Source organism: Argopecten irradians, chromosome 16 (assembly GCF_041381155.1).
Source record: "Argopecten irradians isolate NY chromosome 16, Ai_NY, whole genome shotgun sequence".
NCBI classification, from domain to species: domain Eukaryota; kingdom Metazoa; phylum Mollusca; class Bivalvia; order Pectinida; family Pectinidae; genus Argopecten; species Argopecten irradians.
The window spans coordinates 10,052,354-10,196,532 of record NC_091149.1 but is presented as its reverse complement, the minus strand read 5'-3'; the positions used below and the strand labels follow the sequence as shown (position 1 = coordinate 10,196,532).

Here is a 144,179-nt window from a genome sequence, read left to right as displayed (position 1 = left end):
GTAGACATACATTATACATACATTGTACGCATACATTGTACACATATTGTACACGTACATTGTACACATACATTGTACATACATTGTACACATACATTATACATACATTGTAGACATACATTATACATACATTGTACGCATACATTGTACACATATTGTACACGTACATTGTACACATACATTATACATAAATTGTAAAAAGTCACTAGGGGTCTGGTGATTAAGATGTCTCGATATATTATAACAAGCCCTCCACCTGTGTGTTGCGAGTTCGAATCCCATGTGGGATAGTTGCTAGGTACTGACCGCTGGTCGGTGTTTTTTCTCCACCAACAAACCTGACACATTCTTATATGACCCTGGCTGTTAATCGGACTTTGAATAAAACCAAATCCTGCAATTTGAACTGACAAAAACGCTTCGCAACCTTGATATCCTTAATATGCATTTATTTTAATGAAAAATGTATAAAAATGCCATATTTATTGCTTTTGTTATCGAAATACATAATCAATAATCACATCTTTCTGATCTATCAGTAATATGGCATTGTTACGCTGTATCTCCTTTAGAATGCGAAAAAAAGTTCGTTAGTTCGAAATTACAAACAGCTAATGCATTGCACTACTGTTGACATTTTGTGTAAATATATCATGATTTCTGTTCACAATGTATTATGTATTATGTAAAATTCATATCATGCTGTTTATTATATGTGATCAATGATTGAATGAGTGATACCCCCTCCCCTTCTCCTCCCTCCACCACGTCATTTAAACTAGTGATAAATTCATATTTGCATATTTGTTAAGGGTATATTGATTTTTCGCAGATCTAAATATATATCTCTGCATCATTACCTGTTTGATGAATTTTTATAATCAGATTATATATTTGTAAAATAAGGAAGCTACATTACGCTTGTCAAAACCGGTCATGCTAAAACTCTTTGTATCCCAGTGTTATTGTACGGATTTTCCCTCCTTATTTTATAATGATTAAAACCTGTATAACCCGGAACCCTGATTACAACGGCCAACTATGCTGGTCCATGTGATATCAGGCTTGGACAGGTCACTACGTAATGGTTGTTACTTATTTAAATTATATACATTACAAACAATGAATTGTTTGTATTCTTACATAAATTACAATAAATCAAAAGTCTGTATTCTTACATAAATTATATTCAATAACTAGTCTGTATACCTACATAAATTACAACCAAGTAATCCTACATAAATTATATTCAATAACTAGTCTGTATACTTACATAAATTACAATCAAGTATTCTTACATGAATTATATTCAATGACTAGTCTGTATACATACATAAATTACAACCAAGTATTCTTACATACATTATATTCAATAACTAGTCTGTATACCTACATAAATTACAACCAAGTATTCATACATACATTATATTCAATAACTAGTCTGTATACCTACATAGATTACAATTAAGTATTCTTACATGAATTATATTCAATAACTAGTCTGTATACATTCATAAATTACAATCAAGTTTCTCACATAAATTATATTCAATAACTAGCTTGTATACCTACATAAATTATAATTAAGTATTCTTTTTAAATTAGTCAATGAATAGTCTATATAATTACATAAATTACACTCAACGCATTTTGCATAAATAATTATCAATGAATTCACTCTTTACCTACGTAGATTATATTCAGTGAATATGCTATATACTTACATTAAATCATGATGAACCGTTCTTAATTTGTAGAAGTAAAACTGCAATAATTTACCTATTACTTTAAGAGTTTCTCAGGAAACGTTCCTTATTCTAAGCTTATGTTACTTACTTGATTGCAATGATTGAAATTTAAAATACAGTACAATATGACGTCTGTTTAAGGTTTTTATGGGTTTGTAGATTATAAGTTCACTTTGTGTTTCCTTGTAACCTAGCACAAGATCAGAAATTGATGTATACCCTACACATTTCATACGCTAGTGTATTATTGAACCTGATTTATAACAAAAGCGTCTACTTGAGGTTGATTTCTAACCAAAGCGTCTACTTAGCGCTGATTTTTAATCGAATCGTCTACTTCAATGTTTTTTGTAACCAAAGCGCCTATTTGAGATTGATTTGTAACCAAAGCGTCTACTTGAGATTAATTTGTAACCAAAGCGTCTCCTTGACATTGATTTGTAACCAAAGCGTCTACTTGAGATTGATTTGTTACCAAAGCGTCTTCTTGAGATTGAATTGTACCCAAAGCGTCTACTTAAGATTGATTTGTAACTAAAGCGTCTCCTTAAGATTGATTTGTAACTAAAGCGTCTCCTTGAAATTGATTTGTAACTAAAGCGTCTCCTTGATAAGGACATACTAATACATGGCTTACTGTATTTTGTGATGAACCAGTGATGTTTTTTATACAGGTACATCGAATTGTTGCTCAATTATTCTATGTATCATCAGTGATGCTAGCAGATATTGGTTGAAAAGATTACCAATTTCTAGAAATCAACAGTTATAATTCTAGCAATTTGATTGAATCCGTTAAATTGAACATATCAAACTGCAGCATAACCACGCATACAGATCTCAAGCACCTTGAAGCACCTGTAGTCAGAAAACTATTGTTTTGTCATTTTATCTGATTTTCACCAAAAGCTAACACAATCACACAAACGCCTATATATACACAACCCCTATATAATGACTTATGCATGTATAAGCATCAAATTTTGTAGAAGGAAACATTCAACAATCAACACACGACATCAATCAGCATACTTGCTCTCATCTATATAAGTAATTTATTATATTTCATTATATATCATGTGTTATATTTTCTTAACATCTGATGCATTTGACAGACAGATTTTCTCTTTTTTTTTCCATAATGTAAAGATCGAGAAACATTTATACAGTAAATGCTAATCCAATAAAACTGAAATTACTACATAAATCAAAATGTGCACGTGAAGAACTAGTGGGGCATGTTACGCCATGCATATAGCTGTCATATAGGTGCATGTCCCGACGTTATACCGACACAGAAACACATGTGGTACAACGGGCCAGACGCTTATGTCCCCAGTGACAGATATATATATATTCTGTTTAATTAAGTGAAATCTACATAAGTGTATGTTGTGAAGGGCGAGCTAAGCGAGGTGAAAGTCATTCCTGACAACCACAGGTGAATTAACACACTGGGCGTAACGGAATACAGCATGTAATATTGTTTGAAAATTTTAGTGTCATCGTCCTTTCCAAAAAATATGTGACTTTGGTCCAGCTGGACATTAGGCTAAGGTGAAAGTTGTGTTGAAATATAATCCTAAAGCTGGTTAGTCCGGAATATTTTATCCTTTCCTTGAAAATATTCCTGAGCATTAAGACCAATCGTTTTAGTTTAAAGTATGAACGTGATACTTGTATTATCATTTGGTTATTTTATCACTCATGCGTATCGTTTCTTGAAGCTATATTTAGAATAACGTTTAAGGTCGTTTTGATTGACCATTGTTTTATGGTCATAAAATGAGGTCAACATGATATCTTAAATCAAAATAGATTGATTCTGTCAGTGTTCTGTGAACCATAAGCGTCACATGATTTGTCAAGGTGTGAACATATGAATAATTACGTCCTAGAATGGACAGTTCACACAGCTTGACCTTTATGACAAATCATGTGATTCACTGGACAAAACAATTATTAGTGTTTGTCAGATGTAAAGAAAATATATATCTTAAGTAATTGTATAGAAAATCGATCAATAATCTAAATATGATAAAATATAACATATGTTGATGAATTATAACTTGTAATTTGCACTATAACCGTGGGAGATATGAACATACAAGAGTAAGTAGTTATTAAATTTTGATATAACAAGAGAGAAAGTATGATACAAATATGAGAAAAACCTGTTGGTAGAGAGAGGTTAAATATGATAAAGTGAGATCAAGTTTTTTTCAAAAAGAGAGATCAAGTATTAATAAAGAGAGATCAACTATTGATAAAGAGAGATCAAGTATTGATAAAGAGAGATCAACTATTGATAAAGAGAGATCAAGTATTGATAAAGGTAGACCAAGTACTGATTAAGAGAGATCAAGTATTCATTAAGAGAGAAAAAATTGATAAAGAGAGATAAATAATTAATATGGATGGATGAAGTTTTGATTACGGAATATCGTTTATTGATAAAGAGAGATCAACTATTGGAAACGAGAGAACAAATTGAGAAGATAGATAAATTATCGATAAAGAACGATCAGGTATTGATAACGAAAGAGCGTATATTGAAAAAAGAGAAATAAAATATCAATATAGAGATATCAGATGTAGATAATGATATATCGGTTATTGAAACAGTAATAAACATCATTTTAAGGCATAACAGTGTAACTTCTGTCCATGTTTACATCATTTCATATCTACTTTTTACTTATAGATTTATTTTCAACTTAAAGAGTTATCAAAGACTAAAGTAGTTATAGTAAGTGATATGACGCCTGCTTTTGACAGGCATTTTTTGCATTACAAATTTGTTTTGTATGGCATCTTCTTTCTTCATCCTCTGGTGATGGTCGGAGCTTTGTTATAGTGTTATCCCGCCGAAGCACACACTACACACGGATAAAAATAAATTGGCTCGCCAAGTTTTAATAAAAGGAATATATACAGACATTAAAACAAAGATGGAAAGATTAAGTTTGGTAAAACAGAAGATATTCGCTGGGCAGTAAATTAGATGCAAAATTATCTAATCTTTGGATGTTTTTTAATTCTATTGTTCAAAAACTTTTCTTTTCTTTTCTGTTATTATTGGGTTTTTTCCCATCAGATCGTATTTATATATGAGTTACTGTAATAACGATGTAATAAGAAGTATACTGTCAAATCTAACCTGGGAGAAAGAGTTCGCGAACCAAACGTGAATGGTATTATTGAAAATATGTATGTGTAAACAAACATTAAGTGTATGTTATGTTATTAAACACGTGCACGTGCTGATATAAAATGTATCTACATTACTCACATGATTAATTACACGTCAATAATGGCTGATACAAAACAACGTCATATGTGATGTAAGAGCAGTGGTGAACATGCGCACTTGGTAGAAGTAAACATGAAACGCATGTTTAAATGACATGGTGCGTGTAACTCGTTGTATAGCCTTTAGTGTTTGTCTTATGAGGATGTCAGGATAGACGATATGACAAGGTGCAAATTACGCCACAACAATGCTATAGTGCAGAGTAAACATCCGAAGGGCACAATATTTTAACACTACCTGACAAGAGGTAAAGTTGGTAAGAAAGATCGAAGCAATCATATAGTGTGCATCATGTACCCCAAGGGCATACATGTGTTATACAAGATGTAGTAAATTATACATCATTAACGGGAATAGCCATAAATAAACATTGTAAGTTATATCATAGAGTAGATTTGGTAAAGCAAGGTGTACCAATCAAACTCAAGTACGACAGCTTGATTGATACTGTATACGGCAAAGAGATCTCCCAACTCCTCTACCTCCCCCCCCCCCTTAACTCCCATCGCTACCTCAAAGTAGCTCTCTTTCTTTGTTTACTTTTAAAGCAAATATTTGTTATCCTTCAGTATGAAATACTCAGTAAAAGAAAAGCTTGAAAGTCCTTGTGAAATAAAAATTGAAACATTTTTTTTAGATTTGTATGAGATCCAATGCGAGTATGATTGTTGACTTTATGTCTAAATATCATGTATGTTTTGAAAGTCTTTGAAAAAAAAATAAAACATTAAAATGGTAAATTAAAGTCCAGCAATATGGTTTTGTATCTTGATTATTTCAAAAGGTTAGATATAGTCGAGCAGGATACAGAAATCTAGTTATATAAATACATGCGGCAGAAGAGAGCATAGCAGGTCAATTTATTTTAATATTTACAATAACAAAAGCTAAGTGATATCAATAAAAAACAACTTAATCAACTGTTTACAGGATTGCACATAATACATAGAGAGTACAATGTATCTACATCTTTAATACAAATGTATTATGTTTATAACCCGAAATATTTTTAAAGAATATTAACATCGAATTATATTAATCTTCATCCCGAACTCTTAATTTTTAAATACAAAAACACAGGTACAAATTAGAGTGTAAAAATACCAATGGAGGAATCGACAATGCTTTACTATCGTAACTAAAAACAAGAAACTTTAATTTTAGCACATATTAATTTTCGCCACCTGATTTAAGGGTATTCTATATCACGATCAACCATATCTCAATATTTTGCGAAATGGTTTGAATATTATTCCCATGGAAATAATCAGCTATGCAATAAGACTAAAATAAAATTTGAACAAAAAAAGACGGTCATTTCACGCTCAATTGCCCTAATTAGGTTACTGGTATATAGAGAATGTTGACCATCATTTCCGCGTGACGCCTGTCGGGGAAATGCTAACGGGCTAGTAGGGTGATCTACGGGCGGTAGTTTTCTTAATTAATATACACTGTCAAGTATGTCTGTGTCTTCCTCGCCACGTGGCCTTTCGTCCTGACGAGGAATCAACATTTTGTGTGAAGAAAATACGTGTTCCTCTAGAATGTTGTTTTTTTTCAATGTTGTCCTACAACTAATCACAACATTACAAGTGTGTTTTTCCCTTGAAGCTGGGAATTATTGAAAATATTCTAGATTCAGTCTAAACGAAAAAATATGTATGTTCCCGAAAAATGAAATAATTCACCTACACGCCAATGTTTCGTGGTTAAATGAAAATATTAAATAATGATCTAAGAATATCCATAATAAATTCTTAAAGTGGGAAGAACAATATATCGCTGCATTACATCAATTTCCAGCACAATTCGATAATGGTTCTGTATCTAAATGAATTAGACATTATACAGTAATATATTATTATTGTTGTTGTACATGTATGCTTAGGATTTCATTGATGTTCATCCAGTGGAATGTCTTTTGGTTTTTGTAATGATTGTAAAAATAAGTGGTTCTCATTGTCAGTATAATGTGAGCGGGTGGGATGATGCTTGTTCTGCGACTCTCTGGCGGCATATTTCAGTGAGGTAGCACTGTAAACGGACAAGAGTTCCACTATTACAACACGAACTCTCTGGAGTCTCCCAAAACATGAACGAACGTCACATACGCATCAAACAGTACACACAGAAATCCGGCCTTAAAGACCTTGGCTATAAATAGAACGTTTTTATAATAAGTCAGTCAACTGAATCGTATGAAAACCCATCAAAAATAAATTTCATATACAACTTAAAAAAGCGAAACTCCAAACGCAGTATTACAAAATGTTTAGAAAAAATAAGATTATGCACCCTATTGGGAAATTATGAGTGTTTATGTTATTTTGATTATTCGAATACTTAAGAAAGCATGACAAATAGAAAGAATAACATATAGAAAGAATAACACATATGAAAAATAACATATAGAAGGAATGTCAAATATAACGAATATGAAAAGGTCGAGAACGGGAATCACCTAGTAAAGGATATGCACCGTATTAAGAAATTATGGAGGAAACAAAATACTATTTTTTACAGATATTAATAAATAGTAACATATTCTATGTAGGATAAACCACAATTATGTAGAGCAGCCACAGAAATAGTCACCAGGAATTACCTTAGTTTTGTATATTTTACCTTGACCACATTAATTCTGTATGTTTACTGTCTCTTAGTGGTCGATCACCTATGACAATACTATAAATCAGAAACATGCTTGTCAATTTGATATTTTATCGCCTGCCTTTAGGGTCATGGAAAGTAATACAAACATATTGTTCACAAGAAACACAGATATAACTGGTTAGCTCCGTTCGAGTTTTTCAGCTCATTACACTACTGATTCGTCTTATTAAAATAGGCAGTTTTAAAAAAAAATATATTTGCTTCAAGTATAAGATCATAAAACAGTTCAATTTTGCTTGTTACGAGCATTTTCATTGGCTTAAAGTTTACTTTATCAGCCTATAAAGGGGAAAAACGGTGTCGTTGTTTGTAACGTCGCTTCTCATTGGCTGAGATGACGGTGTAATGAATTCATAGAAAAAAAGTCCCAAAATGAATTTCCATATTGAAGAGATTTTAATCTTTAGTGAATTGAATTATAAGAATTAATTTGAAAATATTTTATATATGAGTGTACTTTCATTACTATCAAAACCGCTTTTATTTAGAGTACACTCAGATTTCATTCAAGTTAATCTTTAAAATCAATGTGTTGTAACGAGCATTTTTATGATTAGTTTCGCGATTTATTGAGTGTACACTCAGATTTTGTTGTTGTGTTATATTTCCATTGCATTAATAATCTATTCAAGTTAAACATTGTTTACAAAAAATCAGACGTGAACAGATAATAAAACATCCACTACTGTTAAAGCAGAGTTCACTTGTGAACGTTAGAAATTTAAAAACAAAGGCACTGATTTTCAGTTTTACATTTACAATGGCATATTTAACATAAGATACCATTTTCCTCCAACTTAAGATTTATTTTTTACATGATTCATTGACATTCATTCATGTAGCCGTAGGTATTTGACATTATTGAACCGTAAGCAAAATGAAGAAAGGTGGTCATTTTACGTGTACAATACTCACTGCAACTAATACAAAATGAGGGCATATCTTTATATAAAAAATCGACTTTAATAGCAAGCACTTTAATTATATAGCGAGATGTTACTGAAGCCATTGGGGACTTTCTGAAATAGATGTTTAGTCTTAAAACATATGCTTCCTGTTGTCCATTATATTCCCTCAAAAGAAAAAAAAATGTTCTGGTTTAATGTACGAGCTTAACTACTCCGGAAATGCCGTAAAAGTTGGGTCATTATTTTGACGCAAACTTGTCAAAATTTACATGATAGTATGTTTCCTCGAATCAATCAAGTTTCCAAGTAACACTGTCTTCCTATACACCAAAACAATCTGATATTAACTATAGATCATCATCAATTAATTAGACTCATTTTAGTAATATCTATAAATAGAACACAATGACTGTACTGATAATGATAATAGTTGTTACGCGATTACGAACATTGCGGTACTTGTGTAGTTGCGAATTAAGTTTGCATTGCTTCGGTCGAACAGAAGGGTAGTTTTGTGATTTTAAACCTGAAATAGAGGCTACAGAATGTTGATTACTCGTTTTAAAATATATTTAATTAAGATAAACATTAACCGTAAGGTGCGTAGAGGGGATATAACTTTTACAAACATATTAAGTTTCATTTTGAACTTCTCTTGGCGAAGTTAGTGATACTTCGAATCGTCATCGTATAATATTGAGGACTTTATACTGTAAAAATGGTTTGTAAAACCAATAAGAGCAAATTGCAGATTTCATGAAGTCTAAAAAATATCCACTATAGGCTCTGTATTTAACATGTACTTATACACGGATTATGCGCTGATTTTGAGGAACAATTTTGGTCCTACTTTACATGATTACGAGGGTAATGTTGTTTACTGTCATGCAAAAAATTCCCTCTTTTAATTTCATTTTCGACATTTTTAAAATAAATGCAATTTTTCTTCTTTTGATGACTCGTACTAATTACCGATAGAACTAACATGAATTTATTGGAGTGACGTGTATGTTTGCGCCATTGTTATATATGCAGTGGTGTGTGAAATCAAGGGGCTGCCATCCTTAACGATGTCATTTGTATCATCAGAATGTTTTATCTAGCTATCTTTAATATGTGACATGTGTAAGCGTTTAGTTGATACCGTGACATCCATTAACATAGCACCGATGCGGTCACCCACCCATTAACAGTGTCACGTGTTCCACACATGTACCGGAAGTATATAGATGTATGTCCTTAGGATGGACGACACCAGTGCGTTTGTTATCAGGGAAACTTTCAAGCGTGTACATAAACTGGATAAATCACAACTTGGTGAATATAGCTGCCGGTAAGTCTATGATATTTTTCATGTTTCGTCTGAAAATTTTTATTTTACTTAATCCTAGGAATATGATTGTTTAATGGAGCTTTATTAAGGTATTTTTCTCTTTCTTATATAACATTAGCGTTAATTTACTAGTATTTATTATCTTTATTCACTGGCGAGTATAATTTATTTCTCAAGCATTCTTTAATATAGTTTTATTTACACATACAATATAGTTGTTAACTCTCATACATTAGACATATAAAGAAAATTTGACATGAAGCTAGCGTGAACGCAAATAGTTATTGTCAATGAAATCTGATAGGCTTTACGGACACGCTCGGATGGACTTTTTCACTAGATTTATTTAAGCCTGAGAATTTAGTGGAAGCTGTAACATCCTCACGGGTCTTTCTCGTACAATGACGTCAATGTAATGTAATTTTATCTATTTTAAAGGTTTTTAGAATGTAAAATCCAGACGGTTGTAAAAAGCGAACTCCCAAATTGTGTCAATATGATACTGTCCTAGTCAACTTAATCCAATTCAAACATTTTATAATTCAAGACATCATATGTAGAAATACTTTCGTCCGTCATTTTTGTCTTTAAAGATCAGAATTCATCTTGCCTAAATGCTCATTAAGATATAAAATATTTAGAAGAAATCGCTATAGTCTTTTTCTATGAATATTGGTCTTTTCGGAAAACAGAGTCTTAAGTAACAATGAATATCTAGTTTTAAGATATCTCATGATAGAATGCTGCAAAACATGAAATAGTCGTGGATACGTTTTTTCGTGGTTTGAAGTTATTGAGTAATTTCACGGATACATTCATCTGTCGCTAGGAGATAAAACAATATGATATTAATACATATTTCGTTATTTCGATTTCGGGATTCCATAGCAAGCACAAAACAATCATTTTCTTATACAACAAAAATTGCATGTTTGACAGTAGTTTAAAAAAAAATCTGAGACGATCCAGAACTACCATTCATATTTCTACGACGAAAAGGTTTAGAAATGTGAATAAATTTGAAGGATGCCGAAAAGCTTAAATAAGGGAGTCACTGATATAGCCATGATATAACTGACAGTGTCGGGGAAGGTTATAAGTCAATGGGACCGGTCTTTTAAAGGCCCGTCTGGTGATAAGGTTTATGCTTCAAAGCTTGTCAATACTACCGATCGCTGCTGACCATCCCTATCATTTGTATGACAGATTCTCAAAGCTGTTTGTGATTTTGTTTTTATTCTCCTCTCACCTTCGGCAGTATAATTATGACTTAGCATAACTCTTACATAGTGTACGTATTATATCGCTCGCCGAAGGGTTTGTATTGCGTTAAACGGTTTGTGATTTGTTTTCATTTTTCCCTCGTACCTTCGGCAGTGTATTAATGGCTACTTAAACTAACTATGTGCTATAGTAATGCATATCGCTCGCTGAAGGATGCATTGCGCTAAACTTTATATAATACTTTGTGTTTGCTGTGTCGTCTAGAGCATGTATTTCTATTGTAAATTCTATATCTTATCTTATGTTTGATACATACATATGCCTTACTAAAGGTGCGAAGTGCATTATAATATGATAAATTATAATATACTTGTTATGTTAGGATTTCGAGTTAAGGATAAGTGTTCCAAAATATAAGTGGAATTCGTGAAATCAATGTATCTATAATAGAAGTGTTTATCTATTTTCAAGGATTATCGTATTTAAGGGGGTTACTGTACCTTGATCAACCCATCTACTATATATATACACAAAACCCTACCGCATAAAAAATGTTTCGTCAATTAGCCCTTATTCTAATTGTTTTAAACATGACAGGACGTGAAAAAATATGCTAAAATGTACTGAAGCCTCAGTTTCACAAAATGACTAATTTTGTCAGCTTTTAAGAACACGTCGATACGCGAAATTAAAACCCTCAAAAATAAGTAATACGCTTCATTTTGTTAAACGATTTACTGACGGGGAAGGTTAGACTGCACTGAAGAATCCAAAACCACATAGCTTCAATAATAAAATCACTTGGTCGACATTCTGTGTCAGAAATACAAACATAGTAATGTAACAGAAAATTACATATTAGCAGGTGCGATGTACGTGGTCTATATAAAAAGCAGACATGTATTATATGTAATATACACTACATGTGGTATACTAGATCTAATGTATAAATTGCACTCGAGTCCTTGTATCGGGGCCGTCAGCCTGCACCACAATAGTATGTTATTAAAGAAAAATGCACACTTTTTTGGTGTGCATTTCATTTTAATCCTCCAAAAGTTCTCTCTGTGGTTGAATTATAGTTTGTAGAGCTGTAAGGATACTTTGTGCTCAGCAGCATAGCATAACACAAATGATATATAAAGATGACAGAACTTGCGAGCTTGTCCTTCGTAATTTGAGGATACCTTTCTTTGACGTCATAGGGGGGCGAATTTCATTCTATTTATAGCGCAATAAAATAATTCAATAGATGACCCTGCTAACATCTGACCTAAAATGTGTATAAATTTAGAAAGTAGCATCAAGGGCCAATGGACTGACGTAGTCATATAAAAAACTTGTTATATAATGTATGAGTTATTATCTACAATGTCTGGAAATCCGAATTATGGAGAAAGCATAACATTACGGTTGTACTTATTTTGTTGGCCATAATAGTTTCCAAATTTAAAGAAAAAAAAGGTTATATCTCATTTGAAGACATGCGTCACAGTAGAATGCTGAAAACGTGCGCGAAATGAAAAAAAAAAATGATGTATGTTCCGTGTGTTCGTATATAACAAAAGTAAAGTTTGTAATGTTGGAATTAACATTTTTAGGAAAAACTTTATATATCCGATAGTTTAATCACTATTACAACAATGAAGGTATCCTTCACGTTATGACAAGAAATAGGGAGAGGGGTGTATATGAGTGTAACAAATGTGAATAATGGTGAAAATTTATGATTTTTAATGAAAACTATCAGAAGGCTTGTTCCTGACCGAAACAAAAATCCCCTCTTGCTCCGCACTGAAAACTGTAAAATATACGGTAGCTGTTTCATAACTTTTCGATGGGAGTGGTCAGAGATCTTAGGGATGAACTGTCCAGGTGACGCTACTGTAAGTTATAATTAATAATAGGTTGACAAGATTCAGCACAAACAAAGCCCTTAACATTAAGTTGATCAGGTGACATATTTTAAGAGTTACAGGTTCTGATGACCGCTAAACATTAATACAGCGGTCTCTGTAACCTTTCTGTCCTTAAGTCGAGAAACAATGACACTTAAATGACCATCAACTGACCATCAACTGACCATTAACTGACTAGTAACATGTTCTGGTACGTCACAGAGGCGTCAAGACCAGACAGAGATCTAAATAGCTGCAATGATGCATTTCTCGTCTGCCTTCTTTAACTGCCATTGAGATATCATTTCTGAAGCTCCGGTTGTTTTGTTTGATCTAAGCCTTAAAGATGCTACAACGCTGATGAATAGTATTTTCTCAATAAAAAGACAGGAGCAGATGAGTTAGTATATTTCTTCAGTTACAAAATTTAATTACTTTACAATAATACCACCATTGAAACTTTGAGCTTCTTTTTTATTTCAAGATAAATTTTATTTAAAATAATCAATTGCACTCCCAAAAACTTCCGTTGCACTATATCCTATATGGAATGAAATACCGATTGTGCATGCATTAAAAGCAAAAGAAGTTATTTTATATCGTTTTTGTGTTATAAGCAAGATTAATGAACAATTGTTGTTCAAATGATGAGTATCGTTTATGCTCTGTTGGCGGTGGAGCATCTTTAATATATATTTTTTATTGTAATTTGGACCACTCTATTGTTCTGTAGGGAGAGGACTCATATAGACAATGCCTGAAATCTAATACCTTTGACATTTGTCAATGAAATTGTTTCAAAATAACATTTGATTTCAGCTGAATTGAAATCTACAATAGAATAAAAAGGAATAGCATCAGAAGTATCATATTACATTAGTTTAATAAGTAGTTAACTCTCTTCTAAGTTTACAATTTTTGTCTTAGTAATTTGAAATTACCCAGTCAAATTTACCGGTGGATGCAATTCATTGCATCCGTCAGGAAGTCACTTACATCAATGTTCTATAAGTCACAGGGACAAACGAACATGGATATATCTGTAAATTATAAACCAATAAAAGTGGCTGATTGCAGATGTATCCAGCTGCGTATCAAACGTTGCTAAGGTTTGCTCCAAACAATACTTGAGGATGTAGCGGGTTTAGAAGTCTGCGTACCCGGAGAAAAATACCAAGCGATCCGCGGCCAGAACATGGCAATTGTCTATCTTGGGATTCAAACTCGCGACTCGTGGGTGGAGGACTTGGGGTAATATGCCGGCACATCATAATCACTCTTATCTCGGCCACAACGACCCCTAAAGAAGCCGTTGACAAAGTGAGGATAAATTATATATGGGGTGTTTGTAGTTAAGGTTGTTTTTATGACAATCGAACGCGCCCAGCGGAGATTCTAAACCTTGTTCAGGAGTCAACACAGTGATTTATGAAAGTTTCACCTTTAATGTAAAGTAAACACATTTTATTGGTCAAGTCCGGACATTCATTTCCATAATATTTAGGTCAGTTTGCATCGCCGATGACAGGACCAAGCCTTAGGCTATGGAATTTAAAGTATCCAAATTATTGATGTGTTTAAAATAATGATTCCATTTTAGAAATGAAATGTTACTTTAAACTTACGTAATGTGGTAATGTACGGCGAATGTGAAATGGATGCTATATCATGATGTAAACATGGGGTACATGTATTGATGTCAAAGTTCACAGGATCATGGGGGCATTCATTTCAATTTCTTTTCAATATATAGTAATGCGAGATGTTGCATGCATTTAAGGACATATTTACGACAAACCTTGACGAGCTATACCTTCTGAAACCTGTTAATATTCTCTTTCTTAAAGACGCTTCAGCAATGTTAAACATAGCAACGACCCTGATTAAGGATATAATAAGAAACAAAAGGTTCACAATACATATATCAGGATACCACTTTAATAGTTGTACACATTACAAATGTCATGTGAGAAAGGTGAAACTAGTGACTTGAGAGAGTTTAAACCATACATGTTGATTTGTCTACAGGTTCAGATAGACTGATATAGCATTGGTAAAGCGGATTGTGATGATAATGCATTCTTCATTTTTTATTATAGCTTTTTAAGATTAACGTATCTCTTAAGATGATCCTTAAATTCAATCCCGTTGAATTTCAAATGTTTGGAGGGACTCTTTTTTCAATGAATCATTACACCGTTGTTTCAGCCAATCAGAAGCGGCGTTACAAACGAATTACTTTCGTTGAATCGACAGTTCAAGTAACCTCTGGAGTATTGCTTAACGTAACATGTAGTAATTCGGTGAGAAAAGGGAGAGGCAGAATTAATTTGACATCAGACAGTTATGGATAAATGCCATAGCTGCCATTGACATTAATAGTATTTACCTGAGCCATGAGATTCTTGACCAGAGGAACAGAATTAAAAATCTTCCTCACATGGGGAAATACTCATATTTGCTATTGTTTTTACTACTTTGATAGAATAAACTTTAGCTTTTACAATAAAGTGTGTAATCCGGCCCCAGGATCATGAAACAGTCTTAGACTTAAGTTTTTCCTTAGCGAATCAAAAATGACGTCATGTTTTGTAACGTCATCTGTGATTGGACAAGTTTGAAATTAAGACTGTTTTAGACTTCAGATTGTTTCATGATCCTGGGCCAGATGTTAACATCTCTAGCCTCGTTTTCATTTCAAAATGGCTGCGGTATCTACAAAAATACTTGTGGAATCTCTCTTCCTGGTTCCTATTCATTCCTTATAACTTGTAATTAAGGAACTTATTTGTGACGTTGTTTTTTGACATTGATGTTTCACGGCAGAATGATTATGGTATTAAATAATCAATTTAACTATAACAAAAGGCTTCACTATCCAGACAATATGAAAGATACGCGTCTGAATTTGTTTGAATTTGATGGATGATGTGGAGTGTAGTACGATTACAACACTACGGAAATAATATATTATTAAACATAATGGAGGATTTCATTAATATGATTCCCATAGTGTTTTACCGTTAATGATTAAAGTAACCTCGGGCAGAGATCCACGTAAGTGAGATAATATTTAGTTTGGTTTAATTTTCTATCAATAGTCATGGTCAGTCCAGGACGTGTTGGACTCCTAAGTACGGCAGTTGCCCGGTTCTTGCCGCAGTTAAATGGGTTTTCTCCAGGTACTCCGGTTTTCCTCATCGAATTTTTAAACAAGGATTGCTCATAGGCCGTTAAATCAATCAAAATAAACCAATCAATCCCCGAGTTTTGACCGTAGTGGCAGAGTGGTTAAGGTGTCCGACATTCCCAGGGTAGTCCCTCGCCTCTGTTCTGTATTGACACAGCGGTTATATGTATAGTGTGCTTTGGGCCAGTTTCACAAACGCTCCATAACTTCAAGGTATTTCTTTGCTTAGGATTCTCCATAGAAAAGCATTGCAGGAAGTAGGGTAACAATTAAATATAAGGAACTTTCCTTAAAAATCTGTAATGCTTTTCTTTGTAGAATTTAAATAAAGGATCTTCTTAAAGTTAATGTTCGAGGGAATGACCCCTGCGATATTACCACTTATCTCCTATCTAGGACCCAAGGTCGTGAACTTGATGACAATGGATCATTGTAGCATTCTGCAATATAAAATTGTAATTGTTATATGTATCTTGCACAATCACATCCGTAATACAAGAAAGGGCAATCTTATCACATGCCTAGTATTTTCGTCTGTAGATATATAGGTTAATATGTGCTTTTGTTTTGTACTGAGAATACAATTCCAGATCGAAGACAGGTTATTTAAACTTACGCCATGTCCATTCATACATGCAAACCCAATGCCGCGACAGTTAATATTATACATGTAATGAAATGTGTCCGTGACTGCTGAAATGTATTTAAATCTATATATAACTAACAAATAACGAGGTCGTCTGCCTCTGATTCAGTTGTGCTGTTCATTCAATCATGGACGAAATAATGTATATTTTGGTGGTTTATTATTATCTGTGTTACCTGGATAATTCACGCGAAGGTAAGTGAATTGCGGTCACGCGTCCTTATTTACACGTCAAATATGTTATAAAGTGTATACTATAAGTTGACTAGGAACGATAACCAGTGTCTTTTTAACGTGGTATACATTTACTACTGTGATATACATAACAATGAAAATTTAATGTTACACACATAACAATGTCAACTACCAAGCTCTGTCATGATAAAGGCTTGTATTTATTATACATATGTGTAGCTGTGCTGGCCAATGTAAAACCATTATTATCAACCACAACTTAATGTATAGATGGGCAAACTAGAGAGAAATGTACCACCTTACCATTGTAGTTCCCATCAAATTTACGTTATTTTCGCCCTCAGCGTATTTGCTTATTGATAACAATTTAACAATTTTTTGATCAACAATAGAGCGTTATCTAATGTAAATCCCCGATGTTACTCGGTAGAATAGAAGGGGAATCTCCGGAATGTCTCTTATATCTAGAATTAGTCATGATATGTATACTGTACTTCATTTATGTCAAGACAGTGGCGTATGATCATTAACTTGTACATTAAGATCTGTCTATAAAGACCACCCAAGGGACAGAGTAAAAAATGATTTTTATAGTCAGGGGGTCTTTTTGAGTTGAAGTAGGTTTCTAGGGTGGATCGATGCTATTTACGCGGTAGGAAGCGGTAGCCCTTCCGGAACACCTCTTTCTTACTATTTTGTTCAGTTCTCTCACACCAAACATGACTTTTTTCCTTGATATTTACTATCATTTCTAATTGATGTACGTGTTTATTTAAAGCTTCCTAAGTATTAATAATATTTTATTTCATACAAAACCTCAAGAAGAAAATCAACACAATTTATTGTTGTCTTAAAATACACTTATACCTCTGGGTCACCGCAAATATGTCTTGTAGGGTCATTGTATATATTGTTTACGTCTTAGTGGTGTTTTTATTGATTTCTGTGGTCGAAGTTTCATGGTTGGTCGAGTTCACACCAGACAGACCTTGAAGATATAAACACAAACATTCTGATGTATGCATCTCTTCACGCAACAGCGAACATTCTCATTCTGTATGATTCATGAACAATTTCTTTTTGTTGAGCTGTATGGAGGTAAAGGGAAATATTGAATTTGGTTATCAGATATGGCGGATTCAGAGTGTTTATTTATTTGTGTGTGTAGGGGGTTTGGGGTTCATCCTGAGAATTTTCAACATTTTCCTCAAATTCGACACACATGGAAACCCACTTTGAAATTTGTAAACCGCCACTGTTTGCAGCAATTGTTTAGAGATCAGCGTATCAGAAGATTATTGAATATCTCTCATGAGTTCGCAAAAATGAACATCCATCAAACTAGCCTCATAGTACAGAATACAATCTCTAGCCAGATTGTTGTATGCCCATTCAACAAACAGGTTCATTCATGGGCGGTCTCTCTGTATTCAACGTGAGTGAATGTTGGTATGTTTTGGGGGGCTGCGGTATATCCGTGGTGTGTCTCCTTTGAGCATCAACATCTTGGTCCATAGACACATATCAACTGATTGCCAGATAGTATGTACTCGCCACGCCTCGTACCCTCAATCACAATTTTATATGAAATTAATGATTACATGAGCTGTGAGTATTAATTTAATGTTTTTCGGTGCAATATATTACATATACATGACAGTGATTTAAAGCATCTTTATTCAAACATAACCAGTCGTATATTGATATTTACATTGATATCGATATTACGCAATAAATATCACCTCCATGTGCGTTTTATTTGAATTGAAATTAAATCTGTTTCGTGTATGAAAATTTATCTATACTTCTGATGTATGTTACCACAAGTAGACTATACTACTCTAGGTAGAGGGTAACAAACAGTTGTATTTACACAAATTTAAACCACTCATACTAAAGAAGTATTTCGACAACCCTCTAATTTTACCGTCTAAACCAAGGCGCCAAAACGCGTTATACGTCTGGACTAGAAAAACGCGGGACTGAGTTATCAATATCATTGCTATCTAAAGGTGCTAAGTTCAATTACCATGTAATAAATTCCAAACAAGACGTTATTATGACCCTTTTTCTGTAATTTTCCATCGGCAGTAAGGCTCCTCACTATGTAAATATTAGGTAAACCGAAAGTAGATTAAGAGACTATTATATGTATACGCTATCTATATATTATGTTGATTTATAATCTCTATTGGCCTATAATGTTATTTCAGAATTCTTCCGTGTTCGAACAAAGCCTTTATCAAACGATAACACTGCCTGAATTATATGCTATCATCATAGAAAATTTGAGCCATTTTATTTCAGTTTTAAAAATCAGCATATTTCTTAATAGCTTAACGTTTATATTGAACCAATGAGAACTCATTTAATTGCAAATCATAGATCATGAATGCAACATAATTTCCGTCTTGTATAACAGACGAGGATGTATGCTTTTTTAAGAATACATGCCTATGAACAAATCTTTTTATTTGTTCTTTACATCAAAACATCTGTGATCATGCTTTGGACGAAATGATTTTTTTTTAGAAAGCTTGAATAATCAAATTTCTAAGTTTAAACTGTGACAGAGGGTGTGTAAAATAGAGAATGAATTAGCAATTCATCTTTCAAACAAGAAAAGAATTTTAATATGTTTATTTCACACCCTTTCTATAATAACGCACAAAAAGTTAACCACACATCCCAAAACACGTGCAAACATCCCCCCAAATAAAAAAAAACCACAAAAAAACACAAAATACACGCAATAACACCCTCCCAAAATAAACGCAATCACACCCTTCCATAACACACGCAATCACACCCTCCCAGAATGCACGCGACCACACTCTTCCAAAACATACGCAATACACATTCCACCCTCATGAATACACCAGTAACTCATAAAACATTTACAGAATAAAATATACATAACGAAATAATGTATAATGTATGTTTTGATAGAGAAAATGGAGCGAAAAGAATATTTGAAAACACTGGAATCTTTGATCAGTAGTTATACCGAGTATAGGTCGTTTCCAGAGGTACACTGTACATGTAGTTAAGATGACAGACACCTGCCACGGTAGTACTAAGTAGCGTTATCTGTCGGTGAAAATTTATACAACCATTGTATACAATATAATACTACCACGGACGACTGTTTACGACATTCTCCCATTCACCTTCAGACCCACTTTCGCTGATCACGTGATAGCGCTCGATTTAATGTTAGTGTGTCAGTGGTCCAAGTTTTATGAATTGACTAGCTACGTGGGTTACATTTGCCTTGAAATTTATAGTATAATTTATTGTCTAAAATTGGTATACATTGTAGCAAACGACATATTGACAATTCATTGTGTACTTTTTCCTCCGTTCTTTCCTTCCCTTTCCCTCCGTTATTCTTTCCCTTCCTTCGTTCCTCCTTCCTTCCTTCCTACCTTCTTCCTTCCTTCCTTCCTTACTTACTTACTTAACAGAAACTACAAATGTTATAAATATCTAACGTAGATTTATGTATTTAATGCATTGTTTTAGGCTTTTCCTTTCCCCCTAAACACCAGATAGCGCACAGTCTTGACTTTCGTGTCAATTCTTATTCAAATGGAAAACCCTCGACTAAAAAGCTATAAATTTTACTTTTTTTCAATCATACAAGTATTATTTATGCGTAACTTCTTGTTTAAATTGAAAAAATCTTGATTTAAAAGCTATAAATATTACCTTCAATGATACACGCAGTTTACGGAAATAACAAGGCATATACATAGGTATTTAATTAATCTGATACAAAATTGATGTATTGCCAGTTATAATTGATAATAAAACCCTACGTTAGAATACAACAGGTCTATTGTATATATTAAGATTCAAATACAATCAGAATTAATGAAATTAGCATATGTATATATAGTTATATAAGCTAAGCCCCGAGGCAGTGTCTATCATTGACTTGAGATAATAGTGACGTTTTCCGTGTCCTCAACGTCTAACCTTCGCCGTCAAGGATTTCCAAGACGACCTCTGAGGTCGAGCCGCGTGCACCAACATAGACGAACATAGCATATGATGATATGGTAATCACTTTAAGTGGAATAATTTACGTTGAAGAGAGTTCTGGAACATATATGGGTTAGAAGTATATTTTCAAAATGTTTATTTACAAGCAACCATCATTAGAACTTTTGCTGAATATTTCTATCGATATAGTGGACCAATAGTATTCTATAGGGACGTAATCAGGTCGATGGTTTTTTATCCGCGACCTCCTAACTCTTGCACATCCTAAATATCATCTATTGTTGATTGACAAAGTTGTGCGTCTATCAGTGTGTCTGTTACTATACGGTTATATATCTATTTTCTCTTTCTGTCTGTCGATCTGTTTATTCGAATTGCCTATTATATAGTCTGTCTTTCTATGTATTCATGGACTTGTTTGTATATTTTCTCTGTCTGTCCATCGGCATTTGTACATTACAGATTTATCTGCCCTTGTTGGAAATATTGATTGTGACGTCATGTGTTTGTGAGCGTAACGTCTCAGGAGAAATCCATACGAATTTCGTTCATAAAACAATGATGACACAAAAGATACCTAGCTCGGATTTCTCGAAACAAAAGTACAAAAACTTAAGTTTTTTCTCCTTAAATAACTTATGTTGATAAAATTGACTTAAGTCAAATTTTGACTTAAGTCTTTTGACTTAAGCTTGTTTCGAGAAATCGGGGCCTAGTCTCTCCGCAAGGGAGGTAACTCTAGTAAAATGCAAAGACGGAATAAGTGGATTTAGATAAGTGATTCTATATCAGACTAAATGTCTACCCTCTCTGTTTGTCTGTCTGTCTGTTCTTGTCTGTTATTCTCGAGGTGTGTACAGTATACGGTAATAACTGTATATGTATATAGTCTATCTGCACTCCATCGCCCAGACCAAGATCGATGACACTACATCTCACAGGTGTTTCACAGACATACACGCACGTTGATACGTAGATACCCACTGGGAACTACTTTGAAGCCAGAATTAATATCCTTTGATTTAGCGACACGTGAAAGCGCGATAAGTTAATCTACACAAATATATTCTACCAATACACTTTCCATTAAATACATTTTGTAATACCCAGATAAAAGTGTACCTTTCCCGTTATAGTAATTCTAGTCTTCATTTTTGTTTACGTTGTGTACTTGCAGGACTCGCCGCACGTGACAGAGGGCGTTACGTGTACTAAGACGTCGCAGTACCACGTCTGACGACTAGGCGACACTAAGCACGTGACATGTCGAGCTCCGACCTCGTGGGACTTGGTGGTCCAGTGGTACGTGACCAGGGCATTGGGCGCCAAGTCAGTGATGAGAGCTACAGTAAGTAAAAGCATTATAACACAAGGCATTGGGCGCCAAGTCAGGGATGAAGGCTACAGTAAGAAAAGGCATTATAACACAGGGCATTGGGCGCCAAGTCAGTGATGAGAGCTACAGTAAGTAAAGACATTATAACACAGGGCATTGGGCGCCAAGTCAGTGATGAGAGCTACAGTAAGTAAAGACATTATAACACAGAGCATTGGGCGCCAAGTCAGTGTTGAGAGCTACTGTAAGTAAAGACATTATAACACAGGGCATTTGGCGCCAAGTCAGTGATGAGAGCTACTGTAAGTAAAGACATTATAACACAGGGCATTGGGCGCCAAGTCAGTGTTGAGAGCTACAGTAAGTAAAGACATTATAACACAGGGCATTGGGCGCCAAGTCAGTGATGAGAGGCTACTGTAAGTAAAGACATTATAACACAGGGCATTGGGCGCCAAGTCAGTGATGAGAGCTACAGTAAGTAAAGACATTATAACACAGGGCATTGGGCGCCAAGTCAGTGATGAGAGCTACAGTAAGTAAAGACATTATAACACAGGGCATCGGGCGCCAAGTCAGTGATGAGAGCTACAGTAAGTAAAGACATTATAACACAGAGCATTGGGCGCCAAGTCAGTGATGAGAGTTACAGTAAGTAAATGCATTATAACACAGGGCATCGGGCGCCAAGTCAGTGATGAGTGCTACAGTAAGTAAAGACATTATAACACAGGGCATTTGGCGCCAAGTCAGTAATGAGAGCTACTGTAAGTAAAGACATTATAATCCAGGGCATTGGGCGCCAAGTCAGTGATGAGAAATACAGTAAGTAAAGACATTATAACACAATTCAACCTGTGTAAGTAAAGACATTATAATCCAGGGCATTGGGCGCCAAGTCAGGGATGAGAGCTACAGTAAGTAAAGGCATTATAACACAGGGCATTGGGCGCCAAGTCAGTGATGAGAGCTACAGTAAGTAAATGCCATTATAACACAGGGCATTGGGCGCCAAGTCAGTGATGAGAGCTACAGTAAGTAAAGGCATTATAATCCAGGGCATTGGGCGCCAAGTCAGTGATGAGAGATACTGTAAGTAAAGACATTATAATCCAGGGCATTGGGCGCCAAGTCAGTGATGAGAGCTACAGTAAGTAAATGCATTACAACATAGGGCATTGGGCGCCAAGTCAGTGATGAGAGCTACAGTAAGTAAAGGCATTATAATCCAGGGCATTGGGCGCCAAGTCAGTGATGAGAGCTACAGTAAGAAAAGGCATTATAATCCAGGGCATTGGGCGCCAAGTCAGGGTTGAGAGCTACAGTAAGTAAAGGCATTATAACACAGGGCATTGGGCGCCAAGTCAGTGATGAGAGCTACAGTAAGTAAATGCATTACAACATAGGGCATTGGGCGCCAAGTCAGTGATGAGAGCTACAGTAAGTAAAGGCATTATAACATAGGGCATTGGGCGCCAAGTCAGTGATGAGAGCTACAGTAAGTAAATGCATTATAACATAGGGCATTGGGCGCCAAGTCAGTGATGAGAGCTACAGTAAGTAAAGGCATTATAACATAGGGCATTGGGCGCCAAGTCAGTGATGAGAGCTACAGTAAGTAAATGCATTACAACATAGGGCATTGGGCGCCAAGTCAGTGATGAGAGCTACAGTAAGTAAATGCATTACAACATAGGGCATTGGGCGCCAAGTCAGTGATGAGAGCTACAGTAAGTAAATGCATTATAATCCAGGGCATTGGGCGCCAAGTCAGTGATGAGAGCTACAGTAAGTAAAGGCATTATAACACAGGGCATTTGGCGCCAAGTCAGGGATGAAGGCTACAGTAAGAAAAGGCATTATAACACAGGGCATTTGGCGCCAAGTCAGTGTTGAGAGCTACAGTAAGTAAAGACATTATAATCCAGGGCATTGGGCGCCAAGTCAGGGTTGAGAGCTATAGTAAGTAAAGGCATTATAACACAATTCAACCTGTGTATAAAGATCATCTGGCTATAACGACCATTTCCCTTCTGCCCTTTGGTGGTCTATTGACAGGTACCAATATGAGCACAGTTCATAGGCATATGAACACAGTTCATTGGCATCAACTGATCCCGTTCCCACTGTCTAGAGCTATCTCAGTAAAGTTGGGCTTCAGTGTTGCACCAATGATTGACATCATTGTGTAGCTAACATAATAAGACATACCCGATACTCCAGGGGTTTCGAACACCTACTTTCGATCTTTACACCCCTGGACCCTCTCGTAGTAAAATTGAATGCAGTTCAGCGGAAAACATTTGACCAATCTCAGGTCTGCAAAGATTTGAAGGCTACAGAGAGAGTGACGACCAATTTCAAAGCCACACAGTCAACCACAGTGTACCGTTATACGGATCTTTTGATGTGCATTGAAGAACTAAATTACCTGTTATGTTGCCTCCAGTTTGACTATGAGATACTCCAGGGGTGTCGATATTGTTAGTGATGCGAACCCCTGGAGTATCGAGGATGTAATCAGACAGCCATTCAAATTCCGGCTTTATCTCATTGGTGATAAAAATAGCACATTGATGCCATGAAATCCAAATGATTGTGAAGTTGGATGTGATTACATAAGGTGTGATACCTTAATGGCGACATTTGTACAATAATTAAGGAATTAAAAAAAATGTCAGTAATTAAAACGAAATATGATTTTAATCGAAAAACACATGGTTTTAAACTGATATATATTTACGTATAATGCAATTTTAGTATTCATTTGTTGCAATAGATAGAATAAACCAATCTTTCCAAGGTGCATTCCGGTTCCCACACTTGAATGAGGGGCGCAATGAACCCTGGGATAGATTGCGAATAATCATGGTGGCTGTCGTAATGTCATGTGATCTCAAAATTGTTTCTGTTATTTCAGGCAGTAGCCATCGTACAGATAGTACGTTCATCGGACTCCGCCTCCCCAGCAGGCCCCATCGGCCTGGAAAACACCATCACAAACATCGCGGGAAAACCAGTGCCTCATATACTGTCAATCATGTGGACCCAGTTGCTCCCAGTAAGTATTGAAGAAATGCACGTGTAAAACATGTCCATTGCACGGGGATTGATATAAGTCGGACACGTGTAAATTATGTCCATTTTACGAGGATTTATAAAAGCTGGGCATGTGTAAAATATGTCGTTTTCGTAAAACATATCCATTTCAATTGGATTTATATAGGTCGGGCACGTGTGAAACATGTCCATTTCACGGGGATTTATATAGGTTGGGCACGCGTAAAAAAACATGTTCATTTCCCGGGGATTTATACAAGTCGGACACGTGTAAATTATGTCCATTTTACGGGGATTTATATAAGCTGGGCACGTGTAAAATATGCCCTTTTCGTAAAACATATCCATTTCAAATGGATTCATATAGGTCGGTCATGTGTAAAACATGTCCATTTCACGGGAATTTATATAGGTCGGGCACGTGTAAAATAAGTCCATTTTACGGGGATTTATATAAGTTGGGCCCGTGTAAAACATGTCCATTAAACGGGGATTTGTATAGGTCGATGACGTGTAAAACATGTCCATTTAACGAGGATTTATATAAGTCGGGCACGTGTAAAACATGTCCATTAAACGGGGATTTGTATAGGTAGATGACGTGAAAAACATATCCATTTAACGGGGATTTATACAGGTCGGGCACGGGTAAAATAAGTCCATTTCATGGGGAATTATATAAGTCGGGCACGTGTAAAACAAGTCCATTTCACGGGCATTTTTCACTTACACTTGCTCAGAGTAGTAGAATGTTTTATAAGTTCTTCGAGTTCAAAACACATGTGGTTTCAATGCCAGCTATTACCGTATGTTTGTGGCTCTTCTCCGGGTACTCTGATTTCTTCAACTTCTAATTCCTGGAATGGCCTCAATTACTATAGAGGAAATATTCGAATGATGCTATACAAAGTCTACTTGTTTGCGCAACATTCTCAATCCATTTATCGTTTTTTTAATCATACTTTTCTGCACACTTTAATTCTTTTTCCTTCTCTCTGTCTGTCTTTAGCCGCTGTTGAGAATTTCCTCGGTAAGTTTGTTGTGAAATGGTGAGGGTTCCTGTCTCGTGCTGCATTGTAATATAAAATATCGAAATAAGGAACAAGACAAACGAAAACAAAATTTGAGTTCATTTTAACAGCTTCACATTGTTATGAGAATTGCGCCACGCACTAACTTGAAGGTTGTCGCATGATATTGCTGGACCGATTTGGACTTAATTGCACCAATACATTGTATGTCTATGCTTCGTTAAAATGCCGACGCAATATTACTACTGTCGATGTCATCCAATAAACGGTGAAGGAATGTGATACATTGTCATCTGGAGAGGTTTAATTTAAAGTTGGGATTAACTTCATGTATATAACTATATATTGACATATGTGTTGTTGCTATGAATATCAGCAAACATTTCATCTTATTATATTTTTAACATTTGATAGACAATAACAAGAAAATGCTTTTCTCCTCTGTGTTGTGTATAGTTATTTTACTGTGTTTTAACAAACAAAAATATGTTTGATTTACACTTAATACACAATACGTAGGTTTGCAAACTATTGATACCAAAACTATCTGTGATTGGCTTTTGTGTAACATGTTGACAACCTTTTATTTGACGTCAAACAAACAAAACAACAAACAAACAAAGCCTCATATCTGATACATTCCGTTTTAACCAATTTTTCAATAGTTTCGATTTTTAACTAAAATTTTGGCGTTATCTTCTACGCTGGACCATTTACCGTTTGTCAATGCTGTTACCACAACGTCCTTGCTGTTATATTCATTTCCATACATATTTTTATTTTTGTAGCCTCAATATCGCTGCAGTTACCTAAATATTAGACCATCGATTGTTTGTCCATGCTGTTACATTCTGTACCACCACATCCTTACTGACAATCTTATGTTCCTTGCTGTTACATTAAGATTCCATTCTACACTATAATTTTGGTAGCCTACATATCGTTTCCATTTTCTTCTGTACTAGACGATTTATTGTTTGACAATGCTGTTACATTCTTCGTCACAACATACTTATTGACAATCTGATTTTCCTTTGGTCTCTATGTCCTTAGCGTAACACGTTTTTCTTATATATGGAAAACCTTGTGTCATTACTGTAACTTAAACTTCTTTCAAATGTTGACAGCCTCGATGTCGTTGCTGTGACCTGGCAGCCTCGATTGTCTTTGCTGTAGCCTATACTTCTTTCACAAGTTGACAGCCTCGATTTCGTTAGTGCAACCTATACATCTGTCACATGTTGACAGCCTCGATCTCGTTGCTGTAACCTTGCAGCCTCGATCTCGTTGCTGTAACCTATACTTCTTTCACATGTTGACAGCCTCGATGTCGCCGAGCGAGAAGATCCAACATCTGATTGGGGAGAATGATGAGGAAACTCACAACATTTTCTGTCAGTTAGACACACTACAGCGTGTAGGCATAGAATACCAGTGGAGAGAAGCCGCCAGGTTTGTACCCGAGAACCAAAATGTCTTCAAACGATAAAAAATAACAATTTACAAGCATCTCGACTATTTCTATGTTTTTTCTTACTAAATTGTTACCCTTTTCAATTTCATTTTTGAAACAAAATAAAAATTTTCTTCGCGATTCGTTTGCTGCATTTTCTTTTTGATGTAACAAAAGTGTACTCTAAAGAGTTATCTTCCTTCCCAAGAATTATTGTAAAGCTTGTAAAGCAAACACTTTATAACCGGAAATGATTTTTTTTCTGAATGCGTTCATATCTAAAATTGATCGATAAAAATTAAGAAAGGTTCATGCCAAATTTGGTGTTTGATGCTTTTATCATCAATGACATTGTGGTTTTTTTTTCTCTTATCCGCTGTCTTGTTGAAAGCTAACGTTGCGAAAATATCAATTCGCCAAAATACTCACGGTCACAATATATGTTGACAGATGGGTGAAATACGAGGAAGACGTAGAGGAGGGAGGCTCGAGGTGGTCCAAACCTCACGTGGCCTCCTTATCGCTCCATTCCCTTTTTGAACTGAGGTCGTCCCTCCTACAGGGCGCCGTGATGTTGTCGATGGACGCCTACCACATCGGTCAAGTCGCAGGTAACGCAAACTTTGAATAATTAAACTAGACGTAAATGTAAGATGTGTCATAGTCTACCTTCAGTTTCAGCAAATCCTGCAGCAAAAGGCATTAGGTTTTTGTGACAAGCAAAAGCCTATCAAAGTCATATCCAACGACTTCTAAAACGGTCTTTAATTTTGAGTTCTTTTTAACTGTTTAAATATACTAGAAAAAACTAATAAGACAAATAAGTACAAAATCTTTAATACGTCATGTCATAACTGTTTTAAAGATGATGTAATTTACAATTTGTATAATGTAAAGAGTTATACAAATTTTTGACCATATTTCTTTTGTCAAGAAAATACTCTGCAGTTTACTTTTTAACTCATCGTTTTGTGTTTAAATTGGCCTTTGCACACAGAGACCAGGATTAAAATTGCTGGCAGAATTTCTGAGCTGACAAGACATACAATAAACAGTATATTGTCATGCTTATAACCTGTGTTTAGCGTAGATTCTGTTAACGGGTTAAATTAAAATTTTCAAAAATAAAGAATGAGTACAAAATTTATAGTTATGTTGGTTTCTTCCACATAGATATGATCCTGGACTCTTGGATCAATAACAAACAGCTGGAGGAGCGCCTGAGAGACCCCATCAGGACAGCCATGGTCTCTTTCCATTGGAACCAGCACCAGAAGAGAAGGCGTAGCGTCATGCCTGACGACGATCCAAAGGGAGGCTTCAAGAGACGCTCAGTGAAGAGAACTTTTTCTGAGATTGGTCGCTCATTCTCTGTCAAAGGGAGAGGTCTGTAATTCTTACATAATTGGAGCATTTAAATAAGAGAAGCATTGCGATTTCTCTGTGATGTCATCCTCGATATTCCAGGGGTTCCGATCACTTTTGATCTCTACACATCGTAAGTGATCGGAACCCATGGAGTATCGAGGATGCTGTGATGTAGACACTATAAAAATAAGTCTTAATAACTGAAAATATTAAAGAAAAATAATAACAACATGTATATATGTCAAAAGGACGTGGATATCTCAACCCTCGTGAAACTTTTACAGTGTTGCAGTCAAGAACATCCGTTGAACGTATTGACCCCTAAAAATTCTTAATAAACTGTTCCGACTTATAAATTAGAAAAGTTCAAATGCGATTTTGGGTTACTCAGTAAAAGACTGGTAGTTCGCTTTCTTGACGATTTTAAGAGCGGCTTCTGGACTTCATAAGATATTTGACAATATCCGCCTCATATTTTCTTAATTATCCAAATGCTATCTTATGCTTATAAACTCTCAATCAAAAGAACGAGTCATCCAGTTTTAGTTTCATTTGTCTATGTCATAAACAGTGAGATATTGGGAACTTACCTCATTAAATACAATATCAAATGATTGTCATCTATAAGAAGTTGGCTTAACTAACGGATATTTGTTATGTTTCAGAAAATAGCTCCGGACATCTATCCCAACGATCGGCGGCAAACCTCCGAGGCAACCCGAACAGCATTCCCAATATGGAGAACATGGGCGATCTACCGGACTCCGCTTCTTCTGCAAAGGTAAAGGAACAGACTGCGCATGTCTTTATTACGACCCATCCCACCCCATTTTCCATTACGACGGCAGTTGATAATGTAAACCAACTTTTATTCGAGTTCCGTTTCAAAAGATATTCGCGGATTTAAAATTGAACGGAAATACATTTGAATTCAATAGTGAAAGAATTGTAAACGCTTTCGCGAGTTTTCTATCGCAAAATTCGCCAAAATAAATCGAACGCGAAAATAAAGTTTGATCTAGGTTGTCCGTCTGTCCATCTGTAGACATAACGAGCGATCGACTACTCCTCCGAAAATACTGGAGCTATTTCAGCGAAACTTTGCAATGAATTACAGTTTTAATTAAATCATAATGTTTAAATGATAACAACAAGAAACATCTGTCATCTTGGTATTTTAGGTACTGTGGTTCGACTTAGTCGGGATACTTATGTCGATCAGTCGAGTAATACGGTGGCTTGTTGAGATAAAATGTCGACTAAAAAAATGAAATAACTTATTAATAATCCTATTTTACTATGGTATATTGCATCCAAAGAATAAATACATTTGTATTGCGATCAAAGAATAAATAAATATATCTATTTATTGATTTATGCATTTTCATTTGCCTATTGTTATTTTCTGTAGTAATCGATTATGACTAATAAATTCAAAATTATGTACTTGTTATGTTCTAATTATGTTTTGTTTATGCAGTTAAATGTGGACTTCATGAGAAAGATCCCGGAAGGAGCCGAAGCAGCGAACATAATGGTTGGGGAGATGGACTGTCTAAAGTACCAGATAACGGCCTTTGTCCGTCTGACGGAGGGTCGACATGTCGGAGATATGACAGAGGTTCCCATCCCCACCCGATTTATCTTTATATTACTAGGCCCTACCGGCAGTTACTCCAAAAATTTTGAGATGGGTCGGTCCATATCAACCATTCTAGTCGACGAGGTATGTAAGCGTAAATATTCTGGGGCAAATTCGGCTAGAAATAAATTATACATCTATAAGAAGACTTGAATCACTTGATAATCGTGGAAAATTTGTGTGTGTTTTCGAAAACATAATATACATGCTATTATCTTCTGTATGATAAGCGCAGTTTTAGTCGTTTCCTTGAAAAGTCTTTCGCGATTGCGATATTGGTAACCGCAGAAATTACATTTTAATAATAATTTATTACCCTCTCGGTTTGCAAGGCAGCGGATGGATACATTGCGACATATCATATTCATTTATTTATATTTATTTATCTATGTAGTTATTTATTTTTATACATAATATTTGGGAGTTTTACTGGTTCTAAATAATGCTGTATTGTTTTTATACGATTTTCACTCACTTCTATTGCTATATCTCGTATGGTGATGGATCTAACTTTTTATGTAGGTTTTCCGGGAAGTTGCATACAAGGCCAGAAACCGGACGGATCTTCTGTCCGGAATAGACGAGTTCTTGGACCAGGTGACGGTGCTGCCCCCTGGTGAATGGGATCCAAAGATCCGTATCGAACCACCCGACAGTGTACCATCACAGGTGAGGAGTTCGTAACACCGCTATATAACCGACTCGATTGTTTGCTACTATTAACTAATGATATTTTAGAGTGAAAAATCGCGGCAGTTTAAAGTTCATGTATTGGTATCAGTTTAGACCTAAAAAGGAGACATGAAAATGCTACAAATAGAATATTCCTTGTTTCTTGATGACTAACAGTTAAATTTCATTGCGTCGGAGTAAACTTTGATATTTTTCATGATTGCAAAGCGTTCCAGCTCTCTCGTAAAGAAAAGCGTCTTGCGAAAAGAGAGTGGTATACCGTATGGAATTATTAGCAGGTTGTGAGATGATTGGTCATATTCTTCGTAAAACAAAACTTTGAGGTCTTGATGAAAAACTTTCATACTGGAAGCATCTTTTGTTCAATCATGTATTTGAGTAATTTTAAGATAAGAATATACTAATAAAAATGAAATATATTAAAAGTTTTGCCTTTGGAATAAATTTAGTTAAAAAAAATAACATCGGTTACATAAAAAATAATTTACGATTGATAGGAAGGAAGAAAAGTAGCAAAAGTGCCAACAGCGGTCTCCGTGCCGACCGAGAACGGAGCCCCTGTCGCCCCAAAGCCAGCCCCACAAGAAGAGGAAGAAGAGGAATCGCATTGTGATCCTACGCTCGCACGAACTGGCAGGTTAGTGCTAGGTTATTGGTCTCGTGACATAGTTCCACGGCACGTGCAAATGATGCACGCATAAATACTGACGAACTTCTTTTTGTTTGCAAATATGTTGTAAGATTGACTTACATATATTCAATACGGCGGATTCGGGATCCCAAAACGACGTGGGTCTCACACAGTGAGTGTGACGTCATCGTTTGACGTAAGTTGTGTAACGTCATACTCACCGGAAAAAAAATAGCTCTTTTGCAAGTAGGTATATATCCATTGTGACGTTATTATTTTGTGAGCGAACATCACGCCATTTGCACTGAAAAGTATGACATTATGCTCGCAAACACATGACGTCATAAGCAATCCCTAACCGCAAGGGCAGATAACTCTTGAATAATATTTACATGATTCTGTTTTCAGGTTATTCGGAGGACTGATCAATGACGTGAAGAGGAAGCTTCCTTACTACTGGAGTGATTATACCGACTGTGTACACATCCAGTGTATCGCCTCCGTCATCTATCTTTTCCTCGCCACCCTCACACCCAACGTCACATTTGGAGGTCTCCTTGGCCAGGCTACCGATCAGTATATGGTACGTTAACCAGACAAAGAGGTTAATTCTTAGATGTTCATATTAAGTAGATAGTAAAACTCGATCAATAACAATGAAATATTTTGAATGATCAACAAAGCTTATTTCATAAGCAGTACTTCAATATATAATCGATTTCAAATTAGGTGGGATCGTTAAAATGACGTGTCTTCTTTCTGTAGGGCACCATGGAATGTATTCTTACTGCATCACTCTGTGGAATCCTGTTCGCCTTATTTGCTGGTCAGCCCCTAAATATCCTGGGTAGTACCGGACCCATGTTGGTGCTTGAAATGATATTGTTCAACGTTTGCAAGTAAGTGTCCTTACACATGAAACAATAACAATTATGTATGTCCTATGTAAACACTTTAAAAGAATGAATATTACAAAATCTTCAGTTTGGAAATCGTTATGTTCATATAAGCACCGTAGAAAGGTTTAATTATTTCATTGTTAGAAAGGGTCTGTGGTGGCTGAGTGGTTAAGTTGTCCCGACATACTACCACAAGCCCTCCACCTCTCGGTCACGAGTTCTAAACTCATATGTGGCAATTTCCAGGTACTTACCGCTGACCGGCTTTCCTCCCCCATCAAGCCTGACACGTCCTTATATTTCCCTGGCTGTTAATAAGGCGTTAAACTAAGCAAACGACAACAAAATCTTTTAATTATAAAACTGTAGTAAAGAGAATTCCGTCGTTGCATATTAGAGTTAGCTCCCTTGCGGGTAGGTATCGATTGTTACGTCATTATTTTGTGAGCGCAATCCACGTCGTTTCTCCGAAAACTATGACGTAATGCGCGAGTATGTCACAATCAATACCTACCCGCAAGGTCAGATAACTCTGTTATATGCAAATAAAGAATAGTCTGATCATACAAATGTGTTTCAGGGACCAAGGCCTAGTGTACATGCCTTTCCGGTGCTGGGTAGGAATATGGACAGCAGGTCTATGTGTGATCATCGTGGCATTTGACCTTAGCTCACTTGTCCGGTACATCACGAGATTCACCGAAGAAAGCTTCGCTTGCCTTATCGCCATCATCTTTATCTATGAAGCCTTTAAGAAGGAGATTGGTATCATCAACAAGTACCCCCTGAACCCACCGCACTATAGCGACGTGTGTGATTGTCTGAATCCATATCTCAACGACACATTCTTGAACGGGACCGACTACAACGACACCTACAGTGGATACAGCTTGTACTCTACAATGGACGATAACTCCACGAACATGACGATGGACTGGGGTTCCTTTAATAAGACCACCTGCGCGATGTACAACGGAACCTTGGTTGGAGAAGGCTGTGTGGAGAACGATGAGTTCAAACCCAATGTCTTCTTCTTCTCAATTCTACTCTTCTTCGGGACCTATATCATCGCTTCTACTCTGACTGGGATGAAGAACGGACAGTTCTTCCCTTCGTCTGTAAGCTATCATATTGTTATATCCAACCGTCTGCTAAAAGGGCCTGCGGTGGTTATCTCAGTCCAACATTTCGCAACATAATCCCAACCGAGGCGTTAGCAACACAACATGAATTCATTTTGTTTTATGTCAAAAGGATGTATTGTTCCAGGCTTGAGTTTTTAACATGTCCCAACATATTACCACAAACCACTAACTCTGAATCGTGAGTAAGAAATCCTATGTGGGTCAGACTCACCAAGATTTCCACCATCTAAACCTTGCATGTCAATAAGTGGCCCTGGCTGTTAATAGGACGTTAAATTGATCAAACTAACCAATCATCACTCTCTATTACTTTATTCTTATCATTCTAAATAAACTCCAGAAGGTTCCATGTTCTGGAAAATTGCAGTGTGATATCTGTAAATTACCAAACTTAATCCCATAAATCGTTCTGTTAATATTTGTATCCAAATTTTAATTAATTTTAATAGTATAATTGATTTATGTATATATATATACATATGTAACATAAATAGTACTTCATCCATTGCATATTTCATTCATTTATCTGAATTATATCCCTTAAAAGTCTTTAATATTCAAAATCACATTTTCTGAATAAAATAAAATTATAAAAATAAAATGCAATGATTCAAGCATTTAAATTAAAAACTTTTATATGTAAATATTCCAACTATAATACAATACGGTTAATAAGCAATAAATCCCTGAAGGGAATAATAGAAGACAAATAGATGAAAATATAATGATCAAATAAAGAATGTATTTATATAACCATTTATATATGTATATCTTGTAGTTTCTTCTGAATTAACATTTAAAAACAGAACATTTGATTCAATGCTCATTTCGTACATTTGATAAATTCGGAATTGGCTGTTATATTCCTTACAAAAATGTACTTCTTTAAGAACAGACAGTGTAAAGGCTTGTCGTATTTTATTTATTCAGGTTCGACAACTCTTGAGTGACTTCGCTGTCCTTCTGTCCATTATCATCATGGTGGGCATTGATATAGCAATCGGTGTACCTACCCCAAAACTTGAAGTACCTTCAGAATTCACAGTAAGTCTGAACACGTTTAAGGTGGAATGCAGAAGGCATTTTTTATAATCAATTTTCCAGATCATTTGATAAAATAAGATACATTCATTGTAAGATTCCGTTAATTTTCCAAGGGATTATTTTTTCCGAATTAATACGCAACGTCAATTATTCTATTGTGACGTCACGATATCGTAGGGTTTTCGCACCATCACGGATTTTTTTTCCATACTGTATACCTCTGATTACTATACCTTACGACTTGTGTTCACTTTAATATTACCATTTAACATACTGTATACCTCTGATTACTATACCTTACGACTTGTGTTCACTTTAATATTACATTTAACATACTGTATACCTCTGATTACTATACCTTACGACTTGTGTTCACTTTAATATTACCATTTAACATACTGTATACCTCTGATTACTATACCTTACGACTTGTGTTCACTTTAATATTACCATTTAACATACTGTATACCTCTGATTACTATACCTTACGACTTGTGTTCACTTTAATATTACCATTTAACATACTGTATACCTCTGATTACTATACCTTACGACTTGTGTTCACTTTAATATTACCATTTAACATACTGTATACCTCTGATTACTATACCTTACGACTTGTGTTCACTTTAATATTACCATTTAACATACTGTATACCTCTGATTACTATACCTTACGACTTGTGTTCACTTTAATATTATATTTAACATACTGTATACCTCTGATTACTATACCTTATGACTTGTGTTCACTTTAATATTACATTTAACATACTGTATACCTCTGATTACTATACCTTACGACTTGTGTTCACTTTAATATTACCATTTAACATACTGTATACCTCTGATTACTATACCTTACGACTTGTGTTCACTTTAATATTACCATTTAACATACTGTATACCTCTGATTACTATACCTTACGACTTGTGTTCACTTTAATATTACATTTTAACATACTGTATACCTCTGATTACTATACCTTACGACTTGTGTTCACTTTAATATTACCATTTAACATACTGTATACCTCTGATTACTATACCTTACGACTTGTGTTCACTTTAATATTACCATTTAACATACTGTATACCTCTGATTACTATACCTTACGACTTGTGTTCACTTTAATATTACCATTTAACATACTGTATACCTCTGATTACTATACCTTACGACTTGTGTTCACTTTAATATTACCATTTAACACACTGTATACCTCTGATTACTATACCTTACGACTTGTGTTCACTTTAATATTACCATTTAACATACTGTATACCTCTGATTACTATACCTTACGACTTGTGTTCACTTTAATATTACCATTTAACATACTGTATACCTCTGATTACTATACCTTACGACTTGTGTTCACTTTAATATTACCATTTAACATAACTGTATACCTCTGATTACTATACCTTACGACTTGTGTTCACTTTAATATTACCATTTAACACACTGTATACCTCTGATTACTATACCTTACGACTTGTGTTCACTTTAATATTACCATTTAACATACTGTATACCTCTGATTACTATACCTTACGACTTGTGTTCACTTTAATATTACCATTTAACATACTGTATACCTCTGATTACTATACCTTACGACTTGTGTTCACTTTAATATTACCATTTAACATACTGTATACCTCTGATTACTATACCTTACGACTTGTGTTCACTTTAATATTACCATTTAACATACACTGTATACCTCTGATTACTATACCTTACGACTTGTGTTCACTTTAATATTACCATTTAACATACTGTATACCTCTGATTACTATACCTTACGACTTGTGTTCACTTTAATATTACCATTTAACATACTGTATACCTCTGATTACTATACCTTACGACTTGTGTTCACTTTAATATTACCATTTAACACACTGTATACCTCTGATTACTATACCTTACGACTAGTGTTCACTTTAATATTACCATTTAACATACTGTATACCTCTGATTACTATACCTTACGACTTGTGTTCACTTTAATATTACATTTAACATACTGTATACCTCTGATTACTATACCTTACGACTTGTGTTCACTTTAATATTACCATTTAACATACTGTATACCTCTGATTACTATACCTTACGACTTGTGTTTACTTTAATATTACCATTTAACATACTGTATACCTCTGATTACTATACCTTACGACTTGTGTTCACTTTAATATTACATTTAACATACTGTATACCTCTGATTACTATACCTTACGACTTGTGTTCACTTTAATATTACCATTTAACATACTGTATACCTCTGATTACTATACCTTACGACTTGTGTTCACTTTAATATTACCATTTAACACACTGTATACCTCTGATTACTATACCTTACGACTTGTGTTCACTTTAATATTACATTTAACATACTGTATACCTCTGATTACTATACCTTACGACTTGTGTTCACTTTAATATTACCATTTAACATACTGTATACCTCTGATTACTATACCTTACGACTTGTGTTCACTTTAATATTACCATTTAACACACTGTAAACCTCTGATTACTATACCTTACGACTTGTGTTCACTTTAATATTACCATTTAACATACTGTATACCTCTGATTACTATACTTTACGACTTGTGTTCACTTTAATATTACATTTAACATACTGTAAACCTCTGATTACTATACCTTACGACTTGTGTTCACTTTAATATTACCATTTAACATACTGTATACCTCTGATTACTATACCTTACGACTTGTGTTCACTTTAATATTACATTTAACATACTGTATACCTCTGATTACTATACCTTACGACTTGTGTTCACTTTAATATTACATTTAAACATACTGTATACCTCTGATTACTATACCTTACGACTTGTGTTCACTTTAATATTACCATTTAACATACTGTATACCTCTGATTACTATACCTTACGACTTGTGTTCACTTTAATATTACCATTTAACATACTGTATACCTCTGATTACTATACCTTACGACTTGTGTTCACTTTAATATTACCATTTAACATACTGTATACCTCTGATTACTATACCTTACGACTTGTGTTCACTTTAATATTACATTTAACATACTGTATACCTCTGATTACTATACCTTACGACTTGTGTTCACTTTAATATTACCATTTAACATACTGTATACCTCTGATTACTATACCTTACGACTTGTGTTCACTTTAATATTACCATTTAACACACTGTATACCTCTGATTACTATACCTTACGACTTGTGTTCACTTTAATATTACATTTAACATACTGTATACCTCTGATTACTATACCTTACGACTTGTGTTCACTTTAATATTACCATTTAACATACTGTATACCTCTGATTACTATACCTTACGACTTGTGTTCACTTTAATATTACCATTTAACACACTGTATACCTCTGATTACTATACCTTACGACTTGTGTTCACTTTAATATTACATTTAACATACTGTATACCTCTGATTACTATACCTTACGACTTGTGTTCACTTTAATATTACCATTTAACATACTGTATACCTCTGATTACTATACCTTACGACTTGTGTTCACTTTAATATTACCATTTAACACACTGTATACCTCTGATTACTATACCTTACGACTTGTGTTCACTTTAATATTACCATTTAACATACTGTATACCTCTGATTACTATACCTTACGACTTGTGTTCACTTTAATATTACCATTTAACATACTGTATACCTCTGATTACTATACCTTACGACTTGTGTTCACTTTATAATATTACATTTAACATACTGTATACCTCTGATTACTATACCTTACGACTTGTGTTCACTTTAATATTACCATTTAACATACTGTATACCTCTGATTACTATACCTTACGACTTGTGTTCACTTTAATATTACCATTTAACACACTGTATACCTCTGATTACTATACCTTACGACTTGTGTTCACTTTAATATTACCATTTAAAAACAGTATACCTCTGATTACTATACCTTACGACTTGTGTTCACTTTTAATATTACCATTTAACACACTGTATACCTCTGATTACTATACCTTACGACTTGTGTTCACTTTAATATTACCATTTAACACACTGTATACCTCTGATTACTATACCTTACGACTTGTGTTCACTTTAATATTACCATTTAACATACTGTAAACCTCTGATTACTATACCTTACGACTTGTGTTCACTTTAATATTACCATTTAACATACTGTATACCTCTGATTACTATATACCTTACGACTTGTGTTCACTTTAATATTACCATTTAACACACTGTATACCTCTGATTACTATACCTTACGACTTGTGTTCACTTTAATATTACCATTTAACATACTGTATACCTCTGATTACTATACCTTACGACTTGTGTTCACTTTAATATTACCATTTAACATACTGTATACCTCTGATTACTATACCTTACGACTTGTGTTCACTTTAATATTACATTTAACATACTGTAATACCTCTGATTACTATACCTTACGACTTGTGTTCACTTTAATATAAATATTAAATTCAATACACTGTATACCTCTGATTACTATACCTTACGACTTGTGTTCACTTTAATATTACCATTTAACATACTGTATACCTCTGATTACTATACCTTACGACTTGTGTTCACTTTAATATTACATTTAACATACTGTATACCTCTGATTACTATACCTTACGACTTGTGTTCACTTTAATATTACCATTTAACATACTGTATACCTCTGATTACTATACCTTACGACTTGTGTTCACTTTAATATTACCATTTAACATACTGTATACCTCTGATTACTATACCTTACGACTTGTGTTCACTTTAATATTACCATTTTACATACTGTATACCTCTGATTACTATACCTTATGACTTGTGTTCACTTTAATATTACCATTTAACATACTGTATACCTCTGATTACTATACCTTACGACTTGTGTTCACTTTAATATTACCATTTAACATTTTTACATACATGTTAACTCTGATTACTATACCTTACGACTTGTGTTCACTTTAATATTACCATTTAACATACTGTATACCTCTGATTACTATACCTTACGACTTGTGTTCACTTTAATATTACCATTTAACATACTGTATACCTCTGATTACTATACCTTACGACTTGTGTTCACTTTAATATTACCATTTAACATACTGTATACCTCTGATTACTATACCTTACGACTTGTGTTCACTTTAATATTACATTTAACATACTGTATACCTCTGATTACTATACCTTACGACTTGTGTTCACTTTAATATTACCATTTAACATACTGTATACCTCTGATTACTATACCTTACGACTTGTGTTCACTTTAATATTACCATTTAACATACTGTATACCTCTGATTACTATACCTTACGACTTGTGTTCACTTTAATATTACCATTTAACATACTGTATACCTCTGATTACTATACCTTACGACTTGTGTTCACTTTAATATTACCATTTAACATACTGTATACCTCTGATTACTATACCTTACGACTTGTGTTCACTTTAATATTACCATTTAACATACTGTATCTGTATACCACTTCGATTTACTATACCTTACGACTTGTGTTCACTTTAATATTACATTTAACATACTGTATAACCTCTGATTACTATACCTTACGACTTGTGTTCACTTTAATATTACCATTTAACATACTGTATACCTCTGATTACTATACCTTACGACTTGTGTTCACTTTAATATTACCATTTAACATACTGTATACCTCTGATTACTATACCTTACGACTTGTGTTCACTTTAATATAACCATTTAACATACTGTAAACCTCTGATTACTATACCTTACGACTTGTGTTCACTTTAATATTACCATTTAACACACTGTATACCTCTGATTACTATACCTTACGACTTGTGTTCACTTTAATATTACATTTAACATACTGTATACCTCTGATTACTATACCTTACGACTTGTGTTCACTTTAATTATTACCATTTAACATACTGTATACCTCTGATTACTATACCTTACGACTTGTGTTCACTTTAATATTACCATTTAACATACTGTAAACCTCTGATTTACTATACCTTACGACTTGTGTTCACTTTAAATATTACCATTTAACATACTGTATACCTCTGATTACTATACCTTACGACTTGTGTTCACTTTAATATTACCATTAAACATACTGTATACCTCTGATTACTATACCTTACGACTTGTGTTCACTTTAATATTACCATTTAACATACTGTATACCTCTGATTACTATACCTTACGACTTGTGTTCACTTTAATCATTACCATTAACATACTGTATACCCTCTGATTACTATACCTTACGACTTGTGTTCACTTTAATATTTACCATTTAAACATACTGTATACCTCTGATTACTATACCTTACGACTTGTGTTCACTTTAATATTACCATTTAACATACTGTATACCTCTGATTACTATACCTTACGACTTGTGTTCACTTTAATATTACATTAAATATACTGTATACCTCTGATTACTATACCTTACGACTTGTGTTCACTTTAATATTACCATTTAACACACTGTATACCTCTGATTACTATACCTTACGACTTGTGTTCACTTTAATATTACCATTTAACATACTGTATACCTCTGATTACTATACCTTACGACTTGTGTTCACTTTAATATTACCATTTAACATACTGTATACCTCTGATTACTATACCTTATGACTTGTGTTTACTTTAATATTACATTTAACATACTGTATACCTCTGATTACTATACCTTACGACTTGTGTTCACTTTAATATTACCATTTAAAATACTGTATACCTCTGATTACTATACCTTACGACTTGTGTTCACTTTAATATTACATTTAACATACTGTATACCTCTGATTACTATACCTTACGACTTGTGTTCACTTTAATATTACCATTTAACATACTGTATACCTCTGATTACTATACCTTACGACTTGTGTTCACTTTAATATTACCATTTAACATACTGTATACCTCTGATTACTATACCTTACGACTTGTGTTCACTTTAATATTACCATTTAACACTGTATACCTCTCTGATTACTATACCTTACGACTTGTGTTCACTTTAATATTACCATTTAACATACTGTATACCTCTGATTACTATACCTTACGACTTGTGTTCACTTTAATATTACCATTTAACATACTGTATACCTCTGATTACTATACCTTACGACTTGTGTTCACTTTAATATTACCATTTAACACACTGTATACCTCTGATTACTATACCTTACGACTTGTGTTCACTTTAATATTACCATTTTAAATACTGTATACCTCTGATTACTATACCTTACGACTTGTGTTCACTTTAATATTACATTTTAACATACTGTATACCTCTGATTACTATACCTTACGACTTGTGTTCACTTTAATATTACATTTAACATACTGTATACCTCTGATTACTATACCTTACGACTTGTGTTCACTTTAATATTACATTTAACATACTGTATACCTCTGATTACTATACCTTACGACTTGTGTTCACTTTAATATTACCATTTAACATACTGTATACCTCTGATTACTATACCTTACGACTTGTGTTCACTTTAATATTACCATTTAACATACTGTATACCTCTGATTACTATACCTTACGACTTGTGTTCACTTTAATATTACATTTAACATACTGTATACCTCTGATTACTATACCTTACGACTTGTGTTCACTTTAATATTACATTTAACACACTGTATACCTCTGATTACTATACCTTACGACTTGTGTTCACTTTAATATTACATTTAACATACTGTATACCTCTGATTACTATACCTTACGACTTGTGTTCACTTTATATTACCATTTAACATACTGTATACCTCTGATTACTATACCTTACGACTGTCTGTGTTCACTTTAATATTACCATTTAACATACTGTATACCTCTGATTACTATACCTTACGACTTGTGTTCACTTTAATATTACCATTTAACATACTGTATACCTCTGATTACTATACCTTACGACTTGTGTTCACTTTAATATTACCATTTAACATACTGTATACCTCTGATTACTATACCTTACGACTTGTGTTCACTTTAATATTACCATTTAACATACTGTATACCTCTGATTACTATACCTTACGACTTGTGTTCACTTTAATATTACCATTTAACATACTGTATACCTCTGATTACTATACCTTACGACTTGTGTTCACTTTAATATTACCATTTAACATACTGTATACCTCTGATTACTATACCTTACGACTTGTGTTCACTTTAATATTACATTTAACATACTGTATACCTCTGATTACTATACCTTACGACTTGTGTTCACTTTAATATTACATTTAACATACTGTATACCTCTGATTACTATACCTTACGACTTGTGTTCACTTTAATATTACCATTTAACATACTGTATACCTCTGATTACTATACCTTACGACTTGTGTTCACTTTAATATTACCATTTAACATACTGTATACCTCTGATTACTATACCTTACGACTTGTGTTCACTTTAATATTACCATTTAACATACTGTATACCTCTGATTACTATACCTTACGACTTGTGTTCACTTTAATATTACCATTTAACATACTGTATACCTCTGATTACTATACCTTACGACTTGTGTTCACTTTAATATTACCATTTAACATACTGTATACCTCTGATTACTATACCTTACGACTTGTGTTCACTTTAATATTACATTTAACATACTGTATACCTCTGATTACTATACCTTACGACTTGTGTTCACTTTAATATTACCATTTAACATACTGTATACCTCTGATTACTATACCTTACGACTTGTGTTCACTTTAATATTACCATTTAACATACTGTATACCTCTGATTACTATACCTTACGACTTGTGTTCACTTTAATATTACATTTAACATACTGTATACCTCTGATTACTATACCTTACGACTTGTGTTCACTTTAATATTACATTTAACATACTGTATACCTCTGATTACTATACCTTACGACTTGTGTTCACTTTAATATTACATTTAACATACTGTATACCTCTGATTACTATACCTTACGACTTGTGTTCACTTTAATATTACCATTTAACATACTGTATACCTCTGATTACTATACCTTACGACTTGTGTTCACTTTAATATTACCATTTAACATACTGTATACCTCTGATTACTATACCTTACGACTTGTGTTCACTTTAATATTACCATTTAACATACTGTATACCTCTGATTACTATACCTTACGACTTGTGTTCACTTTAATATTACCATTTAACATACTGTATACCTCTGATTACTATACCTTACGACTTGTGTTCACTTTAATATTACCATTTAACATACTGTATAACCTCTGATTACTATACCTTACGACTTGTGTTCACTTTAATATTACCATTTAACATACTGTAAACCTCTGATTACTATACCTTACGACTTGTGTTCACTTTAATATTACCATTTAACATACTGTATACCTCTGATTACTATACCTTACGACTTGTGTTCACTTTAATATTACATTTAACATACTGTATACCTCTGATTACTATACCTTACGACTTGTGTTCACTTTAATATTACCATTTAACATACTGTATATACCTCTGATTACTATACCTTACGACTTGTGTTCACTTTAATATTACATTAAACATACTGTATACCTCTGATTACTATACCTTACGACTTGTGTTCACTTTAATATTACCATTTAACATACTGTATACCTCTGATTACTATACCTTACGACTTGTGTTCACTTTAATATTACCATTTAACATACTGTATACCTCTGATTACTATACCTTACGACTTGTGTTCACTTTAATATTACATTTAACATACTGTAAACCTCTGATTACTATACCTTACGACTTGTGTTCACTTTAATATTACCATTTAACACACTGTATACCTCTGATTACTATACCTTACGACTTGTGTTCACTTTAATATTACCATTTAACATACTGTATACCTCTGATTACTATACCTTACGACTTGTGTTCACTTTAATATTACATTTAACATACTGTATACTCTGATTACTATACCTTACGACTTGTGTTCACTTTAATATTACATTTAACATACTGTAAACCTCTGATTACTATACCTTACGACTTGTGTTCACTTTAATATTACCATTTAACATACTGTATACCTCTGATTACTATACCTTACGACTTGTGTTCACTTTAATATTACCATTTAACATACTGTATACCTCTGATTACTATACCTTACGACTTGTGTTCACTTTAATATTACCATTTAACATACTGTATACCTCTGATTACTATACCTTATGACTTGTGTTCACTTTAATATTACCATTTAACATACTGTATACCTCTGATTACTATACCTTACGACTTGTGTTCACTTTAATATTACCATTTAACATACTGTATACCTCTGATTACTATACCTTACGACTTGTGTTCACTTTAATATTACATTTAACATACTGTATACCTCTGATTACTATACCTTACGACTTGTGTTCACTTTAATATTACATTTAACATACTGTATACCTCTGATTACTATACCTTACGACTTGTGTTCACTTTAATATTACATTTTAACATACTGTATACCTCTGATTACTATACCTTACGACTTGTGTTCACTTTAATATTACCATTTAACATACTGTATACCTCTGATTACTATACCTTACGACTTGTGTTCACTTTAATATTACATTTAATATACTGTATACCTCTGATTACTATACCTTACGACTTGTGTTCACTTTAATATTACATATTACATTTAACATACTGTATACCTCTGATTACTATACCTTACGACTTGTGTTCACTTTAATATTACCATTTAACACACTGTATACCTCTGATTACTATACCTTACGACTTGTGTTCACTTTAATATTACCATTTAACATACTGTATACCTCTGATTACTATACCTTACGACTTGTGTTCACTTTAATATTACATTTAACATACTGTATACCTCTGATTACTATACCTTACGACTTGTGTTCACTTTAATATTACATTTAACATACTGTATACCTCTGATTACTATACCTTACGACTTGTGTTCACTTTAATATTACATTTAACATACTGTATACCTCTGATTACTATACCTTACGACTTGTGTTCACTTTAATATTACATTTAACATACTGTATACCTCTGATTACTATACCTTACGACTTGTGTTCACTTTAATATTACATTTAACATACTGTATACCTCTGATTACTATACCTTACGACTTGTGTTCACTTTAATATTACATTTAAGCACACTGTATACCTCTGATTACTATACCTTACGACTTGTGTTCATTTTAATATTACCATTTAACACACTGTATACCTCTGATTACTATACCTTACGACTTGTGTTCACTTTAATATTACCATTTAACATACTGTAAACCTCTGATTACTATACCTTACGACTTGTGTTCACTTTAATATTACATTTAACATACTGTAAACCTCTGATTACTATACCTTACGACTTGTGTTCACTTTAATATTACATTTAACATACTGTATACCCTCTGATTTACTATACCTTACGACTTGTGTTCACTTTAATATTACCATTTAACATACTGTATACCTCTGATTACTATACCTTACGACTTGTGTTCACTTTAATATTACCATTTAACATACTGTATACCTCTGATTACTATACCTTACGACTTGTGTTCACTTTAATATTACATTCAATATACTGTATACCTCTGATTACTATACCTTACGACTTGTGTTCACTTTAATATTACCATTTAACATACTGTATACCTCTGATTACTATACCTTACGACTTGTGTTTACTTTAATATTACCATTTAACATACTGTATACCTCTGATTACTATACCTTACGACTTGTGTTCACTTTAATATTACCATTTAACATACTGTATACCTCTGATTACTATACCTTACGACTTGTGTTCACTTTAATATTACATTTAACATACTGTATACCTCTGATTACTATACCTTACGACTTGTGTTCACTTTAATATTACCATTTAACATACTGTATACCTCTGATTACTATACCTTACGACTTGTGTTCACTTTAATATTACCATTTAACATACTGTATACCTCTGATTACTATACCTTACGACTTGTGTTCACTTTAATATTACATTTAACACACTGTATACCTCTGATTACTATACCTTACGACTTGTGTTCACTTTAATATTACCATTTAACATACTGTATACCTCTGATTACTATACCTTACGACTTGTGTTCACTTTAATATTACATTTAACATACTGTATACCTCTGATTACTATACCTTACGACTTGTGTTCACTTTAATATTACATTTAACATACTGTATACCTCTGATTACTATACCTTACGACTTGTGTTCACTTTAATATTACCATTTAACATACTGTATACCTCTGATTACTATACCTTACGACTTGTGTTCACTTTAATATTACCATTTAACATACTGTATACCTCTGATTACTATACCTTACGACTTGTGTTCACTTTAATATTACATTTAACATACTGTATACCTCTGATTACTATACCTTACGACTTGTGTTCACTTTAATATTACCATTTAACATACTGTATACCTCTGATTACTATACCTTACGACTTGTGTTCACTTTAATATTACCATTTAACATACTGTATACCTCTGATTACTATACCTTACGACTTGTGTTCACTTTAATATTACATTCAATATACTGTATACCTCTGATTACTATACCTTACGACTTGTGTTCACTTTAATATTACCATTTAACATACTGTATACCTCTGATTACTATACCTTACGACTTGTGTTCACTTTAATATTACCATTTAACATACTGTATACCTCTGATTACTATACCTTACGACTTGTGTTCACTTTAATATTACCATTTAACATACTGTAAACCTCTGATTACTATACCTTACGACTTGTGTTCACTTTAATATTACCATTTAACATACTGTATACCTCTGATTACTATACCTTACGACTTGTGTTCACTTTAATATTACCATTTAACACACTATATACCTCTGATTACTATACCTTACGACTTGTGTTCACTTTAATATTACCATTTAACATACTGTATACCTCTGATTACTATACCTTACGACTTGTGTTCACTTTAATATTACCATTTAACATACTGTATACCTCTGATTACTATACCTTACGACTTGTGTTCACTTTAATATTACATTTAACATACTGTATACCTCTGATTACTATACCTTACGACTTGTGTTCACTTTAATATTACCATTTAACATACTGTATACCTCTGATTACTATACCTTATGACTTGTGTTCACTTTAATATTACATTTAACATACTGTATACCTCTGATTACTATACCTTACGACTTGTGTTCACTTTATATTACATTTAACATACTGTAAACCTCTGATTACTATACCTTATGACTTATGTTTACTTTAATATTACCATTTAACATACTGTATACCTCTGATTACTATACCTTACGACTTGTGTTCACTTTAATATTACATTTAACATACTGTATACCTCTGATTACTATACCTTACGACTTGTGTTCACTTTAATATTACCATTTAACATACTGTATACCTCTGATTACTATACCTTACGACTTGTGTTCACTTTAATATTACATTTAACATACTGTAAACCTCTGATTACTATACCTTACGACTTGTGTTCACTTTAATATTACCATTTAACATACTGTATACCTCTGATTACTATACCTTACGACTTGTGTTCACTTTAATATTACATTTAACACACTGTATACCTCTGATTACTATACCTTACGACTTGTGTTCACTTTAATATTACCATTTAACATACTGTATACCTCTGATTACTATACCTTACGACTTGTGTTCACTTTAATATTACCATTTAACACACTGTATACCTCTGATTACTATACCTTACGACTTGTGTTCACTTTAATATTACCATTTAACATACTGTATACCTCTGATTACTATACCTTACGACTTGTGTTCACTTTAATATTACCATTTAACATACTGTATACCTCTGATTACTATACCTTACGACTTGTGTTCACTTTAATATTACATTTAACATACTGTATACCTCTGATTACTATACCTTACGACTTGTGTTCACTTTAATATTACATTTAACATACTGTATAACCTCTGATTACTATACCTTACGACTTGTGTTCACTTTAATATTACCATTTAACATACTGTATACCTCTGATTACTATACCTTACGACTTGTGTTCACTTTAATATTACATTTAATATACTGTATACCTCTGATTACTATACCTTACGACTTGTGTTCACTTTAATATTACATTTAAAATAACACTCTGTATACCTCTGATTACTATACCTTACGACTTGTGTTCACTTTAATATTACCATTTAACATACTGTATACCTCTGATTACTATACCTTACGACTTGTGTTCACTTTAATATTACCATTTAACATACTGTATACCTGTGATTACTATACCTTACGACTTGTGTTCACTTTAATATTACATTTAACATACTGTATACCTCTGATTACTATACCTTACGACTTGTGTTCACTTTAATATTACCATTTAACATACTGTATACCTCTGATTACTATACCTTACGACTTGTGTTCACTTTAATATTACCATTTAACATACTACTGTATACCTCTGATTACTATACCTTACGACTTGTGTTCACTTTAATATTACCATTTAACATACTGTATACCTCTGATTACTATACCTTACGACTTGTGTTCACTTTAATATTACCATTAAACATACTGTATACCTCTGATTACTATACCTTATGACTTGTGTTCACTTTAATATTACATTTAACATACTGTATACCTCTGATTACTATACCTTACGACTTGTGTTCACTTTAATATTACCATTTAACATACTGTATACCTCTGATTACTATACCTTACGACTTGTGTTCACTTTAATATTACATTTAACATACTGTAACCTTGATTACTAATACCTCTGACTTACTTATAACCTTACGACTTGTGTTCACTTTAATATTACATTTAACATACTGTAAACCTCTGATTACTATACCTTACGACTTGTGTTCACTTTAATATTACCATTTAACATACTGTATACCTCTGATTACTATACCTTACGACTTGTGTTCACTTTAATATTACCATTTAACATACTGTATACCTCTGATTACTATACCTTACGACTTGTGTTCACTTTAATATTACCATTTAACATACTGTATACCTCTGATTACTATACCTTACGACTTGTGTTCACTTTAATATTACCACCATTTAACATACTGTATACCTCTGATTACTATACCTTACGACTTGTGTTCACTTTAATATTACCATTTAACATACTGTATACCTCTGATTACTATACCTTACGACTTGTGTTCACTTTAATATTACCATTTAACATACTGTATACCTCTGATTACTATACCTTACGACTTGTGTTCACTTTAATATTACCATTTAACATACTGTATACCTCTGATTACTATACCTTACGACTTGTGTTCACTTTAATATTACATTTAACATACTGTATACCTCTGATTACTATACCTTACGACTTGTGTTCACTTTAATATTACCATTTAACATACTGTATACCTCTGATTACTATACCTTACGACTTGTGTTCACTTTAATATTACCATTTAACATACTGTATACCTCTGATTACTATACCTTACGACTTGTGTTCACTTTAATATTACCATTTAACATACTGTATACCTCTGATTACTATACCTTACGACTTGTGTTCACTTTAATATTACCATTTAACATACTGTAACCCTCTGATTACTATACCTTACGACTTGTGTTCACTTTAATATTACCATTTAACATACTGTATACCTCTGATTACTATACCTTACGACTTGTGTTCACTTTAATATTACCATTTAACATACTGTATACCTCTGATTACTATACCTTACGACTTGTGTTCACTTTAATATTACCATTTAACATACTGTATACCTCTGATTACTATACCTTACGACTTGTGTTCACTTTAATATTACCATTTAACATACTGTATACCTCTGATTACTATACCTTACGACTTGTGTTCACTTTAATATTACCATTTAACATACTGTAAACCTCTGATTACTATACCTTACGACTTGTGTTCACTTTAATATTACATTTAACATACTGTATACCTCTGATTACTATACCTTACGACTTGTGTTCACTTTAATATTACCATTTAACATACTGTATACCTCTGATTACTATACCTTACGACTTGTGTTCACTTTAATATTACCATTTAACATACTGTATACCTCTGATTACTATACCTTACGACTTGTGTTCACTTTAATATTACCATTTAACATACTGTAAACCTCTGATTACTATACCTTACGACTTGTGTTCACTTTAATATTACCATTTAACATACTGTATACCTCTGATTACTATACCTTACGACTTGTGTTCACTTTAATATTACATTTAACATACTGTATACCTCTGATTACTATACCTTACGACTTGTGTTCACTTTAATATTACCATTTAACATACTGTAACCCTCTGATTACTATACCTTACGACTTGTGTTCACTTTAATATTACCATTTAACATACTGTATACCTCTGATTACTATACCTTACGACTTGTGTTCACTTTAATATTACATTTAACATACTGTATACCTCTGATTACTATACCTTACGACTTGTGTTCACTTTAATATTACCATTTAACATACTGTAAACCTCTGATTACTATACCTTACGACTTGTGTTCACTTTAATATTACATTTAACATACTGTATACCTCTGATTACTATACCTTACGACTTGTGTTCACTTTAATATTACCATTTAACATACTGTATACCTCTGATTACTATACCTTACGACTTGTGTTCACTTTAATATTACCATTTAACATACTGTATACCTCTGATTACTATACCTTACGACTTGTGTTCACTTTAATATTACCATTTAACATACTGTATACCTCTGATTACTATACCTTACGACTTGTGTTCACTTTAATATTACATTTAACATACTGTATACCTCTGATTACTATACCTTACGACTTGTGTTCACTTAAAGCGATTTTGTGAATCCATTAACCCAGGAAATGTGCAAAGATACACAGTTGGTTGACAATTATCTGTAAAAAACTTTAATTTACGTGCTACTGAATAACATGAAATATTCGTATGAACTTAATTTGAAGGTTTGGAGCTTTCATACAGGGTGTCCGATAAATTATATTACACTTTCATTTCAAAATGTTATAACTTTTGATATATATAAGCAATTATAATGCCAGTTTGGAATATAAAGACATACAATCATACGTTTATTGTATAGAATAAGAGGGGCCATTTTTATTCTGCTAGAACGCATTGATGTCATGATAGCGTCATCACTTTTAACGATATTTTGATAGATACCAGCATGGTATGTAATTTTGATGTAAAAAATATTTAAGCTAATCGGACGAAACTAACGAATGCATTGTAAAAATCATATTTAAGACTACGGTCTGACCTTTTTCTTATTTTTTAAATGAAACAAACTGGATCATAACAATCGTACGATATTTAGATGACAAATTAGTTAATGTATACCAAATATATCCATAAATGGCAGTATTGACATTGTCATGCATGTTATATACATATTCATAGGGTCAAACATTCAATTTGCATAATTTTTCTTTCGTGAGCTTGGTTTTAAGTCAGACAATACGAACATGTGTTTGAAATGCTTGATGTATTTCAACTTAACAAATATATTTATTACCATTATATGGTATTATGAGTTGCTTTGTCCACTATACTCTAACGAGTATTATGAAAGTTGGCCAGAAGAGTATCCGATATTTAAGATATCAATTTCTGATTTATTTGATCATGACAAAGGGTTAAGGGTTCATGTGGTCACGATGGATTGATCAAAAGGCGACTGTTAATTGGTGCCGTGACAGTTAATTGGAGCTTTGACAATTAGTTAAAGCTATGACTATTAATTTGTGCTGTTGCGAATCAACAACCAGTTCAATGAAGTTGGTAACCTGTGTTGTCAGTACAAAGGAATGTTTACAATAAAAATTATTAATTGACCTTTTTGTTATTGTTGTTTTTGGAAAGTAAAATATTATTTAAAAAATAAAATAATAAATAACTAATAAAGAAAAACCTTCAATTTATTTTTGTGATGCCTTTATTTCGCGATTTCTGACTTATTAAAAGCCCACTACCTTTCTGAAACAAAAAAAAATCTTTAAAACAACAATAACATCAGAAAATGTGTATTTATGTCCTAAGATGAAATTACGAAACCAAATAAATGTGAGATCCTTTCCGTAAGACAACCCACGTTATGAAAATAAACATTCAATCTATTTTATTTTAATTGTTCAGAGTGTGATTTTGAGTGTTGTATTAACGGTAAGCTAATAACTTTTGCGACTCTACAAAATTATCAATCTCGTTTTATGGAAAAGGGAGTAGGTCTTTGAGAATTACTTGTTTTTAATAGTATTCAAATTCGTGACGATTCATTTTCGCAATTTCACTTTGTAGTCCTGAATTCGCGAGATTAACGGACACACGGAAATAACTTGGCTTGCAGTATAACCTGGTAGCTACATTAGTAAGATAGTTTAATGATATAACTGAATATTCATTGTAAATCGCCAATCAGCACTTACATATGTATAATATGTGGATTGATGTCTCGATACTACGATAACATTATTATAAAACCTGTTTAAAGCGACCATCTCCGTATATTGACCACCTGCTTATTACGACCACTTTCGTATGGTACTAAATGACAATTTATAACACAAAGTGACCTGTATATAAAGACCGCCTGGCTATATTCCGTATTTGCATATTACAGAGTTGTATGCCCTTACGGGTAGGTATTGATTATGAAGTCATGTGTTTGCGAGCGTAAGGTCATACGTTTCAGAGAAAATGACGTGAATTTTGCTCACAAAATAATGACTTTATAACCGATACCTTCCCGGAACGAAGCTAACTCTGTAAAATGCAAAGACTAGACCTTTCCCCTTATACTATGGGCGGTCTTCATAAACAGCTTTGAATGAACTTCTACCACTTCTACCTTCAATTTGATAAGGCTTTAGACCCTGTTTCAACCAGCGATTTGTGTATGCCTATATATCACTTCTTAGGTGCACATGACCTGGCTGTTAATAGGACGTAAAAAATAAAAAAACCAAACCAAACATGACATGAACATAGTGTAGTTATTGAAAAGTATATATACGTCCGTCTTAACCGTTTTCCTTACAAGTCAAAAGGACTCGATGTGCCTGCCTTTGTAAAGTCGAATCCCGTCAAACCAGCGCTCCTAGTTTATGTTATAAACACTTGTAAACATACTGGTATGGTTATTTGGTGACATAACTATGTATGGAACTATGTGGAAGTAACTAAACTGCCATATACATCTTATACATATGTTGTCATAATTAACAAACAATACAGCAATCTATGACTCAACAGTAATACCTAAGTTTAGGCCTGATGCATACACACCTTTTTATCAACTTAGTTATGTTAAAGTGTACCTAAGAAGTGATATATATTACGAAATATCACCACTTTAAACAGGGTGGTCTAAAGCCTTAACAAGGATACATTTGGAAATTTCCGGTATAACTGAGTTACCTCTCTTGCACTATAACAATACAATGGAACGGTGGACACGTAGTGACGAGTCATTCGGTAAATATAACTGGCGGCTGATGTTACCTATTTGAGCTTCGTGTTTTAGCAGGAGACGTTGGACCTGAAGCAACACTGGATCAGTGGACGCATCTCCAACCATAGAAGGACAGGCTAGACCTAACGACACGTCAAGTATTAGGACACATACCGTCAAACCAAACCACTGCCCAATGTTCACAAACATCGTCTGCACTACGTCCGACACCGATATAAATAAATAGACAAGGCATGAGGTTAATTTTATATAAACTAACATCCTGGCTTATAGATAACAAATGTGACTGATTGACCAATATCTAAAGACTAAAAAAAAGTTGTTATTCCTGCTTAGTGCTCAGCATACATGGAGTGTGACGACTGGTTCGCCAGTTGTCAGTATAATGTGACCGGGTTTGATGTGTTGCTTGGTGTTTTCGTTGGCATACTTCAGTGATATAGCACTATAAAAAGGGCAAGAGTCCCACTATACAAGAAGCCACAACACGAATATACCGCAGCCTCCCCAAAACAGACATGGCATACTGCATACACGCTACACTCGCACACATGTGAGTCTGTCCTTACATGACCATGGCTTTTAATGTGACGTTAATTTAATCAAACACACAAATGACTAAAGTTTTTATTAAATCTCGTGAATGTATTTATGTATGGTTTCAATGTTAAGAGCTCAAGGATATGCCGCGTTATCAAATACCGATATGATAATTAGGTTAGAACTTTTCGGTAACAGCATATTAAAATTATCGTTATAACATGGGTAAAATCCAATGCAGACATCCTTTATTTATTTTTTTAGTTTATGCCTGCTTGCAATTTATAGTGTGGTGCGACATTGTCAATGTCAGTATTATACCGGGAAAGTGAGAAGTTGCGTTCTACATTTAAGAACGTATTTTACAAGAAAACTTAACGTGTTTTCAGCAAACTATCAAATTATTCCCAAGACGCTTACAAAGCATACAAACATAGCAAAGATTTCGATCAGTGATATACTAAATACCGAAACGAATAAAAATTAATATATCCGGATGTCATTGCGATAGTCATGCACAGTACAGTAGGCAAGGATTCTTGCTGGTGATCAAAAGGTTGGTAAAAAAGATCCCATTCCTATCATAGTCAATGAAGATTGGTCCAGCGCCGATACTTAACACTGGAACAATGACTGGGGCTTACTGGATCCTCGATAGTCCAGGGGTTCCGATTACAAACGAGCTCTACACAGCTGGACTATCTCATAGTAAAACTGGAGGCAACAGAACAGAACAGGTAATTTAGTCATTTGATGTACATCAAAAGAGCCGTATAACGGTAAAGTGTGGTTGACTGTTTAGCTTTGAAGTAGGGCGTCGCTCTCTATGTAGTTTTCAAAGAAACCTTTTGCAGGCCTGTGATTGGTTCAGATTTGTTCCCCTGAGCTGCCTTCAGTTTTATTATGAGATAATCAAGGGGTGTAGAGATCGTAAGTGATCGGAACCCCTGGAGAATCGAGGATGTGGTTTACTGGTGTAAATGTATCTGTAATTAACACTTCTTTTTTGTACAACGCCTTTGGGTTATATATTTATTGGTAGCATTTCTTTTTTGTTTACCATCGATGGCATACAATTGGTGTTACGTCGTACATAGAATAGCATGCGTGCATTGAGATGTGTTGATTTTTCAATTAGTGCAGACGAAATCCGTTAAACATCGTACGGGTCGGGTAGATATCGGCTCCACTATTGTGCCCTGATACTCGTTCCCAAACTAAGTCACCAGGAACCAGCATTGTTATTGCCGAGGCCGAGCCGGTGGTAAAATATGTATCGGCCCCGCTAAAAATAAGCCCTACTGAGTACAGTATGGAAACTGATATATTTGATCTTTTACTGCCGACGGTGGGTTTTCGACTTTTGCTAAAATAAGTAAAATGTTTCAACAGATTGCACATACTTGAAAACTAGTTTTGTTTCTGGACGTTTGGCATATCAAAAAAATACTACCTGTATTAGAGGGTGACAGTGCCTAGTGTCAAACTCTAATGCAGGTAGTATTTATATATATTATTATATCAGATAGGATTACTTAAAGATGGCCTCATATGTGTGCATTGTGTTGCTGTGTCTGAATGTGTGTATTTTCAATTTCAACAAGAGTTTATTTCAATTAAATTAAAAGGGGTTAAATAACAGATAATGCATACGTAATATGTCTCCCTGAATGTCTCTAAGTTATCAATTGCTGTGCTATATTCTTGTTGTGTCTCCTTGTGATAGTTGAATTGTCAGCTTTTTATATACGACTGTCTCACTGAAGCATGCTGCCAAATTCACCTCCATCAGGAGGTCACATTATACTGACAACAGGCAACAATTCGTTCCACCCCTATTATGCCGAGCAGGAGCAGAAACTACCACTTTAATAGACTTTGGTGTATCTCGGCTAGGAAAATACAAGCATACAAATAATCCGAACAAACCTTTATTGATAGCATTTTTATTGTTTACAATTAATGACATATAATCAATGTTACTTCGTACATTGCAATATCAAAACTACATCGACAGATTTTGTCATTTCGCTTAGTGCAGACGAAATCCGTTAAACATTGTATGCGTCGGATGTATGTCGGCTCCACCACTGCGGTCTCCTGTCACTCGAACCCAAACTGAGTCACCAGGAACCAGCATTGTTATTGCCGAGGCTGAACCTGTTGAACCCCATGCTGTGTCTCCACTGACGCTTGATCCTATAACCTCGCCATTACGAACCAATTCTGTGTAGATGTATTGACTACCAATCATGTAAATCATCCACGAAAACTTGTAAACGCCAACTACAGGACAAATAAACACGCCAGTCTGGGAATTGTAGTGAGAGCCGATATTTGTGACCATTTTGTCAAACTTAATGATATGGTCGGTACCTGGATCTGTTATGGTGTGTGTGAGAATGGCTTGGAAAGCAATTATACTGTCAGTGGTGGAGTCTACAAAATAAAACAAAGTCTGATGTTAGAATGAATTGATATGATACATAGGATTTTATTTCATAAGGAAGAGACTTGGAAAGGATGACATTGTATATGTATGTATATTAGGAAACAACATATGCAATAGGGATCGAAATATCATTATAGCAACTAAAACAATATAAGCCGAAGATCTTTTATAAGAAATAGTGGGCAATTTTCATGAATCACAACATAGAAAAAACCAAGGAAACAGATATAGAGTAAACAGAAATAAAAACAATGATAATAAACAAAAATATAACACTGACTTACCGACACGTTTGCTTATTTTCTTGACACCATCTGAAAACAAAAATAATTGTAATGAATTTGAATACAAATGATAAATGACTACAGCAAGAAATCGATAGTCATAACAATAAACATTAGAAGCATTAATTAAAGATTACAACAAAATGCCTGTAGTTCATGTCATCACATGATACGCATCAATAATATAGTTTTTGCGCATGACACATACTGTACATTTCGTAGACCGAGGTCAGGAAAAAAGGAAATAAACAATACAAGCCTGAAAGGAACAATTATACGTAAGATTTAAAACGGAATCACTTATTGTGCATGAAACAAATAATACAGTTCCAATGTGAACGGTTTATGTACATAATGTGTGTATGTATGGTTATAAGTTGGACATTACGAATTATTTAAAATACATATGTCTATAAGGATCAGTGTTTTATGGAAAACAACTGTTGATATTACTTCCTTGACTCATATGGTTATAAGTTCATATACATATATGTCTTTAGAAGTACACAGTTGGAATATTATGGTCGCCAGTGACGTTACAGAGCTAATCCACGGTGGCTCAGAGGCCAAAAAGATTTATTTTGGACTAAACTTCATTTGTAACGAGTTGCAAGCTTTGATCATAATGTGCACAATTTGTCATATATCTCACATATATTTAATGTTTATCATATATCAGGAACCGATTCGTACCTTTTGGTTGTCTCGTTATTCGGGATCCATCAATTCCATTCGATTCTTCTGGACACGGTCTAGTGATCTCGGTCTCATCAGCAGAAGGCTGATCCTGTTCTAGTGAAGTCCCTAGTGATTTTTATGTCTTCGAGAGAGTCACAATTTTCTCTTCAAGTGAAACAGTTTTCTCTTGGAAAGGATGAAGAAATTTAACTTCTCCTTCGAGAATTTTCATGAATTAGAGAAAACCAAGGAAACAGATATAGAGTAAACAGAAATAAAAAAATGATTATAAACAAAAATATAACACTGACTTACCGACACGTTTGCTTATTTTCTTGACACCATCTGAAAACAAAAATAATTGTAATGAGTTTGAATACAAATGATAAATGACTACAGCAAGAAATCAATAGTCATAACAATAAACATTAGAAGCATTAATTAAAGATTACAACAAAATGCCTGTAGTTCATGTCATCAAATGATACGCATCAATAATATAGTTTTTGCGCATGACATACTGTACATTTCGTAGACCGAGGTCAGGAAAAAAGGAAATAAACAATACAAGCCTGAAAGGAACAATTATACGTAAGATTTAAAACGGAATCACTTATTGTGCATGAAACAAATAATACAGTTCCAATGTGAACGGTTTATGTACATAATGTGTTTATGTATGGTTATAAGTTGGACATTACGAATATTTAAAATACATATGTCTATAAGGATCCAGTGTTTTATGGAAAACAACTGTTGATATTACTTCCTTGACTCATATGGATATAAGTTCATATACATATATGTCTTTAGAAGTACACAGTTGGAATATTATGGTCGCCAGTGACGTTACAGAGCTAATCCGCGGTGGCTCAGAGGCCAAAAAGATTTATTTTGGACTAAACTTCATTTGTAACGAGTTGCAAGCTTTGATCATAATGTGCACAATTTGTCATATATCTCACATATATTTAATGTTTATCATATATCAGGAACCGATTCGTACCTTTTGGTTGTCTCGTTATTCGGGATCCATCAATTCCATTCGATTCTTCTGGACACGGTCTAGTGATCTCGGTCTCATCAGCAGAAGGCTGATCCTTTTCTAGTGAAGTGATTTTGTCTTCGAGAGTCACAATTTTCTCTTCAAGTGAAACAGTTTTCTCTTGAAGAAATTTAACTTCTCCTTCGAGAGTTAAAGATTTCTCCGCAAGTCGGATGTTTTCCTTTTGAAGGGCCTCTGAATATTGAGAAAAAATATCATCACACCTATAGGCTTTAACATTATAAGCATGAACATTACAAGGATGTACAGGGTACTGGGTACTAGAATCAGTTACATCTCACAAGGACGGTTGTGGAATCGATAATGACATTTATCAGATTTAAAAAAAATAGCAGGAACTGCCGTGTTCATTCAGAAAAAAAAGGTTATTTGAATAATCAAACGTCACTAAAACATTCAATAGATATATGAAATAATTCAAGTGAGAAACGGCTGTCGGTGTTACCTATTTGAGCTTCGTGTTTTAGCAGGAGACGTTGGACCTGAAGCAACACTGGATCAGTGGACCCGTCTCCAACCATTGAAGGACTTGCTAGACCTAACGACACGTCCAGTATTAGGACGCACACCGTAAAAAACAAACCTCCGTACCATGTTCACCAATATCATCCGGAATGATTCCGATTGAAACAGCAACACGTATATATAGTAATCGATAAGACCTGACCCGAGTGTTATGTAGACATACATTTTGACTTGTAGATAAGAGGACAATATAACGGCCTTTGGTAAATTTATTCAAAATAAATTATTAGTGTGTTTTAAGACACATATCTAATACCTTGGAAACGAAACCAAACAATAAATATTAACGACGGATTTACTCAAGATGTAGTTACATTTCGTGAATGTATTTATGTATGGTTTCAATGGTGAGAGTTCTAGGATATATCGTGTATATCTAAAAGTGTAGGCGTTCTTTGCTTATCAGGTAGCCCATTCCCATTACAGTTTGGTCAAATTCGAAAAAAATACATGGGAATTGGCAGATGGCAATACACATTCTATATATAAGCCGATTACAACCTCACGATATTATAATGGCTAAATACTTCTTCCTACTTCTATAAAAAACTTACTTCCTGATCCATGATACCCCATTCCGATTTTTAATGATGTTCTTGTTTATGCTCTTTTATATATTCCGAATTTGCATATTACAGAGTTATCTGCACTTGCGGGTAGGTATTAATTGTAATATCATGTGTTTGCGAGCGTAACGTCATACGTTTCGGAGAGAATTTCGGAGAAAAACGACGTGAATTGCGCTCACAAAATAATGACTTAACAATCGATACCTACCCGCAAGGGAGCTAACTCTGTAATATGCAAAGACGGAATACATGTATGTATTAGATTTCAATACAGTCGAAATATGCCGTAAGATAGAACTTTTCTCTGAATGATTCCAGAGAAAGACAACAACATATTTAGTTGTAGTTTCATTCACGGCTTGTCTTAACTAGGGTAAGCTACAATAGATTGATGAACAAGAAAATGATAGACAAATTCTAGATTAAAACAATGGCGTAAAAGCTTTTTCAGAAACGACTATGTATGAGGTTTGAGTATAACGTACCAAGAGTAATAAAAATAATAAAACATTTAATATGGCAAATATTAGGTTTTTTGATGATGAAACAACTAGCATCTTTACCCTACCCTCGGTAACATTTAATGTAGTCATGCTCATTCATTTTCAACAGCATACACGGTAGCAATTTATTCAGTTTGCTTTAAGGAACCTGTAATTTGGTTTGGTGTATAATAGGTTTAACGAGCATATAATTTGGTTTGTATTATTAGGTTTGACGAGTACAAAAAAAGATCCTGGATAATAATAGGACGTAAATACAATAAACCAAATTAAATAGGTTGTTTGGTACTACATAAAGACATACCACAAACTCTGAACAATAACTTTGATATTTATTGATACATATTTTGTTTACCATCAACGGCATACAATTGATGTTGCATCGTACATGGAATAGCATAAGTGCATTGAGATGTGTTGATTTTTCACTTAGTGCAGACGAAATCCGTTAAACATCGTACGGGTCGGGTAGATATCGGCTCCACTATTGTGCCCTGATACTCGTACCCAAACTAAGTCACCAGGAACTAGCATTGTTATTGCCGAGGCTGAGCCAGTTGTACCCCATACCGTGTCTCCACTGATGCTTGATCCTATGACCTCGCCATTACGAACCAATTCTGTATCGATGTACTGATTGCCATTCATGTAAATCATCCAGGAAAACTTGTAAACACCAACTTCTCGACAGATAAATTCACCAGTTTGAGAATTGAAATGAGAGCCAATATTTGTAACCATTTTGTCAAACTGAACAATATGGTCGGTACCTGGATCTGTTATGGTGTGTGTGAGAATGGCGTGAAATGCAATTATATACTATCAGTGGTGGAGTCTACAAAATAAAACAAGGTCTGATGTTGGTATGAGTTGATATGATACATAGGAATTTATTTCATGAGGAAGTGACTTAGAAAGGATAACATTGTATATGTATGTATATTAGGAAACAACTTATGCAATAGAGATCGAAATATCATTATAGCAACTTTAACAATATAAGCCGAAAATCATTTATAAGAAATAGTGGGCAATTTTCATGAATCTCAACATAGAGAGAACCCAGGAAACAGATATAGAGTAAACAGAAATAAAAGAAAATATCAATTATAAACAAAAATATAACATTGACTTACCAACACGTTTGCTCATTTTCTTGACACCATCTGAAAACAAAAATAATTGTAATGAATTTGAAAACAAATGATAAATGACTGCAGCAAGAAATCAATAGTCATAACAATAAACATTAGAGGCATTAATTAAAGATTACAACAAAAGATTCACGCTATCTGTTGTTCACGTCATCACGTGATACGCATCAATAATATAATTTTTGCGCATGACACATATTGTACATTCCGTAGACCGAGGTCAGGAAATACAAGCCTGAAAGGAACAATTATACGTAAGATTTAAAACGGAATCACTTATTGTGCATGAAACAAATAATACAGTTCCAATGTGAACGGTTTATGTACATAATGTGTGTTTGTATGGTTATAAGTTGGACATTACGAATTACTTAAAATACATATTTCTATAAGGATCCAGTTTTATATGGAAAACAACTGTTGCTATTACTGTCATATATGTCTTTAGAAGTAACAGTTGGAATATTATGGTCGCAGTGACGTTACAGAGCTAATTCGCGGTGGCTCAGAGGCCAAAAAGATTTATTTTGGTCTTAACTTCATTTGTAACGAGTTGCAAGCTTTGATCATAATGTGCACAATTTGCCATATATCTCACATATATTTAATGTTTATCATATATCAGGAACCGATTCGTACCTTTTGGTTGTCTCGTTATTCGGGATCCATCAATTCCATCGATTCTTCTGGGACACGGTCTAGTGATCTCGGTCTCATCAGCAGAAGGCTGATCCTGTTCTAGTGAAGTGATTTTGTCTTCGAGAGTCACAATTTTCTCTTCAAGTGAAACAGTTTTCTCTCGAAGAAATTTCACTTCTCCTTCGAGAGTTAAAGATTTCTCCGCAAGTCGGATGTTTTCCTTTTGAAGGGCCTCTGAATATTGAGAAAAAAATCTCATCACACCTATAGGCTTTAACACTACATGTACTAGGTACTAGATTCTCGCACCTCGGACAGGGAAATCTCACGTGATACCCGGTGCTAGATTTTTCTATCTCGTCCGATCTGTCTGGTACCTTTACGTGATTTTTGGCGGAATTTTAACTCATTCATGTATTCATCCGCGCAAGTGACGTTATATTCTGAAATCGGTGAACAAGTGCATAAACCACAACGCAATATGTGTACACACATAACAGTTATACATGTAGATACAATACTGTACATTGTATAAATTGTTAAAATGTTGTCATATCTAATTTGCCGACATATACATTGTATCAATAATGTTCCGTAATGGTAAATAAAGTCACAATCCAGATCATCAGCTGATTTAAAGTTTGCACAACAAAAAACAAAACGTCATCATTTAATGACAACACATTTTTTATTACGTCATCACTTGTCGATTATTCGGTTCGATAATCGTCTGCTCGATCGATCAAGAAAAACATGTACTTCAGAGTTGGTGATACTGTACGTGTTGGACAAAATGGAAAACGTGTTAAAATTGTGTCTATTGAAAAACCTTTAGGAGCATATACATATTACGTTATTCACTCCTTTGACGGCGAGATAATCAGGTGTGCAAGACACGAGTTAATCAAAGGCCTTGATGACCATGTTGTATTTGATAAGGAAATTCTTCAACTGTTCAATCCACAAAACTCTCCGCCTCAGCCAACAAGTGAGTCGCCCCCACCCCCGGGCCTATCTATTGCCAATCCAACCCATAATCAACTAGCCACAGCTCCATTGCCAGGGACATTCTCTTCCCTACCCAGCGCAACTAGCCTACCCCCTCGGGCGAACACTCTTAATGTTACCTATGGTGGACCTAAATACCCTATGGATCGCGAGATTAATGAATCTAAAATACTGTCACCTAGCCTGTCAAAAAAAAATAAAATCAGACCTTTAACCCAAGATTCATAGCAACTACACCTGATGATGTAGACGATTTCATAACAGAAAATGAAAATACGAACACCAAAAGAAAGACATCTGGGCATGTAAAGCTGCTTCGAGATTTTTTATCAACACAGGAAGAAACCCGTGAAATCTCAGACATTCCATATAGTGAGCTCGATCAATTCTCGCTCAATTTTTCATGAGTGTCCGACAAAAAGATGGTTCGGAGTACGAACCAACAAGTCTAAGGGGAATGTTAGGAAGCTTTGAAAGGGTACTTAAACAGAGGAAATACGGGGAGAGTTTGATAACATCCGTTTGTTTCTCAAAAACAAGAAATACATTAAAAAGCAAACAAAAACATCTTAAAAAAACAAGGATTAGGAAACCAACCAAAAACCGCAGATGCTATTTCCGACGCTGAAATCAATCAGCTCTATGATGCTGGAGAACTTGGAGTAAATTCCCCGAACTCAATTTTAAACACGTTATGGTTTAACAACACTTTGTTGTTTGGAATGAGGGGTGGGGCAGCGGAACACAGGGCTCTATGCTGGGGAGACATCCATCACGGATATGATCCGGAATTGGAAAGGGAATACCTGGAATATAATGAACGACAGACAAAGACCAGGACGGGGCAGCAGACATATCTTTGTTTAGAAAGAAACCAAGAGCTTATAAAACTTTGGAAAACCCCGAGAGATGTCCGGTTAAAAATATATAAAACATACAAAGAAAAAAGGCCCAGTGACTTCTCCGGAAAAGACCACCCATTCTACCTGGCCGCTAGTACACTAAAAAATCCAACAAAGTATGACCAATGGTTTACGAGATGCCCTGTTGGTCAGAACAAATTAAAAAATCTAATGAAAACAATGACAATCAATGCAAACATAAAAGGTGAGAAAAGACTTACAAACACATCTGTCAGGAAACATCTCTGCCAGAAACTTCTGGAAAATAACATCCCGGATACACATGCTGTGCAAATAACCGGCCACAAAAATCCAAATTCTCTTAACAATTACCGGGCGATGACGAGTACTCAAAAACACGACATTTCATCCATGCTTTGTAACACTAGGTCTAACGTTAGACCTAATCCCGTTGATGGAAGTCAAATCCATGTCCCAAGCGTGTACCGACAATCAAACACATGTGCACAACAGGCATCAGAACGGTCTGTTTTTACAGGAAGTGTTATAAATGGTGGTGTTTTTAACATTACAATTAACAACAATCCAATCATCAACCCACCAACAAATCGTGGAGCTACATTTAGACGTGCAGTTATCATCGACTCCGACGACGATTTGTAAATTTTTCCGGAAAAACAAGTTTGTGAGTGACGTCACACGACCTAGATAATACTATAAGACAACTATGCATTCAAACTGTTTTTCGTTGTTGATGCTATTACTTTGTGTGGTTTGGTTGTTGTTTGATTATTATTAAAATAATATGTACCGTTTGATCCTTGTTATTCCATTGATATGACCGAACTATATTCCTACGCGGAAGGACTAAATTCGAAACGAAGATGATGTGGTTGTTGATCCGAGAGGCCCCAGACGGGATACTCGTGCACTCTAAACGGATATAGGTGGGGTTTATTTATATACAACTAGATATATAGGGAGGTGCGAGAAAAAAAATATATTACCTGTAAGTGATCGAGATCGGGTTATCTCAGTCTCGGGCTAAGATTTTGTAACATCCCAACCTCGGCTAACGCCTCGGTTGGGATTATGTTACAAAAATCTTAGCCCTCGACTGAGATAACCCGATCTCGATCACTTACAGGTAACAGATTTTATTAATCAGTTACATCTCACAAGGACGGTTGTGAAATCGATAATGACATTGATCAAATTAAAAACAAATAGCAGGAACTGCCGTGTTCATTAAAAAAATGGTAATTTGAATAATCAAAAACGTCACTAAAACATTCAATAAATATATGAAATAATTCAAGTAGAAACGGCTGTCGCTCGTTACCTATTTGAGCCTCGTGTTTTAGCAGGAGACGTTGGACCTGAAGCAACACTGGATCAGTGGACCCGTCTCCAACCATAGAAGGACTGGCTAGACATAACGACACGTCCAGTATTAGGACGCACACCGTAAAAACAAACCTCCATGCCATGTTCACCAATATCGTCCGGAATGATTCCGATTGAAACAGCAACACGTATATATAGTAATCGATAAGACCTGACCCGAGTTTTATGTAGACATACATTTTGACTTGTAGATAAGAGGACAATATAACGGCCTTTTGTATATTTATTCAAAATAAATTGTTAGTGTGTTTTAAGACACATATCTAATACCTTGGTAACGAAACCAAACAATAAATATTAACGACGGATTTACTCAAGATGTAGTTACATTTCGTGAATGTATTTATATATGGTTCATGGCCAGACTGGTTTTGTTTGGGTTCATGCCATACCTGGTTTCGGTTTGGTTCATGGCCATACTGGGTTCTTGTTTGGAGTTTCATGCCACTACTGGTTTAGAGGTTTGGTTCATGCCATACTGGATATGGTTTGGTCATTGCCATACTGTATGGTTTGGTTCATGCCATACTGGTTGGTTTGGTTCTATGCCATACTGGGTGTGAGTTTGGTTCATGCCATAGCTGGTTTGTCAGGTTCCATGGAGTACTGGTTGTGGTTTTGATTCATGCCATACTGGTTTGGTTTGGTTCATGTCATGCCTACTGGTTTGGTTTGGTTCATGTCATACTGGTTTGCGTTTGGTTCATGCCATACGGGTTGGTGGTTCATTTTCATGTCATAACTGGTATGCGGTTTGTTGTACTATGCCATACTTTGGTTTAGGATTTGGGTTCATGTCATACTGATATGTTTGGTTCATGTCATACTGGGTTTCTGTGGGTTCATGCCATACTGATTGGTTTGGTCATATAATACTGGTTTGGTTCTGTCAATACTGGTATTTGGTTTGGGTTCATGACATACTGGTTTGGCGTTTGAGTTTGGGGCATGACAGTACTGGTTGTTTGTTTAGGGTTCATGTCCATACTGGTTTGGTTTGTTCCAGGTTCATGAAATACGGGTTTTTGGTTTGGTTCAATGCCATACTGGTTTGGTTTGGTTTCAGTCCATACTGGTTTGGTTTTGGTTCATGCCATACTTTGGTTTGCCAGGTTTTGGTTGTTTTGGTTCATGCCATACTGGTCTGGTTTGGGTTTTTCATGTCATACTGGTTTTGGTCTTGGTTCATGACATACTGGTTTGGTTTGGTTACATGTCCCATACTGGTTTTGGTTTGGTTCATGTCCATACTGGTTTTGGTTGGTTTTGGTTCATGTCATACTGGGATTGGTTTGGTGGTTCATGCCATACTGGTTTGGTTTTGGTCTCATGTCATACTGGTATGGTTTGGTTCATGTCATACTGGTTTGGTTTTAGGTTTGGTTCATGTCAAACTGGAGTTTTGGACTTGGTACTTGGTTTGGTTCATGTCATACTGTTTGGTTTGGTTTGGTTTGCCATGGTTCATGTCATACTGGTTTGGTTTTTGGTTCATCCAGACATCCATACTGGTTATGGTTTGGTTCCATGCCATACTGGTTTGGTTTGGTTTGGTTCATGCCATACAGGCCAAGCCATACTGGTTTGGTTTGGTTGGTTCACAGTCATACTGGTTATGGTTTTGGTTCATGCCATACTGGTTTGGTTTCGGTTCATGTTATACTGGTTTGGTTTGGTTCATGCCATACTGGTTTGGTTTGGTTCTCATGCCCATACTGGTTTGGTTTGGTTCATGTCCATACTGGTTTGGTACATTGGTTCATGTCATGCCATACTGGTTTGGTTTTGGTTCATGTCATACTGGTTTGGTTTGGTTCATGCCATACTGGTTTTTGGTTCATGTCATACTGTTCTGGTTTGGTTCATGCCATACTGGTTTGGGTTTGGGTTTCATGTCCATAACTGGTTTGGTTTGGTTCTGGTTAACTGGTTTTGGTTCATGCCATACTGTCATGTCATACTGCTGGTTTGTTGGTTCATGTCATACGGGTTTTTGAGTTTCATGTCATACTGGTTTGGTTTATCATTGCCATACTGGTAAGGTTTGGTTATGCCATACTGGTTTCATGTCATAATACTGGTTTTGGTTTTGGTTCATGTCATACTGGTTTTAGGTTTGGGTTTCATGTCATACTGGTTTGGTTTGGTTCATGCCATACTGGTTTGGTTTTGGTGTCATGCCATACTGGGTTTTGGGTTTGGTTTGGTTCATGCCATACTGGATTTGATTTGGTATTCAAGCCCATACTGGTTTGGTTGTTCATGCATTACTGGTTTGTTTGGTTTCGATGCCACACTGGTTTGGTTTTGGTTCTGGCCATACAGTTCATGTCATACTGGTTTGGTTTGCGCCATACTGGTTTCATTTGGAGTGTCATGCCATACGGTTTGGTTTCGGCTTCATGTCCATGCTTGTTTGGGTTGGTTCATGCCATACTGGTTTTGGTTTGGTTTCAATGTCATACTGGTTTGGTTTGGTGTATTACTGGTTTTTTGGGTTCATGTCCATACAGGGTTTGGTTTGGTTTCATGTCCATACTTGGTTTGGTTTGGTCTCATGCCATACAGGTTTTGGTTTCCATGCCATACTGTTTTGGAGTTTTGGTTCATGCCATACTGGTAAAGTTTGGGTTCATGTCATACTGGTTTTGCCATACTGTTTGGTTGAGGTTCATGCCATACTGGTTTGGTTTGGTTTTGGTTCATGCCATCCTGTATGGTTTGGTTCATGTCATACTGGTTTGGTTTGGTTCATGCCATACCTGGTTTGGTTTGGTTCAATGCCATACTGGTGTGGTTGTTCACCAATACTGGTTTGGTTTGGTTCATGTCATACTGGTTTGGTTTGGTTCATGTCATACTGGTTTGGGTTTGGTTCATGTCAAACTGGTTTTTGCCATGGTTTGGGGTTCATGTCATACTGGTTTGGTTTGTTTCATAGTCATACAGGTTTTGGTTTGGTTTGGATTCATGTCATACTGGTTTGGTTTTGGTTCATGCGGTTTGGAGCGAATGGTTCATGTCATACTGGGTTTGTTTTCAAGTTTTTGGTTCATGATTTGGTTGGTTCCATACTGGGGTATGGTTCCATGTCATACTGGTTTTGGTTTGGTTCACATAGCCATACGTCATGCCATACTGGTTTGGTTTTGGTTCATGCCATACTGGTTTTGGTTTGTTCATGTCATACTGTGTTGGTTTGGTTCATGTCATACTGGTTTGGTTTGGTTCATGTCATACTGGTTTTGGTTCATTGGTTTGGTTCATGCCATACTGGTTTGGTTTGGTTTGGTTCATGTCATACTGGTTTGGTTTGGTTTCATGCCATACTGGTTTGGTTTGGTTGGTTCATGGTCATTACTGGTTTTAGTTTTGGTCTCATGTCAATACTGGTTTGGTTTGGTTTGAGTTCATGCCAAACTGGTTTGGTTTGGTTCATGCCATCACTGTACTGGTTTGGTTTGGTTTCATGCCATAAACTGGTTTTGGTTTGGTTCATACTGTTGGTTTGGTTCATCCAACTGGTTTGGTTTGGTTCATTCCATACTGGTTTGGTTTGGTTTACATGCCATACTGGTTTGGTTTGGTTCATGTCATACTGGTTTCGGTTTGGTTCATGATCATACTGGTTTGGTTGGTTTTGGTTTTGGTTCATGCCATACTGGTTTGGTTTGGTTTGTTTTCATGCCATACTGGTTTGGTTTGTCATACTGGTTTGGTTGGTTCATGCCATACTGGTTTGGTTTGGTTTGTTTGGTTCATGTCCATACTGGTTTGGTTTGGTTCATGCCATACTGGTAGGTGGTTCATGGGTTTGATAGGTTCATGCCATACTGGTTTGGTTTGGTTTCATGCCATACTGGTATGGTTTGGTTTGGTTCATGCCATACTGGTTTGGTTTGGTTCATGCCATACTGGTTTGGTTTGGTTCATGCCATACTGGTTTGGTTTGGTTCATGTCATACTGGTTTGGTTTGGTTCATGTCATACTGGTTTGGTTTGGTTCATGCCATACTGGTTTGGTGGTTGGTTCATGCCATTACTGGTTTTGGTTTGGTTCATGCCATACTGGTTTGGTTTGGTTCATGCCATACTGTGTTTGGTTTGGTTCATGCCATAAACTGGTTTTCGGTTTGGTTTGTTTGCCAGACTGGCTTTGGTTGAATCATGCCATACTGGTTTGGTTTTGGTTGCCAACTGGTTCATGTCATACTGGTTTGGTTTGGTTCATGTCATACTGGTTTGGGTTTGGTTCATGCCATACACGGTTTGTTGGTTCATGCCATACTGGTTTGAGGTTTTGTTCCAGTCCATACAGGTTTGGTTTGGTTCATGCCATACTGGTTTGGTTTGGTTATCATGCCAATACTGGTTTGGTTTGGTTCATGTCATACTGGACTTTGGTTTGGTTCATGCATACTGGTTCATTTGTCATGCCATCTGGTTTGGTTTGGTTCATGCCATACTGGGTTTGGTTTGTTTGGTTCATGCCATACTGGTATGGTTTGGTTCATGCCAAACTGGTTTGGTTTGGTTCATGTCATACTGGTTTTGGTTGTGTTCATGCCATACTTGGTTTGGTTTGCTACTGGTTTGGTTTGGTTCATGTCATACTGGTTTGGTTTGGTTCATGCCATAACATGTACTGGTTTGGTTTCATGTACATACTGGTTTGGTTTGTTCATGCCATACTGGTTTGGTTTGGTTTCATGTCATACTGGTTTGGGTTTTGGTTCATGCCATACATGTTTTGGTTTTGGTTCATGCCATACTGGTATTGGTTTTGTTCATGCCATACTGTTTGGTTTGGTTTTGGTTCATGTCATACTGGTTTGGTTTGGTTTGGTTCATGTCATACTGGTTTGGTTTGCGAGGTTCATGACATACTGGTTTGGCATTTGGAGGTTCATGTCATACTGGATTTGGTTTGGTTCATGCCATACTGGTTTGGTTTGGTTCATGTCCATACATGGATTGGTTTGGTTCATGTCATACTGGTTTGGTTTGGTTGGGTTCATGTCATACTGGGTTTGGTTTGGTTTTCATGTCATACTGGTTTGGTTGGTTCATGCCTGACTGGTTTGGTTTGGCTTGGTTCATTCCCATACTAGGTTTGGTTTGGTTCATGTCATACTGGTTATGGTTTGGTTCATGCCATACTGGTTTGGTTTGGGTTCATGGGTACTTTTTGGTTTTGGTGTCATAGCATACTGGTTTTGGTTTGGTTTGGTTCATGTCATACTGTTTTGGTTTGGTTTATGCATACTGGGTTGGGTTTGGTTCATGCCATACTGGTTTTGGTTTGGTTCATTGCCATACTTTGTTTAGTGTTTGGTTTGGTTTTCATCATACTGGTTTTGGTTTTGTTCATGTCATGGCTTTGGTTGGTTCATGGGTTTGGTTTGGTCATGCCATACTGGTTTGGTTTCATGCCAGTTCATGCCATACTGGTTTGGTTTGGTTTCATGCCATACTGGTATGGTTTGGTTCATGTCATAAGGGCTGGTTCATACTGGTATGGTTTGTCATGCCATACTGGTTTGGTTTTTCATGTCATACTGTTTGTTTGGTTTGGTCATACTGGTTTGTCATACTGGTTTTGGTTTGGTTTTGGTTCATGCCATACTGTTTGGGTTTGGTTTGGGGTTGGTTCATGCCATACTGGTTTGGTTTGGTTCCATGCCATACTGGTTTGGGTTTGGTTCATGTCATCATGGTTGTTCATGTCATACGGTTTGGTTGGTTTCATGCCATACTGGTTGTGGTTCATGTTACGTTTGGTTTCATGCCAGACTGGTTTGGTTTGGTTCATGCTACATAACTGGTTTGGTCAACTGTTTCTTGCCATACTGGTCTTTGGTTTTGGTTCATTGCCATACCTGTTTTGTTTTGGTTCATGTCATACTGAGTTTGGTTTGGTTCATGCCATCTGGTTTGAGGTTTAGGTTCTGCCATACTGGTTTGGTTTGGTTCATTACTGGTATTGGTTATGGTTCATGTCATCATCTTCTTCTGGGTTTCTTGGTATCATGTTCCATACTGGGTTTTGGTTTGCGATTAAGTGCCAACTGATTGGTCATTGGTTCAGCATACATGTCAGGGTTTGTGGTTTGTCTCCATGCCATACTGAGTATGGGTTTGTTCATGTCTCATCACTGGATTGGTGTGGTTCATGCCATCCTGGTATGGTATTTGGTATCATGTCATACTGACTTTTAGGTTTTGGTCACATCGCCATACTCGGTTTGGCTTCTCTTAGGTTCATGCCATACTGGTTTGGCTTTAATGAGGTGTCAATGTCATACTGGTTTGTTTTTGGTTTCATGACATACAAACTGGTTATGTATAGGTTGGTTCTATGTCATACACTGCGGTTTGGTATGTGGTTCACTGCTCATACTGGTCATTGGTTTTGGTCACATGCCATACTGGATTGGTCTCTTTGCGTTCATCGCATACTTGGTTTGGTTTGGTTGGTTCATGCCATACTGGTTTGTTTGATTCATGCCATACTGGTTTGGTTTTGGTTCATTGCCATACTGGCTTTGTTTTGGTTCATGCCATACTGGTTTGGTTTGCGGTTCCATGGCCAAACTGTGTTTGGTTTGATTCAGCATCCATCTGGTTTTGGAATTTGGTTCATGCCATACTGTTATTAGGTTTTGGTTCATGCCATATCAGGTTGGGCGTTGGGTTCATTCATGCCATACGGTTTGTAAGGTTCATGCCATACTGGTTTGGTTTGGTTCCATGCCATAACTGGATCTGTATATGGTTTCATGCCATAACTGGTTTGTGGTTCATGCCATACTGTGTTTTGGTTAGGTTCATCAGCATAAGGCTGATCCTGGTTCTAGTGGTTTTTGGTTCAGAGTCACAATTTTTGGTTCAAGTGAAACAGTTTGGTTTGGTTCTGTCATACTGGTTCATTTCTTTGGAGTTAATGATTTCTGCAAGTTTGGTTTTGGTTCATGTCCATACTGGTTTGGTTTTGGTTCATGTCATACTGGTTTGGTTTGGTTCATGTACTACTGGTACTAGTTTTCATGCATACTGGGGTTTGGAAATCTCATGATACTGGTTTGGTTTGGTTCTATGTCCGATACTGGTCTGGTACCTTTACGTGTTTTTGGTCATACTGGTTTGGTTTGGTTCATGTATACTGGTTTTATATTTGAAATCGGTGAACATGTGCATAAACCACAACGCAATTGTGTACACACATAACAGTTTACATGTAGATACAATACTGTACATTGGTATGGTTTGTTAAAATGTTTGTCATGTCATGCCATCTAATTTGGACATATACATTGTATCATAATGTTCCGTAATGGTTAAAGTCACAATCCAGATCATTGCTGATTTGGTTTGCATGTCATACATTTAATGTTTTTTTTGGTTCACTGTCGATTATTCGGTTCGATAATGGTTTGGATTCAAGAAAAACATACTGAGTTTGGTGATACTGTACGTGTTGGTTCACATAATGGTTTGTGTTTTGTGTCTATGATAAAACCTTTAGGAGCATATACATATTACGTTTCATGCATACTGTTGACGTTTGGTTCGAGATAATCTGGTTTGTGTTTGGTTCAAGACACGAGTTAATCAAAGGTTTGGTTTGGTTCCATGTTGTACTGGTTTGGTTTGGTTCTTCATACTGTTTGGTTTGGTCCACAAAACTCTCCGCCTCATCTTTTTGGTTTGAGTCGCCCCATACCCGGGCCTGGTTCTATTGCCAATCCAACCCATAATCAACTGGTTTGGTCCATTGCCAGACATTCTCTTCCCTCCCATGCGCAACTAGCCTGGTTCGGGCGAACACTCTTAATGTTACCTATGGTTTGACCTAAATACCCTATGGATCGCGAGATTAATGAATCTACTGGTCACCTGCCTGTTCATGCAGACCTTAAACCCAAGATTCATAGCAACTACACCTGATGTTCATTTCATAACTGGAAAATGAAAATACGAACACCAAAAGAAAGACATCTGGTTCATGTAAAGCTGCTTCGAGATTTTTTATCAACACAGGAAGAAACCCGTGAAATCTCAGTTTCCATATAATGAGCTCGATCAACTTCTCGCTCAATTGGTTTGGTGGTTCATGTCGACAAAAAGATGGTTCGGAGTACGAACCAACAAGTCTAAGGGGAATTTGGGAAGGCTTTGAAAGGGTACTTAAACAGAGGAAATACGGGGAGAGTTTGATAACATCCGTTTGTTTCTCAAAAACAAGAAATTTAAAAAGCAAACAAAAACATCTACTGGTTTGGTTTGGTTCACCATACCAAAAACCGCAGATACTGGTTCATGTCGACGCTGAAATCAATTTGGCTCTTGATGCTGGATAACTTGGAGTAAATTCCCCGAACTCAATTTTAAACACGTTATGGTTTAACAACACTTTGTTGTTTGGAATGAGGGGTGGTTCAGCGGAACACAGGGCTCTATGCTGGGTTTGGATATGATCCAGAATTGGAAAGGGAATACCTGGTTATGGTTTTGACAGACAAAGACCATACGGGGGGACATTCTTTGTTAATGCCAGAAACTGAGTTATGAAAATTTGGAAAACCCCGATAGATGTTGGTTAAAATATATAAAACATACAAAGAAAAAAGGCCCAGTGACTTCTCCGGAAAAGACCACCCATTCTACCTGGCCGCTAGTACACTAAAAAAATCCAACAAAGTATGGTTTGACCAATGGTTTACGATGCCATACTGTTTGGTTTGGTTCATGTTAAAAAATGGTAATGAAAACAATGGTTCAATGCAAACATAAAAGGTTTGAAAAAGACTTACAAACACATGTCATAAACATCTCTGCACACAGAAACTTCTGGAAAATAACATCGCCTGATACACATGCTGTGCAAATAACCGGCGCCACAAAAATCCAAAATTCTCTTAACAATTAAACACGGGCGATGACGAGTACTCAAAACCACGACATTTCATGTCATACTTTGTAACACTAGGTCAAACGTTAGGCCTAATCCCGTTGATGGAAGTCAAATCCATGTCCCAAGCGTGGTACCGACAATCAAACACATGTGCACAACAGGCATCAGAACGGTCTGTTTTTACATGAAGTGTTATACATTGGTGGTGGTTTTTAACATAACAATTAACAACAATTCAATCATCAACCCACCAACAAATCGTGGAGCTACATTTAGTTCGTCCATTATCATCGACTCCGACGACGATTTGTAAATTTTCCGGAAAAACAAGTTTGTGAGTGACGTCACACGACCTAGATAATACTAAAAGACATAAGACAACTATGCATTCAAACTGTTTTTCGTTGTTTGATGCTATTACTTTGTGTGGTTTGGTTGTTGTTTGATTATTATTAAAATAATATGTACCGTTTTAGATCCTTGGTTATTCCATTGATATGACCGAACTATATTCCCTACGCGGAAGGACTAAATTCGAAACGAAGATGATGTGGTTGTTGATCAAAGAGGCCCCAGACGGGATACTCGTGCACTCTAAACGGATATAAATGGGGTTTAATATATACAACTAGATATTTAGGGAGGTAGCGAAGAAAAAAAATCTATTAACCTTCATGTAAGTAATCCGAGATCGGGTTATGTCAGTCGAGGGCTAAGATTTTGTAACATAATCCCAACCGAGGCGTTAGCCGAGTTGGGATGTTACAAAATCTTAGCCCTCGACTGAGAAAACCCGATTCTCGAATCGCCCACTTACAGGTAATATTTTTTTATTAATCAGTTACATCTTACAAGGACGGTTGTGAAATCGATAATGACATTGATCAAATTAAAAACAAATAGTAGGAACTGCCGTGTTCATTCAGAAAAAAGGTTATTTGAATAATCAAACGTCACTAAAACATTCAATAAATATATGAAATAATTCAAGTAGAAACGGCTGTCGCTGTTACCTATTTGAGCCTCGTGTTTTAGCAGGAGACGTTGGACCTGAAGCAACACTGGATCAGTGGACCCGTCTCCAACCATAGAAGGACTGGCTAGACCTAACGACACGTCCAGTATTAGGACGCACACCGTAAAAACAAACCTCCGCGCCATGTTCACCAATATCGTCCGGAATGATTCCGATTGAAACAGCAACACGTATATAAAGTATTAGATAAGACCTGACCTGAGTTTTATGTAGACATACATTTTGACTTGTAGATAAGGGGAAAATATAACGGCCATTGGTATATATTACTCAAAAAAAATTGTTAGTGTGTTTTAAGACACATATCTAATACCTCGGTAACGAAACCAAGACAATCAAATATTAACGACGGATTTACTCAAGATGTAGATTACATTTCGCGTGAATGTATTTATGTAATGGTTTGTCATGGTGAGAGTTCTAGGATATATCGTGTAATATCTAAAAGTGTAGGCGTTCTTTGCTTATGGTTTGGTAGCACATTCCCATTACAGTTTGGTCAAATTTCGAAAAAAAATACATGGGGAATTGGCAGATGGCAATACACATTTTCTATATAAATTTGAAGCCGATTACAACCTCACGATATTATAATGGCTAAATAACTTCTTCCTACTTCTATAAAAAAACTTACTTCCTGATCCATGATAACCCCAAGTTCCGAATTTTAATGATGTTCCTTGTTTATGCTCTTTTATAATATTCCGAATTTGCATATTACAGAGTTATCTGCACTTGCGGGTAGGTATTTCATTGTAATATCATGTGGTCCTTTGGCTATTTATTGATACATTTTTGTTTACCTCCAAAGACATACAATTGGTGTTACATCGTGACATGGAAATAAGCATCAAGTGCATTGAGATGTGTTGATTTTTCACTTAGTGCAGACTGAAATCCGTTTGGTTCATGCCATAATCATCGTATGGGTCGGGTGGATCATCGGCTCCACTACTGGTTGTAGATGTAATACCCGTTAAGTTCAGGAACCAAGCATTGTTTGCGAGGGCTAAGATTTTGTAAATCCCAACTCGGCTAACGCCTCGGGTGGGATGTATGTTAAAACATCTTAGCCCTCGACCGAGAAACCCGAATCTCGATCACTATACAGGTAAACAGATTTTATTAATCAGTTACATCATCACAAGGACGGTATGTGAAATCGGATTAATGACATTGATTCAAATTAAAATCATAATAGTTCGAGGAACTGCCGTTGTTCTCATTAAAAAAAAGGTATATTGTTGGAATAATCAAAACATCACTACAAAACATTCAATAAATATATGGAAATAATTCAAGTCGAAAACGCTGTCGCTGTTACCTAATTTGAGCCTCGTGTTTTAGCAGGAGACGTATGGAACCTGAATGAAACACCTGGAACAGTAGACCCGTCTTCAACCCATAGATGGAACTTGGCATAGACATAACCGAGACGTCCAGTATTAGGACGCACACCGTAAAAACAAACCTCCGGTGCCATGTTCACCAATATCGTCCGAATGATTCCGATTGAAACAGCAACACGTATAATATAGTAATTAGATAAGACCTGACCTGAGTGATTTAATGTAGACTATACACTTTGACTTGTAGATAAGAAGGACAATATAACGGCCTTTGGTATATTTACTCAAAATAAAGTGTTAGTGTGTTTTACTCGACACATATCTAATACCTTGGTAACGTAAACCAAACAATAAATAATTAACGACGGATTTACTCAAGATGTAGTTACATTTCGTGAATGTATTTATATATGGTTTCAATGGTGAGAGTTCTAGGCGATATATCGTGTATATCTAAAAGTGTAGGCGTTCTTTGCTTATCAGGTAGCACATTCCCTTTACAGTTTGGGTTCAAATATTCGAAAAAAATACATGGGAATATTGGCAGGATGGCAATAACACATTCTAGCATATAAGCCGATTACAACCTCACGATATTATAATGGCTAGATACTTCTTCCTACTTTCTAATAAAAACTACTTCCTGATTCCATGATACCCCATTTCCGATTTTAATGATGTTCTTGTTTATGCTCTTTTATATATTCCGAATTTGCATATTACAGAGTTTCTGCACCTTGCGGGTAGTTATTAATTGTAATATCATGTGTCTTTTGCTATTTATTGATACATTTTTGTTTACCTCCAAAGACATACAATTGGTGTTACATCGTACATGGAATAGCATAAGTGCAATTGAGATGTGTTGATTTTTCACTTAAGTGCAGACGAAATCCGTTATAACATCGTATGGGTCGGGTGGGATATCAGGCTCCCACTACTGTGCTGGTAGAATGAAACCCTCGTTACCCAAAAACTAAGTCACCAAGGTAACTGGCATTGGTTTATTGCCGATGGCTGATCCTGTTGTATACGATTTACTGTGTCGCTCCGAGCTGCATGCTTGATCTCTATGACCTCGCCATTTCCTACCAAATCTGTGTAGATGTACTGATTAACTAGCCCGTGGTCAATCATCCACGAAAACTTTGTAAATTCCAAAAAGACTTCAGGCACAATTAAAACACGCCATTCAGGGAATTCGTAGTGAGAGCCGATATTTTGTGACCATTTTTGTTCAAACTAATGAGATTAAGGGTCGGTACCCTGGATGCTGTTAATGGATGGTGGTGTGTGAGAATGGCGTGAAAATGCAAATTAGACGGTCAGTGGGTGGAGGTCTACAAATATAAAAACAAGTCCTGAGATGTTAGTATGAATTGATATGAATACATAGGAATTTATTTCCATGAGGAACGTGCCTTAAAAAGGATGATAAATTGTTTTACTATGTAATATTAGGAAAACAACTTATGCAAAAGGTATCGATATATTCATTATAGCAAACTTTAACAATATAAAGCCCGAAAATCATTTTATAAAAAAATAGTATGAACAATTTCTCATGAAACTTAACATAGAGAGAACCCAGGAAACAGAATATATAGTAAACAGAAATAAAAAAATAATCGATGTATAAACAAAAATATAACATTGACTTACCGACACGTTTGCTTATTTTCCCTTGACACCATCTGAAAACAAAGATAACTGACTGATAATTGAAAACAAAATGATATATGACTGGCAAGCAAGAAATCAATAGTCATAACAATAAAACATTAGAAGCATTAATTAAAAATACAACAATAATGCCTGAATTTCATCATCATCACATGATACGCATCAAATAATATAGTTTTTTTGCGCATGACACATACTGAACTTTTCGTAGACCGAGGTCAGGAAAAAAGGAAACTAAACAATACAAGCGCCTGAAAGGAACAATTTATACGTAAAGATTTAAAACGGAATCACTTATTGTGCATGAAACAAATAATACAGTTCGCAATCGTGAACAGTTTTTAATGTACATAATGTGTGTTTGTATGGTTATAAGTTGGACATTACGAATTACTTAAAATACATATGTCTATAAGGATCCAGTTTTTATATGGAAAATTTCAACAAATGTTGCTATATTATACTTCCTTGACCTATATGGTTATAAGTTCATATACCATATATATGTCTTTAGAAAAGTACAAAGTTGGAATATTAATGGTCGCCAGTGACGTTACAGAGCTTAATTCGCGGTGGCTCAGAGGCCAAAAAGATTTAATTTTGGTCTTAAACTCATTATGTTTTCACGAGTTATGCAAGCTTTAATTACTGTATAATGACAATGCACAATTTGTTCATATATCTCACATATATTTAATGTTTATCATATATCAGGAACCGATTCGTACCTTTTGGTTGTCTCGTTATTCGGGATCCATCAATTCCATTCGATTTCTAATGGACACGGTCAGTTGAATCTCTCGGGTCATCCATCAGCATAAGGCTTGATCCTGTTCTCGTCGATGATGTGATTTTGTCTTCGAGAGTCACAATTTTCTCATTCAAGGTGAAATAGTTTTCTTCTCTATGAAGAAAATTTAACTTCTCACTTCGAGAGATTAAGTTAAAGATTTCTCCGCAAGTCGGATGTTTTCCTTTTGAAGGGCCTCTGAATATTGAGAAAAAAATCTCATCACACTTGCCCTAGGCTTTAAACATATATAAGTATGAACATTTACAAGGATGTACAGGGTACTGGGTAGCTAGAAGCAGAGTTAACATACATCTCACAAGGGACGGTTGTGGAATCGATAATGACATTTATATCAAATTCCAAAAAAAAATAGCAGGAACTGCCGTGTTCATGACAGAAAAAAAAGGTTATTTGGAATAATCAAACGTCACTCAGAAACATTCAAATAAATATATGAAATAATTCAAAGTAGAGAAACGGCTGTCGGTGTTACCTATTTTGAGACCTCGTCGTTTTAGAGCAGGAGACGTTGTTGACCTGAAGCAACACTGGATCAGTAGGACCCGTCTCCAACCATAGAAGGGACCTGGTCTAGACCTAACGACACGTCCAGTATATAGGACACAAACCGTAAAACACAAACCACCGTGCCCATGTTCACCAATATCGTCCGGAATGATTCCGATTGAAAACAGCAACACGTAAAATAAATTTTCAGATAAGGCCTGACCGTGAGTTTTATGTAGACATACACTATTGACTTGAAGGATAAGGGGACACTATAGAACGGCCATTGTGGTATATGTCAACCCAATAAATTGTTAGTGTGTTTATAAGACACCAAATCTAATACCTCCTTGGTAATGAAACCAAACAATAAATATTAACGACTGTCGGGGATTTACTCATCAAAGTAGTTACATTTCGTGTTTATGTGTTTATATATATGGTTTCAATGGTGAGAGTTCTAGTATTGGTTCAAATACCAACGTTTGATAATGGTAAACACCTCATGTCATACTGGTTTGGTTCATGCCACTTGGTTTGGTTCATGTCCATACTGGTTTGGTGGTTTGGTTCATGCCATACTGGTTTGGTTTGGTTCATGCCATACTGCCATACTGGTTTGGTTTGGTTTCATGCCATACTGGTTTGGTTTGGTTCATGTCCTGGTTTGGTTTGGTTCATGTCATACTGGTTTGGTTGGTTTGGTTTGGTTCATGCCATACTGGTTTGGTTTGGTTCATGCCATACTGGTTTGGTTTGGTTTCAAGTCATACTGGTTTGGTTTGGTTCATAAGCCATACTGGTTTTGGTTTGGTTTGGTCATGTTCATACTGGTTTGGTTTGGTTCATGCCATACTGGTTTGGTTTGGTTCATGCCATACTGGTTTGGTTTGGTTCATGTCATACTGGTTTGGGTTTGGTTCATGCCATACTGGTTTGGTTTTGGTTCATGTCATACTGGTATGGGTTTGGTTCATGCCATACTGGTATTGGACTGGTTGGTTTGGTTTCATGGTTACGTGGTTTGGTTTGGGTTCATGTCATACTGGTTTGGTTTGGTTCATGTCTACTGGTTTGGTTTGGTTCATGCCATACTGGTTTGGTTTGGTTCATGCCATACTGGTTTGGTTTGGTTTGGTTCATGCCATACTGGTTTGGTTTGGTTCATGCCATACTGGTTTGGTTTGGTTCATGTCATACTGGTTTGGTTTGGTTCATGCCATACTGGTTTGGTTTGGTTCATGTCATACTGGTTTGGTTTGGTTCATGCATACTGGTTTGGTTTGGTTCATGTCTTGCCATACTGGTTTGGGTTTGGTTCATGTCATACTGGTTTGGTTTGGTTCATGTCATACTGGTTTGGTTTGGTTCATGTCATACTGGTTTGGTTTGGTTCATGCCATACTGGTTTTGGTTTGGTTCATGTCATACTGGTTTGGTTTTGGTTCATGTCATACTGGTTTGGTTTTTGGTTTGGTTTCATGGCCATTACTGGTTTGGTTTGGTTCATGCCATACTGGTTTGGTTTGGTTCATGTCTTATGGTTTGGTTTGGTTCCATATACTGGTTTGGTTTGGTTCATGCCATACTGGTTTGGTTTGGTTCATGTCATACTGGTTTGGTTTGGTTCATGTCATACTGGTTTGGTTTGGTTCATGTCATACTGGTTTGGTTTGGTTCATGCCATACTGGTTTGGTTTTGGTTCATGTCATACTGGTTTGGTTTGGTTCATGTCATACTGGTTTGGGTTTGTCATACTGGTTTGGTTTGGTTCATGCCATACTGGTTTGGTTTGGGTTCATGTCATACTGGTTGAGGTTTGGTTCATGCCATACTGGTTTGGTTTGGTTCATGTCATACTGGTTTGGTTTGGTTCATGTCATACTGGTTTGGTTTGTTCATGCCATACTGGTTTGGTTTGGTTCATGTCCATACTGGTTTGTTTGGTTTGGTTCATGCCATACTGGTTTTGGTTTGGTTCATGTCTTATGGTTTGGTTTGGTTATGTCATACTGGTTTGGTTTGGTTTGGATCATGTCATACTGGTTTGGTTTGGTTCATGCATACTGGTTTTGGTTTTTGGTTCATGTCCATACTGGTTTGTTTGGTTTGGTTCATGTCATACTGGTTTGGTTTGGTTCATGTCATACTGGTTTGGTTTGGTTCATGTCATACTGGTTTGGTTTGGTTCATGTCATACTGGATTGGTTTGGTTCATGTCATACTGGTTTGGTTTGGTTCATGTCATACTGGTTTGGTTTTTCATGGTTACTGGTTTGGTTTGGTTTGGTTCATGCCATACTGGTTTGGTTTGGTTCATGCCATACTGGTTTGGTTTGGTTCATGTCATACTGGTTTGGTTTGGTTCATGTCATACTGGTTTGGTTTGGTTCATGCCATACTGGTTTGGTTTGGTTCATGTCATACTGGTTTGGTTTGGTTCATGCCATACTGGTTTGGTTTGGTTCATGTCATACTGGTTTGGTTTGGTTCATGGTACTGGTTTGGGGTTGTTCATGTCATACTGGTTTGGTTTGGTTCATGTCATATACTGGTTTGGTTTGGTTCATGTCATACTGGTTTGGTTTGGTTCATGTCATACTGGTTTGGTTTGGTTCATGTCATACTGGTTTGGTTTGGTTTGGTTCATGCCATACTGGTTTGGTTTGGTTTGGTTCATGTCATACTGGTTTGGTTTGGTTCATGTCATACTGGTTTGGTTTGGTTCATGTCATACTGGTTTGGTTTGGTTCATGTCATACTGGTTTGGTTTGGTTCATGCCATACTGGTTTGGTTTGGTTCATGCCATACTGGTTTGGTTTGGTTCATGCCATACTGGTTTGGGTTTGGTTTCATGCCATACTGGTTTGGTTTGTGTTCATGCCATACTGGTTTGGTTTGGTTCATGCCATACTGGTTTGGTTTGGTTCATGTCATACTGGTTGGTTGGTTTGGTTCATGTCATACTGGTTTGGTTTTTGGTTTGGTTCATGTCATACTGGTTTGGTTTGGTTCATGTCATACTGGTTTGGGTTTGGTTCATGCCATACTGGTTTGGTTTGGTTCATGTCATACTGGTTTGGTTTGGTTCATGTCATACTGGTTTGGTTTGGTTCATGTCATACTGGTTTGGTTTGGTTCATGCCATACTGGTTTGGTTTGGTTCATGCCATACTGGTTTGGTTTGGTTCATGCCATACTGGTTTGGTTTGGTTCATGCCATACTGGTTTGGTTTGGTTCATGGCCATACTGGTTTTTTGGTTTGGTTTCATGTCATACTTTGGTTTGGTTCGGTTTGGTTTGGTTCATGTCATACTGGTTTGGTTTGGTTCATGCCATACTGGTTTGGTTTGGTTCATGTTACTGGTATTGTTTGGTTCATGCCATACTGGTTTGGTTTGGTTCATGTCCATACTGGTTTGGTTTGGTTCATGCCATACTGGTTTGGTTTGGTTCAAGCCATACTGGTTGGGTTTGGTTTCATGTCATACTGGTTTGGTTGGTTGTTTGGTTTGTCATGGTCATATGGTTTGGTTTGGTTCATGTCATACTGGTTTGGTTTGGTTCATGTCATACTGGTTTGGTTTGGTTCATGCCATACTGGTTTGGTTTGGTTCATGTCATACTGGTTTGGTTTGGTTTGGTTCATGTCATACTGGTTTGGTTTGGTTCATGTCATACTGGTTTGGTTTGGTTTCATGCCATACTGGTTTGTTTGGTTTCATGGTTTGGTTCATGCCATACTGGTTTGGTTTTGGTTTGTCCATACTGGTTTGGTTTGGTTCATGTCATACTGGTTTGGTTTGGTTCATGCCATACTGGTTTGGTTTGGTTCATGCCATACTGGTTTGGTTTGGTTCATGCCATACTGGTTTTGGTTTGGTTTGGTTCATGTCATACTGGTTTGGTTTTTGGTTCATGTCATACTGGTTTGGTTTGGTTGTGGTTGGTCATGTCATACTGGTTTGGTTTGGTTCATGCATACTGGTTGGTTTGATTTTGGTTTGGTTTGGGTTCATGTCATACTGGTTTGGTTTGGTTTGGTTCATGTCATACTGGTTTGGTTTGGTTCCATGCCATACTGGTTTTGGTGGTTTGGGTTTGGTTTGGTTATGCCATACTGGTTTGGTTTTGGTTCATGGTCATACTGGTTTGGTTTGGTTCATGCATACTGGTTTGGTTTGGTTCATAAGCCATACTGGTTTGGTTTGGTTTGGTTCATGTCCATACTGGTTTGGTTTGGTTTGGTTTTGGTTTCATGCCATACTGGTTTGGTTTGGTTCATGCCATACTGGTTTGGTTTGGTTCATGTCATACTGGTTTGGTTTGGTTCATGCCATACTGGTTTGGTTTGGTTCATGTCATACTGGTTTGGTTTGGTTCATGTCATACTGGTTTGGTTTGGTTCATGCCATACTGGTTTGGTTTGGTTCATGCCATACTGGTTTGGTTTGGTTCATGCCATACTGGTTTGGTTTGGTTCATGTCATACTGGTTTGGTTTGGTTCATGCCATACTGGTTTGGTTTGGTTTGGTTCATGCCATACTGGTTTGGTTTGGTTTGGTTCATGTCATACTGGTTTGGTTTGGTTCATGCCATACTGGTTTGGTTAGGTTAATGTCATCCTGGTTATGGTTTGGTTCATGTCATACTGTTGGTTTGGTACATCTATGGTTTGGTTCGGTTCATGTGCATACTGGTTTGGTTTGGTTCATGTCATACTGGTTTGGTTTGGTTCATGCCATACTGGTTTGGTTTGGTTCATGCCATACTGGTTTGGTTTGGTTCATGTCATACTGGTTTGGTTTGGTTTGGTTTGGTTCATGTCATACTGGTTTGGTTTTGGTTCATGCATACTGGTTTGGTTTGGTTTGTTCATGCCATACTGTTTTGGTTTGGTTCATGCCATACTGGTTTGGTTTGGTTCCATGTCCATACTGGTTTGGTTTGGTTCATGTCCATACTGGTTTGGTTTTGGTTCATGCCATACTGGTTTGGTTTGGTTCATGTCATACTGGTTTGGTTTGGTTCATGCCATACTGGTTTGGGTTTGGTTCATGCCATACTGGTTTGGTTTGGTTCATGCCATACTGGTTTGGTTTGGTTCATGCCATACTGGTTTGGTTTGGTTCATGCCATACTGGTTTGGTTTGGTTCATGTCCATACTGGTATGGTTTGGTTCATGTCATACCTGGTTTGGTTTACACAATTCATGATATACATGGTTTGGTTTGAAGTAGTTTAAACAGAACAAGGTACTTAAAGGCGCTCTCGAAAAAATTGCAAAGAAACTTGGTCAGAATAGAATACAAATTGCTACACATAATTGACAGATAGCTCACAATATCGTTATTGCTAAACACATAAGCTTAGTACAACATCAGCATCCATGATACCCCATTCCGATTTTTAATGATGATTATGTTAATGCTGTTTTATATATGCATGTATGTATTAGATTTCAATACAATCGAAATATGCCGCAGGATAGAACTTTTCTCTGAAAGATTCCAGAGAAAGACAACATATTTAGTTGTTGTTTCATTCATGGCTTGTCTTATTTAGGGTAAGCAACAATAGATTGTTGAACAATATAATGATAGACAAATTCTAGATTAAAACAATGGCGTAAAAGCTTTTTCAGAAACGACTTATGTATGAGGTTTGAGTATACGTACCAATAGTAATAAAAATAATAAAACATTTAATATGGCAAATATTAGGTTTTTTGTTGATGAAACAACTAGCATCTTTACCCTACCCTCGGTAACATTTAATGTAGTCATGCTCATTCATTTTCAACAGCATACACGGTAGCAATTTATTCAGTTTGCTTTAAGGAACCTGTAATTTGGTTTGGTGTATAATAGGTTTAACGAGCATATAATTTGGTTTGTATTATTAGGTTTAACGAGCATATAATTTGGTTTGTATTATTAGGTTTGACGAGTACAAAAAAAAGATCCTGGATAATAATAGGACGTAAATACAATAAACCAAATTAAATAGGTTGTTTGGTACTACATAAAGACATACCACAAACTCTGAACAATAACTTTGCTAACTTTTGATATATAAATTGTTTACCATCAACGGCATACAATTGATGTTGCATCGTACACGGAATAGCATAAGTGCATTGAGATGTGTTGATTTTTCACTTAGTGCAGACGAAATCCGTTAAACATCGTATGGGTCGGGTGGATATCGGCTCCACTATTGTGTGTAGATACTCGTTCCCAAACTAAGTCACCAGGAACCAGCATTGTTATTGCCAAGGCTAAGCCAGTTGTATCCCATACTGTGTCTCCGCTGATGCTTGATCCTATGACCTTTCCATTCCGAACCAAATCTGTGTAGATGTATGGATTACCAGTCATGAAAATCATCCACGAAAACTTGTAAACGCCAACTTCTCGACAGATAAATTCGCCAGTTTGAGAATTGTAATGAGAGCCGATATCTGTAACCATTTTGTCAAACTGAACAATATGGTCCGTACCTGGATCTGTTATGGTGTGTGTGAGAATGGCGTGAAATGCAATTATACTGTCAGTGGTGGAGTCTACAAAATAAAACAAGGTCTGATGTTAGTATGAATTGATATGATACATAGGAATTTATTTCATAAGGAAGAGACTTAGAAAGGATGACATTGTATATGTATGTATATTAGGAAACAACTTATGCACCAGGGATCGAAATATCATTATAGCAACTTTAACAATATAAGCCGAAAATCATTTATAAGAAATAGTGGGCAATTTTCATGAATCTCAACATAGAGAGAACCCAGGAAACAGATATAGAGTAAACAGAAATAAAAAAAATCGATTATAAACAAAAATATAACACTGACTTACCGACACGTTTGCTTATTTTCTTGACACCATCTGAAAACAAAAATAATTGTAATGAATTTGAATACAAATGATATATGACTGCTGCAAGAAATCAATAGTCATAACAATAAACATTAGAAGCATTAAATAAAGATTACAACAAAATGCCTGTTGTTCAAGTCATCACATGATACACATCAATAATATAGTTTTTGCGCATGACACATACTGTACATTTCGTAGACCGAGGTCAGGAAAAAAGGAAATAAACAATACAAGCCTGAAAGGAACAATTATACGTAAGATTTAAAACGGAATCACTTATTGTGCATGAAACAAATAATACAGTTCCAATGTGAACGGTTTATGTACATAATGTGTGTTTGTATGGTTATAAGTTGGACATTACGAATTACTTAAAATACATATGTCTATAAGGATCCAGTGTTATATGGAAAACAACTGTTGCTATTACTTCCTTGACCCATATGGTTATAAGTTCATATACATATATGTCTTTAGAAGTACACAGTTGGAATATTATGGTCGCCAGTGACGTTACAGAGCTAATTCGCGGTGGCTCAGAGGCCAAAAAGATTTATTTTGGACTAAACTTCATTTGTAACGAGTTGCAAGCTTTGATCATAATGTGCACAATTTGTCATATATCTCACATATATTTAATGTTTATCATATATCAGGAACCGATTCGTACCTTTTGGTTGTCTCGTTATTCGGGATCCATCAATTCCATTCGATTCTTCTGGACACGGTGTAGTGATCTCGGTCTCATCAGCAGAAGGCTGATCCTGTTCTAGTGAAGTGATTTTGTCTTCGAGAGTCACAATTTTCTCTTCAAGTGAAACAGTTTTCTCTCGAAGAAATTTCACTTCTCCTTCGAGAGTTAAAGATTTCTCCGCAAGTCGGATGTTTTCCTTTTGAAGGGCCTCTGAATATTGAGAAAAAAATCTCATCACACCTATAGGCTTTAACACTATAAGCATGAACATTACAAGGATGTACAGGATACTGGGTACTAGAATCAGTTACATCTCACAAGGACGGTTGTGGAATCGATAATGACATTTATCAAATTAAAAAAAAATAGCAGGAACTGCCGTGTTCATTCAGAAAAAAAGGTTATTTGAATAATCAAACGTCACTAAAACATTCAATAAATATATGAAATAATTCAAGTAGAAACGGCTGTCGGTGTTACCTATTTGAGCCTCGTGTTTTAGCAGGAGACGTTGGACCTGAAGCAACACTGGATCAGTGGACCCATCTCCAACCATAGAAGGACTGGCTAGACCAAACGACACGTCCAGTATTAGGACGCACACCGTAAAAACAAAGCACCGCGCCATGTTCACCAATATCGTCCGGAATGATTCCGATTGAAACAGCAACACGTAGATAAAGTATTAGATAAGATCTTACCTGAGTTTTATGTAGACATACACTTTGACTGGTAGATAAGGGGGAATGGCAGATGGCAATACACATTTTATATATAAGCTGATACAACCTCACAATATTATAATGACTAAATACCTCTTACCACTTCTATAAAAACTTACTTCCTGATCCATGATACCCCATTCCGATTTTTAAAGGGACTAAATCGTTAATAAATCATGTAATAAAAGATAAAAAGAATTATAGAACTGAAAATAATTGTAAAAATTGTGTACTTTGTGTTAATAACAAAATTTAAAAGTTTGTATAACCATTTTGTTCAAAATGGAGAAAAACTGAAAACAAATAGAAACGACCTAGTCACTATTTCATATAATTATCTTTCAGCGAGTGTAAACAATCCCTGTGTGCATACGCGATGCGGGAACATTCAAAACATCCGATCGAAGGAAATTTCATCTGTCTAATGGACATACATGTATATGATATCGTCTGAAAACACAAATTTATCTACTAAAGGTTCCTGATTACTGTGTAAAATCTGATAAACGTTGCAACGTATGCAGAAGTTTTGTGAAGAGTTTCTAAGTGTCGATAATCCTATACTGTACAGGTTTTTGCAGCTATAAAGAAGAGTTTTTGTTATATTATATGGTTTTATACTTGCTTCTACCATTACCTACATGTAGTTATAGTATCTATCCGTCTAATGGACATTACCCTACATATCACTAGTTATATATAACCTTTTTCGGTCTGATTTTCCTTTCTTTTTTCAAATCATCCAAACTATATTTCTAAATTTTAGACGGGGGCAAACATGTCATTTTGCTTTTGCCCTCCCCCCCCCCTCCCATTTTCGCGAAAGTTCTAAAATTGCACATTTGAAAGAAAAAAGGTCCTCCTGCACATTTTCGTACGCGCGGCGCATTTCCTTAAACGTTCATGTATGCATATAATGTTGAAAGGTTTAACAGTAAAAATTTAATACACATGAACTAGACTAAAAATGTCAATGAAGGGATTTTACGTACTTTTAAAAAAAATGTCTCTTAAAAGATTCATTTGTTTAAATGAATTAGCAAGACAATTTATTCATTATTATTTTGTGTTACACAACAATGTGCCGATGGTGTGAAGCCGGTATGTTCAGATTGAGCAGAGCTGCATCATGATATGGCGACATTCACAGTTAAAATATCTAAATGCAGATAACTTTAGATAAAAAGTATCATGTTAAGAACGCTTTAAAATCATTAAAATACATCATTAAACTCATCACAGCCATTCTAAATCGTCATATTTTTACCCGGTGGAGACCCTCGGACCCCCTCAAACACCAAAATCTCGCGCCTTCGGGCGCTCCCACATTCATCAAAATGCATCGTAAAATTCTAAATCGTAATATATTTCCCGGGGGAGACCCCCGGACCCTCAAACACCAAATTCTCGCGTCTTAGGCGCTCGCAAATTCATCAAAATGCATCGTAAAACTCATCTTAGCCATTCTAAATCGTACTTTTCTCTGAGTGATTCCAGAGAAAGACAACAACATATTTAGTTGAAGTTCCATTCAAGGCTTGTCTTATATACGGAAAGCAAAAAAAAATTATGAACGACATGGTGATAATCAAATGCAAACTTAAAGCAATCGCGTTTAATTTTTTTTTCAGAAACGACTTATGTATAAGGTTTGGGTATACGTACGGGAAATAATAAAAATAATTTAACATTGTTATATGACAAATATTAGGTTTTTTGTTGATGAAACAACTAGCATCTTTGCCCTACCCTCTCGGTAACATTAAATGTAGTCATGCTCATTCATTTTCAACAGCATACATGATAGCAATTTATTCAGTTTGCTTTAAAGAAGCATACAATCTGGTCTGGTGTATTAGGTTTAAGATTCAATGTTTATTTATTCAGTCTGACACACAACAATGTGTTACAAGACGTCACATAATTGTACTACATACATGATACACGAGCATACAATTTTTAAAGCTCTATATTACTGCAGCATGCTTCCGTAGACACCACGCAACACACCCCATCCGGTCATATTAAACTGGCAACAGGCGAACCAGTCGTCCCACTCCCGCTGAGCGCTACGCAGTAGTAGAAACTACCACTTTTATATTTGTTTGATTTATTCGGTTAATGATATGGTCGCAATCATTGTCCTATATCCGGGAATAAGGGATAATTGCTGGTCTAGGTCATTTTTCCGACATCGGACAACACCTGTCAAACATATCTAAAAAAGAAGCCTTGCCGTTCATTGTCTGTTTCCAAAAAGGGACCGACGATGCATTGGATAGCGACTGAACATATAATGCTAATCAGCCGATTATCATATGATGTCCGGGCAATAACCAGCTGCCTATTCACCGGATATTGTTCTAATATCGCCCGAGTATCTCACGGACAGAGGAAGATATAGTTATGCTTATGAAAATTTACGGGACACCGAATAGATTTTAAATTTGAGTTAAAACTCTTTGTGCACCTTCCTGATGCCGCCTGAGAAACCAGGCCACCGGCCGGCCATGTCTTGTGTCTGGCTGGGAACCGGGGCAAATGGTTAAACATCATTCCGGGAGTACATCCTAAGCCTAATCGGAAGGGGTTGTGACCAAACCATTAGCATACAAACAAGCATTTGGCACTACATAATGACATACCACAAACTCCCTGCGACATTAACGATGCTCCACCATCGACAAAGCATAAACGGTACTCATCATTTGAATAATGTGTTTAATCCAATATATATATATGTCTTATTAACACAGAAAATATTACAAAGTAATTTATTTTGTCTTTCGGGCATGCGCATTCAGCACTTTATTCTATAAAGGACATAGTGCCTCAGAAGTTTTTCGGGAGGCAATTAAATATTTTTAACATTTTTATCTCGAATTGAAATTAGAAGCACAAACTTTTAAAATTTGGTAATGGTGTAAAGTAAGTAACTTTTGTAACCGGTAATTCGTCTTCTCCTGTTTTAGTAGAGAAAAAAATACCATTTGGTGAAATATCTATAAAGAACCATATAGAATATATATAGATTTGTAAAAAGCTAAGGAAAAGATCCATGTGTCTCTTGAGAGAATGCATTCTCCAATTTGGAACAAATAAAACCTAAAACCTGTCTTAGCATCAAAATGGACGTACCATTGACAACAGGTTTATTTTGCTAAAACTAAATTCAAACTTGGGCGGATAGTTTTAAATGTAATAACAAAAAGAGGAGAATTTACTAGAAGTGGATTTCTCTTTCATTGTGTTCTTTAGAAGCACAGTAAACACACGTAAATCGATGTATCTGATTTAAAAAATATATATATATGATATTAGCAAATCTAGATTTAATAATAATGTATTTAGTTTATTTTTAAACCAATAAATCAATAACGCGTTCATTCATTATCGTTTCATCGTTATTTTCAACAAATCTTTAATTATGATATAGGATTTAAGTCTCTTTGCTAAACAATTTTATACGATTTACTTCCCTTTATTTCATAATTTCGTTAAGAAACAAGAGAACATGGCAATGCCGAAGACGGCTCCATACTCAGTTTTCCATACCGGAAACACATTTTCACGTGTGATGCAATTTTGCTGGGGCATTGTTTTTCATTTTGTTGTGGTTTTTGTTTGTGTATTTTTTTGCGGAGGTTTTCAAACATGAGAAATGTGTCGATACGAAAATGATTCAAGCACAGCTTCATTAAAAAGTAAAAAAAATAGTTAGTTCTTAGTTCAAATGTTATCCACATACATAAAATCAGATAGATAAATTATCTTTTCACAACATTGTATTATACTAGAGTATCTGTAAAATCAATATTTTTATCACATGCTTATCATAACTACATTTAACGTTAACTTACCTCATCGAATATCAATAATTTTCGAATAGAATGGGTGCTTGATGACGAAAAACAGTTATACAGCCGTTTTCATATATACAGCTGTACGACAATCACAAACAATTTAATATTTTATTTTTCCGCTCGGCTGTTTGTGTTTTGTTTATGCCATGTATTCAGCTAGCGCAGCCTACAATACGAATGTCATTTTAGCCATTGAAGTCACACCTAGACTATTTATATACCTATTGTGAATATGAACACAATATTTCGGGATGTAACTATTTCAGTTGGTTTTCCCGGAGGCCTAGATGGTATCCACCACAAGTCAGCCTAGGGTCAATATCCAATGGCATGAGGTGATTGTCCAGACAAGGAAATTGAAAAAAAATATAAAACATAATTGTTCTAAAATACCGGACAGTATTAAATCAGTCTTCCTCGATAATACATTTATCGACATAAAAAAACATGTCGCCCAGGACAGGATATTTCATTCCCAGGTATTAAATAAAATCTTCCTGGTTGATACAATTATTGACTTGAAAATACACGTCGGTCAGGACAAGATGTCCCCCATTGTTTAAAGGTAAGTCGTAAAATTGTCCAATCGCTGCATAAGGATCTGAACAGTAAAACGACATATTCAAAGCGCCAGGTATGCATAGAAAGCAATTCACAAATGTCACCGCACATCAAATGATCAGAATATCTTATCGTGGTTTGAGTTCGTGACAAAATGTAAAAGATGTCAAATTAGTGTAATGGAATAAAATAAAAATAAAAACAACTTCCTGTCTGACGTTGTATTTCATCACGCCCATCAGTTTCCTGCATGGTGTTGTTTTGTTTTTAATGTCCCCCGCATTTAATGTTAATTGTAAATAGATTTTCCTTTCTTGACTCTTCCGTTAACGTGAGATAATTAACATACAGGAAAAAACAATAATAAATGTCAAATACAATTTTACATTTTATCCTATTGAGCATGCATCCCTTTGTGTTGTGTAAATACAGTGTAAAGGATTTTTTTTCAATTTTCCCAGCAAGATATCTTTTTTTTTTTTTTTTTTTTGCACTTTTTAAGTCATACAAACGGGTTTTTTTTTCTTTGCCTTAAGATGTGTAAGTCCTCTATCACACGTCTAAATAAATTCCTCCATATTAATAGTCCATTTGCCCATCTAAACCGTTATCATTTTGACTGCGTTCATACTACCGAATACGCGGTTAACATGAAGATCAATCTTTCTATTTACATCTTTATTTTGGTTCAAGACAGAATACAGTCAGTAACTACGGTAACCTTGGTTGCAAGGCTGTAAGACTGTGTATGCGCTAATGTATATGCAATCAAATTTTACAAAACAAAAGAAGAGAGCGATGTAGATATTGTAAAATTAGACACGGCAAGATTTACCACACCCATCTGAGGATGTATCCCGGCTACCGAAATCCTCATATCGCAACTAGCGATAAGTCCTCAATGTTCATGTATGAAACCAATATGTTCAATACACATTTCCTTCTCAAATGTCAAATTTACCAAGAAATAAAAATGCAACGTTGACGTTTAGTCACCTGCCCTCATACTAAAGTAATTTTTTCTCCATGAAGAGACATAACAAAATATACCACAGGCTCCCTGAAATTTAGAGACAACGAAATACACACAAAAGATATCACCCTGACAGTTAATAAAACGTTAAGCTAAATAAATCCACATATCAACAGCCCGATCATTACAAATTTAACATTTTGGCATTTTAGATATGTTCCTATAACCCAGTCGAACCGTATTAAGCAGGCATCAATGCATATTTATCCATAAACACTCCCTTAATGCTACTAAATGTTTTATATCATATACTAGTTACACTTTACGGTCAGAATCAATTAGTCTTACTTGAAAGATCAAACTTATTTCATGTTATCTCAAATTCTGTATGGCTGAAAAATAAAAACATGTTTCCTTTTCTCTATCTCTATAAGACGGTCTTTTTCCAATCTATGTAAAATATTGTTTTCCAATAATCACGACATCACCATTAGAAGCATGCAAATATATGCTGATTCATTTTCGAAAGCACGCAGTAGTAATTTTGTGCACACACAATTATATAATTATCAAACTAAGCAGTAACGTTTTGTACACAAAACTATATATTAAAAGAAGAAATATCCAGCGCCAGTAATTGTGTATCCGTATTTATAACCCGGTTCCGGATCCTATGTTATGTTATTATAGTGCGACCTCGTTTTCCTGTTGTTCATCTGAAGAAACACAGTAAAGTGTATTGCTGCCTAATTCGAAGTGTGTTTGCGGTATTTGTCACTCATTGGCGCAGTGTCTGAATAAGAAGCCATATTAGCCATTATTTACACGCACAATACATATTAATTATGTCTTCTGCAGATATATTACTAATTATATCTGTGTAAATATATCCCACCTGTTCATACGTACAACAATGTGTTGATGTGGACTGTTGTTTTCGATCACACAGTTGACACACGAATCTACACCACGGCAACATAATGCTTATAATGAAATATAGAGGACGTCGACCTATCACTCTCTATAGATCACACATAGACTATGCTATTCTGTCGGTCTTTCTCCAATTCTATCATATTTACAGTATTACACTGACCTTTGCTTGATCTTTTATATTTATCACTAGTATGTGTTACTGTATAGTTGTGTATAGTCGCGGGTTCAAATTCTGCGGTTTACTGTTGAACTTATTCGCGGGGTTTATTTTCGCGAATTGTTAGTCTATCTTTTTAAAGCATCATTCGCACGAATACGTGAAAAATTATTTTGATAAATTTCGCGAGTCACTAAATTTCGCGGTTTTGGATAGACCCGCGAATTTAGCGAAATTAAAACCCCGCGAATATTAGCAACAGTTCAGTATACGCCATTTTTGTGGTTGATAATTGATATTTCTGTGTAATGTAAATCTCCTTTAATTCTATATATATCTATATATTTTTCGCATCATTTTGCGATCTCTTTCGTTGTTTCGAGATTACTCGTAGATTACCGGAAAAAGCATTGTGTATTTATTGTTGAAAATGGCTCATCGCCGACATAGCAAGAGGGATACTCATCATTTGAACAATAATTGGTCTTTACTTGGTGTAAATGTAAGTCTTATTAGAAAAAATAATATAAAACAATTGATTTTGCTTCTGATGAATGTGCAATCATTACTTCATTTCATATAGAGTGTAATGCCATGGACTATAAATTAATTAAAATTTAATAAATTAATTATTTTTAATATCTTTATCTTTAAGTACATTCAAAATAAGAAGCTCAAACTTTCCAATGAGGGTAATGGTGTAAAATAACAAAACTACCATTTGATTACCAGGTATAACAACTTCAATTATGCGAAATCAATAACACTACAAAACTCATAATCGCGAATTAATAGATTCGAGAATATGGTCAACGGTAATATCAATGTCAAAATTAAATTAAAGTTGAAAATGGGCTCCAATATTTTTAAATTTTAAGGTTCGTCCGTAAAAGTAGTTTTTCAGAATCGTTGACGATTCCCAGAATGACGAGTAGGACCATTGTATAAATATATAGAGGTTAAAATCCAACCGCCTTGTTATCTTGTCTTGTGTCCTAGACTCGGATGTAACCAGAACAAGGACGTTAAACCCTGTCGATCAATCATATCCCACCTCATGTGTCTTAGGTTTGGGTTGTAACCGGACCAGGACGAGAAATTTCAAAAATCAATCAACTTTTGTTTTGTGTTGATGCGGTGTCAAGGGGGACGATAGGAAGAATGAAAGTCAGTTAAAAGGTATAAACGAAAGTTTGTGATCGAAAATTTAATCATTTCTAAGACATATTGTATGGCACTAAGTTCACAAGTTTTGTTAATAATTTTAATCAAACAACAGCCTATCGCAAACTTTTAGGATTTTGCTTTATTTACGTTTCACCCCAATTTATCGTTATGTTAATTTCCTTTTAAATGTTGGATACTCAAATGCACGTTTAGGCATATGTGGATAATTTCATCAATTCCTTTAAGGATGAGGCCCTATCTGCGAGTAAAAAATGAGCCGTAAAGCATGCGACACGAAAAACGTTATTTATAAAGTAATATATCATCAAATGAGTCAGAAAATGTGTCGAATCATTTAAGAAAAGTGTGTGCTGTAATTATTGCCCTGGTTTCAAGTTAACACGAAGATTTGACAACCCAATATACATGTATTTTATGTCACTCTGGTTGGATGTGAACGTCACGGTACTTGTAAAGTTGCTGTTTATTATAATTTTAATTTAGTAACAACACTCATTGCGGGAATTTCAAAGTTGCTATTCCTTATATGATAAGAAATTACGATTGTTTATCATTTGTTATTACATTGTTCAATGTAGGAATGTCCAACACTACGAATACGAAGAACTAGGACGCTTGGGCATGATTTTGTTTTCGCGGTAATTGTAGTCATGGCGACCAGAACAAATATCTAGATACACGTAGATACGTGACGTGTGCTGTGGTTGTGTACCATTAATCACGTCACTGATAACAAGGTTGTGGGGAAATATGTAACGATACATCAAATTAATAGGTCGTGTTGTGTAGTAGATAGGACTCCATGACCTGGATTTGTAAGACATCACTTATGTATGTTATAGTGACGTCATTAAGACGGTCAATCACTTTACTGATAATGCAAATGACATGTGACGTTGATGATAAATTAAATCACATTACGTTTGCGCTGTGTATGATAAATTGTATTAATCGTATAACATTGTTACTGTACTCGTTGAATACTTAAGTATCTCACATCACTGTGACACAAAAGTGTCAATGACATAGTCTATACAGAAACTTTAATTCCCTTACACATTTATAATAAAAGAATAATGAGTTTAAATAATATATGTTAAGGAGTATCAATATTTATATATATTTATAATTCTCTTTGATTCTATGCTATCCGCCATTGTTTGTACCGTGATTTTCTGCGTATTAGCGGGACCGCGCTGTAGCCCGCGGAAGAATTTATATATTTTCTATGATTTTGTAAAATAAATTCAAGGTAACCCGCACCGGCAGATTGCCGCCGGGTTATACTTTGATGTAAATCCTTGAAAATATAGTATATATTGGTATTTTGTACTTATGATAGTACATGAGTCAATAAGTTATAGTGATTTCATATGGAGGTATAGGTTATTTTCCAGACATGAAAGGTTTTGTTTGGAAATAGTTATATAGCTCATATGAAAATCCTTTGGCATAGTAAGAGGATTACTTGATCTATTTTCTGTATATTTGAAACAGTTTACAACATATAAGCTACGTATTTTCCCCTGCATCGTCAGATAGCCCGCATTATGCATCATCTGGTGAAAAAAAATCGTGTAGTCCGCTAGCAAAACAAAGAAAAATTATCAATATAATAATAATGTATTTCCATCTTAATCAGTGTATGTCAAAATTTCTAGCTAGGAGAGGGTTTTTATAGGTCAAGCCTGTTATCCAAAACTTTTGGATTTAATCAATGAAATTGATTGAAATGTAGTATTAACGACAATTTACTTTTCCGAAGTAAAAAAAGTCTGGGGTTTTCCCCCTTTTCATAAGTCAACGTGCTAAAGGCTATTCTGTTTTAAAAATGACAAATATCTTCTTAATGAGAAAAAAGCGGAAGAAACTGAAACCTCCCAAAAAAGCACAAGGTTACAGCCCCATACAAAAGTAAGAATTCCTATCAATATCAAAATACGTAATATGGTTGTTTATCTCACGGTTTTGTTTTGTGTCATACGGATATTCAATTGTGTGGCATACTGATATTCATATTCAATTTTTTGGCATACCGATATTTAATTTTGTGGCATACTGATATTCATATTCAATTTTGTGGCTTATACATATTCATATTCATTTTTGTGGCATACTGATATTCATATTCAATTTTGTGGCATACCGATATTTAATTTTGTGGCATACTGATATTCATATTCAATTTTGTGGCATATACATATTCATATTCAATTTTGTGGCATACTGATATTCATATTTAATTTTGTGGCATACTGATATTCATATTCAATTTTGTGGCATACTGATATTCATATTCAATTTTGTGGCATACTGATATTCATATTCAATTTTGTGGCATACTGATATTCATATTTAATTTTGTGGCATACTGATATTCATATTCAATTTTGTGGCATACTGATATTCATATTCAATTTTGTGGCATACTGATATTCATATTCAATTTTTTGGCATACCGATATTTAATACTCATAAAGGCTGGGAAGGATAAGAGACAATCTGCGCGTTATGAATTAAAACAGCATTCAATCTTGTTTGCAGTGAATAGTTTATTGGCTTAGATTTGTTACCCAATAACGTAAACTTGACGTCAGTGTTAAGTTTGTACTGTCATCTTTGATGGATGCAACGGCGTAATGATTTTATAGACAAAATAGTACATAACAGAATATGGAATTCCTGAGACAAGATTAAAATATGTTGATTAACATTTAAAGGTATTTTTGTTGTGGAGTTTAAAATCTTAAAACTTTTTTTAGTATTATATCTTTCTAACACAAAATATATCCCTGTAAGAATTGAATTACATATAATTATTTTTGCAAATTGTCTAAAATGTGAAATTTGTTTTTACATTTACATCTTTTCAATTTAACTATGTGCCTTTATAGTCTGTCATGTTTATTTATTCAGATAAATTTGCGTCAAGAATATTGAATAGCGCTCGCGGAAATAAAGTGGTTATTTGCACATTAACTCGTTCTATGAATACATTTAGTCGATTTACGAAAACGTAAATAAGGTTTTTTTAGTAGTTTGAAAACACATACATAGCATATAGTAACCATTAATCTTAAATATAGATTTTTTATATTTAGCCAGATTATCCAAGATTAACCTATTTTAAAGTATTAACAAACCTATATATTTTAAACGGGATTCAACAGATATCTAATACTTACATATACATAGTTGTTTTGAACAGATTACATAGTTGTTTTGTACAAAATTTATTTATTTCATATCAATTGTGAAAAATGTTTTATTTATAATTTATTCAAATCACTTTCGCTGGCTCGGATGTTATGCGCAAGGAGTCTTAAAGTAGTAGAAAACCGGAGTACCAGAAGAAGATTCCAGTGAAAAACCCAGAACAATTATTTGAGGATGATTTATACTGTATAATGAGTGTGCTTTTGTGTAACCAATAATATTTTTTCTAATGTATCAATAAGATATAACTATGTACCTTAATCTCGTACCTCATCGATATCGTTTCAAAACAACAATTACAATTTTAGCAATATAATCAATGTTTAAAGATGCTCCACCTCCGACAGAGCATAAATGATATCCCTCACTTGATCAATAATTGGTGTTTAATCGTGTACATATATGTCTAATTAACACAAGAAATAATATAAACTAATTTATTTTGCCTTTGGTGCCTGCGTTATCAGTACTTCATTCCATATAGGATATAGTACCACGGATTTTGTTCGGGATGCAATTAATTCTATTTTGTAATTTTAATATGAAGTAAAATAAGAAGCTCAAACTTTCCAATGGTGGTAATGGTGTAAAGTAAAAAACTTTTGTAACTGAAGAAAAATCTTTAAATGATTAGTCAGAAATGATGAATTTAGAGACAAGTGTGTTAAAGATGGGTATCCATCTATGGGAGTTTATTTAAAACTAAATTGTACAAAGCCTTGTCTCATTTTTCAATCCCTAAATCTTGAAGATTGTTGTTGTTGCATATCTTTACATCAATAAATAAAAAATCTATATTTGGTAATTTCAATCTGACTTCGTCTTTTTTTTAAATTTTACTTTTAGAAAATTACATATTTTGTTTCGAAAGATTCAATAAAAGATATGTTTTTATGAATTTATATGCTGTAATCGTGAAAATTTACACCAGGGGGAATTTTCGCTAATACGCGAAGATCGCTTGATTGCGAAAACTTTTACCTTTCGTGTAATATCTTAAACGTGTATAGACTTTGTTGTAAAAAGTAAGACAGTGTATGTATGGTAAATATAACAACACCTTTATTTTATGCATACAAATCGCGAAATTAAGCACTCACGAAAACATCCACTTTTACAGTATTTAGTATATAATCTTTAAGTTAATGCCAGAATAAGAATAGGGTTATTGTCTGCATAATGTGTTGTATTTTGACCACCATTCACCTGTTTACATGGATTGAGTTTATCAAATTGATGCCCTTATAATTCAAGGAAGTGCCGCCCATATCACGATTTAGCCGATCGAAAAAATAAATTAAAGTTTTTTGTTTGAAAAATGTGCGATCCAAGTTTGAATCTCATAAATATATGAATATTATTTCTACAGTTTTCCTGCAAACTGCAAGGCCCAGGTGTGCAGTGTACATGTTTTATACCACACAAAAAGTGATATGAATATGTTTTGCGTACTAATATTCCTAGTGTAGGTTGCAAATTATTTGCATTTGTTCAATAAGAGCGTGACGTTCCTAGTATTTGCATATCCCTGTTATTTTATGAACAAATATCCTCCCTTATAGTAAATACACCATCTGGACATACGTGGTCAAAACAACAACACGTGACATTTTGCATGTATCATCACGTAATTTTAAAACAATAGGAACTATTATCACAAGGGCTCCACATCCGACGCCAAGAGCTATGACATGATATTACAATAATTTATATTTTATTTAAGTCATGATTTTGTATTTTTCTAACATTTTTTTTAATTAGTTTTTTTTAAACTAAAGCGTCACTCTGATTATTATTAATTATTATTCACTTTTGTTTGTAAATTTGCTTTGACCAAAACGTCATACTGAGGTTTATGGTGAATAGAATTAAAAATAAGGAAATCCTGGTATGTTAAATTAATACAGTATCTTCCAAGATGACAAAGTAGAAACCCTAGCAATTATTTAGAAGATTCATATCCTTATCATCTGAACCTCACTAATTGGCATTCCCAGTTGACATTTATCCTCCTATAACTGCCAACTGAAAACAGTGTTTGGTTTAAATAGCACTCTACTCTCTCTCCATTTTTTATCAACCTGTATCATCTTCAAATGAATGAACAAGATTACTGCTTTCACATTAAAGATGCCTTTTTTAATCATATGAATTACACACTCATGAACAAATGAGATTCGCTGAGTTTCCACATAACGAAAACAATTTGTTCACGTCACACTGAGCTTCCACACATGGACTTTTGAGACTTGCTCATTAACTTTAGCTTATCTGTGCTTACATATGAAAAAGGGAGAAACACTCATAATTGTGGTCGATATGTTCACAAACCTTAATTACTTTATACTACATAAGCGGAAAAAGAACCTAAACTAAAATTGTATGACTGAGGGAGGCTTGTTTCCTAAACTGACAATGTAATCTGAAAACGTTAGTGTTGATAAACAAATACATTTCTACATCAAATGGTTTTGCAGATGGCTTCTATGATATCGGTTATGCTGTCGTGTAATTGTTTTTATCTCATATTTAAAATGTGTAGGGATCGTAAGAAATCGTTATCCGTTATCGAGAATAAAAACCTCATGCTAACACACTAACCGGAACTACACATCATTAAATGAAAACGAAAAAAATAAACGTAATTTAATGAAGTAGTGTCGATCTCCAAGTCGCTTCTCAACCTGTATAAACACATTTGAATGAACCAGTCTTGCTTAGCAACTGAAATATATAACACATGAATGAACAAAATGAACAAATTCTCACTTACCGAAGTATAAAACTAAAAATTAAATAAAGTTGTTCAGCTACCAAAATTTCAAACACATGAATGAACCAGTATTGCTCACCACACAGAATATAGAATTCATGAATGGACCAGAATTGCTCATGACCCAGAATATGAAACCTATGAATAAACTCGCATTGCTCATCAACCGGAATAGCAAATTCAGGAAAGAACACATATTGCTAACTATCAGTCCAGAATATAAAACACAATAATGAACCTGAATTTCTCACCAACTAGACTATCAAACTCATGAATGAAACAGTATTGCTCACCAACCGAATCACAAACTCATGATTGAACCAGTATTGCTCACGACCCAGAGTTGTTCACAGTCAAGAATGTAAAACACAAGAATGAACATGAACTCTTCACCAATCGGAATACCAAACCCATGAATGAACCAGCATTGTTCACAAACCAGAATCTCAAGTTCATGAATGAACCAGTATTACTCACCAACCGGCACCAAAGCATCATGAATGAACCAGTATAACTCACCAACCGAAATCACAACATCATGAATGAACCAGTATTGCTCACCAACCGGATTTACAAAATTACAAATGAATTATCGTTGTAAATTAACCTGAATTCTACGCTAATCAATAGACCACGTGATCTACGTTATAAGGTAGACGATGTGGAGACTCTGTCCCACGGGATGTTGTTGTCACTGTCTTAAGTCATTAAAGAGATTAATCGAGGTTACAGGTCAATGAATACACTCAATCACATCATTTAAGGACCGTGGGAAATAGGGTGAAAATAGTGTCTTATACACGAAAGGTAGTTTCGTACTTTCACAGATATACTCATATATTGTATTGTTTGGGGAATAATATAGACTCTCAGTTATATTAAGAAAGGTCCTTGCAATCTTAAGATCAACCTCGACTTAATCTTCATTATTGACGGCGTCTTGCCAAGGAAGACGAAAGTTCTTCGGGAGTACAAATAAATCATATACTTGTATAGTACAGAAACAAAATTTCAAATTATTGCATTTAACTGAAGGCATATACATCAGGTAAGAAACTTTAATAACAGATAAAGGAAAAATAATACCTCAAGACCTTTAATTGTGAGTTGAAGCAATACAACCTTTGGATCATTACGTTTTACAATAAGCCATTTTATCACAACCTGGTACTGTAACATCCCTCTCTTATGATAACTGTCTGTCTTATGCTTGATAAAATATATCATGCAGCATATACTATATATTATAAAATGCATTATCTTGTATCAGTATGTACGACCTCATATTAGAATGAATTTTAACCTGTTTATATTGACCTGGCTACCACGACAACTAAAATTTTGACTAACGAAATCATGCATGCCCATTCCTACATACTTCCAAACATTATTGCCAAGTTTCATTGTAATCGGTCCATTAGTGTAGTTGGAGTGTCCAGACAAATTTTGAAATATGTAGTTACCTGGTTACCATGGCAACCATTTTTTTTACTAACAAAACCTGCATGCACATTGGGTTAAAATAGCAGTATAACATAGCCCTAGTAGGATGAAAAGTAGTCTAATATGTTTCTATGTCTTTTCAATTGTTCATCTGTATTTTTCGAAATTCACGTGAAGGAATATTGCCTGTGTATTGTTGTAAGTCAAGTAATTAGCAATGTTTGCTGTCGTCTCGTCAAATCCAGACAGAGGGCAGTCATACCCTACACAAAGTCATGAAGTCGTTATCGCTAGTTAGGACCTCATCCCAGTTGTTAACAAACTTATTTGGCTAATCACAGTTTAATGAAAAGTTTCAAAATTATTCCTTGTAAAGAAATTTATCCCATAGTCTACTTTCTTGTCAATTTCAGAAAATATATAAACACAAGTTCTGCAGCATAGGAGAAAAGAAACTTCCGTTAATCATATGGCAATCTGATTTAGATACAGATCATTATAGCCACTCCGTTCAGTAGAGGATCTGACAACATCCTATAAGGGGTCATGTTCGGATGGCCTTTTTTCAGATTTAATGCATTTTCTACACACGAATACATCAATTGTGAACGCTATTTCGTCCCAGTATACAGTTAGTTTTGTTGTGCTCTTTTGGCGAAATGATTACGTATACGAAAAATATTTTGACAGCTTTTTCAAACAAATTCGTCCCCAGTCAAGATTCTGGCACCAGCAATTTGATTGGCCATTACCAAATGTCATCTGGACGTGACCATTTATGTGATGTTGTCAGATCCTCTTATACAATGTTTTGATAATAAGGAATTGTATTTTAATCAGATTGATCATATGATTTAGTTAATCAATGTTTGAACAACTGGGCCAAGATATTTATCTGAACATAACTTTGCGTGCTTTGATTCAAAAGAACTGAAGATGCTATCAGGATGGGAGGCGTAAGCTACTTGTTGAGTAGAAATTTATACACGTGTACCGTAATTGGACTAATTCAGGTATTGCTTGATACCCTCTAACGTTTGTGTGGGACCAGCATATCTAGTGGTGATGGAATGTTTGACTTTTGCTAATCTTCCTGCTGAAATGACGCTAGCACAGGAAATCATCTTCTAGCGTCATCCCATCACCAATCATCCTCGATTCGCCAGGGGTTCCGATCACTTACGATCTCTACGCCCCTAGGCTATCTCATAGTAAAACTGGAGGCAACATAACAAAACAGGTAATTTAGGCATTTGGTGCACATTAAAAGAGCTGTATAACGGTACACTGATTGGCAGGGTGACTTTGAAGTAGGGCGTCGCTCTCTCTGTAGTCTTCAAAGAAAGTTTTTGCAGTCCTGTAATTGGTTCAGATTTGTATCTGTGAGCTGCCTTCAGTTTTACTATGAGATAGTCCAGGGGTGTAGAGATCGTATGAAATCGGAACCCCTGGAGTATCGAGGATGATATCCAATAGAAACCATAGTTCCGCAAAAAGCGTATCAGGTATCACGTGGTACGTGAATTGTAATTAATTAATTGAAACTATCGTTTTAACATTTTTCTATATAAATCTTTCATACAATTTGTTCTTTTTATTTGAAGTCTAAGGGTATTTTTCGATAACAAAATAGCATTACTACAGTTAAGGTGTGTAGATTTTCAAAACAACGAAAGCTGCCCAATACAGTAACCAATTCACTGAATCTGACATTTTATCACATTTTGTATTTAGATGAATCGTTTATTATTCTGGTGTTTCATTGAGATCCGAGATTCACACTCACATTTTCCTATGACAAATATCAAGTTAAGATGTGTAGTTATCAAAACAGGAAACGAGTTCAGGACAACCTTGTTTTATGTGTAGACATATTAATTCAACATTACATAACTTCACATAATAAGACTGCAAATCTTTATGTGAAATTTCCTAAGATGTTCCGAATTAAGACACCGCCATTTTGGAAAACGATTAGGGTCGTAACATAACAGACTAAAGAACATCATACAGCCAGGACCAAATCACGGTCTACATGTTCTAAGAGCTGTTAACTGCCAGATATTAAGATGTTATGCTGTGTTTGGTATGTTCGGAATTGAACGTTAAAATGTTTTGACAAATCTCGGCAACACGATAACAAAATGTGCTTGTTTACTACGATAAGTTGTTTGTGCGATTACAAAGAAAAATAAATCAAATATTTCAAACAGTCGATTACACCAAATAAACATTATGTAAAGTTTATAAACATGTTTTGTATTGGAGGAGGTGTTCTTGTGTTGGTGAATTTAGTTTGTTTATGGTTTCATTGTTTTTTTTTCGTTTTTTATTATATTTTTATATTTTTGGGCTTTTTTGGGTTTTTTTAATCTTTTTATTTTTTCTATTTTTTTTTCTATTAAATTATTTTGTTTGTTTGTTTGTTGTTCTTTTTTTATAATGGGTACGTTTCCTTTTTATGTTTTGTTTTTATTTGTTTTATTTTTCCTACTAACAGTCACAGAAAGATACTAAATGTGTTACTTATGAGTTTTTGGAAATCGAAGTACATTGGTGGACTTGAAGTTTGTAGAAGCAACCACAGAGGATTGGTGGTAGGATATCATTTATATCTATAAAGTCTTCACTTTCTGATTTTGGGAATGACTTACAACATCTAAATATTTCGAGATGGGTAATTATCGCCCTGCAGAATCAATTATTCTATACTGGAAATAATATGTTCAATATTAAAGTTTCAGAGGTTGTCAAATGTATAAAATAACATACCCATATCTTGTCAGGTTACGCATTTTAACATACAGAACAAAACGTTACCAGAATTTATTTGAATATTGTTGCCGCGGAAAATACGAAAATGAAATTGATTTTAATTAACAATTCTGACAGGTATATGCTTTTTTGTCTTTTACAGATCCAGCCAGATAGATACATTATTTACAATACATATTATAACAAGATCTGCAAAATAGCATTTATAAAATTAAATAGATTTATAAAGATTTGGTTTGATTGGTCTACAGTCTTGGCCGTGTAGGAACATGCCAGGTTAAGAAGTTGGATAAAAGCCGGAGTACGAGGAGAAAAACCACCGATTAGCGAGCAGCACCTGACAACTGCACGATATGGCATTTGAACTCCCAGAGGTAGAGTGCTTGTGGTAATATGTCGGGACATCCTAACCATTCGGACACGTACCACGACCCCATTTATGGACATGCATATACAGTAAAGTTATATATGTGTTATATAGTTGAAAAATAAAGCGAGTCATTGTGTATATCTATAATTCATATTATATACTTTTCCTTTTTAATCACCTCATATTATCACTTATGTTCTTAATACTACTGTCGAGCACTAGAAATGATTAAACCTGTGCATGAGGCAATCTGATATTTTATTATCCTGAGTGTTGGTTTACGACCCTAACACAAACAAATGCTCATTAATATCAACGTTAATTATACATATAATGTCTTTTAGACTTGTTAACATATATTAACTGATTAGACATGCCTAGGGCTATAGCGCGTCATCATCACCCTAGGCCTACGGTATTAGTCGGCATCACGACTTATAATTCGTGACAACTAGGCTCAGTTTGGGCTAGTGTCACACCCACACACCAAGTCGTGAGCAGATTAATACTGTATTGTCAGTACGGTAATAATTGTACACCTGAACCAAACATTAAAATTAGATGTATAGTACCGAAATAAAATCATTATCGAAGCTCAAAACCTATAATTTTACACATGAATCAAACATTAAAATTAGATGTATAGTACCGAAATAAATTCATTATCGAAGCTCAAAATCTATAATTTTACACATGAATCAAACACTAAAATTAGATGTATAGTACCGAGAAAAATGGAAACTAAAAATCGATAATTTTACACCTGAACCAAAAATTAAAATCGCGTGTGAAATACCGAGATGAAATTAAAATTATAATCGTAATTCAAAATCTATAAAATGCAGTTAAGGAATTAAGCTGTGCAGATTTCTACGAAGAATCATAATTAAAGGACATTACACAATCGGATGATATATTACCCAATGTGCAACATTTCCACATGTGGTATTTAGTGATATTAACGAAAATTGACAGCATCATCATGGTCTGAATGGTACATTAATATGGTGTCATATTTCTTCCATCGTGGTCAGTTTAGGTCGAATCACGGTAATTCGACTTTGACCAGATAATTAGGTCGGCAAGTCAAGTTATAACATGAGTTGTTGAGATAGTTATGTCGACCAGTCGAGTTATAACATGACTTGTTGAGATATTTATGTCGCTAAGTTTAGTTTTAACACGACATATCCATATTGGAAAGTCGAGTTACACAATCGCGACTGACTATCGTGGATATTGTCGTAAGAAGGTAAGTCAACTTTCCAGGATATAAGTTGACTTCCCATAATGTAAGTCGACTGGCCGACATAAGTATCTCAACAAGTCATGTTAAAACTCATGGCATGAGTCATGGCAAAAAAAAGTTACATAACTCGACCTATATAAACACGATGTCAGAAATATGCCACCATATATTAATTTATTTTTGGGCGAAGCAATTTTCGCGTTTTCTCGGATAACGATTTTTTTCACGACGATAAAATTTCGTGACATACACCTCTTTGGTTCTACTTTTCTTCAGTTGAAAAAAATGACGATTTATTTTTGCGATTTCTCGTTGGCCGCGAAATACCGCGAGAATAAACCAGTTCACAGTATATTTTTCTAGTATTTTTCCTATTTAGATTGCCAGAGCATATAAAGTAATCATTGTGATATTGTCATGCATGTGAAATTAAAAAATAAATTATATTTAGATTATGAATTCAATTTCAGAGAAAATGGTCGGAAAATTTCCGGAGACAATGCACTGAGAAACTCGTGCCACCAAAAGCATCAAATTATATTCTTTATTCGACACTTTAAATGTGTTAACAATTTAGTATCACGACTATCGTGTGGCGACATATTTTTTAATTATGACGTCATTAACACCCGTGACACAGTTGCTTTGTTATATAGGTGTTTTAGCATATTTATGACATGGTTGGACATTTATGTGATACATATAAGTATTCTTTGTGATACTCATTGTAAATATGTTCAAAATGTATTTGCATTATTCAAATTAAATTGAGAAATATTTTTTTTAGAGAATGCTTTTTTATTTCAAACCTTCAAATAATTTAAATAATTGATATGATATAGACTAGTATTCACTCCAAAATCAAGTAAAACATTATGTATATCTTCAAAATATTGAACATTGTCATTGGATCTAAATGTTTAAGCTAGTTCGATAGAGACACTACAAATAATGATCCTTCTACACATATTTAAAGCTATTCAATGATAAAAATGATAGCTCTTCATTTGAACACCAAAAATGTTGAAATTTAGCACATGAAATAAGTACTGAAAGAAGTTATGCAAGATATATATTCCCATAAAATTTCATTCCGGCACCATTAAAACGTGAAGGCATGCCATTTTTGCACTAAGACATTTATACCTTTTTGAATATTATGTAGGGATGACAATAACAAAAGAGAAATCCTCATCAAGACGGGAAATAAACATGATTACCCTGACTTCATAAAAAGAGCATGATGTATCCGACATGATGGAAGGTGTGAGGTCATTAAGTGGTACCAGTAGAGCTTATTACCTGTCTCGAGGTTGTTTCACCTGAGGCCGCACAGGTAAACAAGTCTTACATGTTATACCTGCTACTTACCTGTACAACTAGCGGCGACATCAAACCACTCAGCAGCTCCAGCGAGACAAGGCTTCCCCAGACACAGGCGATGACGTCATAACTACGAATTTGATTGGTCGTTATTCTTGTTAATTGTTTTCTGGATTCTCTTTATTTGTCATGTGATGCATAATATGTTTGTTATATAAAGTACAGTAGCTGGCATTGCCTTTTAATTCTGTCTTCTGTGTACGAATGGAAACGGATTAAGTGAATACTCTAGTGCTAATAAGTGATTATCACGTGATATCAAGGTGGTAAAAGACAAAAGGTAAGTGCTATCATTCACAATTGTATTATTCTAATATATCAATTATGTATTAGTTCTTTTTTCGTCTTGATAAAGGGACAGATCGCCGAGAAAATTCTATAATATTTTATCAACACTCTTAGAATGACTTCTTTTCCCCATATATATCATGTATATCATTATTTTATCCCAAAGATATGAATATATAATGTAAAATTACAATCTATTAGTTTCACAGAAGGGTTCTAGCTTCATTTATATATTCAATGTACATGTATCTTACTTTTGAACACGTTCTCATATTTTTTTTTTATTTAAGAAATCTTCAGCTTTTACGCGTTTTACTACCCATTATTCTACTCGTTTAATACGTTCAAAATAAGTGTTATCTCACTGTAGTGTACTGCATAAGACATCAAGCTAGAATCAGACAAACCATTTATAGCATTCCCTATAGGCTTAGGGTTGTGGTATTGGATTTTATTGCATAAAGGTTTTTTCTTTTAAGTTGTGATTTTGTTTTTCAAATAGATGCGATATTGTAACGAATTCTGTGTTTTCGTTTTGTTGTTATTTGTTACTGGTATGTTATTTTGCTGGGTGTTTTTTTAATCCAATATATTACTGTACGAAATATCTTTATTTATTGATTTTGAAATTAAAAACACTCTTCATTTCTTACAATACTTCGCTATATAAGTCGAAGAAACGAAAATCTAATGCACTTGCATATATGAATTTGATACATAATGTATAAGCCTCTGGTAACCATGTACTTAATATCATTTCATCATGGTATGAACTCTGATTATAGCATATACAAAGATGTGTCAGCAGTGTATAAAAAGTGTATATATTTGATACAGATCAACGCAAGCAAACGTGCGTGAACTTCCCACCAGGGGAGTCATAATATGTATGATTAAGAGATGCGTTGAAGGTGTGTTAAATACACTGTATATATATCACAACAGTTTTCGGGGGTTGTAACAGCACATGTTTGAAATAAATTAATGTAATGTTGTAAAATTTCGTAATTCACTGTTTGGAAATTATTCGTGGTGGATTGTTTTAAGATAAAACCTTAAGGTAAAGAGCTTTCTTTAAAATCTGTTATGCTTTCTTATTGAGAACATTAAGTTAAGGAATCATTTCAAGTAAAATAATGTTCGTGAAAGCGGGCCAAGGCCACGATTTCTAGAAATAATAAACACCAATTTCAGTCAAAACTTATTTCAATTATGTAACCTGCATTGACTTTTGAAATAAGTCCGAGTTTTTGACGTTTGTTTCGAGAAATCAAGACCAAGTTAAGTTCACATTACCATTGACTTTTGAAATAAGTCCATGTTTTTGACGTTTGTTTCCAGAAATCAGGGCCCAGTTAGGTCAACATTACAAGTCACGTGCATTTACTTGAATTTCGACAATTGTAAATTGAAATACGAAAAGTGATTCAATTCATGATTAATTTCGATTTTTTGTTGTAATTACTACATTTCGTACATTTGCATTATTATATTTTAGTTCAAGCCGCAAATTTGTATCGTTGGGCATATAAACGCGAAATAAAATCGCCGCGAAAAATAATGCGAAATAAAATCGCCGCGAAAAATAATAACTTTAAAGTAACTTTGGGAAATTTGTTGGTACATACCAGGGTATTGATTCATGTGAAAGATAAACTTGCTTGGCATACGAACATTAAAACAAGAATAAAATAAGTTGTGTATATATTATAATTACACGGTTTATTAGTGACCTGATAAGTAAAAATATTGGGTTTGAAAGAAACTTATATACAGTGTATATCAGGCTAAACACATTGACTTTGGTCCAATGGTGGAGGCAACTGCCTATATAAATGCACTATGGTGTTGATATATTTATAACATACTTTGATCATTGAAGTGATTAAATGCTATTACATATACCCTGAATGTAGTTTGAATAAAAATTATTTTACACTTTTGAAATTTGATACAATTTTGCTACAAGGCTAAATTAAATTATGATTTTCAATTCCGCTCACAGTATGTACCTATCGGGATTTTTTCACTATCACCCTTATGAAGTATACCAAAACTTGATTTGTCACGTAAACAATATGAAATACGAAGTACACTTGTACTTCAGAATGATGCAACATTTTTATATGACGAAAATGATTTATGAAAAAACGAAAGAGTATTATGATAATATTGATCGACAATAGACTAAACTCGTCAACGTATTATCGAAATCTTCTCAAAAATTTATTTCTTACCATTAGTAGATAGCTATAATTAGAAGATTTCTTGTTTGGAAATCTGATATGTCGACATAATTCGAAGGGGATATAGCAGGATATATTAGCTAGTCATTCTGGACGTTATTAATCAGACAATATCTAAAAATAAATCAAATCTAGATAAATTCGAATTGTGTGATGGTGATGAAATGATATATCATACAGCAGCGTCAGTCTATTTTTTTTTTTATAAAACGTATTGATTGTAACACGTTTTCAAAGACTTGCATTTATTTCATCTGTTTTGTGTAATCATGAATATGATACAACACTCGTGACTTACTGTTAACATATTTTTATTCGATCATTAAGCTGTGATCGCAAAAACAAATCAAATAAATACTGTAAACCAATTTTCACATACGATTTATTTTCGCGAATTTCGCGATCAAGATAAATTCACGAACGTTTATCTCCGGGAACTGATATCCTCTGATATTCTTGCAAAATTGTATTCAAATGTATTTCCCTTCAATTTCAAATCCGCGAAACATAATCTCCGCTAAAATGCTTTGCAATGATAATCGCGATACTCAGTAGCCGCGAAAGAAAGTTGGTTTACATTACGGTAAACCACGGTATTTACGCATATGCGATATTTGCGCGTCTTCCTTATTTTCAACGTATTGCGAATCAATAAACTTGCTCTTTTACTGACAATAGTGCATTCATATGGAGGTTGATAAATTGTTATTTATTCGCGAAACATTTTAATTCGCACTCAAACTCTCGCGAGATTACGCAAAGTATCGTATCATCTCGCGAAGAAAACGATAATAAAGAGATCCATTAACAGTTGATATAAGAAGGGATAAGACTATATGATCCATGTTATGTAGAGAGCAGGTTTGGTTTGGTTGAGTCGGGTGTTTAAAGAGAGGATGATAATAATGATAAAACTATTTAAAGAGAATAGCATGCTTAGCCAAAGGCTAATTTACCGCAAGGTCCTCAACGGTTAATTAAACATTTGATACTCACTGGAACATTTTATGGTTAGTAAAACATTTTATTGCTATTGAAATATTTATTGTTGTTAAACCATTTTATTGATAATAAACCATTTTATGGTTAGTAAAACTACATTTTACATAAATAGCTTTTACCACAACCAGTAATAATTATATTGGTATTTAATTACTACATCTACTCTACTCTTTATCCCTCCTCGATTTTTTTATCGACGGGGGTATTGGACCGGCTACGACGAGGTCGTCGTGAGTAGGTTTTTACTACACTAACTGTTAAGTAGATCGCAACATATAACAATAATATATATGTTACCGTCTGAACAGCCGAGCCTCCGGGATATTTGTGCTCCGAAATTAATTATATCATGGACTCAATTACGTTGTCTTGACCACAGCTAAATGTACCTCGCTTTCAGGAAACCAAAGATGACCCAATAAGATCCCCGTTGGTATATTATATTTTCGTATCCTTCCTGTTGTATATCTGTCAGACAAAAGCCAGACAATGGTTAATGTGTAGGTGTAAGTAATATAAGTAATGGAAAGTATTTGAAATAGTGACATTTATGTGTTGAACGAAGCGAAAAATATTACCAATACTAACCATAGATATTTTAGGTGTGTAAAAATAGCTAAAATTCATGTTATAAGATGTCAAATGCAATGTCTGGCAAAAATATGTTTTTGTTAAGTTTGAGCAAAAATTATTAACAATAGTAACCAGAAATATTCTAGGCGTGTAACGATGTTTCTGTTTCATGTTACAAGATGCTAAACGCAGTGTCTAAATGTGTCTCTATTAAACCACTGTCTATTCTTACAACTGTACACTTGTAGTTGATATTTTCTACCTCGTATAATGTTTTAAGGTAGAAATGTATATCTAATGTTAACAAGAAATATATCAATGCTCAATTGATTTTACCAGGTACTGATCGCAGATTTTTCTCCGGGGGCATTCCTTCTCTTTCTAAACTTTGTATATTTAACCAAACACACTAAATCAAACAAAGTATAAAACATGTAAATCAATCACATCGCTCAGGCCCTTTATCCTAACCTGAACTATATAAAACCATTATTTTAGTCGTCCGTATTCGTTATTCGTTTTATTGTTATATAATTGTCTGAGGCATATGCTAATTTGTAATTATATGTAAAGTTAGTTAAATCTGTTTTATCAAGCGTGGCTCTCACGTGTAAATCACGTGCGGAAAGCATGTAAACATTTTGTGCATTCCACTCTTTAAACCTCTGCCCACTTGTAGTTCCTTTTCATGATAGTCCAAGCATAAAACGTGGTCTATTCACACTATACTCGACAGGGACGCTAGAACGTTACAAATGTTTTCCAGAATTGTTGACAGAAGATGTTTATATGGACAACACAAGCGACATATAATATATCAACAGCTCTCATCTTGAGGAAAATATGAATGCATTATACAAGTGCTCGGTCTGGCCATAGCTATTACGATTTCATAGCCAGGTAAATATAAATATGCCAAGGCAACTAACTTAATGTAGTGTGATAAAATATTGTAGGATTATGTAATAAAATGAGTTAATGTATTCCCAAGATAAAAGTTTATTTCAAACAAACTAATTAAGGTAGTATATTATTAACCGTAGCAGATCAATTTCGGGGGTGGTTTATTTTGCATGAATTGTAAAGATCAGTAAACCACTAAAATTACTGTCCACGAATATGTCCTTTACAGGAAACCACGAAATATTGACCTCGAGAATATTTATCTTATAGGTAACCACGAAATATTGGCCCCGCAAATAGGTCCCTTATAGGTAACCAGGAAATATTAACCCCGTGAATAGGTCCCTTATAGGTAATCACGGACTATTGGCCCCGAGAATAGGTCCCTTATAGGTAACCACGGAATATTGACCCCGCTAATTTTAAATGCTTTAAAGAACACTGGAACGCACTTGATTTGAAATCCGTTATATTGAAATACAGTTTAATTTGAAATGAATTATAATAACACTTCACGCATATCCGTTTTCTTTCTTTTTGGTTATATTAATATCTGGATAATTTAAAGAGATTTCCTCAAGGACTTCAATATAACCAGGTTCCACTGAATCACATCAGTTAAACAAAGCGTAATGTGTCGTTAACGAAAATCATCCGAGGCATACTTCTGTCTGATAATTCTGACACTTTTAAGCACTCTCCATGTGCTAACCACTCATGGGCAACGATCCGTATATTTAGGCAATACATAACAAAAACGCTAAAAAAATTGAATAGTGAGGTTATTTTCAAGAAGACAACACATGCGATCACATGTAAAACTGAAAAATAAATATAGAATATATTAAAGATGCTACACCGCAGACTAACAGTAATTTTGTCTATTAAAATCAGAAGCATAGAAAATTAAATATCAAACGTTACTTACTTAACACTATTACCTATATTAAAAAGTAAAAAGAAAGAAATTAATTTCTTATTGTACTTCATCATAAAAGTACAAGTACTTAGAATACTTAATTGCATCCTGAAAAAATGTAGCACTATGCCCTATATGGAATTATTATCCGAATGATAAATATTATTTATGATCTCTTGGCGGAAAAGCATCTTTAAGTAAAGTATTGCTTTATGGTGGTTTTTAAGGTTTGTTTTGTCTCCTTGCTATTCCTCGGGGCGATTTTAAAGATGCTTATTGCAGGTTCAACTGCTGAAGTAGATTTCGTTTGTAGGATTACTGTATATTTCAATCAATTTGGTGTACATATGCATGAAAGCAAGCATTTGCCAAATCGTACAGAAGTCATTTACAAAGACAGTTTTTCTTCTCTATCAATGAGTTGTGATGTATATGGGTTATCACAAGAGGTCTAAGTACGATTTCTGTCCATCATCTAATGATAACTGTCATTCCAACATCTGTCAAAAGAAGTATGGCGTGTACACAGCAGCGAGGATTATTATTACCAGTCGATGCATTACATGATGGGTATGCGTAAAACTTCGAAAAATTGGGAACGTATGATGGCCCATATCATCAGTCACGTAACTTGTACATAACAAGTTGTTGAAAACTATATTATTTACAAAGTATAATCCTTTGTCGAGATATCCGGCTATTTGTCTGCTCTGAACATCAAATATTATGCTTAAAATTGATTGTACTCTTAGTGATTTTGTAAGTTTATTGGTGCAATCTAAGAATATTAACTGATTTCTGTGAACAATTCGTATTGCCTGTGTGGGTGTTTATTCTAAATATAACCTACTCCAAACCAAGGTGACATAGTACCTGTGTAGACTTCTGGGAACATGGTCACCTGGCAACGCCTCGTTTTGAAACTTCCCTGAAACGTGACGTTTTAACCAGAAGGAATAGACCCAAAAGCTTGTAAATAAATGTAACAACACTAGTGATCAAAGAGTTGTCTTGTTCATGATACCAGTTACAAGCATGCCCACTTACATTGAAGAACACTACGTTGTCACTATGTTTAGATGTGAGCATTCATGACTGCAAGTTCAAAGAAATGGCTTTGTATTTATAGATGAAAGAAATACAAAGTTTACATTTTGTTTTGATCTAAGTTGCCATTTAATTTAAATATTTCTGTCATTACTTATGAATACTTCGGTGGTCCTAAATGACGTTGTTGAACCTAATGCACTACGAACGTATTTTTAAAAGTTTACCCCAACCTTCATATTCTTTGTAGATTCCTTAAAGTTCCTTTGTTTACATAAAAAATGGTTATCAGTATATAAATTAATGATTTATCTTATTTATCCATTGATTTTTTTTTAATTTATCATCAAGACAAAGTATAACTTGCAGTTTATTTTCATTTCATAAGCAAAAACGTAGCAGGTCTGGTTGAAAGATAAACAGTATTTAAATATTTGTAATTCATCATGGTTTTATTTAAATCTATTTCAGAATCGCTATTTGGTCGTGTTGTGTTCTTTAACTACAAGAAAAACAATTACCTCTTAAATCATTATAGCATGTACAAATGTATTACACTTATAATATTATTATATATTATTTTTTTCATTTATTTAATCGATCGTTTGATATGATACCCGTTCACACTAATTAAAACATTAAATTGTCAAGTGAACAAAACAAAATGCTTCTATTGTGGTAGGAACAAGCAATATAAACATTTGTATGTACGTTTCTTTTCCCAAAATGTTACTTAATAACTTCTACAATAAGTCAGTGTAACTGCTACGAAAGAAAGAAACATCAAATACGTTGTTCGACCTCATTTTATTCAGCCTTTTTCCCCCCAATTAATGACACGGATATATACCACTATGGTACCAATACGTACTGTATACCGGATGTTTTCAGGACATCGACATTGATATACAAAAAACATCTAGCTTTACTGTCCTACATCTATTAGGGAATATACTTCGTTAACCTTTTACTCATAAAGGTAGTGAATAATCACTGAAGATGATGTACCCAACAAACACCAAAGAAATAAGCATTGGTGTCATGCGAATTAATTAAAGAAACACCATAAACAAACAGGAGATCGTTATTTGACCTCATTTTATTCATCCTGGTTTTTTGGGTTTTTTTTCTTCATCTTTTTACTGTTCTACATCTACATTTATACATGAAACGGATACATTAAATTAATTAATTTGAAAAAAAAAACCAACATATTTTGTAAACAATTGAATTGGTATAGTCCACGTATGATGTTGATATTGCACATGTTATTTTTTATCAACATTTGTACTGTTTGTAAAGATATTTCCCACAGATCCATTGACAAATCTGCTACCGGAACATGTAAACATTGCCAGAACACATCCGCTAATTGACAATGTGATAATTGTCAAAACAATATTAACGGCCCAATGTGATTGTATACACAGGTAAAGGTAATTAACAGCGTGATCTGAAAATATCCTGTATCGTAGGTCTATCTGACATTACCAGATAATAAAAAGTTAAAAAAATAAAAGCAAACTGTACCACTTCCGGTTGTGTACGCGAGAAGCATAGACCAATCCTACGCCGTGCATGCGCAGTGCCATGCTCGCGACAAGGTGCCCGCGCTGTAATGTCTTCTACTTCCGCAATATAACACTTGTTTTTTCTCTATAGATAAGTAATTAGTATGTACATATATAAATTCGCATGACACCGATGGTTATTTCTTCTTGTGTCTAAGCTATGGTCAACACACAACAAATATCATTCAGGAATACACACGTATCTTAGTGTTAAACGCGGAATTGAGCGACACCGAAAAAAGTAAGTTTGATCTAATTTGCTTGGATAAATCTAAATTTATTTATTATTTTCTTATACCATCGTATTTAAATGTTTTTTTTAATTACATCATATTCAACGAGTTTAAAATGTACGAAACAAAAGTATACACCAATATTTGAAGCTCCAATATGTATCTTGTTGTAATTTTGAGGGTTTCTTTCATTTTATTGATAAATGTATTTCGTTTTTCTAGGTCAGGAAATTGTCATCTATATTGTACTTTATTAGGGTATGAAGTATGAAGTATGAAGTACATTGTTTGTTTCAGACTTTCTTTAATTTTGGATTTTTGTTTTCGAATCAAAAACATATATTTGACGTTTTTGTATTAATGTTATTTACAATGCCCCGTGAACATTTAAACACGCTGGAAAATATATAGAACACCTACACCATTACATAAATAAGTTATCTTAACTTAATTGCTAAGCAATTAAACTTTTTTTAAGCAGACATGTATTAAGAATTGATGTTCATTACGACTGCGTATACAGTAGTTTGAACGTAGTTAGCAACGAATATATTCTATGAAGCACATTGCGTTAGCGCTTCATAACTGAATGTTAATATGCATGGTACCATACATATGTCATTACGAGAGATATCAGCATGTAATTAATTAGATATGCTGACAACAAAACAAATTACGCACAATGAAAGGAGTGAAGATTGGCGACAATTTGTTTAGTTTATAAACCAATTGTTATAAACGATCAAACATTAAATCTATATCCCTGACTTAATTGTAAACAGAAAAAAAACCTGGTAACTACGGACGCCATGGTTGCTAGGCTTAATACACTGGATATATGCTTATTGTATAATCAATCAGACTTTATAAAGCTGAATAAGAAAAGGTGTGAATATGAACGGTTATTTGTAATATCCTATCCTCCATTACAGAACCAACACAATGAATAACAACACACTTATGCCCGATATGGCCACAACAAGGTCTCCGGAGGAAGACGATGTCAGGGAAGATGAGAATGACGACGATGATGAAAGAGAACCACGTGATATCTTCTGTCAGATGGGAGTGTTACGTCATTACGACGAGGAGCTTGTCTGGAAGGAAATACGGAGGTATATGACGTCATTGTTTTGTTTGTCTTTACTGTTTGCATGCATTACCTTACATACAATGGAACTACTTCACATAACACGTGATATTTGTGCGGGACTATTTCTATAGATGATGAATGAAGTTCAAAGATGATATCCCAAGCTAACAAGGAAGATTACAAAGAGTTACGTTCCACCACTACGGGAGATCCTAGTCCCGCAGAAACGTTATCGGGTACCACGTGGTACGTGATTAAGTCCCATTATGATATGAGAACGCAATTGAAGAACTGCAAACCGACTTTCTACATTTCTACTTTAAAAAAGTTAGCGAAGGTTAACTTTCGCGAATTCGAAAATTAAATGTAATAATTACTATAAGCAGGATTATATTCATTCGCGGAGATAAATATTCGCGAATTTACCTGTTATCGCGAAGCGAAAGTAATTCGCACGCGAAAAGAGCAGATTTACAGTACAGCCTACATAATATACATACAAAGCTATGTGACAATACGTGTTAAACCTTGAAACGGTCCAATCTGTAACTTTGAATATACAACGTATTTAACCTGCCATCTTACCCCAACTTTAGTTAGGGAACCTTCGGTTTCCATTGGGACCTCCGGTCACCACATAGGCTAGTGATTAGTATAGGCTAGACATAGGTTAAGATATTCCAAGATGACATAACTTCATCACTTGAGTGTTGCTACATACATGTAAGCAGCTCCCGTGACAGCCAAATATCCAAGTCATTCGCAAAATCGATGTAGTATTGAAGTAATTTATCGCGAAATTATGTATTCTCGTATACGTTCCATTACTGTATAAAATATAAGAAAAAGAAAAAACGAAAATTTGAAAAATGATAAAGTTAAATAAAAAAAAACACACCAAAAAACAAAAAAACTCTTGGTAGTAAAGAATGAGACAACACATGGTTAGCATATTACAATACAAGGTTTACAGTAGGCCATTATCATACCATGGCTATTTCAATATTATTAGAGCAAATTTTTCTTTGGCTGACTTTTCACTTTAATGATTTTATATACGATCTATGGTCGAAATAAAATGTTATTTCGTCTGCAATATAAATCGTTGTTGTAAAAGTGAAAGTACAGTATACAACAAATAAAGGTCAGCCCAAGGAAGCAAATCGGGAAATATGCTAGAACATTCGTCTAGCAAATTACATGATATCATATGATAATGTCGACCTTAGGGACGGTAACACATCAAAAATACATCATTTTCACAGGGAGCAACAAAAGTTCACAAAAAGGTCAAGCTTTCGGTCATTTATTTATGCCGAACTTAAATATCATAAATGATTTATGACATATTCTTACATTTCTTACACCTCAGTAACTAATTGATAATTAAAATATTCTCTTGTTGGGAAGATTAAGTCACAAAGATCACAAAATTTTCCTGTATATTTACATTTTGTATAGTTCATAAAGAAACAAAATATCAGCTCTGTCATATTTGAATGTCGAAATGTGATGTCACTCATACTGTAAACTAACGTATTTTCGCGTTGACTTGATTTCGCGGTCCTTCACCTAGGACATTTTCGCGGAAACATGATTTCTTATTAACGTGATTCTTCTCTTTTTGGAGTTGGGTAAATATGCGGGGATGTACACTAGTAGAGACAATAAAATGATGCTAAAATAATTGGGATATATCGAATATTTTCGGAACACTGAACTTAACATGCAATTATAAAGCATTGCTTTCTTTCCTTGTGGGGTCAAATTCGAAGAGGTACTAGTAAAATAAGCAATGGTTGGATTCTTGGGATATTTCAAAAATTTCCGAACCACATTAACTGGAAATTAAAGCATCCCTATTAACATGTACATATTAAGTATTGCTTTTATTCCTAGATGGGTAAAATTCGAAGAAGTGCTAGAGGAGAAGGGAAAGAGATGGTCAAAACCCCACGTGTCCTCGCTCTACATGCAAAGTCTCACAGAACTGCAGCTTCTCCTCGCCTCAAATCCTATCTTCTTGGACCTCGAGGTCAACAACATGTTCGATCTAACAGGTGAGTTATTAATTTCCATAGATACTCCTCGGAAATATTCTAGATACTCCAGGGGTTAGTTTCACTGCCAATATATCAACCTCTGGATCATCCCCGGTAATTCAGGAGTTTATACAATGAATCGAATAACAGTAATTAATATTAGCTTTGAAATGGGGTTTAAATCTCATTTTTCAATTATCTGTTCCTTAAACACCTTCAGTTTTACTATGACATAAGATGTTGTTGTGTAAAAAAAAAATATTATGCCAATTCGTGATTGTATATGCAGAAACCCTAGTTGCCCAATGGGTGAAAGATGGGTACCTAGAACCAATTTTGACCAATCACGTGCGAGCACTCCTCTTGAAACGTCATAAACACCATCACGTGCACCTGAAGCATATGACCCGTAATACACAGAGCAAGCTGCATCTGATACTGTATGGAAGTGATGAGGACAGCAACCCGTCCACACCGGATCTCAGAGGCATGGACAATGGTAAGTAATTCAAGTGATGAAAATAGCAACACGTCTACACCAGATCTGAGTGGCATGGACAGTGGTAAGTTTGATGTCCGAATTCTTCATTAGCATTTAAGCAGTAATCGGAGTGGTCAAATAGAAATGCAACCCGTCTACCGCAGATCTTGAGATGAGAGGCACGGGCAATGGTAAGTTTGATGTCCGAATTCTTCATTAGCATTTAAGCAGTAATCGGAGTGGTCAAATAGAAATGCAACCCGTCTACCGCAGATCTAGAAATGAGAGGCACGGGCAATGGTAAGTTTGATGTCCGAATTCTTCATTAGCATTTAAGTAGAAATCGGAGTGGTCGAATAGAAATGCAACCCGTCTACCACAGATCTAGGGATGAGAGGCACGGGCAAAGGTAAGTTTAGTAATAAAATTCATCAAGAAAAATCAGATTGGAAAGAAATCAACAACGCTTAGTTTGGTAGCAGAATTATTCGTCAACATTTAATTGTCGGTGTGGTGGTGATAAGAACCTTATCCATCGAACTATAGAGACGTGGAATACGGTACGTTTAATAAAAGATTCCATCATTATATTCTTTTACTCGCGGTATTGAAAAAAAACATCCTGTCAAACATATGTAAAATGAATGGTAAATGGCAGCCCTTCAACCGAAGTTTTGACCCGCGCAAATGACTGCGGCTATACGTATTTTTTTTTTGTTTCTTGTTTTCAGAAGCAATGAAAGCGAGTCTCCCGGACCTCACACAAGTCGAGGATGCTCTTAAACAGAATGAGAATTCCATGTCCTGTCCGGACCACTTGTATCAACAAGCCAACACACCAAAAACCAACAGTAAACACCATCATCACGCGCATCTCTTACATCACCAAGGTCACGGACCGGTACGTCACAACCAACGTCATAGTGACGTCATTTTCATATCATCTGTCATATTGACGTCATCGTACATCTCACGTCATCGTTAAAAACTACAGTAGCATATAGTCACGCTTTAAATATCTATTATCAATACTGGTATTTATGACAAATAAGTGGAAATATTTTGTCAAGCGACTCCGTTGTCACCTTTTAATTCACATTGAAAATGACACCTAAATTGGACTTGATTTAGTTTTATATGGCTGATGTCGTCCCTGAAACGGAAAATGGTATATCTATTGTATTATTATGCAGCAACTCTTTTGCGTTTTATGTCTGATGTTGCGTCTAATGATTTACTTTTGTTGTAAAATAAATTTCATTTTACCATATTCCAGCCGAATAGAAAGTTCCTTCGGAAGATCCCTGTAGGAGCGGAAGTATTGAACATTCTCGTTGGCGAGGTTGATGCTTTGGACTCGCGACTGGCAGCGTTCGTGCGGTTAAGGAACGCCAAGAACCTTGGTAACATTACAGAGGTGGCGTTGCCGACAAGATTCTTGTTCATCATGTTGGTCCCCAAAAAAGCGTTCGAGTCCTCCTCAGAAATCGGTCGCTGTATGGGAACTCTGATGACGGACCCTGTAAGTATGGGCTTGATTGGTCAGTAACCTTAGTAACGCAAGATGTGATTGGTCCGTCAATTACGATAACCATCGCCTACTGTACTGTAGCATGTTATATTCATGGTATCTATTTAGCTTTTTTTCGCGTATGAAATCAAGTTTTAAAACATGATTATGTAACTTTAATCTGCTATATGTTGTTTACTGTTAACCATCTATCATTCGCGGATACTATATTTCGCAGTTTTCGTTTCATGGCAGTTTAGCGGAGATCAAGATGCGCAGATTTAAAATTGAATTGAGACACCCTCGAATATGAATTGTATAAGAATTGTAAAAGATATTGATTCACCGATAAAAAAACTTTCGCAAATTTACCTTGATCGCGAAATTCACAAAAATTGGTATATACAGTATATGGCTATATAGGTGACATGGCTATAACAAGAATTTCTCTATGTTCAAAATCGATAATGGGCTATAGTTTGTGCGTTTGAATTATTAGGATAAAAAATTGCTGGAAACAAATCCATGCAGTGGATACTTTTCTGCGTACATGAGATAGAGAGAGAGGCTAAATATAGCAAGACACATGACACATGCTAAATGCTAAACTCATTCAAAGTTCTATTTATCTGAAATTGGTGCACACACTTTGATAAATACAACTCCATATCATCTGGCAAAATCGTGGTACACAAGTTTTCGCAATGTACTGGATCCTGATTTCTTCAAATTTTCCCAAATGTCTTAGAATTTGACTGTGCTAAACTATATAATGTTGACAATTTTACTGCCATTTGTTTATAGTTTTTCCGCGAGACAGCGTATATGTGTGATGACCGGGTCGAAATAATGACAGCCGTCCAGGAGTTCGCTAGTCAGGTCACAGTACTGCCGCCTGGTTCATGGGACCCCAAAACCCGCATAGAACCACCCGATATCATTCCAACAAAGGTATGACAGATGACGCTTGATATTACTGAACACCTGGTTCAACTCTTCCGGTGTTATCCTTTGTTATTGGCAGAACATTATAGCCAAGTCACAGATATCAAATATATATCTATAAAATAAATCATGAATAAATAGTCAAACTACGTTGTATTTTTAGTGGTCTGAATATGTTCTATTATTTTGAGTGGGAAATTATGTTTTCTTCAGTGTATCATTTTGGCCTAGCGTTTTCTATACGTTTTTGTTTTGTTCCAGGAGTCCCGGAAAAAAGAGGTAGTTCCCATTGATATGCCCTTCCAGCCAGAAGAGGTTCACCATGATGATTCGCTCAATCGTACAGGAAGGTAAACAGTTACGCTACAGATATTGCTATGATCGCGAAAATGTTTATTCGCGAAAAATTGAGAAGTAATTAAATTAAATCATAACTATCCAGATTGCGAAAATCTCAAACCGCTGAATTTGGATTTGTTTTGTTCTCGTACGTATCGCGAACATTTTGGTCCGATACTTATTTTAAGGAATAAGATATTTATTTTGAAGAGCTGACTGAGAGCGTATTTCCCATTGAGAGTCATGACATTTAATTTGTTTGGTTGGAACTACGATTTTTTTCTCACTAAAATGACTTTCAACTTCCACTAAAATAACTTATACATGCGATTAGCACATGCGTATTCGTGGATAATAAGTAATCGCAAAAATACTGCAATTCAGAAAACCGTGAAATTAAATCTTCAACGAAAGATTATTGAACGTAAAAACGTAGAATTAACAAAGAAATATTAGTTGGTTTCGGGCAACTTCTCAAACAATGAATGTTATTGTTTATAAAAGGCTATTCCGTAAAAGACATACAAGCGCTGAAGCTAAGCAATAAATGTTCATCAAATTATGTATATCAACGTATAGTTTTAAAGTGTATACGTGCAAATGACATGTTTTTACAAGTGCTTCAACTAATTATACTGGATTTTTTTTTTTAAATAATAAATTATTTTTATATGACAGCCATGCAATATGAGTAAATAATATATAAGTCTGAAAACGAGAACAGAAATTACCTCATTTAATTAATATGCGCAATTGTTATAAAAAACAAAGCAATTAATTTACTTAAAGTAGTTATGAGAATCAGCACGTGGTCAAGGTTTATGTATAAAACTGTATAACATAAAATATTCTTGTGTACTTTCATTCGTGGTTTGAAGATTTCCAATCATTTTTCAAGGTAGGCTGAAGGAGGAAAGAAAAATGAAACAGAATTATATAATTGTTTTTATTTGTTGTATAATAAAGTAATCACAATAACAAACAATGTTACAGTTATATATGTGAATTCATCTTGATTTGTTACTCGGATTATATACAAATTTATGAACTCAATTATCGTATTTATAGATTACATGTGAAATTATCTCATTTGTCTAGTTTTACATTACATAAGTAGATGTCTCATAATTCTCAACTGTCTAACCTGCAGAATTTGTGAAATTATCTCGATCACCTTGTTTTTGTATTATATGTGTAGTTTACTTGATTATCCTGTTTACAGATTATATGGAGATCTGGAAAATAACATCAAACGAAAACTCTTTTTTTCAGATGTTATGTAAAATGGTGTCAATTATATTGTTTTTTTTTATTAGTTATTAATTCAATAATCCTGATTACAGATTATTTGGAGGTTTAAAAAACGACATCAAACGAAAACTGCCCTGGTATAAGAGTGATTTCACGGACGCTCTCCATCTCCAGTGTGTTGCCTCTTTCTTCTATCTCTTCCTCGCTACACTCACACCCAATGTAACCTTCGGGGGTCTGCTAGGGGAGGCAACTCATCAGTATATGGTATGCAAATTCACTTTCTCCTTCAAGAAATGCCAATATTGCTAAAAGGATAAAACAACGACATTAAATTATAATTTCATGATGTAAAATTACTACTGTAAATTATAAATTGTTTTCATAAGAGTACCGTTCGCGGATTTTGAAATTGAATGAGATCCTTACTATCAGTTTAAGAATATATAAAACATATTCGCAAAAGTAAAACAAAAAATTGGTTTACAGTATCACAACAATGCACGAGTTAAACTTTAGTTACATAAACAACAGCATAAACATCAAAATAACAACAAAACCGTTCCTCCCACTTCTACACAATCAATAGTACTACAACAACAATCTTATCGTTTTGGCATTTCAGTTCATCGTTTCTCAGTCAATTCTTTCTTTTCACCTTTAACAAATTCACCCCTGACATTTTATAATAAGCTGTTCCACCGTTTGAATGGGAAGAGTTCAAATGTATCTTGAGGGGTGAAAAAGAGTTAACGAATCACTGTAAACGAACATATTTTAAAGCGCTTATCATATTTAAATGCTTTTTGCGCGAAACCTTTTTCGCTACGATACAATTGCAAAAAAAAAAAAAAAAAAAAAAAAAAAAAAAAAACTTGTATGTCGTTAGTATAAAGATACTAAAATACATGAATTTATAAGCGTGCATTAGTGCTCCAAATCAATTTTGACTTATCGTACTGTATTTTGAGATTTTTGTTTATCCTAATTATCATTTTTGACTTTTAACACTCGCTTGTCTCACGTGTTTAATGTTTTGAAAGTTCTTTTTTGAGTATTTTTGTGAATTTTGTACCATTCGTTTTTTGTATATTCAGGGAACCATGGAATGTATTCTGGCTGCAGCAGTCTCTGGTGTCTTGTTTGCCTTGTTCGCTGGTCAGCCTCTTAACATACTCGGTAGTACCGGGCCCATGTTGATCCTCGAAATGATCCTCTACAACCTCTGCAGGTAACATAACTTAGTACATGTACAAATGTTAAATTTCGTGGGTGTAAAATTTCACGATTTACTGCTTGCAATGTATTCGCAAGGGTTTATTTTCGCGAACTTTCTTTTCAAAGCTTCATTTTACGACAGACTTCAATAATACGTAAAACCATTAGTTTGATAAATTTCGCGAGGAATTCAATTTCACCAATTTCGATTGATTCACGAATATTAACAACTACATGTATTCGGTACTCTCCAAGTTTACAATATTTAAAATCAGAAAAATAAAAATATGTTTAAATGTAGGCAATAAACAAATTACAAATTAAGCAGTAAGTCATATCGACGGTTATTGCTAGATCGCGAAATCTTATCCATTCATGAAATCTTATCGAAATAAGTAAAATCGCAATATTTGGATACGTAAAATCCGTAAATCGCATTTTCTGTTGAAAAGTATGACGTTACACTAGCAAACAAATGACGTCACATTAAATACTTACCCTCAAGGTCAGATAACTATGTAATATCCAAATACACAATTTTATATTTTGATTTTATATGTTTCCATCTTTTGTAGTGATAATGGATGGGACTTCATGCCAGCACGAGTTTGGGTAGGGATCTGGACGGCATTTTTTCTCCTCATCATCATTGCTTTCGACTTAAGTTCGCTTGTCCAATACATAACTCGCTTTACAGAAGACAGTTTTGCATGTCTCGTAGCTATTATCTTTATATATCAGGCAGTAGCAAAACTTCTAGAAATACGCGTGGAAGATCCAATAGAACTCCATCCTTCAACAAAAGTAAATACCGGATGTGTTTGTTTCCTTGGTAACACTACCATGAATTCTACTTTCGGTAGTCCGGAAAATCACACGCTTTTGTCTGGTTTCGGTTCGAGTGGCGTAGGAAACACAATGATTTCTACTGTTGCTGGTTTGTCGTCTGCTCATATAAACACAATAAATTCTACGCAAGAAGCATTATCTGAAAATATCACCACATGGATACAACAATGTACACATAATGGCGGGATTCCCATCGGAAACGGATGTGACGACACAAAATACGTACCGGATGTGTTCCTGTTTTCTTTGATCTTGTTTCTGGGAACGTCCTGTCTGGCTTTCTGCTTTGTTTTATTCAGGGATAGCCTATTCTGCCCAACCGTCGTAAGTAGCCCTACAATATTTTAGTGATTTGTTTTTAAGATACCTTATGGTTAGATTCGTATTATACGGGCATGCTATTCTAGACGTTAATATGTTTTCAGAGCTAATGGTTATTTTGGCTGACAAAGGTCAACGCTGTTTATAAGCTTCACCAAATATATCTAGGACGAATTATTACTCTATAAAATTGCAAAATGTGAACGGTTGTCTAAGCATATGGTGTGAAGGTCGTTCATATTGTTATCAAGCTTTAAGTGTCATATAGAGAATTAACATTTGCGTAAAACTGACGATTACGGTTGAAAAACTTGTTTGATGTGATGAAAATATAATTTTCTTTAAATGGAATGGATATGGCTACTTTTATAAGTATTACTCGAACACGAGTTTATGGATCAGTGGGTATCAATGACAAAATAAGAATTAAAATGTATTATTCTTCACTGAATATGAAAGTGTAATATCATAGGAATTTATGGACTCTTGAAAATGGATTTTTCAGTACTGTAAATCACAGTATTTTGGCATTTTCAAATTTCGAGTCATTGTGACTTACTGCATATTTGCGAATATATTTAATTCGTGATCAAACGCTCATACTGACAACCATATGTTCGTATATTCGCTTCGTACATTTCGTGAAACATTTCAATAAGCGTTCGAGCTCTTTTGCAATATTACGCGAAAATTTGTATTTCGCAAAAAATGAAGTGGGATACGGTATCCTTTTATTATCACATGGTTTATAACTTGCAATATCAGCTTTAGATAATAACCAAAATGATTAACCCATCTCATATGTCCTAGGCTTGGTTCTAACAGGAACATAATAAGATCTACCTCAGTGTACTAGGTTTGATCCCCATTAATCAATCATGACCTACTTCATGTGTTACTGTACTTTGCAGGTACGCCAGACGGTCAGTGACTTTAGCGTGTTACTGGCTATAGTGATAATGGTTGGTCTGGACTTGAGCCTCGGACTGCCCACACCCAAACTCACAGTCCCGTCCGAGTTCAAGGTGAGTTCATGTACTTTAAAATTTCTAAGAAAATACCGATCAACTGGTTTTATTATCCGAAGTGAAAACACTCCATATTTAATAACACCATCCTAGTTCATCTTTATATAACTTAATAATGTTCACCTATTTAATTTATGTTATTTCATTATTGTTTTCGTACTAATTTAAATATTACTTAAATAACGACCTTTTCAACCTGTATATGTCTGTAAGTTACCTATTGAACTCACACAGAAAAATTTGCTATAGGCATCACAAACCACATCATCATTAACATACATGTATCATGCATCACATAACTAGACATGTTTAGAGATCTGATTCTAATCTGAATGTTTTATGCTACCTGTTGTAGCCGACACGAGCGGGACGTGGCTGGTTTATCAACCCCATCAGTGATACCAATCCTTGGTGGTTAATGGTAGCGTCAGCACTTCCCGCCATTCTGGCTACGATCCTCGTGTTCATGGACCAACAAATCACCTCCGTCATCGTCAACCGGGCACAACATAAACTAAAGGTCAGTATTTCTACTTGAAAGAGTTATGTCCCCATTGGAACTCTTGAATAAAGAAAGACAGGTTAGTTTAAGACGCCATAATGGTCATTGTCGTCAAACAGGCTCAATGCAGACTTACGGTCAGTATTCCGCATAAAGGTGAAAGTCAGTGTGGTTTACTCGTAAGAGTTATGTCCCCTTAGTGGAACTCTTGAATAAACAAGGACAAGTTAGTTTCGAGACGTCAGTGTCGTTTGTACAAATGACTATGATTGAATCCATTTTGGGTAAAATCCAGAGATCGAATTCAACAACACTTCAGTCTCGAAACCTACTAAAATCAAAAACTTACTCAAGTCAAATTTTTCCATTTAAGACATATATGGAGAAAAACCATGAGCATAAACTCTTTTGTGTCAAGAAAATCCCAGTCATATTATACACAATAGACAATATTCATGACAATTGCGTAAAATTACATGGAAGTCAGACCCAGAAAGTGGCATTGTTACTTGGATATCACCTGCAGTACAAAGTTAGATGTATATATCAAGTCAGAACCTCAAGTAAAAACGTGATAACGAAAAGGGAATTTTTAAAGCAAACAGTTTATGTACAAAAATTGCTTAATATACGAAATACCGAATATACATTAGGCTTAAGTGCAATCATATTTTGGCATGATATTAATGACGCTAAAATAACTGAATTAATCATGTATGTTTAAGATAATTACGTGAGTATTAAATGCATCTCCATTTTGTATTGGATTACAGAAAGGTGGGGGCTACCATCTCGACCTCCTGGTAGTAGCCATCCTGATTGTAATACTCTCTCTACTGGGTCTGCCCTGGTACGTCGCCGCGACTGTCACAGCCATTGCGCATGTTATGAGTTTAAAGAAAACTTCCGAATGTACTGCACCGGGAGAGAAACCAACTTTCCTTGGAGTCAGGTAAATTACTAGTTATTGGCGGGAATGATCTAATTTAAATTATCAGAAGCAATGAAAATTATTTTCATTTGAATAAAACACTATGGCAGTATTGAAATCAAATCTACTGTAAACATGGATGTATTTGCGAGTTCTTAATTTTGCTTTTTGCGTGCATTCATTTTTCGCGTTGTTATTTTCTCGATAGATACACTTTTAGACTTTAAACAACTAAGTTGTTATATGTACATATCATTAAAAGCGGGGAAAATTTTCGCTATCAAGCGACCTTCTAGTAATTAGCGTCAATTTTCCTCTCGCGTAAGTTTCCATGCTTACAGTATTCAATTTTGTCAGTTCCACCTGTAGGTGACAATTAGGTATTTATATGGCAGATTTAACATTTATTATAATTAAAAAAATGAACCAATCTGTATAATTTCACTGTTATCAAATCAATAAATATAATGTTGAAGATTAATGCAATTACATTTCTTTCAAGAAATGTTTCATTCCTTATTAATTCTTTAAAGTAACCCAGCAAAACTATTGACGGATCACCAGCTGTCAATCAAACCGCACGTGACTTTGTATTTTGTTTTGTGTGTGCTACGATGTTTGCTCCGACATTGAATAGAAACACGTGCGTTTGTGAGCATGAGACGTGGCTATATTACAACTGGCGATCGGTCAATTGACGTAATTGAAATTTAGTCACATCAAATCTTTAATCTCTTAAATAGCTTTTCTAGTTGTTCATAAAACCCTAAATCAATGTTAATATGTTTTATTTCACAGGGAACAGAGAGTAACTGGATTATTGGTTGGGATATTTAGCGGTCTTGCGGTACTCATAACTTCCATCTTAAAGGTAGGTTTACACCATTAATACCATAAAGCCAGTCTTAGCGAGTCAAACAAATCGCGATTTGGGAGTAAAATGCGAAAATACGCTAAATTCAAATGTAAGCGTTGATTGTCATACTTTTGACATGATTTGTATGTATCATACATTGAGTGTTCTAGCATATTCGGTGGAGTGTATAAAACTACTGAAAATTTAAACCAACTCATTTTCGTGGCGACTTGATTTCGCGTTTTTCTACCACACGGCTTATTCTTCAGGATTTAATTTCGCGATCTATATCCGTTTGATTCTACTTTACTTGTGTTTGCCATAGTTTCTCGGCAAATTCTGATCCCGATTTCCATGAAATACGCGAAAATATGTAGCAGTGGAAAATAATATGGTAAACAGTCACATAGAACGAATATACGTACCCGGCATAGTATACCTTTCTGCAATTGATGTCTAAAGACGACATCATTATCTTCTTAAGTCTTTTGAACTACAATATTGCAGCTAAAAAAACAATGGAATCGTCCATTAAAATGTATTTTATTTGATCAAAAAGTCTAAAATTAGTTGATTATTTTTTAAAATTTCCTTGTGTTACGCGAATTCACAAAGATTGGAAACAAAGTTTTTTTCACACCCGAAGAAATTTAAAAAGTAATGATATCAATGCTTAAATGAAATAATCGGCAAATCAGAAAGCCAGATTTAGTAAAAAAGCAAATAAATAATAATTATTAGTTTATGAACAATAATCCAAATAGAAATGTACATGTAATTGATACGCCATTTATGTATCCTTACAGTATATCCCTATGCCTGTGCTATACGGAGTCTTCTTTTACATGGGTGTGTCCGCTCTCAACGGAATGCAGGTAATGACTCAAAGTTATACATTTTATAAAAATAATAAAAAAAGTTTTTTGCAAGTGATATATGCTTGTTCTATATCAAAGAATAGTGAGAGAACCCGTGATGACTGTATTTCATAATCATTCAATAGAACTAAAGGGCAACAGTTTCACTATACAAAAAGACACAACACAAACTTACCACAGTCTCCCAAAACACGCACTTCACACACGCTACACACTGCATACATAGAAGGCCGTCCTTACATGACCATGACTGTTAATAGGACGTTAAAATAATCAAACAAACAGACATACTGGCTTGCAAAAAATGTACGAATGGACCTGAACTAAAAGAACTTTGAAACATTATTTTAATATAAACTTTATTTCATCCACCTATACATCACCGCCATAACACCAGGCACCACAATGGTACAAGTTTAAATAGAATTCGGACATTTTTAATAAATCCGTCCCCAATAGTGGAAAACATGCCTCATTTTATTGCCTAAGACATACTGTTTTTTGTATTTCTGGCAAAACGCATTACGTGAGAGGCATGAATGAAATAAACAAATAATTTGAAACATGTGTTGACTTTTGGTGGCAATTTACACGTTTGTTATCCAGATTGATACAGAGTTATTTTTCATTTGTCTTTCAGCTAGTGGAGAGGATCCTAATTGTCTTTATGCCACAGAAATACCAACCCGACTATAAGTACCTCCGATACGTGCCCCTTCCCAGGGTGCATCTCTTCACCTTCATCCAGGTCGTCTGTCTGGCAGTTCTCTGGATTGTCAAAAGCGTCAAGGCCGTTGCCATATCATTCCCTATCATGGTATGTCAATTCATTCTATATCACTTTCAGTGAGATAGCACTATAAATTCTGCACAAACACATCACTGTCCTTAATAATACATACAAACCACACCACTAATTCATAGTTATGAAAATATTTAAATTGGAATAAAATTGAAATTATTTATTTATTATAATATTTATTTCATTGAACATTACTTCCAAAGCAGTGTTAATTATAACAATATTTAGTGAATATAGCATCCATTTATAAACAGCCGTTTAATTTCAGACAGAAAATTTCATTATTTTTTTTTTAAATGGAAGTGTGATACCTTCTGTGATGGCTCTTAAGGATAAATTATTATATTATTACAGCAGTCGAAGTATATATCTTGTGACATGTTGTTTTCCAACCTGCTCATATTGATTTTTTATAAACAATTAATCAGGTGTATTTGTTATCAGGTGGTGGCGATCTGCTTCATCAGGAAGGCTTTAGAATACGTGTTCGATCCCTATGAGCTACAGTGGCTGGACAGCTTACTGCCGGAAATGTGCAAGTCTACAAAGGTTTGCCTTTATATTTTAAAAATATATTTGTCATTCGAACGGACCACATATGTATTTATCTTACATAGCAATACATTTCTTAAAGATGCTCCGATTTAGTATTTTTCTTCAGTTACAAAAGTTACTTACTTTAGACCATTACCACCATTGAAAAGTTTGAGCTTCTAATTTTACTTAAAGTTAAAAATATAAAAAATAATAAATTGCATCCCCAAAAAAAATCCGTGCAACTATATCCTATATGGAATGAAGTACTAATTGCGCATGCACCAAAGGCGAAGTAAATTATTTTATATTATTTTTTGTGTTAATTATACATAAATATATACGATTAAACACCAATTATTGTTCAAATGATGAATATCATTTATGCTCTGTCGGCGGTGGAGCATCTTTAAATCATTTCACATATTGTTATTAGTAAAGGATTCCGTAATTGTATCCTTCTAATTCCAAACATAAAATTTATAAAAAAAAAAAGAAGTATCATTAATTTAGTTCTTTCATAATTCTATGACATCACAATATTGTTAGAACGTAACATAGGAATGCAACATTAAAAGTGACGTCTTTGTCTAAAACTGAACTTGACCTTAGTATACAGAGGATGTTAAGTGTACGCTAAATAATGATAGGATTGATATATTATTTAACAATTATGGACCTTTGTACGGGTCAATATGGTGAAATGCTCTCCTGGCAGATTTAAATACTGACCGATTGCGTAGTTCATTGCAATTGTTCTTTCATGGCGGTATACAGGTATAACACTATACTAGCTTAGTCAAAAGCCTTTATATTAGTTAAAAATAATAATAGTATTATCAGATATGAATACTTACTTAACAAAGAGTGATGTCACTTAACAAAGAGTGATGTCATATGAGAAAATCGATATTTGGGCATTGTAACGTCAAAATACCAAATCAATCCTACCTTATAACATCAACGGAGAGTACTGTTAATAAAACGCCTTCAATATTTGTGTCTTAAATATATTTTTTATTTCTTCATTAGGATGGAACAGAAGAAACTGCACATGGCGTCATAGCAACAAAGATAAAATTCTCTCGATCATTGTCAGTACCGGCATTCTCTTTGCGAACCGGAACTACATCAATTCAAACCAATCCAGATGGCGGTCATGGTCGCCATTCTTTAGCTGGCCGGAAAATCTCGACAGGTTCATCACAAGCCAGCACTGTTTATGGACACCATGTTTGCCAAAGGAAAATTTCCATTCTCTCACTTCCGGTTAACCCGACATTTGTTTTAGATCATTCAGAACTTCAAAAAGTGCGCGAGGATAGAAGCGTGAACTTTGGCCTTGACAATTTACCGGAAGTGTAGCGAAAATGTGTTAATTTAAATAATATGTACTCGTATATATCTTTACCAAGTGCTTTTCTAGTGACTTTTATCATTAAGGAAAACAACCATATGTATATATTATGTTAAATACATTTTGTAGAAACAATAGTTTTATCATGAACGTATAACGTTGTTCATTTAAGGATTGAACGTCTTTCAGTTGCCATTTATAACCAATATGAATGCCAACTGAACAGAGGCAAATTCCATGAAGCGCGCTAGCTTCGTGTGGGATTGCCTCTGTCTAGTTGGCATTCATTCTGGCTACAAATGTCAACTGAAAGACGTTAAATTCTTATATTTACATTTTGTTAATTTTTTTGTTGATATACCAAGCGATTATGCATCTATAATGAATTAATCAATCGTTATTGTCAAGGATGGAACAGCCATTTAAACAGCCGTTTTCCGTGATTGCTGGCACGAAAATTGTGACGTCACAATGTAATGGCGTCATAATAAGCGATTGAAGCTCAACTTCTATATGACTGCCAACTGCGCTTGGTAACGTTACATAGTGGGACTGTAGTGAAAATTAAAATATTGTGTCATACAGCCTAGTTATTTTCGCGATTTCCCGTGCCATACCTTGGTAGCGAACAATTGATCGGTGAAAAATAAAGAATCTGTTGAATTATACATACAACACAATTCGAGCCAAATCGAGAAAATTTGATTCCTGTTTATAAGTTCCCATCGAAAATGACCGGCTATATGGTATATATAAGGTAGCAGTGTACAGTTAGACCGAATGGCCATGGGTGAGATTTTTATTAAGCAGAAAGCCCGTTTTATTTTATGCATAAATTAAAAAAAAAAAATGTCCTAAAATTGGTGAATTCAATCTTGAGACTTATATGCAGGCTTCATTTGCATAAAGAAATTCAACAAAATCGGTTCGAGATTAATTGTTAAGAAGGTATCCGAATGTGCGTCTAAGACGGAAAAACTCAATACTGTAGCAGCAAAAATTGATAGCCGCGGTACGAGGTAAGATTGTTCAAAGGTTTCAAATTATACCAATGTCGAAATAGGTTCAGTTCCTCTATTCACGACAGTGATGCCCAGTTTTAAATTGTGTTCAAGAAAAAAAATCTCCTAGAAGGGGTGTAATTTTGGGTTGAAAATCCAATTTTTTTGCAATTTTTCAAAAAAAATTGGTTACCATGGTTTTACAGGTTCACATAAAAACAAAAAGCAGACCTATCCAAAAATGAACTCTGCATGACAATTGCAAACGTTGTGTAGATTAAAAATATATATACTTTTATATAGGTGTCATTTAATGTTAAAAGCTGTGTGTACATAATTAAAGCCTACACATTATTTTGCTGAATTTTTCAAATCTACTGTACACTGCTACCTAAGGATTAACTTGAATGTATATTGAGCTATAGAATAAAATACGGTGACTCCCTTTCTGATGTGATGAGATCGTAACATACATTTTCTCTTCAATGAAAATATTCGTTACAAATGAAATTAAAATATTTGTCAAAAACGTAAATACTATCTGGATAGTGAAGCGTCACGATTTTGGTTTCCAATCAGTATACTGGAAGTTTGTTTATTTAATTTCATTTTAATCGATTTAATGATTTCCATTGCATTTCATTAATTGTCCCTGTTAATCGTTATCTGGGTGAACAATTTCACAACCATACCTTACTTAGAAAATAAATCCAACGCGATAAAATGTTAACAAACAAATACTTGAGATTTCTAGGCAAATAATGACAGTGACGAATAATAATGTCGCTTGAGTAAACACTATTATCTTTCCTGCATAATGAAATATGTTTATGTATTTTCGTTTGAACAAGTGATACATTTTTTCAAGTATACTATTGATAAATGTTAAACTTGATGCGTATAATAAATGGTGATGTTGCGAACACCTGTATATGGAAATATGTGCATGTCCACTGGCCGCCTTGACTTGTATAAATCTTATAAGCTTGTGGTATGTTTATGTGATACAGTTCTGTCACTTTCATCAATTATAGCGTTGATGAATGTGTTTTAGCAACTAACTGTATAAATATCATTGGTAAATGCATTCCGAGTGGATTTTGTGATATACGTATATATGAGATATGAATGATAGCTGAATCCAGTACGGCGTTGATAAATTCAGCATCAAACAGTCATACTGTGCCTTAGGTTGTATAGGCAATCCCAGTCAGCACTCTTTCTATATAGACAAGATTTATTCTGATTAATGAACGACACTCAGCGACACTCGAAATACTACATAAACCAAAAGTTTGATGGATCTAAAAAAATTAATAAACATGATTTTTTTCGATTTCATAGAACATACCTCGAGATACAAACCTAAGAAGAGACATCGATTTCACACCAATATTTAATCGAACCAGCCGAAATTTTCCGTCTTTGCATATTACAGAGTTAGCTCCCTTGCGGGTATGTATCCATTGTTACGTAATTATTTTGTGAGAGCAATTCACGTCAGTTTTCCGAAAAGTATGACGTTACGCTCGCAAACACACGACATTACAATTAATACCTACCAGCAAGGGCAGATAACTTTGTAATATGCAAATATGGAATATTATTATTATTAAGTATTTATGATACGTTGAACATGATTTAATCTTGCTTGTAACAGGCATTTTCATTGGCTAAAAATAAATTTTTATAACGTCGCATTTGATTGGTACATACGGCAGCATAATAATTTACAATATGAATCCATCGATAGAAGTGGAATTACACGTGAAAAATATCTATAAAATTATTCTTAGTAATGATGAATTTGAAAATATGATTATATGTTATGGAGATGTAACACAGATAGCTGATGCGGTGTATTTAAAGAACACTCAGATTTTTGTGTTATATCTCCATAACTTGAAACTATGAATTATAAAAGAAAATAATAAGTTGCTCTTTAAATAACCATATTTATCAAAACCATTTTTAATATTTACTAGTTTCTCTGTCTCACTGTATCGAATTCGTAGTAAGTCATATGGAAATAAAGACTACCAAGTTATAGTCATTACTGCTCCCTCACATAGTAATCAGAATTATAGATAACCCTGGGGCAGAGATTAACTTGTTGTTCTTATTCATGATTTGGATTCCTTAAACATTTTATTTAATTTTTGTCAATATAGTTTCCAAACATGATTAAGTTAATTTTTTTAATTTTTAGTATTTATTTTCTTTCGTATGCTTTCCATTGAGTGAAACCATCTCTCCCAGGGTCAATTGCGGTTCCCACATTCATGAAATGTGGGTGGCCGCAATGCACCCTGGGAGAGATTGTGGGTAAAAGTGTATTGTGACGCCATAACGTGATGTAAGGATTTCAAGACGTCGTAGCGGCTTCCATATTGGGTTATTGTAAAACATAGGCTATGATGTTGATTTTTGTTTTAAATGCAGATTGGTGTAGTTATGTGATAAAATGTTTATAATTTGTGTTCAACTAATGAGATTTTATGAAACGCGTCAAGGATCGCAAAAATAAACGACTCCTTTCATATGAATTGAACACTCGTTTACGATCCTATACGTGTATATACGACTCATGTTACAGATTTTGATATATACAACCTTGAAGAATTGTGAAAAATATGCATGTTAACCACGTTTAATTTGCATTTACACTACTATATTGTATAGATATTAAGAATATATTGATAATTTGTAATCTTTTGTGCCTTATCACTTGTTGATTGTATTTTCAACAATAAATAATTAATTTTTAAATGAAATCGAAGTTGAAAATTGTTTATGTCTTTGAGAACTTGGAATACACCGTATTTCACCGATTGGCTCTAAAATCAGTCCGGAACCTTTAACAACCTTTTCAATATTTTATATGGATATAGTCGATCGTCACCGCTGACGAATAGCATTTGGGTTCCCAATAAAAAAAACCAGGAAAAGACAAATTAGTATCTTTCTTCAGTTACAAAAGTTACTTACTTTACACCATTACAACTATTGAAAAGTTTGTGTTTCTAATTTTACTTCATATTAAAAAAGAAAAAAAAGAAAAATAAAGATTAAAAATGATTGATTTCGTCCAAAAACATCCGTGGCATTATGTCCTATATGGAATGAAGTACTGATCGTGCATGTACCAAAAGCAAAATAGATTATTTCTTATTATTTTTTATGTTAATTAGACATGTATATATATACTATACATGATCAAACACCAATTATTGTTCAAATGATGTATATCGTTTAAGCTCTGTCTACAGTGGAGAATCTTTAAAAAATAGGATTTTATTTTTCTCGTATACTTATACTTATTACTAAGATCTTTTCGTTAATTGAGATACACAACACAAGACGTAGTCCATCTAAAAAATATTTGAAAAAAAAATCTTTACAACCACCATATCCATTGGCATGACAATGCCAAAAAGGACTCGATGTGTATGCTTTAGTAAAGTCGAATTCGGTGAAACGAACTATCCTTTTTTGGCCTGTACCTGCTATAAATATATGTAGATATAACAACATGGTTATTTGGTGTCAGAATATGTTCCTGTTCCGAATCCTGTGGACTTGTTTTCCTGAAATATATTTTTCACGTATTTTGCATTACAAGCTACATAACAAACGTAATACCTATTGTTGGCCCCGATGGACACTTTTTATCAACTTAGTTATGTTCAAGTTAAAAAAAAGCACACCTAAAAGTGACATATAGGTATACGAATTATCCCTAACTTAAATAGTGGCTAATACCTTTAAAATGCTCCACCACCGACAGAGCATAAACAATACCCACCAATTTATCAATAATTGGTGTTTAATCGTGTATTTATCTGTTTAATTATCATGAAAAATATTATAAGATATTTTATTTTGCTTTTGATGCATGCGCAATCAGTACTTCATTCCATATAGGACATATAGTGCCACGAAATGTTTTTGGGTTGCAATCAATTATTGTTTAATATTTTTGCATTGAAGTAAAATGAGAAGCTCAAACTTTTCAAATATGGTAATGGTATAAAGTAACTTTTGTAACTGAAGAAATACTAATTCATATGTTCCTATTATTGTTAGAGAAAAATTACCATTCCTCAGCGGTGGAGCATCTTTAATCTCACATTTCCATTTTTTTTTTATTTCATCTTATATTGTCGCACAAAATAAAACAATAGAGTAGGATATACTGCAAATCACCTATATTTCGTGTGGTGTTTATTTTCGCGTTAATTCGCGATGAGAATCAAAGTAATCTAGAAAATGAAGTCATTATATTCTCGTTTGTATTTTCATGAAACAAAACTATTTTCATTTTAAGATAGTATACATACGATAATTGCTTATTTAGCGTCTTCGTGATGCGTCAAAATTAACTTCATACAATGTATATAGAGAAAGGTATTGTAGTAATACTTGTCAAACTGTGTCCTCTAAAAGCCGACTACCTTTCCCAATCAAAAACCACAAATGTTTTTAAAATAATAACATTAGAAAATCTATATTGATGGCCTAAGATGTGGTTACAACACTTGACGTATACAATATTCCCAGCATGATTTATCTTAACCGTGAAGGTTTATTTCGCTGTTTTGCCTCTATAGTCAACTATAGTCCGCTAAACCTGCCTATATTATTAGACTTTTTTTTATATTTTTTTTATTTAGTTTTTTGCCTAATATATATATGGAAAAAAAAACACCTAACAATATAGGCAGGTTTAACGGACTACGTCAACTAACGCCTGGAAAATTATGACGACGGCGGGAAACATAAGACGACCAGTGTTATTAAAATTAATATTTAATTTATTTTGATTAAATTATTAAGAAGGTAATGTAAGTAAATGTAGTATTAAAGGTAAGGTAATAACTTTTGTGACTACAAATTCTCAATCTCGTTTTAAATTAAAAACCGTTTCGCAAAACAAAAGAACTAAGCTTTTAACAGATTTATATGTAGTAGAAAAGCTTATAAGACTAGAGATTCCTCTCTGTTGTCAGATAGACTATGTATGAGCTTCCAAAATATAATTAAAATCACATCTTTCAGTATACTACGTATATCCTGACCCTGCGGTTCAGATAACCTAACAAAAAAGGAAAGTTGCGTAAATCCTGTTTTTCACTCTTTTGTGGTTGAGCTCAATATTCCTGTGTTATGGACAAAAAACTTGACATACATAATATACATTATCCTTTATATTTACACTGTCGACTTTTCAAGAGCAGCTGCAAATATGCTTTTTGTTCACAAGTATAAACATTGTTTGCGTTGTATTTATAACAAGAGGCCGATGGGCCTAAGCGGTCAGATATCAGTGCCATTGACAATCAAGAGGCCTGTGGGCCTCAACGGTCATCTGACTCATGGCACAAAACAACAAAGTCATAGTATAAAGTATTGGTTAACGATTTATATAAACAATACAATGAACTCCTTAGTTGAATATGTAAGTTTCTGAAATAGGTAAATGTCATTTGTTGAACAAACTTGGTAGCACTTCATCCATATATGGTTGTAACCCATTCAAGGATTAATATAAGGAGGAATCAGATTTTAAAGCCAAATTCCAGCAAAGCTCCCATTTTGGACCTCCGCAGCACTATCCCCATGGGTCTTAGCTCGGTCCTTTATAAAATATGATTGTCCTTACCTAAAAATCCTCCTTCTGAATCAATTAAAACCCCTGTAGACCAATTTTCATTGAGATTGGAGACTGAAACCTGAAAACAGGATGTGGGCCAGCGGCCATCTTGGAATACCAAAATCTTTACGAAAATGTTTGCATGTTGTTCGGCATCAATTAAAACCCCTATAGACCAATTTTCATTGAGATCGGAGACCGAAACCTAAAACAGGAAGTGGGCCAGCTAAAATTAAGAAAATTTGCCCTTTTGGGGCCCCACCCCTCAGCCCCTAGGGGTCGGACCAGACTCATTTATATAAAATATGATTGTCCTTCCCAAATGATGTTTTACACCAAATATGAATGAAATCCATCCAAGGATGAAGGAGGAGTAGGATTTTAAAGCTAAAATTAAGAAAATTTGCCCTTTTGGGACCCCATTTCTCAGCCCCTAGTGAGCTTAGTGAAGTCACTCCTTAGAAGAAACAAGAAATAAGAAACTTTATTGACAGAACAGAACAAAATGATCTGGTACAGATTGAGAAATACATTACCTCTACTGATACACTCCTCAAAGACAATGACAGCATATTTGAAAATTTGTCACATCAGTCAAAGATGCAAACAGAGAAATCAAAACAAGACCTTGACAAACTGAAAGATGAGACACTCTCACATTATCAGGAAATAAAAGATGACAACATTCAACTCATAGCGATATACAAACAGAGACTTGAGATGTTTGACAAACAACTCAAACAACAAATACAGAAATGTAAGACAGTACTTCAGCAGGGCTCTCACATAGAAATATACGACACCAAATGTGAAATAGACTCCCGAATACATATTCCCGTAAAACCTGGCTTAGGTAAAGTTAGCTTCACTCCAAACAATACTCCTAAAGATTACCTGGTACAAGCCTTAGGAAAGGTCACCACCTCAGGTCAAATTTATGCATCCATTGACCAGAAACGGTCAGTATCATTATCAGAGGGTCAGCAACAACCTTCATCACAACAACAGTCAGAGGATAAAGGTAAGAAAGCAGTGGCCAGGAAAACACTACTGACAGAGACCAAGGTGGTGGAGGAGTGGAGGTCTCCATCGATAAGTGGCATTTATTCTATATGTCATACCACTGATGACCATATTTTATTGTACATATACGGTCATGGTGACCCTATTGGGTGTTAAAAATAACCTCTCCATTTAAAATGTTAGTGGTTGTTTAACAGTTCATACTACCACTACACAGTTCAGTTGACTAACTCACTAGTAGAACGATGGTCGAAATTTGGTTGGGTGGTTTGTTTGTTTGATTAATTAACGTCCTATTAACAGCTATGGTCATG

General features: G+C 34.6%; 4 protein-coding genes across 16 annotated transcripts in view; 2 read left to right on the top strand and 2 right to left on the bottom strand.

The window, feature by feature from the left end:
- The window catches only part of LOC138310335 (sodium bicarbonate cotransporter 3-like), a 40,240-nt gene extending 4,736 nt beyond the window's left edge, over positions 1 to 35,504 (top strand). Inside the window, exons 1-15 of one of the 11 annotated variants that reach the window (XM_069251505.1) lie at positions 9,862 to 9,978; positions 22,317 to 22,487; positions 25,396 to 25,536; positions 26,545 to 26,565; positions 27,889 to 28,018; positions 28,470 to 28,630; positions 29,193 to 29,405; positions 30,053 to 30,168; positions 30,868 to 31,113; positions 31,552 to 31,698; positions 32,220 to 32,359; positions 32,762 to 32,936; positions 33,119 to 33,252; positions 33,833 to 34,370; positions 35,328 to 35,504. In XM_069251505.1, coding sequence (XP_069107606.1) covers positions 22,403 to 22,487; positions 25,396 to 25,536; positions 26,545 to 26,565; positions 27,889 to 28,018; positions 28,470 to 28,630; positions 29,193 to 29,405; positions 30,053 to 30,168; positions 30,868 to 31,113; positions 31,552 to 31,698; positions 32,220 to 32,359; positions 32,762 to 32,936; positions 33,119 to 33,252; positions 33,833 to 34,370; positions 35,328 to 35,489 — 2,409 coding nt within the window. In that variant the 5' untranslated portion in view covers positions 9,862 to 9,978; positions 22,317 to 22,402 and the 3' untranslated portion in view covers positions 35,490 to 35,504. Of the gene's footprint in view, positions 1 to 9,861; positions 9,979 to 16,977; positions 17,132 to 22,316; positions 22,492 to 23,709; positions 23,742 to 24,231; positions 24,264 to 24,374; positions 24,380 to 25,395; positions 25,537 to 26,544; positions 26,566 to 27,888; positions 28,019 to 28,469; positions 28,631 to 29,192; positions 29,406 to 30,052; positions 30,169 to 30,867; positions 31,114 to 31,551; positions 31,699 to 32,219; positions 32,360 to 32,761; positions 32,937 to 33,118; positions 33,253 to 33,832; positions 34,371 to 35,327 lie in introns of those variants that run through there. The other 10 variants (XM_069251504.1, XM_069251502.1, XM_069251503.1 and 7 more) reach the window with 10 other exon arrangements.
- A 22,275-nt stretch (positions 35,505 to 57,779) lies between these two features.
- Positions 57,780 to 89,597, bottom strand: LOC138310923 (collagen alpha-2(VIII) chain-like). 3 transcript variants are annotated; one of them, XM_069252247.1, is made up of 4 exons: positions 89,341 to 89,597; positions 88,837 to 89,070; positions 63,058 to 63,087; positions 57,780 to 58,283 (listed from the first exon to the last, which is right to left on the bottom strand). In XM_069252247.1, the coding sequence occupies exons 1-4, from the start codon at positions 89,486 to 89,488 to the stop codon at positions 57,877 to 57,879; spliced, it is 819 nt and encodes a 272-aa protein (XP_069108348.1). In that variant the 5' UTR covers positions 89,489 to 89,597; the 3' UTR covers positions 57,780 to 57,876. The 3 variants fall into 3 exon arrangements, with proteins under 3 accessions (XP_069108348.1, XP_069108350.1, XP_069108349.1); XM_069252249.1 differs by lacking the exon at positions 57,780 to 58,283 and adding an exon at positions 62,531 to 62,756; XM_069252248.1 differs by lacking the exons at positions 57,780 to 58,283; positions 63,058 to 63,087 and adding exons at positions 87,365 to 87,844; positions 88,143 to 88,172.
- LOC138310764 (IgM protease-like) lies at positions 59,239 to 61,526 on the bottom strand. The gene is made up of 4 exons (XM_069252101.1): positions 60,770 to 61,526; positions 60,265 to 60,498; positions 59,574 to 59,603; positions 59,239 to 59,384 (listed from the first exon to the last, which is right to left on the bottom strand). Exons 1-4 carry the CDS (start codon positions 60,843 to 60,845, stop codon positions 59,239 to 59,241), a joined length of 486 nt encoding a protein of 161 aa, XP_069108202.1. The 5' UTR covers positions 60,846 to 61,526.
- Positions 89,598 to 110,625: 21,028 nt separating the features above from the next.
- Positions 110,626 to 139,957, top strand: LOC138310333 (electrogenic sodium bicarbonate cotransporter 1-like). The gene is made up of 19 exons (XM_069251501.1): positions 110,626 to 110,749; positions 120,184 to 120,366; positions 122,244 to 122,404; positions 122,676 to 122,885; positions 123,599 to 123,768; positions 124,144 to 124,389; positions 125,182 to 125,328; positions 125,584 to 125,672; positions 127,005 to 127,179; positions 128,010 to 128,143; positions 128,706 to 129,303; positions 130,212 to 130,325; positions 130,684 to 130,848; positions 131,604 to 131,782; positions 132,560 to 132,632; positions 133,424 to 133,492; positions 134,136 to 134,312; positions 134,742 to 134,846; positions 135,864 to 139,957. The coding sequence occupies exons 2-19, from the start codon at positions 120,194 to 120,196 to the stop codon at positions 136,194 to 136,196; spliced, it is 3,318 nt and encodes a 1,105-aa protein (XP_069107602.1). The 5' UTR covers positions 110,626 to 110,749; positions 120,184 to 120,193; the 3' UTR covers positions 136,197 to 139,957.
- Positions 139,958 to 144,179: the final 4,222 nt, after the last annotated feature.

Coding starts and splice junctions, on each gene's coding strand:
- LOC138310764 (XM_069252101.1), bottom strand. CDS start 60,845: ATGGTTGGAGACGGGTCCACTGATCCAGTGTTGCTTCAGGTCCAACGT. Junction 60,499..60,769: donor AAAACACGAAGCTCAAATAG/GTAACACCGACA, acceptor CTCAATATTCAG/AGGCCCTTCAAAAGGAAAAC. Junction 59,604..60,264: donor AATAACGAGACAACCAAAAG/GTACGAATCGGT, acceptor TTTTGTTTTCAG/ATGGTGTCAAGAAAATAAGC.
- LOC138310923 (XM_069252247.1), bottom strand. CDS start 89,488: ATGGCGCGGTGCTTTGTTTTTACGGTGTGCGTCCTAATACTGGACGTG. Junction 63,088..88,836: donor AATAACGAGACAACCAAAAG/GTACGAATCGGT, acceptor TTTTGTTTTCAG/ATGGTGTCAAGAAAATGAGC. Junction 58,284..63,057: donor GAAAATGAGCAAACGTGTTG/GTAAGTCAATGT, acceptor TTTATTTTGTAG/ACTCCACCACTGACAGTATA.
- LOC138310333 (XM_069251501.1), top strand. CDS start 120,194: ATGAATAACAACACACTTATGCCCGATATGGCCACAACAAGGTCTCCG. Junction 130,326..130,683: donor CAGTCCCGTCCGAGTTCAAG/GTGAGTTCATGT, acceptor TACCTGTTGTAG/CCGACACGAGCGGGACGTGG. Junction 131,783..132,559: donor CCAACTTTCCTTGGAGTCAG/GTAAATTACTAG, acceptor TTTATTTCACAG/GGAACAGAGAGTAACTGGAT.